The sequence below is a fragment of the Carassius auratus genome, unplaced genomic scaffold (genome assembly GCF_003368295.1).
Source record: "Carassius auratus strain Wakin unplaced genomic scaffold, ASM336829v1 scaf_tig00214327, whole genome shotgun sequence".
Taxonomy (NCBI): Eukaryota; Metazoa; Chordata; class Actinopteri; order Cypriniformes; family Cyprinidae; genus Carassius; species Carassius auratus.
Genome location: NW_020527617.1, coordinates 27,243 through 171,421, shown reverse-complemented (window position 1 = coordinate 171,421; position 144,179 = coordinate 27,243). Strand labels below are relative to the sequence as shown.

The following is a 144,179-nucleotide window of genomic DNA, read 5'->3' as shown; positions in this document are numbered from 1 at the left end:
GTCCTCATGACATTGGAAATAGAACTTACCACAAGCCATGATCACTGGCAGGAGATTCCAAATAATTTGCACAGCAGGAACAACTGATTGGTGGCTGCTTCCCTGAAGCTGAAAGAGAAAACATGATTTAAGTTTCAGCCATCAAAGTGTGTTAACTACTAACATCATACACAAATTAATAGATATATACTTTATTTTATGATTTTAGAAAAGCTGGCTAACATTTTGGTAAATTTCTACCACATGTAAATGCTGTTAATAGTGTAGCAAACTAACATTACCAGATACAAATAGCTGCGCCTTGTAATATTATGGCTGATAAATACTGAACACAAGATAATTAGGAGTGTAAATAAAAGATCACATAGGACCTTTAGCTATTGATAGCATAAGTAACCATTACCATTAGTCAAGTTTCAGAGTTTCAGGGATGCAAACACATGTAAAATGTAGTCAAAAAGTATTTTGGGCAGTTCGATTCAATAAACCGGTTGAAAAAAAAACAGCATAGGTCTCTGCAGGAATGTAATGGGAGTTACCAAATCAGGGTGTTTTTACACCATGATACCTGATTGGCTAATGTCATAGTGATGTTAGGTTTAGGGCTGGGGTTGGGTAAGGGTGATCATTTTAATTGCATGATTTAGAAACACCCAGCAGTTTGAAAACACTCACAAGGTGATAAACGCCCACTTTTGCTCTGCAGAGACCCAAGTCAAAAAAAAAAAAAGAAAAAAAAAAAAAACGGTCCATCTGTTCTTTTATGCTCAACGTTTTGACGTCATTAGAGAAGTCTATCAAATATAAAGTCCTTAATCATAACTTTAGTCAGTTAAAAACCTCATAATCATGGAAAGTTTACAATTAAGTTTTGCAACACACGGAATAAAGTAACAGCAATAATGTGCATGAGGATTTAAGTCTTGAAGATATAAAGTAAATAAATTAGATGTCATAAGGGCAGAAATCGTAATCCACTTACTATACATAATTTATTGCAATGTATTTGTTATGAAATAAACTTACGTTTCGCCAGGTCAGAATCAATAACAAAAGAACCAGTTCGGTTCAGACGCTCTGTGTGTCAGTCTGCTTCACGCTGAATCGCGCATGTGCAGTATCATCAGCTCATCGGTTATCAAATCGGACGTGTCCGACAGAAACGATTCTCGGTTCAGTGTACGTACTGCTGATCGGAAAACTGATGCAACTGGTTCTTGACTCGAGAAAGAGAACCGCTCCAGCAGTGGGCGTGTTTGTTTGTAATCTGGCTCTGCTTGGTGTTCATCTTCAGTTCTCTCTTCACAGCAGTTCAGTCAGTGTACTGTTTCAGTACATGAATTACTCCGGGATATTGGTTTGTTTGAACTCAGAGGGAGTGTCAGCCACATTAAAAAAGTTAACATTTTAAGTCATTTGTGGATTAATGCTTATTGGAGACGTGAATCGTTTCAAACGATTCAGTTCGATTTGGTGAACTAGTTCAAACGGTTCACTAAGAAGAACCGGTTAAATCGAACGATTCGTTCACGGCACAAAGCTAAGAAATGTCGAGGGCACAAATCCTCGTGTATATCTGTCCAACAGTTTATCGATCATTTGTTTCTTCACGGTTTTAAATTCCATTTATTGTTGGTTTGATGCCAATTCATAGTTCTTGTAATGTGTGATCTAACAGACACACCGTGGCGAGTCGTTTAAAAACAGCAATAAACTCCAACAAAATAATCATTTTATGCAAATCCACAGCCCTTTATCTACAGATCAAGCATCATAATGTGAATATATCATATTGGAGAGAGTTTTACCGTGTATCCTGCTCGATCCTGCTGTAACGGACGAGGCGCGCGGTTTGAATATAAAATGGAGAATGATTTCAGCCGCAGGGAGAGGGAAGACATGTTTCCGTAAACTGTAATTTAATGATCTAAATATAATTCTGTCCCTCAGATTAAGCTATGGAATTACTTCAGATGACTTTGTGAAATTATAATCAGAACCTCTCAGAACTGCACGATTCACACAAGTCATGCAGACTGACGGGAAAAAAGCGGGAGGTGTCGAAAAGCGCGCTGTTTGCATCCATGAAGTTTGAAGCTTGAACCTGGGGATTTACTACTGCATTTCAAGTGTCAGAAATTGAGCGGAAAAAAATGTCTAGCATAATTATGCATTTAGAAATAATAGTGATATCCTAGTGATAGTTACATACTATCGAGCGTGAATGCTGAAATTACGAGTCAAGGCCAGTCAGGTAAAACGTTAATTGAAAAAAATAAAATAATAAACATTAAGGGTATACAAAGTTGATTATTTTACCTTCTTCAGAGTTGCTCGTAGTTCTTCTGTGTCTCTCAGCCAGCCTGGAGGGGTCTGTTGAAGTGTAAGTTACTGCGGCCGCCGCTTAACACACAGTTCAACTGTAACGGACGTTTTTTTTTTTAAATTCTTTAAATAAACAGGTCAGGTGGTCAGAGAGCGGCACTCCAACTCAGCAATGCGCATGTGCAAACCATGCTTAATTTAATAAAATTGCTTTGATCAAATGAATAAATTCAGTTTAATGTCCCGCTGCAAATCATATTGTATCCATGTAAAAAAAAATGGATTCAACCATAAATATAAACTAAAACGTTTAGTTTAAATGAAAAAAACAATAATTTTAAGCTATTTCAACGACAAAATACACATTAAACGAATAACAGCAATGTTAGACTTTTTTCAGTGTACTATTTGCATAAATTGTGCTTTTTAATAGCAGCAAGTGAGAAAAGTGCATAATTAAGTTGGCTTGAAAAAGCCAACTTACTGATCTACTATTTAATCTTATTATGTTGGCTTGGCAACAAGCCAACATACTGTTATGCTATTTAAACTTCTTCTTTTTCTTATTATTATTTTTCTGACACAGAAATTCTAAACGCTACTCCTCCTAGGGCTTTAAAGCCACAAGCCCCAAACTCGGCAGACACCGGCGGGATAGAGCGGTGCAGGTTGCTATATCTTTTCAGAATGATCAGACTTAAAGTTTTTTTTAAAATAATTTTTAAATGTAAAAACTCATTACCCATAGACTTCCATTGTCTGAGAAAAATCGCGCCCCTACTGGTTGCAATACCCGGAGTTTTGTTTACTTTCACTTTTACATTGGTTAAAAATACAAGTAAATAATACAATTTCCCTCAAACTGACAAGCTAAACCAACATATCTGATTACAGGGGTCAGGGCTCATTAATAATTTATTTCTGGGCAGAGACCAGTCAGACGAGAGAAGAATCACGGCTGGTCAGCTGCTGGAGGCATTGTCTCTTAGAGCTCACAACGAGCGAATTTATTCTTATTTAAGACCTTTTAAAACGGCGATTGCACGCAATCCACACGTTAGAGCACACCAAGAGCTAAATTCAGATGTTTCTGAACTGTTTAAAGTAATAACATGATATATTCGCGGCAGCCAACTGCCCGCGAGCTAGCGATGTATTTCTCTGAACACTTGAAGTCCACAGAGAAATTACAGCCTGTCACATTAAAACACTGCAGCGAAACGGCACAAAACAATTAGAATAATATATTATACACATGAAAATGAGTGTTTATATGTGCTTGTGAGATTTCTCTGACAGACTGAAAGTCTGCGATGCTCAGCGTTGCATAACATGGTAAAGCAGGGAGCTACACTGCGACAAAAATGTTTTTTTGCATCATTGCAAAAATGCATCAGCATTTGCATCACTGATTATTTTTGTACCTACTTATGTGTTATGCTATGATTTAATATGAGCATTTATTAAAACAGAAATGTGTATTTTAAGAATACGTTTTATAACATGCTCCGAGCATTCAACACATCGAGTTGGCTTCAGCCCCGCGCTGCGGGAAAGCTGAGCAGCTGGTGGCTCGCGCTGTGTTCGGTGCGAGAGAGAGCCGCGTCTCGCGAACAGCAACACTGAACTGAGCTCTCGTTCAGGACGTTCACGTCCTCCTGCACCTGAACGAACAAATACGAATCGCAGTTTAAATCAACAGAAAAAAAGAGCGAAAAGCGAAAGAGCTCAATTCAGCAGCGCGGTGTTCTGGTGTTCAGGGAGCAAGCAGAGACGCGTCTCAAACTCTTCTTGCTTTTGTACCGACAACAAATACATACAAAATATGTCGAAATACCCGTGTTGGAAAGTGTGTTCGAAAGATTATGTGTTTATATCTTAAGTCAAAGTAAAGAGTTGCAAAAAAATCGGATGTGTATCGTTATAATGGATGCGTTTGTCTCTTAAGGCGACCGCGTCTAATTGACTAGCTCTGCTCCAGTGTCTTTAATGTATGAAAATGAAAGTAAATCAATCACTGTCTTGACTTAATTACCTTGTAGTACAAGAATTTATCCAAAGTCAATCCAAAAATCAGATAGAATTGTTTTACTAGTGGGTGCAGGCCACTAGTTCATTTATGTAAGTGAGTATGGAAAAATAGTGTGTGAAATCTGTGAAATATTATACCCAAAAATTCTTTATACTGTAGGCTACCAGTGAAATTGATTTAAAAAATAATAATAATTAGGGACCTGACCATGTTTTGCTTAAGTGTTTCTTTCTTTACAAGTATACTTTCTTTCTGTACAACTCTAACCCCAGCTACAAGACAGAGCAATGCACTGTGTCTACTGTAAGAAATAGAACAAGGCATGTGGTTTAAAAGATGGCAAGTAAAACAAAAAGCACATCTTTATGCAATACAGTTTCATTATTGTTCATTTTTATCCAGTAATTACTATAAATAATTTGGGCGACCAAATTATGTTTTGTGCCAGTAACTGAAAAAGTGGTGACTGATAAGAGCCACCAGTGGAAAAAGTTAGTGTAGTTCCCTGTGGTAAAGTCATTTATATATATTTTTAAGAGCATCTTAAAATAAAATATATATTCAGAATGCACACAATCCACCCTTTAGAACACAACGAGAGCAAAATCCAGGGGTTTTTGTGCCGTGTATGTGTGCAAAACGCAATATTTGACATTGTGAAGGGAAAAAAAGTCACATGACAGCCGTGTTTTGGGGCGAGATCGGACAAATAAATACACATTTCATTCACACTGACAAGCTAAACCAACATATGTTATTATTATCGGGTCAGATCTCATTAATAAATTATGTCTCACACAATCCACCCATTAGAACACAAGAAGAGCAGAATTCAGGTGTTTTTTAGCTGTGTATGTGTGCAAAATGAAATATCAGAGCGATACAGCTTATGAATACTGGAAGAAAAAAAAGTCCATCTCTCCAGCTTCAAAGGACAGTGACTAAGGCATTTCATCGGTAGATCGGACAAATCAAGTACACGATTATTTAAAAATTCATAATAACTTGGCGAATATAAACGAAAACACATGAACATAAACTATTGAGAAATAAATCGAAAATAGGTATTGATGCTGGATTGAATATTAAAAGAGATTGCATTCACCAGCTGCTTTCAGTATGTTGTCCACACGATGGCGCCACAGGATAAATACTAAATACTTCAAGCTATATTTAGAGACAAAGCAGTTCTTGCAAATAAATACATAAATATCCTATTTTCAAGTAAATTATGATTCCTTCTGTGAGTACTATTATATGCACAACGTGAAAATAGAGTCAAATTGAATGGTATTTAGGAGATTATAGTTTTAGCATTATTACTATATTGGGCCTTATTGAAGTTTATAAAAAATTATAATGAATATTTATAAATGTTTTATTTATGCACATAAATAAATTTGAAATATTACACGAGTTTGAATGAGTTTAAATTGATTAGAAATAGTTAATAGAAGCAAAGTTTGATTGAGTCTAATGGGATTTGGAGCTTGGCTCATCTGAACATCCTGACAATTAAAGTCTAAGGGATTTTTATGATTTTTATTATTTATTTTTATTAAAACCGTAAGTCCAATAAGTTAGAAAAAATATAGCACACCTCATCTGTTCAAAGACTTGAACATCATCTCCTAGATATTAAATTTTAACATATTTTAATAGTATTGCCAATATTTTTATCAAGTTATCACACATTACTGAAAAAGTGAAGAAAGGACACTGATAGTTATCTATTTTCATGTTGTGCATATAATAGTACTCACAAAAGGACTCATAATTTACTTGAAAAGATACATGTCCATTGTGTAACTGCATCATTTATACACACCATTGTGCTTGGACCCCTTTTGATCTCCTTGATTTAAAATGCATTGTTTCAGAGTGTGTCGTTGCCAACAATGCGACGGTGACAGGACTGTGAAATACATACACGAGAAAAATAGGCATGACTTATTTCACATCCAGCTAGACAACCCTGTCGTAGCTGTTATCATAGCCCAGGCTTTTTATTAAAAAAGAAAACAAAGGGACCATGGAAAAAGACTGTTGCAGGTGTATTTTTTATGGTATTATTTTTTTTATTTTTTTGCAGCAGGGCAACTCAAGAATGTTGTGCACACAAGTACTGTGGCTCTTTTGCCCCATGGCCAAGATGGCCAAGCCAACATCAAAGTTAGTTCACTAACTTTTAATTCTAGTTATTATTATTATGTTGGCTTGGCAACAAGCCAACATACTGTTATGCTATTTAAACTTCTTCTTTTTTTTCTTATTATTATTTTTCTGACAGAAATTCTGAACGCTACTCCTCCTAGGGCTTTAAAGCCACAAGCCCCAAACTCGGCAGACACCTGCGGGATAGAGCGGTGGTGTGTGCTATATCTTTTCAGACTGATCAGACTTAAAGTTTTTTTTAAATTAATTTTTAAATGTCAAAATTCATTACCCATAGACTTACATTGTCTGAGAAAAATTGCGCCCCTACAGTTGCAATGACATTTAGGGGCGGAGTCGGGTTTCGTTTCACTTTTAAACTGGTTAAAAATACTGCTGCTCAGCCCAGGCTGTCTACACGGAGCCGAGAACTAGCGAATTCATTCTTATTTAAGACCTTTTAAAAACGCGATTACACGCAATCCACACGTTAGAACACACCAAGAGCTAAATTCAGATGTTTCTGAACTGTTTAAAGTAATAACATTATATATTCGCGGCAGCCAACTGCTCGCGAGCTGGCGATGTATTTCTCTGAACACTTGAAGTCCACAGAGAATTTACAGCCTTTCGCATTAAAACACTGCAGCGAAACGGCACAAAACAATTAGAATAATATATTATATGGTTTTAAAGTAGTTTTGGCCACTGTCACGCTGGTCTTAGCTGGTTTCTAACTGAATCATCATGCTGAACGTCACAGATGAGCTCGCGATGTATTTGTCTGAACACTTGAAGTACACATTTACAGCCTTTCACATTAAAACACTGCAGCGAAACGGCACAAAACAATTAGAAGAATATATTACACATATGAAAATGAGTGTTTATATGTGCTTGTGAGATTTCTCTGTCAGGCTTAACGTCGCAGCAATTGCTCAGCGTTGCATAACATGGTAAAGCAGGGAGCTACACTGAGACCAAAAGGGTCGCACGCATCACTGATTATTTTTGTACCTACTTATGTGTTATGCTATGATTTAATATGACCATTTATTAAAACAGAAATGTGTATTTTAAGAATACGTTTTATAACGTGCTCCGAGCATTCAACACATCAAGTTGGCTTCAGCCCCGCGCTGTGGGAAAGCTGAACTGAGCAGCTGATGGCGCGTGTGCACGAGAGAGAGCCGCGCGTATCGCGGACAGGGACAGCAACACTGAAGAGAGCTGTCGTTCAGGACGTTCACTTCCTCCTGGACCTGAACGAACAAATTCAAATCGCAGTTTAAATAAACAGAAAAAAGAGCGAAAAGCAAAAGAGCTCAATTCAGCAGCGCGGTGTTGTTCAGGGAGCAAGCAGAGACGCGTCTCAAAGTCTTCTTACTTTTGTACCGACAACAAATACATACAAAATATGTCGAAATACCCGTGTTGGAAAGTGTGTTCGAATAAGTATGTGGTTATGTCTTAAGTGAAAGTAAAGATTTGCAAAAAAAAAAAATCGGATGTGTATCATCATAATGGATGCGTTTGTCTCTTAAAGGGACCGCGCCTAATTTACTAGCTCTGCTGTCAGAGTCTTTAATGTATGAAAATGAAAGTAAATCACTCACTGCTCTTGACTGAATTACCTTGTAGTACAAGAATTTATCCAAAGTCAATCCAAAAATAAGATAGAATTGTTTTACTAGTGGGTGCAGGCCACTAGTTCATTTATGTAAGTGAGTATGGCAAAATAGTGATCTGTGAAATATTATACCCACTAATTCTTCATACAGTAGGCTACCAGTGAAATTGATTTAAAAAAATAATAATTAAGGACCTGCCCATGTTTTGCTTAAGTGTTTCTTTCTTTAATTGTTAATGCAACCTTTTCACACCACAGACTGAACCAAATTAAGCATTTCTTGCTTGGTAACTGTTCAACAAAGTATTGATAGTTGTGTAAATATTGTCATACTGACAGTCTGAAGTTTTGGTTGATTCCATTACATATCTTTTTATCAAAGTTATCCGAAATTATCAAGATGAATTTGTTCTGAGTTATTGTCATATATTATTACCAGTTTCTAAACTACAGCAAATAAACTGTGATTATGTGAGAAATGTTGAAGGTGTCTGAATACATTTTGGTTTGATTGTGTATTTTATCTTACAGTGAAGACTATGCAGTGCTATTTTACATTAACAAAAACAAACTTAAAAAAAGTAAACATTATGTAAATAGCACAAATAAATAAATAGAATGAACATACAGTACAAATTAAACAATTTTAAACAGTGTGTAACTGCATCATCTATACAAACCATTGTGCTTGGACCACTTATGATCTCCTTGATTTAAAATGCATTGTTTCAGTAATCTTGTGTGTCGTTGCCCACAACGCAACGGTGGCAGGACTGTGAAATACATACACGAGAAAAATAGGCATGACTTATTTCACATCCAGCTAGACAACCCTGTCATAGCTGTTATCATAGCCCAGGCTTTTTATTAAAAAAAGAAAACAGCAAGGGAGCATGGAAAAAGACTGTTGCAGGTGTATTTTTTTTATGGCATTATTATGTGTATTAATTTTGCAGCGGGGCAACTCAATGTTGGGCACACAAGTACTTTGGCTCTTTTGCTCCATGGCCAAGATGGCCAAGCCAACATCAAAGTTAGTTCACTAACTTTTAATTCTAGTTATTATTATTATTCTTCTGAGCCAAATTTTAAACACTATCTCCTCCTAGAGCTTTCAAGCTAGAACCACCAAACTCGGGTCAGACCTTCAGACTGGTCTGACTCGGGTTGCTATATCTTTTCTAACTGATTCGGCTTATGGTTTTCGTAAACCAGACTACCAAAACCACCTTAAATCCCATAGACTTTCATTGCGGGGGTACAAACTTTTGAAAAATAAGGCTTATAATATATTTAAGCTGTCTACTACCAGGGCAAACCTTAAAAACTCTCTACTGAGAATACAGCTAAAACCAGCCTAAGCTGATCAGTTGTTTTGGCTAGTCTCCCAAACTGGTTTTTAAGTGGTTTTGACCACTCTCACGCTGGTCTTAGCTGGGTTTTAACTGGTTTTTACTGAATCCACTGTTTTTAGCTGGTTTTTGCCAGATTCGCATAGAAACATGCTAACAACATGCTAGTTACTCACTAATCAGACTAGAAACATTCCTATAACATGGTTTTAAAGTGGTTTCGGCCACTGTCACGCTGGCCTTAGCTGGTCTTAGCTGGTTTTAGGTGGTTTAGTATAGAAAAATGAAAACAACATCCTAGTTACTTGCTAATCAGACTAGAAACATACTTCTAACAAGATTTAAAGTGGTTTTGGCCACTGTCACGCTGGCCTTAGCTGGTCTTAGCTGGTTTTAGGTGGTTTTCTTTACTGAATCAACTGGTTTTAGCTAGATTATCATAGAAACATGTTAATACCATGTTAGTAACTTGCTAATCAGACTAGAAACATACTTCTAACATGGTTTAAAGTGGTTTTGGCCACTGTCAAGCTGGCTTTAGCTGGTCTTAGCTGGTTTTAGGTGGTTTTCTTTAATGAATCAACTGGTTTTAGCTAGATTATCATAGAAACATGTTAACAACATGTTAGTAACTTGATAATCAGACTAGAAACATACTTCTAACATGGTTTAAAGTGGTTTTGGCCACTGTCAAGCTGGCTTTAGCTGGTCTTAGCTGGTTTTAGGTGGTTTTCTTTACTGAATCAAATGGTTTTAACTAGATTATCATAGAAACATGTTAATAACATGCTAGTAACTTGCTAATCAGACTAGAAACATACTTCTAACATGGTTTAAAGTGGTTTTGGCCACTGTCAAGCTGGTCTTAGCTGGTTTCTAACTGAATCAACTGGTTTTACCTGGATTAGCATAGAAACATGTTAGTCACTTGCTAGCCATGCTAGCCACATGCTAGTCACATTTTAATCATGCTAGCAACATGCTAGTTGTATACTAATCATTCTAAAAACATGCTAGCGACATACTAGCAACATGCTAATCATGCTACAAACATGCTAACGACATGCTAGTCACTTGCTAATCATGTTAATAAAATGCTAGCAACATGAAAATCATGCAAGAGACATGCTAGCCACATGCTAATCATGCTACTAAAATGTTAACAACATGCTAATCATGCTACAAACATGCTAGCAACATGCTAATCATGCTAGCAAAATGTTAGCGACATGCTAGCAACATGTTAATCATGCTAGAAAAATGCTAACAACATGCTAGAGACATGCTAGCCACATGCTAATCATGCTAGAAACATGTTAGAAACATGCTAATCATGCTACAAACATGCTAGCAACATGCTAATCATGCTAGCAAAATGTTAGCAACATGCTATCAACATGCTAATCATGCTAGAAACATGCTAACAACATGCTAGAGACATGCTAGCCACATGCTAATCATGCTAGAAACATGTTAGCAAACATGCTAATCATGCTACAAACATGCTAGCAACATGCTAATCATGCTAGCAAAATGTTAGCGACATGCTAGCAACATGCTAATCATGCTAGAAACATGCTAACAACATGCTAGAGACATGCTAGCCACATGCTAATCATGCTAGAAACATGCTAGCAACATGCTAATCATGCTACAAAAATGCTAGCAACATGCTAGCAACATGCTAATCATACTAGAAACATGTTAGCAAAATGCTAATAATGCTACAAACACGCTAGCGACATGCTACCAACATGCTAATCATGCTACAAACATATTAGCAACATGCTAATCATGCTAACAAAATGCTAGCGAAATGTTAACAACATGCTAATCATTCTACAAACATGCTAGTGGAATGCTAGCAACATGCTAATCATGCTAGCAAAATGCTAGCAAAATGCTAATCATGCTACAAACATGCTAACGACATGCTAGTCACTTGCTAATCATGTTAATAAAATGCTAGCAACATGAAAATCATGCTAGAGACATGCTAGCCACATGCTAATCATGCTACTAAAATGTTAACAACATGCTAATCATGCTACAAACATGCTAGCAACATGCTAATCATGCTAGCAAAATGTTAGCGACATACTAGCAACATGCTAATCATGCTCGAAACATGCTAACAACATGCTAGCCACATGCTAATCATGCTAGAAACATGTTAGCAACATGCTAATCATGCTACAAACATGCTAGCAACATGCTAATCATGCTAGCAAAATGTTAGCGACATGCTAGCAACATGCTAATCATGCTAGAAACATGCTATTCACATGCTAGAAACATGCTAGCAAAATGCTAATCATGCTAAAATCATGCTCTCAACATGCTAGAAACATGTTAACAACTTTGCTAATCATGCTAACGACATGGTAGTCACTTGCTTATAATGCTAGTAATATGTTAATCACTTTCTTTTTTAAACTTCTTAACTTTTCAAACTTTTACATTTTTAAAACTTTTTAAGCTTTTCAAACTTTCTACATTTTTCTAACTTTCTGGCCAGGCTTTTTCAAGCCAACTTAAAGTTTGAAAACAAACTTTACTATCTAGTCTTTATTATTATTTTTTTTAGATATATACCAAAACAGATATGAAATACATGCAATGACCATTAAGATTGTAAAACAATGTTGGACATTATTAACAACAATTATAGAAACAATAACAATAAACATTATTATTTTATTTACAATAATTACAATGACCATTGTTTTTATTATATAATATTATTACTGTTGTTGTTGTTATAAATCATATAAAAACCAGAACAGTTTTTATTGCTATTATTTCAATATTGTCATCAAGACATTGATTGAATATTAAATTTGAATATTAACATTTTTGTAGCCCAATAGCCTATATTTATTGTCAAAAAGCAGAAAATAAAATGCTTCTAACATATCAGTTATCTGACCTCAATATAAAGAGTGATGGTCATAAAACTAAAAGTCTAAACTAAACTAAATGTCTTCAAATGCAACACAAAGTGCATTACAAAGTGTTCAAGTGGAGGAGCCTGTCATCTTCTGGTAACTTCATGGCATTACAGCAGAAAGCATGGCGAGCAGAAATCCACACAAATCATGAGTCCTAATATGTACAGTTGATGGAAATTTAAAAGTACTTGCATAAGAAAGCGCGACTGTTCAAGGAAAATGTCTTTGTAAAGTAAGGACGCCTTAAATAAGAATCTGTAGGTCATCATGTCTGCTTTAAAGTTCACCTGAACCGGAAGTTGCTGCCAAAGCTTTGTGATAAAATGCCCAGCCAAACAACAAATGTGACCTTAGCAGATAATTGTGATCAATAATAAGAGTCTTGATCCAGCGTCACTAAAGAAAATAGTTTTCTTTACTTTAAGATTACCTACAATACCTCAATGAGGTAATTTTTTTCTACAACCCGCTGGACCCCAGTCATTGACTGCTCTAATAAATCCCTGATAACGACGCATAATAATGTCCTTTATTTACACTGTAGCTATTGCTAAGGGAGTTTGTCTCATATAAATCATTTCAGTGAAAGTTAGTGAAAGTTAATCATATTCAGGTTGTTACACCTTTTTTTTTTTTTACTACTGCAGACCACCATTACTACTAAATAGGCCTATAACTATAATATTACTATAATATAACTACATAACTACATGCTATATATTCCAAGGTGAGCATGTAAGAGGTTATTATGCCATTTGATTCATTTGTCTGCCGTTTGCTAATGCTGCAATAATAAGGGCTGTGAAACAAGCAGCAATATACACTACAAAACAGTAGTCTCCATCTGCAGAAATTACAGTAAAATATCAAGGTCAAGATATTTAATAATAATCCTTTTCATAATCATAATCACAATCATAACCGTAATCATAATAAATGATTAGAATTTTATTAACAATAATACTATGTAATATAAGTATTATATTGCACTGAATATTATTTTGTATATCAATAACAAATAATAAACAATACAATATAATAACTAGATATATTATATTATAATAATATTAATATAATTATATTATAATTAATTATTATGTTATAACATAATTTAAACATTTATTAAAAATCTTCATTTATTTTGACAAATAATAATAATAATAACAATAATGATCATTGTATAATAATAATAATAATAATAATAATAATAATAATAATAATAATAATAATGTATTAATTATCATAATATTACATAATGTAATGTAATGCAATATAATAGTCATTATTGTCATTATTAATATGATTATTATTTATCAAAAATAAAGACAGTAATTTCCAAAAAATTCAAAAATAAATCAATAAATTGTGGTGAAGCAAGATTAATTGTTTCAGATGATTGCCCTTGATTCTCCATTAATGTCGAGGGACTTAAACAACCCATTTAACATCACACGAGAACTGGACCGTTTGCAGCGTCGCTTCTCTCAGATCACAGAGAGGAAATCATCATCATCACGCGGAGTCAGATGGCCCAAGGCGCTGCGTCGGTGAAATTGGATATTTAAGGCAGTGCAGAAAGCTGTTCACATTCACTCTCAGCGGGCGCGCGGCCAGAGAGTCAGGAGGGTGTAGACGCGCGCTCTGTAACTGACTGACAAATAATATGAGACTAACTGTTGTGAACAAGGCTTCATATAACGTGACCGGGAAGAGAACAAGGCACGGACTCGAGTCCTCGTTCTGCGCGGAGGCTTTTTTGAGGAGGACGGTGGATGACCGCGAGCGAGCGCTCCCTTCAGCGCGCGTTACCAATGCGTCAGAAGAGCGCGTGTCTCTGAACTCGCAGCTGCTGGTAGGTGCATACAGAACTCGCACTTTTTATCGTAACTAAACGTTTATTGTGCTGCTACTAACTGGTTTTGCTTTGCAAATAGCCGTTTCTTTATTATTATCACCACCCCCATTTCTTTCATTATTCTTTTTGTATGTTGGAATTAAGCGATGGCTGTTTTATAGGTTTGGCAGGAACCAGCAAACGGTTTCCATTTATTTGCAGCAAAATTTATCCTTTTTAGCTTAATTTTCTCGTTTTGATATTAGTTAATATTTTCAGCTGATATCACTACAATCCATAATAGATTAATTTATGAATTTCTTGATTACACTGCTGTCCTTGTTATTTGTGTAAAAAGAACCTGTTATTTGCATAAGATGCAGACATTTGTCTTTTGTCATTTGGACTTGCTTGACTTTGCTAATTGGAGCTCAAAACATTGCATGTCACTGACTGCGAAACAATAGGCTATGCAGGTGGGTTTGTGCCCCCCTGATGTTGTTCTGGCTTAATTAAACGTGTCTTTTTAAGTGAAGGAACCCACTTGTAGTGGGTTAAATTCTTCAGGGGGATGAACTGTGATGTCAGCATACTGGAAACACTAAACCGGCTTGTAGGAGGCAGAGAGCTGAGTGAGTCTCTCAAAGAATATGCAATGCAACACCATTTCTGATTCTGCTGAGACCTGCGAATGAAGGGTTAGGAGGTGCAGAGGTCTGTGTGAGCTACTCTGATAAAACTTGCAGTCCTCTTATAGTCCTGTCACTGCACCCAAATGTAGATGTAAAGTGCGCATATTGCTTGGCAAAATGACAGATGGATAGAGAGCAGAGAGTGAATTGGCACCATAATACGTCCCTGTTTTACTTGTCATATCATGCAGAAACAATTTTAAAAGCCTCTAGATAGTAGATTTTTTTTTTCCATAGTGGTTTTGCTTCCTCATTTACTTTTGACAATGAAGAAAATATAGTGTAAACAATTTATCGAAGCCCTGGCTTTTCATCCGTATTGAAATCAAAATGTGTTCCTTTGCTCTATTCAATCCTGCAATCTGTCAACAGGATAAAAATAGAAGTCAGCATTAAAGTGCATGGAAAGAACATTTCTTTCCATCAATAACTTTGGTACAGAACAATTTTGGTACAAAAAAACTGTGTTGCCTTTGCCTCCCAAGATGAATTTCTGAAGAAATAGAATACAATACTGTAAAAAAAAAACAGGTTGACACTAAATTTCTGCAATAAAGAGTAGCTAAATATAAAATGTAACAAAAACATATCATTAGAAAAAGAGAAGCATTAATATTTAGCCTAATCAAGTATGATGCATAGCAATGCCTTCTGGGAATTTTTTTAAGTTATTTTGTTTGTTTTTTACATCAAGTTGTATTTACAAACATACTTTTGAATACTATTTAAATGTGAATTGTAAATTAGATTCTTAAGCTTCCAAAAATCTTTATTTTTATTTTTTATTTTTTGGTAAAGTAAATTACACATATTCAATTAACTTATTTCTACTGTATCTTTTTTTGTAATTTAAAAAAAAATAAGAAGCAAAGTGGGAGAGAAAGCTTGCAAGGGGCGAGTTCAGAATCTTTCTCAGCTCTGATTACGAAGCTTTTGTTTCCACAATAACAAACAAGTTTGCAGCGATTATTTTATACCTTGATCTAAGAGATGAGTCAATCTTTAGTTGTATCATGTTGTTGTTTTTTTCAAATATCATCCAACTCTATAAGAGGTTTTTACCTTAAAAAATTGTGCACCCATAACTATTCACTAAGATGGTGACATTGCCCTGACCTCTGAAACAAATGGTTTGTAAAGAGGAAAATAAGTTCTTCTTCAGATGTGCATCCCAAGGGACAACAGTGCAACTGTGACACTGAAGAGAAAACTGCAGTGAGTAACAGTCTAGCAGCTCTATAGATGTCATGAAGGGTAAAAGGGTTTCTAAAAAGAAAAAACAACACTCGTGATACTGATGTTATTTTCCTTTTTCTCAAGTAGACCACTAGAACATTTCTGAGGAAGGTAATACATTGATCAATGTATGCCACAGCTAGCGAACCTATTGAACCTCATCAAGATCGGTTTCAACTAGTCTCGAACCCTGAGATGCCTTGAAGCAGGTTGCCCAGCATAATCAGTTTGTAGCAAATACAGATTTCTTTAGAGAGATATTAACGGTTGACTCTAAATAGACAAGTGTAACATGCTCTTCAAATACACTTCTTCTCAAAGTTAAACTTTGATCATAATTCATAATACCGGTTGAAAAGCAAAGCAAGTTCTGACAAATCGCAGTGTGGTGTTTGACAGCATTTCTTTGGGTTTCCGTGTTCAAATCGATTTAATATGGCCCTGATAACCATGATTACAACAGAACTGCCCTGCAAATTAGTTTCCACCAGGCATCGGACTCAAGTGCAGTTCTTTTCACTTGACATTGCAGGACGGCTGAGCCTGGTACAGAAGAAGGATGTTTGTTGGCCTGTGGATTGCAGTGGGCTTTTTGAAAACTGGGCTTCCATTGTTTTGCACACAGGAAGAACTTGTTGTGGGACCAAGCACAATGGACCCTCATACTGACCCCTAGGTCACTGCCCACAGCTCTGTGTTGGCTTTATAATACAGGAAAAAGGTCTTTAAAGTGTGTTTCTGCACAGTCAATCACATTGATATCATCCTAAACCCTGCTCTGTGGGATTTGGCTATTGTTTTGGTGTGTACAGAACACCATTGTGATCTTGAAGGAGGCAATAGGCACTTACAAGGCAGAACACGTATATGTTTCTTTCTTTGCTGTCATTGTGTAAGTGGTTCTCATTAGCTTACATCAATTCTTTAATTACAATTTTCATTAATCGCCCACAGCTCCCTCAGCAAACCAAGAAGATAAATCCATTTCGTTGAGGCACTGATAAAAAGCAATTCAGGTAAGCAAATGAAGAAATGCTTAAATAGATGGCCTACTTTTTTCATAAAAATAACTCTTATTGTGAGACAAAAGTATGATTTCAATTCAACTCTGCTTTTTGACATTTCCTTTTCCTCCAGGTGCCATAATTCACTCTCAGATCAACAGAAGAACCATATCTATATATCAACATATATTTTTTTTGCATTAGATAAATAGAGTATTAGTTTTTATTTATTTAAGAATTATTTTTCCTTTACAATGCCAGACCGGTTTCCACAGAATGCACACAGACTCTCTCAGGCCCGTATTATCTGATCGGGTTCAGACTGAATTTCACCATTTTGTCAGCGTGTAAGTTTTTCCTGCCAGCTCTTCTTTCAGTTCACCTTGTTGGGTCGTCCTTGGACTGACTGCTAAAGCATCATGAAGTGCGTCTCCCTGCAGCTTCAGAAGTAGGTTGGACCCATTTTCACACTAGGAGCTGTAAGAATTCACTGATTGCCATCTTTCACCTTAATGGGAGGGAGATATGATGCTGTAGTATGGGATATAAAAAAACGGGAGAATTAAAAGCATAGTTCACCCAAAAATGAATGGTCTGTTATTACTTAATTAATTACCTACTCTTATTAAACCCATCAAAGCTTTGTTGCCACGTGCAAAGAATACAGAAATATATATATATATATATATATATATATATATATATATATATATATATATATAAAGCTATTTTACAGAATGTTCATGCAGTTGTTTTCCTTATAAAAGATATGACAGAAATGTAATTATTTTGTTCATTTAAGAAACTGATTTTTTATTATTAATTTGAAAAAAAAAAGTTATATTTTAAATATTCTATCAAATGTAACATATTTCACATATATTTTGTATATGTAATAAATTATTTTATATATTTTTTATATTATATCATTTTATGTATTATACTCTATTTTTTTAAAGGTTTGGGGTCAGTAACAAAAGTTTTCTTGTTCAAAACAAATGCTGTTCATTTGAATGTTTTCTTTCTCATCAAAGAATGTTCATGCAACAGTTTTCTGTGTAACAGATATGACAGAAATAAAATTTTTGGGTGAACTGTTAATTTAGCAAACTGAATTTGTATTAATTTCAAGACATTTGCATGGTACTTCAAGATACTTTCATGGTACATCTAAATACAGGGTATAAACATGGTACTTTGTATTTTTGTAGCACTTTTTATATACATTTTTATTATCTGTATGCTCTGAATTACAAATTTGTCACCAACCCGTCTTTTTCATACCTGTGGGATTTACATACCTGTGATAAAAATGGAAATGCTTTGCTCTGACTTTGTTCGATATCTGAGCAAGACTCTCGAGAGATTCTCTGTCTTTGCTGGAAGGTGCCTTACGATGTCATTAACCTCACTTTAAGCAATTTGGGCCAGAGTGGCTGCGTTCCCCTGGTGTGGTCATGCGTGAGGGGTAGGGCTACTCTGATACCAGATGAAACAGGTAGGCTATTTTCAGTGTTTGTGATGGATATGGTGTTCAAGGCGTGGAAGCATTCTTTCTCTCCTTCTCACATACACACTGTTCCTAATCTCTTCCCCTCATGTTCTCTCCTTTACTCTCAATGTGTGCCATCTCTTTTTCAGCAAGGCAGAGGTGGGAGAGCTGAGGGTGAGCTGTGGCTGGGCCGGGGGCTGCAACACAGGACATGGGAGCTGCCTCTCACTCCCGCTCGTGTCTTGTGTTGCAGCCAGTGGAACTGCTGCACTGTCCACATCTGAATCATTTCTGTTCTCATCTTCTTCTGAAAGGAAAACACAGAGCTGCCAATGATGTGTAAGTTTCTGAATAAAAGACATACATTAATAGCTTTTAATATGCATATGATGTAAGTGCAAAAGAATAGCAGTAGTGGGGTATTAGATGCCTTACTTCGCTAAATGTTACTTTCACTTTTTCATTTTCAATTATGATCAGATTTTCAATATTATTTTTATATCGTACACAACTGTTCAAAAGATTGGGGCAGTAAGAATTGTCTTTTCTTTCAGAGAAATTATTTTCTTCATCAAGAATACATTAAATTCATCAAAATTAACAGTAAATTTATAATAAATAAAAATATGGTTCTTTCTTACATTAATCAAAGAATCCTGAAGAAATGTATCAAGAATAAAATGTATAATAAATAAAATTAAGTATTTAAAGTATTTAAAAAAAAAAGATTTCCAAAGGATCAAGGGACAATGAAGACTATTTACAGCCAAAGCAAAACCATGTCAAATACTAATGATTTTAAAAATGATGTTTATGGAACAAAACCCAAATAATCCCAAAAAATTACCTTTTAATGATGTATTCATCTAACTACCGTAATTCCTTTTAATCATCTTAGACACTTTTATTTATCCCAAACTGAACTGGTAATGTTTCCCTTTTATTAAGTACAAACATTTCAGAGCGACGGAGTGAGGCCATGTCAACACTGATGCACCTGTGTTTAGGTTAGAAAAGTGGCCTTCTGGTGCTTTATTAATGGTCTTTCATCTCACTTAAGGTTATGCATGAACACAGACGAAGAAGCTTGGCTTTACTTCACACACTTATATGTACATAGAGATACATACAGGGAAATAAAAAACAGCCTCAGAGGCAGCATTTGCTGCCATGTGTAAATATATGGATCTGAGACCTGCCGGAGCTGAAGAAAGGCAAGTGCCCCATTTAAACTTGTGAAATTGAGTAGTTTTCTATCAGAGATGTCACTTGATAGGGATTTAAATCCAAGAGTAGCTCAAAGAAAATTGTTTGTATCAAATGCATTGTGATGGGCTGAACTCTGAATGCAGACAGGACTGGCCGTGCTTTTATGTGGAATAGGACAAAACTGCATTGCAACAAGCTCATCAACCTAACATGATATAAGAGCAAAAAGTGACAGAATAAAACACAGATTTACATAATATATTGAATTATATCTTCACGTTAGGTTTAAAACATGGTTTAATGCATAGTCAAGTGATCATTATTGAAAAATATACACCGAGGTTAGAGCGTTAGCTTACTAATGAAATGGTAGCTTACCAAATAAAAAAAATTAATGGATATGAAATTTGATTTAAATTGACTTGATATCATTGAGAGACATGATATTATCAGCTGTTCCAGAAATCTAGATACAGTATATTTATACACAGTACAAAATTCTAAATATTTAATATAAATATAAAATAAATATTTATTGAAATATATATGTATACATTCAATATAATTGAATATATCATAAGTATTGCACATGCATATTAAATATATATGATCTATTATTACACGTTTATTTAAAAGTATATAAATTATTATTACATTAATATAATTAAGTTTATGTATAAAATATATTTTTATTGTCATTTTGCCTGCATTTATTTATCTAACTGTTTGTATGAGGCACATTGCTTGGAGAATATCAGATATTAAGCACAAGCCATCAGCTCCAGCCGAGACAAAAGCCACATGTGACGAGCAGTGATCTGCATATCAAAGACTTCTCAGCTCGGTGTGAATCGTGAATGTGCGGCTTTGCACCTGGCAGCTGACAGTACATCGAGTCAGAATGATTTACTATGACAGACCGTGAAAGTAATGGGTTCAGCGTTTGGTTTTGTCATGCCCGTTCTCTTGGTTATCCTTGCAGCATGGACTAGAAAACGCAGTGCTCTCATTGGTACAGAGTCAGGTAGCTGGCTCGCTGCCGTGCACTTTAGATTTGTACTTAACCTGAGTCTGTAGCTGCACTCCATCAAACCGTGTCTGGGTGCTGGTGTGAATGCACAAAACAAAGTCTCCGAAGAGATCTATAAAGAGATTTTGTATCTATTTAGACATTCAAGGTCAATTTTGCATGTTAAGCTAGGAACCCTCCGAAGAAGCTCTGCTTTCTCAATGTATCTCGGTTTTGTAGAATATTGGGTAACTTAAAAATGTGCTTTAGGTGGTGTTAACATCTAAGTTGGTTTATTCAGGTCAAAAATATGCACGATGACTGAATCAACCTGGCTACATAATACTCTAATGAAAGTCATTTTTAAAGTGATAGTTCACCAAAAAAATGCAAATTCCATCATCATTTGATTTGATGTTGTTCACAATTTTTATGATGTACTGTCCTTTGCAGAACACAAAAGATACTTAAAAAAAAATCTGTGTTTCTTTTCAAGGTAGGTCAATGATAACCAAAACTGTTTGGTTACCAACATCATACAATTTATTCAAAAAAATAATGATGACTGAATCAACCAGGCTAATCAAAGTCATTTTAAAAGAGATAGTTCACCCAAAAATGTAAACTCCATCATCATTTGTATGACAGTGTGATGTACTTTCTTTTAAACTACACAAAAGAAGAAATTGTAAAAAAAAAAATGTCTGTTTCTTCTCGACAGAAGTCAATAATAACCAAAATTGGTTGAAAATGATAGCGGTCTCTTGTCAGAGTGTTAAGACCTAAAGCATGAGAGAAAATGTGAAGAAAGACTGGATGTCCTTGATAAAGTGCTGAGGACTTCAGATGTGTGGGTGAATCTCTGCTGAAGCATTCAGCTGTGACACGGCGCACAGACTGAGTTTTAGTGCTACCTCTTCACGCTCAAGCCGAGTGCTTGAGTCAGCCTTTGATAACACAAATATCACCCTGCAGTCAGCTCTGTGGGGCTTATGCTTATGATTGGAGAAATAATGGCCATTGGTTTAGCCAAATAACCCACTATTGTACGGTATAATTTTGGCAGACAAATTCTGTTATAAAAGCCAGATGCTATGAGCTCATGAAGGACAGATAAGGACTGTATTGCTCCTAACAGCAACGCCATTAAATTGGTCAAATACAAAGAACTATAGGCAGTAATATAGTGGATGTCTGTGTGAGAAAATGCAGAAAACTGCAATAAAGGTTGTTTTATATATAAATCTATATATGTGTATGTATATATATATATATATATATATATATATATATATATATATATATATATATAAATCTATATATATATATATATATACTGTATATAAGTGACTTTGTTTGTTGTCCCGAACATAGCAAACAGGCTTTCATATTGACTGATCGCCCCAGTTGAAACAGGTGGAGGGGAGGTGAAATGGATGACAGAGAACCAGACAAGGTGCCTATCTGTGTCAGTCTCTTTCAGACTGCTGACTAAATCACACTCTCTCTCTCTTTCACTTCTCCATCATGGTTTATTCATTTATCACCCTAGGGCAGGGAAAACTTCTGCTAACTACCATGCCAAGAAGTAAATATGCTTAGTGGCAAAAGATTGGGTACATAATTAAGGAGAAGAAGGGAGATGGGTAAGTGGATTGTGGAATATTCATTATATTGCTTTTATGTAACTTCATTATATGTTACAGACATGAATAGTGAATAAAAAAAAAAAAACATAATACACAATAAAAATACATGTAGGGATGAATGATGGGCTTTAGATTTGTGTCAGTGACTCCATTTGTATAAAAGTTTACTTAGATTGGCTAACGAAAGTCTCGCACAAAAACAGAAGTGATACACTGGGCCTTTTTACTGTGCATTTATATTTACATTTACACCACTTCTGTACACTTCAAACAGAAAAGAAACTTCCTTGTTTCTAGTGGGTGTGAAAGCTTTATTTACACATTTAGATTTTTAGTTTTTTCCACTTTAAAATAAACTTCCAAATGATTGTTTGGTAGCCCCTTTACTGTATGTAACAGACAACACAATTCATTTGTGGTGCTTCTAATTTAGTGATAAAAGCAGCTGCAAGCATTTTGGACATACTCTTCTCAGTACCAAAAAATATGCTAAACATACAAAACACACCGCTTGTTGAGAACAGAATTTCTTCTTAGAAAGGCTCTCTTGAATGAAGTAACCATGTAGCAATGCACTAGCATCTGGTTGTAGCAGCACCCTAACAACCACTCAGAACACCTTAGCAAGCTGAAAATGTTACAATTATTTTGCTGGTGAAACAATATTTTAGTGGGAATGTTTTTGCCTCATGTAAACTCAATGTAATTGTGTGAGCGCTGGAGATGTTTGTTTGATGGCCAACATCCATGAAAGCACCTCGGCGTGCTGCAGCGCTGAAGGATGTCATTGTACTCGCTTTTGATAAATGTGAGGGGGAGTGAAGCAAGGGACAATTCCAGCAGTGTTATCAGGAGCAAACAGGCAGAGTCATGGGGCCCCATCTCCAGGAGCGAGATCACAGCCGTGTTGCTGGTCTTCCTGCGCGAGCGTGGACGGCCCGTGACTCATTCAGCTGGCAGAGCATCTCCTAGACTGCCATCTTATTTATTGATAAAGACAAGTGATGCTATGCAACCAGGCAGCATCCTCTTTCCTTATTATCACCCCATAAATCTAGCAGATGTTTATGTCCATTTATTTTCAGTAACACTTTATTTTAAGGATCAGTTCTAACTATTAACTAGTTGCTTATTAGCATGCATATAGAGTTGCGTGTTGGGTGTTTAAATCATTTATTAATGCCTTATTCTGCATGAAAATATTCTAGATCCCTTAATTCTACAGCATACCTAAACTTAACAACTATACCTTACTATTAATAAGCAGCAAATTAGGAGTTAAGTGAAGAAAAAGTCTAAGTTAATTATCTGTATAAATATTTAATAATATGGATTTTTTGGCTATATAGTGTAATATATATATATATATATATATATATATATATATATATATATATATATATATATATATATATATATATATATATATATATATTTATTTATTTATAAATTATATACATTTAAAAAAGGTGTTTGTGATACATACGTGTGTGTGTGTGTGTGTGTGTATTAAAGTACATACTACACTGCTTTCACTGCTTATAATTTTAATCAGTTACCTATTTCATCTCATGTACTTTTTTCACAGCTCAACATTTGGATGTAAAAAAAGGCTTGTGATCATTATTAATGAAATGAATGTGACAGCTGAGCTACCCAGGAGCCCTCTATGCTCAGCATGGCCTCCTTCATTCACAGAGGACACCTAGCAAGGCTTCCTCTTAGCGTCATGCTTCATTCCATCTACATTTTCACCCTTCTTTTATAATTCAGCCCAAACAAACAGTTCTGGCTGTTGCCAGGATGCCAAGTTCAGGTTTCTGGGTTTTTTAATAGGGGTTTAGGGGGGGTCAGTGTTTCAGGCGAACATCCCAAGAGGACAGCTTTCGTAGCGACTATTCTGTTCCCATCTAAAAACCGTACTGGTTTCTTTAACGAGACTTGCGTTTCTACTTTGCACACAATAATCAGTACAAACAACTCTACACAAGCCTGCTGACAACACAAGCAGATGATGTTTTGCATCATTTCTATCGTGGCTGGAGAATGACTGCACACTGCTTTCTGTAACCCTGGAGCTGCTATGCCTGCTTGAGACTGAGAGCGCCACAGAGATCTTTAGATGCAGAACAAAGAGCACTCACTGCAATTAGCAAATGTTCTGTTTATCCTAAAAAAATAAAAGTGTTGTACAATGAGTGTTGACTATTAATATGCAAATTCCTTAGTGTTAGAATATCTGCTCCCCTGGGAAATTCATTTCAGAGTCCTTCACCCTGAGTGTGTCCCTCAATAAATAATTGTGATGATTCGGGTCACCAGGACTCTCTTGCGTATGAATCTTTTCTCGTAACTTGTATTGTTATTCTTTGAGAGAACGAGTCAAACTCCACATGAGACTGTTCAAACGTAAATCTTAAATACGTTCATCAGCGGGAGACATTGTTTTGAAGCCTGGCTATGATTTATAACGCTGTTAAATGCTTGCGGCCTTATGTTTTCCAGCATATCTGAATAGATCTGGCGAGAAAGGTGGAATATCCTCAGTTATATGTCAAACTTGCTAATGATTTTGCAGATCTATCCAATGGTGGGGTTTTTAGAGAATAGGATTTTCCCCTTAACCTATTTGTTACAGAGATGTCAAATTCTCACAGATCACCAAGATATCAATTTTGCTAATTGTATATTTAGTCAAAGGGGAGCAGTGTTGGTCTACTGTATAAACTTGACGTCATGAGTTCATACAATTACCACTAGGTGACAGCCTTCATTTCATCAAGATAGCAGGGGAGAGACGCTTTCTGCAGACATGGAATATGACTTTGTCTAGTTTCCCAGTATAAATATTAAAACATTCTTAAATCAAAAGCATTCAAAAGTATACAAATGTTATACTTAAAAGTTTATGCTTAAAAAAAGAAAAATATCCACATTTTTTTTTTTCTTGTTTTAAATAGAATGTTTTTCTTTTCTTTTTTTAGACTGTAAGACTTTATATTTTATGTTGTTTTGATTCTCAAATAAATGTATCTTGATCTAGGAATGTTTAGATATTTGTACTGGAAAACAAGACTCAAATATTGAATAAGAAAGTCATATTTTTTGCTGTGTAAGCAGCTGTTTCTGTTAAAGATACAAGGCTACATGCAGTAGAATTACATAGAGCTCTAAACTGATTAAAAGAAAAAAAATTGGGAAAGGTTGAGTATTTTTTATTGTAGTGCGTGAAAGTCTGTGAAGTTTGCCAAAGCACGGAAATGCACACATAACATTTGATACAGATGATTACAGATTTAAGTACAATGCTGTTTCCCTTTATATTCAGAAAACAGCACACTTCAGGGTCTAGCACAACTTTGCACAGGCTTATTAAGTTTGTGCACTGAAGAAAAGCGGTAATGTAAGACACATACTGTACAATGTGTGCGCCTATCTAGTAAAGGTTGCTGGAGATCTTATCATGGAAATAGAACTCCCTCTCTTGCAACAAGTTCCCACGAGACAAAAAAAAAGAAAAAAATCAATTGGTTTTGGCATGGAAAAGACAGCAACACAACTGGCAAAATATCAAGTTCTACAGGTTCTTGGTAAACACTGAACCTCAAGGTACAATCTAAAATCCTAAAGTGAAAACTGAAAAGGACTGGCAGCACTGAACATGCAATATATCTGCAGACATACATTATAGTTTTAACACCACGATAATAATTATGTGTAGATACTAGTTTTGTATTTTGAGTTAGAATGGGTTAAAACAAGATCATATGTGATTCTAAGAATGCTTAGGTTGTATGTGATAGTTGACCGTTACTCAACTGTTCTGCTGCATCTGTGATTGTGGATTTGTTACTTTTGGTAGCAAAAACTCATTTCACGTGGTGTTTTCTTTCGTGCTCTATCACACAGCAGCTGTGAAATGAAGGGTTGTGTCTTTAAAAGCCGTCATGCTTCACAAGCAACAGATGGAGTCCGACACTAACAGGACATCCTTTCCAAAGAGAATAAATGGGTGTGGAACGTGTAGAGAAATGTCAGGATCTTACAATTGCTTTGTCACTCTAAGGGCATCGTTGTACATGAGACACCAAGGTTCTCTTTACACACACCTCTTGATCTTGCAATGCAGAACAAAAATATACAAAATATACAAATAAACAATATATAATTGTAAATTTTTATAGTTAAAATATAGTCATATTTTATCTCAGTAAAATATATTCTCTTTACACATAGTTCTCAATGCTGCACTGCAAAAATAACAAATAAAATAAAATATTAGGTATAATATGAAAATGTCACTAGTTTTTCAGTAAAATATAAAAAAATCCTTAAAAATACTCATTTTCAGAGAATCTTCAGTTATCATCATAAATCTAAATAAACATTCTAAAATGAATGCCTTAAATGTTTAGAAGAAAATAACAGTGTATATTATGAAAACATGGTTGTTTAAACAAATTAATCCAAAGTTTTTTGCTAATTTTGATCAGAAACTTTTCCTAGCTAACAAGAAAAAAAATGCTAATTACAAAGATGATTTTTACAATGTTATGTTATAAAAAACATTGTACATAGTTGTTTTAATAAATTATAGTGGGAGCATCTTGGCTATAAATGTGTCTCAGTGTCCAGCTGAATTATGTAGCATATAAAACTATCTGAGACGTAGTTCTTAGTTTGATAGCTGCCTTGGGACAGATGAGAATGAGCATAAATGTTTCAGACAAGAGTCATGCAGTGCATTGGCAGGGCAGTGCAGCTCAGCTTTCTGTTCAACATGCAGCTCTACACCGGCCGGCATGCAGTTCATGTTCCATCCTTGTCAATAATTACTTTTGATCTAGATATTGTAGTGATTATGTGCAAAGAAAAACTGATGTCACAGATGGTGGTTATTTCATGTTGACCACACAACATGATGTGTCATGGAAATAAATTACTAAATGAAATATTTGCCTATATGAATTTGCATTGAGTTTAGGTTGTTCAATATTTTGTTTTTAGTATATTTACATTTGTTGGTAGTAGCAATATTAATAGGATTGAGGCTTGTATGCAGATTTACATGATCTGGACCCAGATATACCTGTTTAACCTGTACAACAGAAAGGTAATAATGAAGTACGACCCTATTGTGTCCAGACACAGAGGGTTGCTTACAGTCGAAACTTGAACATAAAAGTTGAGGGCGTTATTGAGTCAACATCATTTTCTGGGCATCTTGCAACAACAAAAAAATTGATTATAATTATGTGTCACTTAGACCTTTTAATTATAAAAACCTGCAGTATTCCTTTGTCAAGCTATATAATTTAGTCTTTGTTTTCTGGGGGGTTTTTTTATTATTTTTTTTTCATATAGTGATTCGACCACTATATGATGATGTCAGTAAAACATATTCATTTTCTAAATAAGGATCTGCTGCACATTTTATAAAGTAGCGATGTAAGTATTTTAGTAAAGATTCTACTAATTTAGTTGATTTAAAAAAAAAAAAATAATAATAATAATAAAAAATAAATAAAAAAATACAGTTGCACAGTTGGATAAACAAAACACTACCAAATAAACAAATAATGGTTAAATCTCAGAAAATAATAAAATTGCACAATTGGACAAATATGCAAACAAACAAACAATCAATTAATGATTGATTGCCAAAAATATGATTGGACATACAGACAAACAAATAATGGTTGATTTTAAAAGAATATAATATATTTTTAAAAATATATATTAAAACAAACAAAAACAAATAAGTAAATAATCAGTTATTCTCAAGAGCCTAAACAAATAAATAAGATGCATAATTGGAAAAACAAACAAACCAAAAAACAATGTTTGATTTCCACCAAAATTGCATGAGTGGAACAACACACAAATAAATCATGGTGTATTCTCCAAAACAAACAAATAAACAAACAAACAAACAAACAAATAATTTGCATACAAAAATAAATAATCTAAAAAAAGCATTAGTTTTTATTAGAAAAATCTTTGGAATCACAGTGTGAATATTAAATGACACACACAGGCTGTTGAGTGTGCAGATGTAATGCACGCACATTGAACTCCCAGACTTCCCATAATGCTCCAGTCACGTGGTTCACTTTATGAACTGAAGCTAGACTGTCAAATCTGAAACTTCCAGGGGTACGATGCAGTACATGCAAGTCCGTGACACTTACTTCAGCCATGTAACGCGCCAAAGAATCGCGCGTTTGTAAAGAGTAAAGCTACTTACATCGATGAGCGCGAGCAGTGGTGAGGAGTCGAGCGGTTTGTTGTTTGAGGAGGATGTGTGTGTGCTGACAGCTGCACGAGCGGCAAAACAGCAGCTCTTCATATCTGTGTAAGAGCACGATATGAAGAGATCAGGTAAGATCATCAAGGATTTAGTTACACGAGTGTGTGTGTGTGTGTGTGTGTGTGTGTGTATGCGTGCGTGTGCGCGCGCTATATAAAGTTGTTTTGCATGCACGTCAGAGCCGTCAGTCAGAACACTGAAACATTCGATGGTTGTTTTGATGGCTCGTGATCCATTCACTAATGTTTTTACTCCGAGTTACTATTCCGTTGTATTGATCTTTGTATTTTAGATTATATGTGTTTATATGTTGTGTATAGTTCATATATATATGAGTTAGCCTAACGTTAATTATTAATAGTTTAGTTTTATGATGTTTTGTGCTTCTACTACATCTTTACGAAAAGATGTAGATTACGTCTGTCTTCTTGAAAATATATACATATGGTATATTGATAGTAATATAGCATAGTGCTTGGATGTAGCTATACCATGCTTTTGAATGATTATCATATGAATACATAACAATTCAAGCTTCTAAATGCCATGCATCGCGGTACCACCATGTTTTCAGTTCTACCATGGTACTTCTTTGCACTTTGGTATGTTCATGTCTGGTCTGATTATGCAAATGGCGTTGAGAGAGTCAACATCCAGTACTTATTTGGCTCTGTTGCTTATTATTTTGGAATTTTCCACAATTAATCTTCTGCTTCTCCCATTTTTTCACAAAATGTGTTTTTCTTGCGTAAAGCATCTAAACCAATTGAGTACCATTTCAACGTAGACCGCTTTATCCATGTTTTTTTTTTTTTTTGAGCAGGGTAAAAAAATCCGACATAATATATGGTCATTTTTGAAAATATTAAATAGTCACTTTATATTTACAATTTGTTTGATGAATTGACAAATGGATGCGAAACAGAAAATATTTACAAAATTATTTAAAATAGCAAAAACTGTAAATATAAGTAGAAATATAGATACATATTTGTATTTTCTGTTTTTCTTAAGAGAAATAGGCTATATTTTAATCTATATGTTAAGTGATGCCACATTTTGATAAAGAGAAAATAGAAGGAAATGCAAGTTGCAAATGAGAACACTTGTCAGACAAGTAAATCTGGATGTTTCAGACATTCTGGGCTTGTACTAACTCACCTATATATCCGGTCCATTTGGAAATGTTCAATGAGCAAAGCTGTTGTCTAATACACCGATGTTCTGACTTCTGATCCACATGTAGCAGCAATATCCATCTTACCAGTGTTCGAATTGTGTCAAAGCTCTTGGGGCACCCCCACCCCACCTCACCTCACCCAACAAAAAAACAACAAAAAACGAATAATATATATTTGTATTTATTTATTTCATATAATAATATAATTTCATTTACTTGACTTGTGAATTTAATTTACTTTGTGTGTTTCAGAACGTTTTTGTAGCTGAGCATTTATGTAAAATTAAATAAAAATCTATATACTTTGAACAGTGCACATGTATGCATTTTATTTCATTAAAAAAATAGTTTATCTTGAATGTAGTTACATAACCCTTTGATATTTTCTAGCGGAAGTTGTCATAGTTGGGAAAACTTCTATAGTGGTGAATGAGAGACTACATTAAATATATGTTTTGTCACAATAGTGTTTCTACAAGAGGGTAATAGAACGAATTTGATACGATTACGATGCTGATGACCATTAATCAATTTCGATCTCTTGATTCACTATCAATTCACATGAATAGGCCTACTGTACTGTTGCATTAATATGCCTCTTTGCATTGAATTTAAAACCCTTTTCTTCATTTAACCTTAAATACTACACTAATTGTATTAGGCTATACATAATAACGGAAAATAGGATACAATTCATAACAAAAACAGTTGATCTGCATGTTTGTCTTCGGGCGTAATAATCAATGCATGTGTGTCTCACGCACAATTTGTGAGTTAGCAACCCTGCTTTTTCATCGTTGACACAGAAAAAGCCTTCACCTGATCAACATGTTCATCAGTAATAATGTCCTTAATTAAATTAACACTGTATTTGAGCAGTTAGGCCCTGTGTCAACCAAAGCATTTTTAGGCAGCTGAAAACACCAGGCGCTCTGCTGAAAACGCCCACCTGTGAGCGCTTGAGTGCTTTTTTTTTGTGGGCTGCGTTTTCTTTTTTTCAGTTGAGACCACTGATCTGTATATGATATCTATATTATAGATCAGTGGTTGAGACGCATTGGTTGCTATGATACAGAATAACCGCTAAACTGTTACTTGTATCTGATTTGGTAAATAATTTTTTTCTGACTTAAATGCCCTTTTTATGGGAAGCTTTTTATGGGAGCGGCAGCTCAAATACTTTGATAAAAAAAAAATAGATAAGGTTATATCAAATATTGTTTCTATTTTAGTTTTAATGAAAAACCAGGGGACCCCCCAAGGTCATTTTTTTTGGCCTTATGGGGGGTCCCTTGATGCTTATGGTGGGTCCCGGACCCCCCCCAGCACCCCCTCAATTTGAACATTGCATCTTACTGTAAACAGCATTATAACAATGTTCTGACTAATCCCTCCCTGGATTACTGTACACACAGTTTTGGCCGTCTCATTTTCTCCTGCTTATTAATACAGCACACAAATGACTATTCTGTCATCATTTCCTCATCCTCACGCTGTTCAAAAGCTGTATGACTTCCCTTTCTCTGTGGAAAACAAAAAGAGAAGTTTCTCAAAATATCTGAGCTTCTTCCACTATTTGAAAGTTTTTAAGTATCAAGTATGAAATTTAAATCATTATCCAGTATCCACTGAAAATCTTGATCTTGAGTGTCGCTGTGGTCATTATTTACCGAATTAATTTCACCTTATATGTATTGTAGAATAATGTAAACCGAGTTTCAAAAGACATTTCAAACACCTCTTCTTTTTTTTTTTTACAACTTTTTGAACCTAATAATTTCTAGGAAATAATTCCACAAAGGTTCCTGAGCTTCCCCACATCCGTCCAACCTATCAGGTTAAATACAGAAGTTTTTATGGGTGCCCCAAGGGTTGCTTTCAAAGAGCTCTCCATTTTGAAAGCCCAGAAAGCTTTTGTCCTTTGCCTTGTGACCAGTCTTTTGGAAAGGGACAGCTACACTATCCAGAGATCTAAGCAGCAAAATAAAACACTTTTTAATAAAGCTCTTTTACATATTTTTGATTGCTGCCTAGTACTGTAAAGGATGAAAACATAATTCGATGCAGCAGTCTCGAGTATATAAATATGAACATTTATGAGTAAATATTTTAAATCTTTGTTAAAATAAGTTCACTTTTATGGGTGGGTTAAGTGTTGAAACACTTTTGGGGCTTCCTTTTTAAAGGTCAAAAATGTGTATAAGAAATACACTGTATTGACTTTTAATTGATCATGTACTGATGCATATATTTAGTTGTTAAAAACTACTTAAAAACTACTTTTTTGTACTTTTTTAGAGTAGATGTTCCATACCAGACATATGGTTTCAACATAAGGTGTACAGTTAGACCTATACTTGTGTTACAGTATTTTTAAAAGCAGTGAAAGCAATTTAAAACAAGCCTACAGGTATTTATAGCATAGTTAAATGTTTGTATTCATAGATCTTTTCCCCTCTTTTCGCTTGCTCTCGCCCACGTTCATAGAGCAGTTATAAGCCAGCAGCTGTCATACTGCCAAACATTTTAACCACAAGCTCCCAAATATTTGAAGTGCATTGATGGTCCATTTAGTGTAAGGGTTTGTTGTATATATATATATGTGTGCGTAAGCGACATTCATCATTCAGTGGGTTAAAAGTGTTGTGATTGAGGAATGCGATTACTGTCTCAGACTGTCCGTCTGTCACGACCACTGTTCAGCTAAATCCCTGCCTGCTGAAATATTAATGCAGCTCAATTAAGCGATTACTCCGTTACCCTTAGCTCATGATGGATTGTCTGTATTCAACCCCTCAAATTCAGCTTCAGTGATTGGAGGTGGCGGTTAGCATGAGCCTTCATTCAAAACTAAAGTAGAAATGGTACATCTGAGTAATTCTGCTACTTTGTTGTTGTTGCTATTCATTTGAATGAATATGAAGTCATTGTAAATTGCTATTCATCACTTTTCAAATTTTTGACATTGTAGCAAAGTGTTTGTGATTGTTATTGGCTAGTTACTGAATCACATACTACTGTACTCCAGGCACAGCCCCAGACGCCATAGTCATGTTTGGGATAATTATATTTTATACAATAACCTTCATTTAAACTAAAATTAACTTAAACGTAACTATGGTGTGCTCTCTTCATTTTATCAAATGATCACATCTATTCATTTTACAATCCAACTACTAGCCTTTTATTTAGACTAAAAAAACCATTTCGTTCGGGTGAGGAAGCTGGTGTTTTTTGAGTAGCATTTGCACATCCTTTCATGCTGTGATTATATGCCACTGCAATGGATGCATTTTGCAGTATTAGGGTTAATGATTAATCAATTAATTGATTGTTAATTTAAGCGATGATCGAAAATTTACATCCCTAATTTACATGTAGTATAGGTTAGGAAATAATAGGTGAATTAAAGAAGTTTTTTGAAAGAATCTCTTCTGCTTACCGAGGCTGCATTTATTTGATCAAAAATAGAGTAAATTGCCATTTAAAATACTGTTTTGCATTTTAATATATTTCAAAATGTAATTCATTTCTGATAGCAAAGTTAAATTTTAAGCACCATTACTCCAGTCTTCAGTGTCACATGATCCTTTAGATATCCTTCTAATATGCTGATTTACATTTAGTCACTTAGCAGACGCTTTATCCAAGGTGTATTCAAGATGTATTTTCAGGATACATCGATGAATAGAAAGTTCAGCAGAACAGTATTTAAGTATTTATTTGAAAAGAAATTTGAAAATGTGAAAAAAAAATTTTTTGTAACAATGTAAATATCTTTACTATTACTTTTTATGAATTCAATGCATGCTTGCCGAAAGAAAGTAATTTTTTTAAAAACATTTTAAGAAAAGAAAGAAAAAGAAAATCTGTGTCCAAGATAAAGAAAGGTAAATCACAGGACTAATTTGGCAGAAAAATTATTTCAAATAATATTTTAACAGAAACACTTTTTTTCCTCAATAAATATTAATAACGGAATATGCTTTCTTTTTAAGAATTAACTTCTATTAATAAAAGCCAAAAAAATAAACATCAGTGACCCAGGTCAGGTGGTCCTTACAAGGAAGCAGCCTATTGCATAATCTGACATGGCAGTATTTTTCAGATAAACATGTAAATGTACTTATTTTCTGCTAATTTTCATAAACAGAAACAATGAAATATTAATTGACATGCTGTCAGTAGATCAGCCTGGCCTGTGTATCAGTCTATCGCTAATCAGCACTTCTCTTCCTGTCTCATCCTTCAGTAAGTTGGGAGTCTGGGGCTCTTTGACTGGTGCTGTTGTTGGTGCTGGCTGCTAGGTCATGAAGATCCGCTGGTCGAGGAAGGTGGCTCTGTTGGCCAAGGTCTGCTTCCTCTTTTCTCTGCTGTGGCTCTTCTACCTTCTTATAGTCCGCTCGTCCCCTCAACCTCTTACCGATAAAGATGGCCAACATGATATCCTGGTCCGTGACCTTCCGTCCGCTAAGAAGGAGGACTCCGACAGCCTCGTGCGGCCCGTTTATGAGAAGCTACCGCCAGACCCCAGTGCTCCTGGGGAATATGGCCGAGCAACTCGATTGACCCTGAGCCTTGAGGAGAAGAAAGAGGAGGAGGCCAGCATTGAGCGCTATGCCATCAATATCCTCATCAGTGACAAGATATCTCTACATCGCCATATTCAAGACAACAGGATGCATGAGTATGTCTGTCACACCTTACTTATTACACACCCTGCCACTCTAGAAACTGCATAGCAACATGCTACACTTCACATACAACACTGTGAGAAAAATAAGAGGAGAAAAGATAAAAAATAAATGAAAAATAAATGCTGCTATAATGCATAAAAAATAAGCAAGAAAGGTGCTTTTTGGCTTTGATTCCCTTAGGTGATTTCTCCACTTCAGTCCACCTCACCTGTTTACAGATGTTGTCTGTTGTCTGCAATGAACCCATTGCCTGCAGCCAGACAACATGATTGAAAAAAAACAACAACAACAATAGGAGAAAACGGAGCTGGGAGGGTTTCTCAGAACAGCAGTGATTTTTAAAAAAAAAAAATTATTATTGTTTCATGGCTCTTATCACACAAAAACGAGTTGTGTTCAGGCTGCTGCTCTGAGAATAGAAAGTATTCCCTTGGACGACGAGAAGTGAAACAAATTGGATGCATTCCCCTCCGCAGTGTTTCAACTAATCTCTGGTTTCCACATCACAGGCTCTAGTAGCACATTTCTGGGCATCAGCAGGGATTTTATCTGTTCATGTCAAGTTCTTTTGCTTGCTTTCTAAAATAACTTTCAGGCAAGTTAGTTCTTGTCAAAGACTTAAGCATTACTGCCAGAAATGTTATGCTGTGGATTTTTTTTCTTCTCTTTTTGTTTGGATAATTATTGAACATTTGCTCAAATGTAGCTGCTGTCAGTTAATGTAGGGTCTCTAAATATTTGTGGTGAGCTGAAGAAAGTTCAAGAACCTTGTCAGGAACATAATGACTCATTTTATTCAGAATCTCTGCTGAATCTCTTCTTCAACGCCCCATCTTCCCCATCAACACCCCAGTTTATTTATTTTTTAAAAAATCAGTTCTATTCCTTTTTTTCCCCTTCTAATTTTATTGGTTTTATGTTAGTAAAATTGTAGTATAAATCACAAGTCACCTATGCTTTTAAGGCTGCATTTATTTTATGATGAAAACAGTAATTTTCTGAAATTTTACAATTTAAAAATAACTTTTCTGTTTTAAAATATGTTTACATTTCTTTAATAATTTATTTGGAGAATAATGTTTTATTGTAAGAAGAATCTCAACAGATGCTATTCTAGTCAGTGTCACAAGATCTTTCGGAAATTCTGATATGCTGGTTTGGTGCTCAAGAAACATTTATAACATTTTTGTGGAAACTGAATTGTTTTTTTGGGGGGGGGGGGTAGAAATGAATGAATAATGAATGAATAGAAAGTTCAAAAGAGCAGCATTTATTTAAAATGGTACTCTTTTGATCTTTTATAAAATTATAAATGCTTTTACTGTCAACTGATATAATAAAAGTAAAAATGTCTTTAAATTTTGAATGGTAGTGTACATTAAATGAGTACCTGCAATTTCAAAGTACAGTTCACTGTCCTTCCATCTCTGTCTTAAAGGGTCTAAAACTGTTTCTCTAGAGTGCTGTAAAACCTTATATTATTTCTGTTTTATTAATGCCAGATGCAAAGCTAAGAAGTTCAACATCCGCCGTCTGCCTACAACATCAGTGGTAATAGCATTTTACAATGAGGCCTGGTCCACTTTACTCAGAACCATCCATAGTGTGCTGGAGACAACACCAGCCATCCTACTGAAGGAGGTCATACTTGTGGATGACTTCAGTGATAGAGGTGAGGGGACACTTTTTAGGCAGTTTTCACAGAAATTTATAATTCCACCAGAATAATTTAAAACCTTTTCCAGATTTGTCTTAACCTGATTGGTCCGCATTGCCACAACCAATTAACATGCAAATATTTTTTTGGGGAAGGAAGGAATGATATTGAGCCTATTAGGTGCTACACTGATGAATGATCACAGATAAATAACAAAACCATATTACCTTTGATATTACTTTTATACAATGTTGATTTACTTAAAAAAGATTAACAATTTTAGCAATTAACAAATTTAAATGACTAATTTTGTACGATGGACCTAGAAAAACTTTTACAGTTTTTATCAGAACTACATTTTAAAGATTATTTTTTTATAGAATTTTATATGTTAAAGGGTTTCTCAGTGTTTCTTTTCTTTTGAATTAAAAAAAAGTTAAATCTTTATCTTTAATGTAATATACTGTGAAGCTCATTAGTAAATATTAAATACAATCATTAAAATACAAGCAAATACAAACTTGTAAAGTATTTGCATTGAAAAATGCTCAAACATTTGCCAGTGTTTGCATATTTTATGCTTTCTCGGCAAAGCTCTGGATAGTAAGTTAGCGATAGATATTATTCTAAATCGCTTTTTGATTTTGTCGAAAAAAAAAAAAAACCCTCAATCCAGATGTCTCCAGTAAATCTGTTGTTTTGCTGTGCTTTTGCCATTATCTGTTGAACCTGATAAAAAGGTTTGCATGAATTACAGGCTATCTGAAGTCACAACTGGCTCAATATCTCAGTAACCTGGAGCGTGTTCGTCTCATTCGCACCAAAAAAAGAGAAGGTCTGGTACGGGCTCGGCTCATTGGCGCCACCTATGCTACAGGACACGTTCTCACCTTCCTTGACTGTCACTGTGAGTGTATTCCTGGCTGGATCGAGCCACTGCTGGAAAGGTGTGACTTTTTCTTTCTAAACTAAATTCTATTATAACACAGAAACACTCAACACGCAACAAGTTTGTAAAGTGTAATGTAAATGTTTTTTTTGTTGATTGTCTTTTCCCTCAGAATTGCTGAGAATGAGAGCACCATCATATGTCCAGTGATTGACACCATTGACTGGAACACATTTGAGTTCTACATGCAGACAGATGAGCCGATGGTGGGCGGCTTTGACTGGAGGCTGACATTCCAGTGGCATGCTGTGCCTGAAATCGATCGCAAGATACGCAAATCCAGAATTGACCCCATTAGGTTGGTTTCTACCCAACTTGTCCAAATCCAGACTTGCTGTGTGGTTTTCTTTGCAATTTAAGAAACAGATTAGAAATGTTTAAAGGGATATTCATACTAACTATTATTTTGTTTCAATTCTGTTTTCATGTGGAACAAAAAAGGAGAAATCGGACAAGATTACTGTATTTTATATATGTGTATCACTCCTTATTGGATTTATATCGACTGATATTATTCATTGTTATTTCCTCTATTTTTTAATGTTTTATTTTAATTTTTTACATTTTTTGCAGCCATCCAGGGCTCACCTAAAGTTAATATTTACCTTTGGCAAATCTCGAAATGATTATCCATTCTTCTTCCTGTACATTCTAATGTTGTGAAGTCTAAATTCACTGATTTTACTATTTTAATGTTTTTCTTTTTTCTTTATTTTTTAGTTTAATATTGGTGATTAATCGGTTGTCAGCCATAACTTGATCATAAAAATATTAACAAAAATGTTAATTTCGGAACATTCCTAAATAAAATTCATAAGGTTTTGGAATGAGATAAGATAACAATACATTTGGGTGTCTCTTTCTTCCAAGTTATTTTCACAAGGAAATAGACTGAAATAGGATTCCAGTGATGCTGTGTTGATTGAATTCAGTTGCAATACAGTGAATAGAGTATATTTTAATGCTCAGACTTTCAAATACTGTCCAGTTCTACACTAGATTTCTCTCCAGGCTCATCAGCGGGCAGACCCAGAGGCACTCTGTGAAAACTAACAAGCACTTACCTGCTAGAAAATTGTTGCTAGGGAATATCTCTGATGATTTGCCAATGCTCTGCCACTTTTCATTACACAGGTCTCCCACAATGGCAGGGGGCCTATTTGCGGTCAGCAAGGCCTACTTTGAGTATCTGGGCACTTACGACATGGGCATGGAGGTCTGGGGAGGAGAGAATCTGGAACTTTCTTTCCGGGTAAGACTCCTGTATTGTGTTTTCATGTTACCTTTTGTATTGCTAATTTGCATAGGCTTATTATCGGAGCGTGTCGACGGGCTCTTGGTAGCATGAGAGACTGAGATCCACTGTTTATAATTAGACACATCTCTCATATTGGATTTCTTTTTTTAGCCTATACCTAGAAATGAAGATTGATGGTGTATACCATGGAGTAATTTTGCATGCATATTGAAACGGAATACAGTGCTGTATCTTCCAGGGCCATATGACGTTCATGTATAATTGATGTGCTGTGAATTGGTATACAAAAGCATGTGGGAATAAAGCTGGAAAATTAATAAAAATGGATTCTTTTTTTGGTGTCTTAGCAGATCTAATTTCTGACAGGCAGAACATCCCAATCCATTCAGACGATCTAACTTTGTACACTGAAAAGAGTTTGTTCAAAAACATAAGTTTTTAAATCTCATTAAATCAATGATAGATTAAATGATTCAAATAGAAATTACCTACAATGTCTTCCTTTTAAATCAGAAATTCACTTTGATCTCTTTTAGGCTTTGGTTGGCTGTAAGAAATGACAGTTATATTGTGTGATTTAAAATTATTTGAATTACATTTAGTAAAAAAAAATTAACTGTATTTTGTCACTTGCAGGTGTGGCAGTGTGGAGGGTCTTTAGAAATTCACCCATGCTCCCACGTGGGTCACGTGTTCCCCAAGAAAGCGCCGTACGCTCGATCCAACTTCCTTCAGAACACTGTCCGTGCCGCAGAGGTCTGGATGGACTCTTACAAGCAGCACTTCTACAATCGAAACCCTCCAGCACGCAAGGTACACCTCCATCCACTGCAACCTGTTATTTGACGGCACCTCTTTAAAATCCTGTGCCGTTGCATAGCATTTATCTAGAAAAGAGCAGTTCTTAATATTGCTTACGCACTCCTCAATGATGCTCAGGTTTTGCTTGAATGCTTCTTGCTCTATCGGTTTACAGTGTTTGTTCTCCCTTTGGCTGTCTTTGAAAAGCTTATTAGTTGACAAAGATAATAAAACTAGGCCAAACATATATTATATTACCCTGGCTGACATGAATCTGGCATGTAACTCCATATTACTTCGTAGGAGAATTTACATTATTAATGACGCAGAGCTGTGATCAAATAATAAATCACTCTCTAGTAGCCACGACACCAGACGCCAGTGAGTTGTTGTTGTTACATCAGGTCTGAATGAAAACACGCCCTTTAAAAGCCTAAATGAATATTATCCTATTTACCTGGGGGAGTTTCTTTGACACTTTGTTTGTTGGAAGTGTGTCGTGGCAGTCCTCAACATTACAGGAAGTTTATACATGGCATTCTGTTTGGTAGAAATGTAGTCCAAGAAGTTTCAACTAGAGTAAAGGTATGGCAAAGTTAATGTCAACAAAGTTGACAATCTTGTCATGCAAAACAGAACAAACAAACACACATTAGCTTTAAAAACATTCACAGACAAGACAATTAGAGTGTTATGATTATGAGTATTATGAGAGTAAATTAATGCAGAATTTTTTTTTCTCAAGGCGGTCCTACAAAGGTTCCACACTTCCACTAAATAATGTGTCATCTTTGCCTTGAGGTCTGATTTTTTATTTGATTTTTTTTGTTCCTGTAGGAATCGTATGGTGATATATCCGAAAGGATTGTGCTTCGAAAGCGGCTTCAGTGTAAGAGTTTTGAATGGTACCTGCAGAACATCTACCCCGGCCTGCATGTGCCAGAGGACAGGCCTGGTTGGCATGGAGCGGTAAGTGACTAAATTAATCTAATGTACAAACCCGATTCCAAAGTTGGGACACTGTAAAAAAGTAAAAAGTAAAAAAGGAATGGAATAATTTAGAAATCTCTTAAACGTATATTTTATTCACAATAGAATATAGATAAAATATCAAATGTTGAAAGTGAAACATTTTGAAATGTCATGCCAAATATTGGGTCATTTTGGATTTCATGAGAGCTACACATTCCAAAACAGGAGAGATAGGTAGCAATAAGAGGCCGGAAAAGTTAAATGTACATATAAGGAACAGCTGGAGGACCAATTTGCAATTTATAAGGTCAATTGGCAACATGATTGGGTATAAAAAGAGCCTCTCAGAGAGGCAGTGTCTCTCAGAAGTCAAGATGGGCAGAGGATCACCAATTCCCCCAATGCTACGGCGAAAAATAGTGGAGCAATATCAGAAAGGAGTTTCTGAGAGAGAAATTGCAAAGAGTTTGACGTTATCATCATCTACAATGCATAATATCATCCAAAGATTCAGAGAATCTGGAACAATCTCTGTGCATAAGGGTCAAAGCCGGAAAACCATACTGGATGCCCGTGATCTTCGGGCCCTTAGACGGCACTGCATCACATACAGGAATGCTACTGTAATGGAAATCACAACATGAGCTCAGGAATACTTCCAGAAAACATTGTCGCTGAACACAATCCACCATGCCATTCGCCGTTGCCGGCAGGCGTTTTCTCTGTGCCAAAGCTCATTTAAAATGAACTGTGGCAAAGTGGAAAACTGTTCTGTGGTCAGACAAATCAAAATTTATAGATCTTTTTGGAAAACTGGGACACCATGTCATTCAGACTAAAGAGGACAAGAACAACCCAAGTTGTTATCAGCGCTCAGTTCAGAAGCCTGCATCTCTGATGGTATGGGGTTGCATGAGTGGGTGTGGCGTGGGCAGCTTACACATCTGGAAAGGCACCATCAATGCTAAAAGGTATTCCATCCAGACGTCGTCTCTTTCAGGGAAGACCTTGCATTTTCCAACATGACAATGCCAGACCACATACTGCATCAATTACAACATCTTGGCTGTGTAGAAGGATCTGGGTACTGAAATGGCCAGCCTGCAGTCCAGATCTTTCACCCATAGAAAACATTTGGTGCATTATAAAGAGGAAGATGTGACAAAGAAGACCTAAGACAGTTGAGCAACTAGAAGCCTGTATTAGACATGAATGGGACAACATTCCCATTCCTAAACTTGAGCTGAAGTTGTCTCCTCAGTCCCCAGACGTTTGCAAACTGTTATAAAAAGAAGAGGGGATGCCACACAGTGGTAAACATGGCCTTGTCCCAACTTTTTTGAGATGTGTTGATGCCATGAAATTTAAAATAACTTACTTTAAAGTTTAAACATTGATATGTCATCTATGTTGTATTCTGAATAAAATATTGAAATTTGAATCATTGCATTCTGGTTTTATTCACAATTTGTACAGTGTCTTGTAATTCCCTCCGGAGTACTTTTTGATGTCATTCTCTGGTTTCTGGTGTAGGTGCGTAATGCTGGAGTTCACTCTGAATGTCTGGACTATAACGCCCCGGACCACAACCCCACAGGAGCTCACCTTTCCCTCTTCGGCTGCCATGGTCAAGGTGGTAATCAGGTAGCTAACGTCAATATTTAAGTTTATGCTTTTTCTTACCTCTGTGGTTTGTGACTGCCTCCATAATTTGATCAGAAATTTGGCCAAATGTTTTAACACTTAACTTCTGATGAAAGTGACAATAAGACGAAATATCAAATGTCACTGCCTCCTTTCATTTTCATTTAAACATATTATTAGCCGCAGAAAAGTAATTAAGGGAAATGTGTATGTATACAGCCTACATTACAATGAAATGAACAACTTTTTATTTTCATTTTAAAATATAAATAAATTAAATAAAGACCAAAAATTACCTGTTAGATTTAGCCAAAATGAATTATATTTTGTTTAACCACTAAAGAAACATCAGAACCAGCGGCAAATGTCAGAAGTACATGTCGAGTCCAGACTGCTTTCGTCTGTAAACATGAGCACTGAGCTCCCGCTGATCATGTGGAGCTGATAATCTCCGAAATCGGCAAAACACATTTTTAAATAGGCACTGTCTTTATAAATAAACTGCAGATTTGAGTTTTAAACAACTACGTTCTCACCTGAAATACTTTTTAAAACTACTTTCATGACACAATGACAGTAATATTTATGTAATATATAATATATAGTAATATATAGTAATATATATATATATATATATATATATATATATATATATATATATATATATATATATATATATATATATATATATATATTAGGGGTGTAACGGTTCACAAAATTCACGGTTCGGTTCGATACGATTCACTGGTGTCACGGTTCGGTTCGGTACGGTTCGGTACGTTTTAGATACAGCAAAAAGAAAAATTGGCAGATAAATTTCCTTGATTTTTAAAAAATGTTTTATTTATTAAAACTAACAAAGTATGTTTTTTTTTTTGTTTTTTTTACATTGAACAATGATGGAGCTATTCTTTACCCATATTCTATGGTGTTTTCTTAGCAGCATATTGTATAAACAAAAACAGCTCCTTATAAAAAATAAAAAAAATGAAAATGTCATATTGTTGTAGTAGTTATGAACACATAGAAAGATGTAACCTTTTATATGGAACTCTATAACTCTTTATATTGAGTGTGTTTTTACTCAATTGGTTCTCTATAGGGCTTATGTTTTTTGGAACAAAGCAGGAATTACTCTCTGGCTGAAATAGGCTCGTGAAGGAATATTGTAACGGGGCTCAATTACATTAAGCATGTTCTTAAAACCTGCGTTTTCCACTACAGAGTAAGGCGCTCGCTCACTCAGTACGCGCTGAAGGCTCGTTGGAAAATGGCCAAAGGGTCTTTTACACAGGACGCGGTATGCGCGGTGCTGGACCCTGGGCTCAGCGTTGCCCTTCAGATACAACGCGATTTGCGCTGCACCATACCAAGAGCAAAGTAGGTGGAGTTTTCAAAACTGCCCTTGCATACGTTCTATTTATAACAGTTCTTCTATCTAATAACGTGAAGGCCTGTTAATTGTATCGTACTGCTCAGGAAATTCCGACACAGTATAGTACTAGTCCATTTTGATTTCCGTGCTTGTTTGGATGCCCCGATCGATTGGTAAAGTGCACCCAAACACGAGACCTGTTGGTTATTGGAGGATTTTCTATTTCTGGTCTTTTAAACGCATTGGCCATTTTTTAAACGAGCCTTCAGCGCGTACTGAGTGAGCAAGCGCCTGACTGAGCAGCATAACATAAACATATAAGTTGGTGCTTTTTTCTTCTTCGGGGGTGTCAGGGGCGTTGCCTGTTACGTCGTTTGGGTTATTGGGCTACCTTGTTGAATGCATATCATTATATTTCACAATTCTTTTTTCCAAATATAATTAATTAGTCCAATGAACCGTTCGGTACATAGTGCGTACCGCGTACCGAACCGAAAGCCTCGTACCGAACGGTTCAATACGAATACGCGTATCGTTACACCCCTAATATATATATATATATATATAATAGTAATATATAATGACCCAAATAAATGGTGATTGAAATTGCAATGCTGAGTGAACTCAACCAATCAGCAAGTTTAGCGCCCAAGTCTCACCCCCAAAAGTTCTGGAACTTTGAAAAAGTACTACCGCGCCAGCAGGGACTTTCTGAGGGGCCCACAACTTTATTTAGATCCTGGTTCCTGCTGTGGAAACACACTGAGTACCAGCCCAAAGTCCCTAGTTCCTGGGTAAAGTTCCAGCGGTGGAAACGCAGCTTTACAAATGTTGAAAAACAAGCAACTTATCATTAAGAGACAACAGTTTCAGGGACAATGCTACATTAAACATTTCGGTAATCAGGTTCCATTTGTTAACCTTAGTTAACAAAATGATTTAACAAACTACCAGTGAATCTGCTTCTAAAGCATTTATAAATCTTAAATGTTAATTTCAACATCGCATTATACATTTTTAAAATCAAAAGATGTATCTGTTAATATTATTTAACAAACTGGAAATGAACTAACAATGAACAGTTGTATTGTTTTATTTAACAAAAATAATACTGTTACAAATGTATTCCTCTTTATTATTAAATGGTAGTTGACTAAGGTTAAACAATAAAGCTTATTGTAAAGTGTTAGCAATGTTTTTGCTGGAAAAATGTGGAAAAAATGTAATATAACTGTGTCTTTTCTTTTCTGTTTTTCACGGTTTTGTTGAATAATAAATATCATTAAAAAAAAAAAAATTCTCAACTAGACCTACGTTGTTTCCACAGAATACAATATTAAAACATTTTGATCATTTTTCAGAACATTTAATTGTGGGGATTCACTCTTAAAATGTCCATAAATAAATAAACATATAAAACAGTATTGTTTGCATATGATATGTGCATAATATTTTAAAATGTACCATTCAGCCTTATGATTTTCCGAACACAAAGGGAGATAAAGGATGAAATGATTGCGAATGTGACAGTCAAGCTCTAAGAAGTATATAACAGCACCATCAAAGTGTTTTAAATTGACTCTTGTGCTATATTTCTATTCTTCTGAAAGCATATAATAGCTTTGTGTTACAAACAGACTGTCTATCTAACACCATGGTACATGCTTATGTAAATACAATGCATCTAAGCACACCATATGAGCAGAATATAGTGGAGGAGAAATAGTTCATTGGTTCTCATGCGTATCATTATTAAGGCAATTTTAATTTGAGGTAGTGAGTGAGATTTGAGAATAGCCTCCCACAGGGACTTCACTTAAAAATTTAGAAGCTGCTGTCTTACCCTACAGCTTGATATCTGGAAAAGGATTAAAGGGGTCTTTCTATTGATGCCAGAGCTATCGAGTTACTTTAAAAATGAGCATTAGGTGCATTTCACTTCAAGTTATATAACACCTTCACCAGCAGATGCAGGAAATCCTTCAGATCGTTTGTTGTATTTGCAGTGAAACAAAGCTAGCTTTATTTGTGCTGAAATATAATCCATCCTGAGATGTGCTACCCTTCTGAGGTTTGTTATTTATCTAGTATCACAGTTGGAAAAATGAATAAGTTGCAGAGGATGTATATTTAATTGAAAGGGAAACATGCACATGTGTCAAGTAGCTTATGTCACCGCTGTGCATTATGGGACTCTGACGTAGCACCATGTGTGGGTGAAAATCAATGTTTCCACAGCCAAGGCTGAAAAGGAAACCTTAGCCACTTCTGCTCAAAGATAGATGTCTGTATGAAATATAAATGTGGCCAGTGAGACTAATAGTGACTGTTTGAACCAGACAGAACCTTCCTCTTCACTGAGGTCAGATCTGGCCATCTGATAAACACCAGAGATGAGTTATTTATCTGAATAGCTACACTTTTTTGTTTCTTCCAGCCTGTTTTTCATTCTAGCTTCCGAAGTTTTACCCTCAAAGTAATCTGATCTTTACCATCAGTTACCTGATCTTATGCCTGGAGAAATGATTTGCTCAAGAATTATAAACCCAACTCTGATTGTTGACAGCATCCTTGCCAACATCCTTATATGTTGCTTAAACAGCATTGCTACAGGGCCGGTGTTGTTCTTGAGGATATATTTTATTAAATATTTTTCAGCCTTTTGTATTTCAGTATTTAGCCATTTACTCTGAGATGACTTAATAAGCTAATTTATTTTCAGTAATATAAAAAAGTGTAGCCAAGTAGTTTCAAATAATGTATATAATATAGTGGTGGGCCGTTATCTGCGTTAACGCGCTGCGATTAAAAAAAAAATATCACCATTAATCTATTCTCAAAGTTGGGATGGGAGCTGTGTCTATACTACGCGAGCTATGATGACTTTCATCTTGATATTTTAGCGCGGATGTATACCTAGCCGAATCTGTAGGGGGCGAGAACGAGTTTTTAAACCTGTGTGTATGCCTAATGTGAAATTACCACATCAAACGTGACATGTTAACATGGATGCAGCTAAGATGCGGCCGGGTTTGCTTCAGGGAATTATTATTTTTTTTAAATAAGCTTCCCAATGGAAACCTCGACAAGATGCAGGCCTGTTTCACACATACTCCATCTGCAGTGTGTATGCAGTCCATGTGCGTTTCATATGTGGTGCAAAAGATACTTATTGTGCTTTCACACAGGACAAATTTGCAGTACAATACTTGGTAAGTAAACGATCGCTGCACTGCTGCAGACGCACCGCTCCTGAAACGCACTGACGGACCACAAACGTGTGAACACTGTTCCGTTAACATGGGTGCGTAAAAAATATACGCAACGCATACGCACTGCAGACGGATTATGTGTGATACAGACGTAAAGTTGTTTGCACCTTGTGCAATGTGGAATTTGTTTACAGCTTTCTCAAGCAGTTTGTGATGCATTTTGGAAACAGGAGATGAGCCCCTGGTCTAATGCACCACCTGTCTTGAAAAACCCGTTCTCAAAGACTTAACATTACTTTTAATCATCATTTTATTTGGGTAGCACACATATTCTGAATGCCTTTGGCAGAATTCAAATGAGCCATTTTAATCTCTAAATAAAATTGTGAAACTTGACATTAAGTAAATTAAATGAAGTAGTTTAAGCCTTTGGTTCTTTTAATTGTGATTATTTTGGATCACATTTAACAAAAACCCACCAATTCGCTATCTCAACAAATTAGAATACTTCATAAGACCAATATAAAAAAAAATTGTTGGCCTTCTTGAAAGTATGTTCATCTGCTTTACATGTACTGAGTACTTGAAAGGGGTTCCTTTTGCTTTAATTACTGCCTCAATTCTCTATGGGGTTCAGGTCTGGTGAGTTTGCTGGCCAGTCAAGCACACAAACACCATGGTCATTCAACCAACTTTTAGTGCTTTTGGCAGTGTGAGCAGGTGCCAAATCCTACTGGAAAATTAAATCAGCATCTTCAAAAAGCTGGTCAGCAGAAGGAAGGATGAAGTGCTCCAAAATCCTTGTTAAACGGGTGCAGTGACTTTGGTTTTCAAAAAACACAATGGACCAACACCAGCAGATGACATTGCACCCCAAATCAGCACAGACTGTGGAAACTTAACACTGGACTTCAAGCAACTTGGGCTATGAACTTCTCCACCCTTCCTCCAGACTCTAGGATCTTGGTTTCCAAATGAAATACAAAACTTGCTCTCATCTAAAAAGAGCTAAACTCTGCAGGACAGTGGCCTTCCAGGACCGAAGTTACTCCATCAGACATCAGACTCATCCAGGACGGTGACGAGCCTACTTACAGACAAGAGGTTGAGCAGCAGGCTGTCTGGTTCAGTCACCACAACCTGGAGCTGAACACACTCAAAACAGAGGAGATGATCGTGGACTTCCGAAGAAACGTAAAGAGGACCTAAAGAGGGACAATCACATTGACTCCATTGTGAGAAAAGCCCAGCAGAGGTTGTACTTTCTTCGTTAACTGAAAAAGTTCAACCTGCCACAGGCACAGAGATGACACCGTTTTACTCAGCTGTTATTTAGTCAGTTCTGTGCTCTTCTATAACTGTCTGGTTTGGGTCAGCCACCAAATCAGATCACCAACCTTCAAGATTCAGGAGTGAAGAAATGGGCAGGTTACATCTGCTGCATTCACACAATTTCGTAATTACTGTCATTTCGATATGCTAAAATGAATAACGCTCTAGTTGGAGCTGTTCACACCCTTGGACTCTGAACTATTGCACCATCAATGCCTAAACATAGCACCTAATGAATCTAAGGTGGCCAGGTGGCAGTGATACAAGATGTAGCTCTCAGAAAACTCCCAGTTCACAAGTTGTACAAACCTGATTCCAAAAAAGTTGGGACATTGTACAAATTGTGAATAAAAACAGAATGCAATGATGTGGAATTTTCAAATTTCAATATTTTATTTAGAATACAACAAAGACGACATATCAAATGTTTAAACTGAGAAAATGTATCATTTTAAGGGAAAGAGATGACGTCTGGATGGGAGCATATGTTGTTCTAGAACTTGGATATACCTTTCAGAATTGATGGTGCCTTTCCAGATGTGTAAGCTGCCCATGCCACACACACTCATGCAAACCCATACTATCAGAGATGCAGGCTTCTGAACTGAGCGCTGATAACAACTTGGGTTGTTCTTGTCCTCTTTAGTCCGGATGACATGGCGTCCCAGTTTTCCAAAAAGATCTTCAATTTTTGATTCATCTGACCACAGAACAGTTTTCCGCTTTGCCACAGTCCATTTTAAATGAGCTTTGGCACAGAGAAAACGCATGCACTTCTGGATCATGATTAGATGTTGTAGAAGAAGTCATGTCTTCTTTTTTGACCTATAGAGTTTTAGCCGGCAATGGCGAATGGGACGGTTCTGGAAGTATTCCTGATCCCATGTTGTGATTTCCATTACAGTAGCATTCCTGTATGTGATGCAGTGCCATCTAAGTGCCCGAAGATCACGGGCATCCAGTATGGTTTTCCGGCCTTGACCCTTACGCACCGAGATTGTTACAGATTCTCCGAATTTTTGGATTATATTATGCAGTGTAGATGATGATAACTTCAAACTCTTTGCAATTTTTCTCTGATAAACTCCTTTCTGATATTGCTCCCACTATTTTTCGCCGCAGCAATGGGGGAATTGGTGATCCTCTGCCCATCTTGACTTCTGAGAGACACTGCCTCTCTGAGAGGCTCTTTTTATACCCAATCATGTTGCCAATTGACCTAATAAGTTGCAAATGGGTCCTCCAGCTGTTCCTTATTTGTACATTTAACTTTTCTGGCCTCTTATTGCTACCTGTCCCAACTTTTTTGGAATGTGTAGCTCTCATGAAATCCAAAATGAGCCAATATTTGGCATGACATTTCAAAATGTCTCACTTTCAGCATTTGATATGTTATCTATATTCTATTGTGAATAAAATATAAGTTTATGAGATTTGTAAATTATTCCATTCCTTTTTTACTCACAATTTGTACAGTGTCCCAACTTTTTTGGAACCGGGTTTGTAATTATGAGTTCTACGATGATGTGAATGCTTTTTACTAGTTGTTATCTCGTAATCGCAGTATTTCTGATATGGTGTGAACGTGGCTATCATCACAGACCCCTCTCACCCCAGCCACAACCTGTTTGCACTTCTCCCCTCAGACAGACATTACAGATATATATGTAGAATATCTAGGCATAAAAACATTCCATCCATGCCATCCCCATTTTAAACAGCTAACAGTTACAAAGAATTAAACCCCAAATATAAAATGCAATTTTAAAAATATGCAAATGTGACAAATTTATTTTAAAACAAATTTTTTTTCTTCCTTTTTCTCAGTACTTCGAGTACACATCTCAAAAGGAGATTCGGTTTAACTCCGTGACAGAGCTGTGTGCTGAGGTTCAGGATGGAATGACACACATAGGGATGAAGCATTGTCCACAAGACGGTGCTCCCAGACCTCCCGGTATCATATGGGAGTTCAGAGACGTAAGTCTGCTCGCCTACAGCTCACATTATCACTGAACTGCCATCAGCAAACAGGATGAGACTGCCATCAGCAAACAGGACGAGATAAGAAACAAAAAAAGTTATTGTATATCAGATCTGCTCTGTTGTTGCACCTTAATGCCAAAAATTCCTTATCTGTCATTTGTGTCTTTTCAGGATGGCAGCATATATCACCCTCATTCAAACATGTGTATCACCTCCTACCGCACAGAAGACGGCCGTGCAGATATCCAGATGAGAAGTTGCTCTCCTGGAGACAAACATCAGTACTGGAGCTTTGAGTGACTTTAAAACCCACATGAACTTGGATGTAAGTGCAATTATCAAAAAGAATGTCACTTTTGACTTGACATTAAAAAAGCATTGAAGAACAGGCATGAAAATGGGACCCATCCCTCCATATAGTGCCTCTGCAAACCAAAGTGGACATACTTGTAGTGCCAATTCTTGTGTTTCTTTGTTAGAGAAATTCAATGTGCTATTATAAGTCCAAAGTGCATATTACAACTATTAAGAAACACATTGTAGCAAATTCAACCATCCAGCATGTTGGAACAGCATTTTTGTTTACACTGATGCACTATATGCTTCTAGTGAATCATTTTTAGACTTAGCAGTAACTAATCTTTAGATCAACTGCACAGCGATTTTATTTAATTGTATCAGAAGTGACTGATTTGAGGATGTCATGAGTGGGTTTGTCCTGATTGTCATTGTTGTTTTCTTGTTATATTTTATGTCATTTTGAGGCTGTTTTTTGTATTACTAGGGAATTTAGGGTCTTTTCACCTGATTTTGTTTGAGCTGCATAAACTATTTTGGCACACTGTTGTTGTGGAACTGTACCAGCATTTTAAGTCTCACTCACACTAACAGCAGTGTTCAAGTAGTTTGTTAATAATGCATGTAACACTTCAATTTGAAGTAGATTACAGAAACTGTAATTCAGAGTTGGTATAAAATGTAACGCAATTGTTGGACCAAATCTTTCAAATCCTAAACTGGTTGTCCAAAACCAAGTTTTTTCTCTAGTACACATTTGGGAATTATCCTTTTTTTTCCTTTTTTTATTTTTTTTTTACCAGTTAATAGTTTTTAAGAAAAATTAATTGCTGGAAATTTATTGACTCACCAGAAAGTGCCTGTTCAGACAGAATCTTTTTTAAAAAGTGCATTTTCCTTCACTAATCAGAATATTACAGTACTTTATCAAGATATTACCCTAAGTTAAATTCATAAATGTGACTACCGTATTTTCCGGACTATAAATCACACTTTTTTTCATAGTTTGGCTGGTCCTGCGACTTATAGTCAGGTGCGACTTATTTATCAAAATTAATTTGACATGAACCAAGAGAAATGAACCAAGACAAGTGAACCAGGAGAAAACATTACCTTCTACAGCCGCGAGAGGGCGCTCTATGCTGCTCAGTGCTTCTGTAGTCTACACTGAGCAGCATAGAGTGCCCACTGGCGGCTGTAGACAGTAATGTTTTCGCTTGGTTCTTAGTTCTAAATAAATGCGACTTATAGTCCAATGCGACTTATATATGTTTTTTTACTCATCATGACGTATTTTTGGACTGATGCGACTTATACTCAGGTGCGACTTATTGTCCGAAAAATATGGTAAGTGCTTTTATCACGAGTCTCCCAGCTTTCATACATAACTGAATAATGTATCAGTAAGTTTTGGTAAATATCTTGAAAAAATTATATCGTAAATAACTGTACATGCATAATACCTTTATTTTTGCACTAAAATGCATTTAAAATGGCAACATATTTTTTTAGGTCTCATCCTTTTGTAATTGTCAGTTTAGGGACTGTGGGAAAGTGAACATGAAATTTGAATTACTACTGATAAAGCACAGTTTGTGGTGATCATGTGTTTTACTGATCGACTGTAATGAAGTATTTTTGGAACATGGAAAAATATACAAAGTATTTTTGTCTCAATAAGTTAAATTAAAGTTCTAAATGTTACATTTATTCTGGTGGTTTGTTTATTTTGACAATGTGACCTGTCCTTGACTTTGTTGCTGTGCCATCTAGTGGTGGGAGAATTAACAAGTGGGATTAGAATCAAAACTGTTTTTTTTATTATTATTATTTATTATTCTATTGTTTTATTTCAATGTTTTTGTTACACTTAAATGCATTCAGATAAAATGTTATCAGGTAAAGTCACATCCCCATAAAATAAGGTGTTCGCTGCACAGTTTGAAATTTGTGACCCGAGCCTCTTAAGTAAACCAGATCACGAGAAACCACACGAGGTTTAGCTTCAAATCTTTCATAGCACACTTTCCAGGTGTGCCATGCAACTATATAAATAAAGCTGTACTTTCTCCTATGACTTTTGATTGGATTGTGGGCAATAGGTGCTTGAAAGATCCCCTTGTATGATACCAATTATGTTTGTTTCTGGTTCCTCTCGGAATATTGCTGCAATGAGTAAGATGGAAATTAGACATGAAGGACTCATCACATTTCCCATGAGGTCATTCGGTGGTAGTTCAAACAACTTGATTTCCTCTAAAAGCTGTTCTGTTCATTTAGATAGTTGGCAGTTTGCTATTAAAGGGAGAATCTGTTACACAACCCTCATAATTTTTGCAAAACTCAATCTCAAAAATACAATAGAACATATATGGGGTGTTATGAAGTAAATAGCAGCCTGCATTTTACTCTGATGTCTGATTGGACATGTTAGAAAAGCTGTTTTATACTGTATGTGGTAAATGACTGTGCAGCATTGTGTTCAGTGTACCATAGATTATTACAACACTCTTTGGATCTTTTACAATAAGAGTGTTCAATCAAAAAAACTGTAGCACTCAAATTACCATTTCACCTCTCTGAAGGCCTAATCAATAATTAAACATTAATTTGGATAAACATAAATTTTGCTTGCTACATGGATCATCTTACATATTTATTATAAAATGTTGTTTATAAGAAGGGAATGGATGAGGCAAATACTGTTTCATGCAAATATGTTCAAATTTATTGAACAAATACAAAACTATGTGATATTGTAGAAATTGTGAGAGAAGTGATGTCTACAGGAGTTAATATACACTTCAAATAGAAACTTGATATACAACCTTCAAATAGTTAAAAAGAAGTGTGTTGCTAAAAGGTTAGGCATAACAGTGTTTATAAAGCGGACATGCACTAAATGGATTTGGATTAACGTTCTGTCACAGTGTGTGACCCGGAAGATTCTCTGTGATTTGACCTGGATTTCTTTCTTCCAGTTCTGCTGGCCTTATCTGACAAACAAGCCTGCTAATCTGATTGTGCAAATCCCTCTCTGCACCAATCTACAGCCCTGCTCAGTGCTCTGTAGAACTGTAGGTTGTGCCGCTGTATGGCTGTGGCTCAAAACCAGTAAACGTTTTTTAAAAAGAATATCTAAAACTTGTTCATTGAAACTACTATACTTGTTAAAAATTAAAATAAGTAAACCTGTAAATGGTTCTCTTGTAGGGGTTACTGAGGGCACTGACATCAGGGATAAAACATTTTATAACACAAACCATATCGTAACCAGAGGAAAAAAAGAGTTTTTCCAATTTTTTTTTTTTTTTTTTTTTAATAAAAGCTTCAAAACTGTGGATAGACAGTTGCACCAAACTTCAATGCAAATTCAATGCTTAAATTACTTCATTTGTTTTGGTTTCTCATGTTGTCAAAAAGGAGTCTGAAAAAGTTTTGGAAATTTGATCTCAGATTTCCTCAACTATTTTTTGGTTTTCACAAGATTTATCAAATAACTGATGCAGTGGTCTTGTTTATGGATTGTGATATGAGTTTACTGGAGGTAGAGGTAAAATGCATATTTTTTAGATTATGCATAACTTCTCAAAGATAGTTTTAGATGCATATTGTTTACGCATTTGGACATCTAAGCCAAGCCAAGATACTGACTTGGAACTACAACAACAACAAAAAAAGTTCTTATGTTTCTGTTTATTAATATTACAGTCAATTCATCTGATCAGTATAAAATGACGGATCATTCACATGGTTTAATTACGTTTCCATCGTTTTGCATAAACTTCCTTTTGGCGTCTGTGAATATGATTTTTGTTCATTTTCACGTGTCTCCCGTAAATTAATGTAGTTTCTGCAGATACACGGAAGCAGAACGTGTTCGGCTTGACTTTTCCTCTTCTCAACTCCTCCCCGATTGCAACAATGATACTATAGTAGCCGATCAGTAAAACGACACGCGTTTAATCATGTCGAACGCACCCAAAGCGTTCACTTTAACGGAAGTGCTTTCAACTCCTCCCCTGTCTTCAACCGGCTCTGCTCGCCCGTTCATGTCGATCACACCTCAACAGTGGCTTTCTGTCACAGATTAAATGACCAACTTTCGGTCTGCTTGGATAGTTTGCCCTTCACTGTAGTCGACTTTAAAATGAAATCTGGCACTTTGAAAACGAGGTCCTCTTACCTTGGCGAACTTTCTTCGAACTCCAACTCTTCACGAGATTGAACTTTGGATGACAAACAGTTTGAGGGCACCAAGGCGGACAAAAAGGACACATTATGGCAATATGTGGCAGACGGAGTCGGCCCAAGCTCATTCTGTACATTCTCGGGGCTTTTGTAGTGGGATATTTAGTGTTTCATAGGAGCACACACAGTGATGTCGGACTGGCGAGTCGAAGAGAAGTTACAGTTGAGCAGCACAAAAATGTGGACGAGGAATTACTGAAGAAACCTGTTTACGAGAAGCCTCCTCTAGACGTTAATGCTCTGGGAGAGATGGGTAGAGCTGTTAAACTGGACCTGACCGAAGAAGAGAAGCGAGAGGAGGAGGAGAGCATCAAAAAACATCAGATAAACACTTATGTGAGCGATAGGATATCACTACATCGCAGGCTGCCTGAAAGATGGAACCCACTGTAAGTGTCCATGCTGGACATTAATGTTTAAAGTTTGGTATTTGTGAGATATCCAGCCTTAAAATATCATAAATGTTTGATCTAATGTTTTTAAATGGGTTTATTTTAATAACATTTGAATGTTATATACATGATACAGTTATTAGTTTCAGTCCTCCACGATTTATTGCAAGCCATAAAAGTTGTAAATGTTTTTGTAAACAGTCCCTATCTTGCCTCAATGTTTAATGTGCGATTACAGATAGGGACCGTCTACAAAGTAACAAAGTTCAATATGGCGCTATAACAGTTGGTCATACTCAAATAAATTTAGAATTTTTATAAAAACTTTTTATTGGTTATCTCACAAAAATTATGAGTTTTTAGGATAATTAATAAATATATTGCAGTCAGACCCTTTTATGGACACAAAAAAACATATGAAGTCAAACTATAGGCCAATAACCCATCCCAAATCTAAAGGGTGTGTATTGTTATAATTATATTTGCAGTTAGTTTTACTCTGATAGGTAATAAATAAATATAAAAAATAAAATAACAAGCCAAATATTACTGAACTGTTTTTCTTTGTTGTTGTTTTTGTATTTATTATTTGCGTCATGTTTGTTATTTTGTTATCATGTTGTCATTTTATTATGAGCATTGGGGTTGAACAGATGCATCTGTGATGCTTATTTTAGCTATGTATTTCTAAGTTGGAATTAATATTTTCTTTTATTTTATGTGATATTTTATCTTCGTATAATGACACTGTAAACAAGAATGCGGTCTGACGATGTAGGAAGCAAGGCATTATCTAACAAGATCTGTCTATTCAGATGTAGAAACCTGAAATATGACTATCCGAGCCTGCCCTCAACATCAGTAGTGATAGCCTTCTACAATGAAGCCTGGTCCACACTACTGAGGACAGTGCACAGTGTCCTGGAGACCTCACCGGACCTGCTGCTGACTGAAATCATTCTGGTAGATGACTACAGTGACCGAGGTATCAGTCTGAATGAAAACTTCTCATGCTTCCTTTGAGTACATGCTTATCATAAGATCAAATGAATGAAAATATTAAAGGTATAGCTAATAACTTCAATCAAGTGTATCTGTAATCGTGTGATAGATTCTGTTTATGTAGAGAAAATCAAAATAAAGTATGGGGAAAAAAGATCAAATGTTTAAAAACTAAATCATATTAGGTTGAGTTTGGTGCATCTTTGATTTGAGACACCTAGGAACCATCCACAAAACTAACATTAGCCGTGTTTCCACTGTTGGGCCAGTGTGAGCCAGTGCTTTAAACGGGCTGGGTGGGGCTAATAGCCTCGGGCGTGTAGCACCGAGGCCAAAACAGCACAGCGTTTCCACCGTCTTGCCAGAAGTTTGACTAAAACCCACCCTTCACACGCCACTCAGAAACAACGTCACGAAACCCCATCATTACACCAACAAATAGAAGTTATCAGAAAACTAATAAAGAAATAAGTCACTGGAAATAGCGCGATCACAAAACAAACACGTTTGTTTGCATGCTTTGTTAAATATTTAAATCCAAAAGCATGATGTTTTACTATAATAAGTGATACATTGATCATGATGAATTATCATAATTGAAAATGTCACACAGAAAAGCGTTATCCTGCTTATTCAGTCGAGTCTGTTTATTTGAAGTAACAATAGCTTATATACATCATATTTAGAAATAATGATCATTTCTATATTTTTATAAAAGCTCCCGAACAAAAAGAAAAACATTTATATTTTTATGACATGGGTTAAGTGGGGCTAAACTCTCGGGACGAGACTTATGACAGATAATATAAGTTACTAAATAAATACACGATTGTGATTGAGAATAAGAAGCTTCTTCAAGGGGGCACATTTACCATGTTTACTATGGTAATGTTAATGCCTATCGTGCATTGTCTTTTGCATTGCTTATAAATATTTCTGCCTTGTATGCTGATTATAATCCACATCGGATCAAGCTATTTCAAACATTCGCTGATGACTGAAAGTGCGTTTTGAGCTCAACTTATTTTAAAAAGTCTTTAATGCTGGTGTTATAGCTTAACTTTCTGTTATGATCCGCTGTTATGATTCTGTTATGATCTGTGACGCAGACGCTCTCCAGACGGTGAGAAACTCTGCCTTTGTTCATAATCACTCCTCTAGCCCGCTTTGGCCCAAGGTTTTCATCAGGCCAAAAAACCCGGGCCGTCGAAGCCCCGACGAGGCACGATCAAGCACCGAAAGTGACAGTGGAAACGCGACTGGCCCTGGCACGCACTAGCACACCCGCTTTTGGCCTGACAGTGGAAACGTGGCTATTGCTACCAGACAGTTTTTCATGTGCAGACACCACTCCCATGTTCTTTAGAAAAAGGTGAAAGTACTGTACTGTTGTATGTTTCCTTAGTGAAATGTTTGCTAATTTCTAACCAAACAATGACAAACAATGTGTGTGTAAATCAGACACTGATTTAAAGTATATATATAAACAAAGTCTTACCCAATTTATACTATCTTTTATGTTTCCTTTTTTACTTGAAACATTAACAAAGAAGAAAAACAAGAAAAAAAAGAGTCTTTAATCTTTAATCTTGAGTAAAACTATAAGTAGATATTAATAAAATAGTGTACATATTTACTTATTTAACAGTCATTAGTTAATTTAGATCCAGGCACAGCACAAAGAGGACACACACATCCCCAAGGAGCACAAAAATTAGGTTTGAAAACTTAATTCTAATCGGTGAAATACCACAGTAATAACAGTCTCAGCTCCACCCTGTGGTGAAAAGGCAAGTTGCTCCTTTATATAAAAGCCAATTAGCATCCTTTATTTCTGTCCTAAGTTTTTGTTCCCTCTAGGTCTGCAGCTTTTACTGAGAAGTTCTCATGCATTTGACCAACAGATCATTTAAAGGAGCCTCTAGAGAACTACATCGCCAATCTCAAAAAGGTGCGTCTGATCCGAGCAAGGAAGAGAGAGGGTTTGGTGCGAGCACGGCTCCTGGGGGCTTCCATTGCCACAGGAGAAGTGCTGACCTTCCTCGATTGCCACTGTGAGTGCCATGAAGGCTGGTTGGAGCCTTTACTCCAGAGGTGAGACTGATAAACTCCTCTCTACAAACCTCAAATATGAATATGTTTCATTCAATTTGGTTAGAAATTTGCTCTCTCTTTTTGCATTACAAAATGTGCATGCTTTTGTTCTGGTCACACCTAAACAACATGCTGCATTACTGTTTGTTTTGTGAGAAATGAATATTCATCTGGCTTTGTTAAAAATCTTTAAAACCTGTAGAATAAAGGACGAGCCTTCAGCCGTGGTGTGTCCAGTGATTGATGTTATTGACTGGAACACCTTCCAGTACCTGGGCAACGCTGGAGAACCTCAGATTGGAGGATTTGATTGGAGATTGGTGTTCACGTGGCACACTATCCCAGAACATGAACAGAAACGCAGAAGTTCTCCCACTGATGTCATCAGGTCTGCGCTTCATGGTTGCACCAAATGGAAAACAATGATTTGGTTGATATGTCATTACATTTTCAGCATTGACTGAATAATGATTTTTTTGTGTGTGTGATTTGATTTTTATGACAATGTTTCAGGCAACGGGACCATTTAGGTGAACATATTTGAATGTTTTCTCTCCAAATTAAATGTTTATGCAAATAACTGCAATGAAACAACTGTAAACCCTGCCTTTATGTATATAACCCTGCCTTACTGACCATATGTCCTCATTTTCCTGGACGTGTCCTGGCTGAGAATTGCCTAAAATGTCAGATTTTTTTTTGGCTTTGTTTTGTTGTATTTATTGTTTTCATACTTCCTAAAGGTAATGACTGACAAGTAGTTTGACCAATAGTGTGGAGGCAGAGTACATAATTGTCCAATCGTGGCATGCAAGAAGATGGGATCTAATGTACAGATATGGTCAAATGCAAATACACGTGTATATATATAATGTATAATGCCAAAAGATTTTACATTTTTAAATCTCAGGCAGGACATGTCCAAGAAAAAATGTGGACGTTACTGTAATTTCCCTAGTAGAAGCACAGAAATATTTCTGTCTGTTGCTTTGATCCAGATCTCCTACGATGGCTGGGGGTTTGTTTGCAGTCAACAAGAAGTACTTTCATTACCTGGGCACATATGACACAGGAATGGAGGTGTGGGGTGGAGAGAACCTGGAGTTCTCATTCAGAGTAAGTGCGGTTTGTTGAACCTTTGTTTTTTTTTTTGTTTTTTTATGTATAAATTTTTTTTCCTATCGTTTCTCCCCAAGATTTGGTTTCCTGATGGGAGAATGCCTTTCGGCAGATAGTCACAATCCTAGTTTGAAAACTGTGTGATGAGTCACACAAAGTTAGGAGGTCAGTCTGTGCCTTTATTAAGTGTCTGTCAGCTAACATGATGAATAAAGCGACCTTCAATGTTTATGCAGCATTTACTTACTCATTATTCCTCTCATTACTCAGCTCATCGCCTGAAGCATTGCAACGCTGGTACATAGACAGAAATGTTTCACTTGTGTTTTGAGTGCCTTGAATGCCAGGAGCTGCGTTTTAATCATATTTCAGCAAGATTGCTCAAAGACCAGACAGCTTGCTCTGTCAGTGCGATATGACAGACTGTCATACTGTTTAAAATTGTTTCAATTAATCATGATGTTTAATCATAATTTTTAACAGGTTTTAAAACAAATCTACATGCAGTGTAATAAAGCATCTTTTCTTCTAGAGAGTTTTCTTTTTCCTCTCAACACTGTCCTTTAGCTTGCTCACTGGGGATATTAAGGCAATTTTGTCTGTAAAGTTGAGTTGGAGCAATATTTACTCTTATTATTTAAGCGTTATCGAATACATTTGAATTAAAAATGGAAATTGTTTCACTTCAGGCATTATATTTTAACTATACTTTAATAATAAGGAGAAAAAGATACCCAGACAATTTAAGAGAAATTAAATATTTACCTGATTGTATTTTAAGAATAAAATGCTTTGGCTTTAATATAATGACTGTTACAAAACCCAAGTATGCAATTGTTTAATTTTAATTACAGTATCACAAAGAATATTTTTCTCACATGGTATAAATGGGTCTGTACAAGAAAAAATTCACCTGGAGAAATATCATATTCAGGGGTCCTTAGGAGGCAGCATAATGGACCTGCCTAATTTCAAATATGCCTATAATGCCTAAAAAGATGCCTACGGATTATTTCGGATGTCTAATCCGTTTCCTGTCTTGGGGGTTTTTCAGATCTGGCAGTGTGGAGGGAGTCTGGAAATCCATCCTTGCTCTCACGTGGGTCACGTCTTTCCGAAGAAAGCGCCATACTCGAGAAGCAAGGCCTTGTCCAACAGCGTGCGGGCGGCAGAAGTCTGGATGGACGAATACAAAGAAGTGTATTACCATCGCAGCCCTCATGCTCGTCTGGTACGCCTACTTGTGCAGTCTGTTGCATAACTCTGCTTTTGTTTGCTTGTCTGCTTGTTTTCACACTGTCTATCTTTGAGGTTAGTGTAGATAGACTCACATAGCCCTTGTGAAAGAAGCACATTTTCTTTGCACAAATCTAGATATATCTTCACCCATTTTTACAGAATCTGTTGATTTGCTCTAAATGGATGACATTTAGCAGGTGAGCTGAAACTCCTTAGGTGACACTGGTGTGAAATTACTACAGTAAGAAGTGGCACCTCTTTCAGCCATGTTTGTCATTTAGCCGCCCTTGTGGGAGAGCGCTGTAGTTAAAGAGAGAGGTGCTTTCGGTGATAGATCGGATAGCCCTTTTTTCTCTGAACCTTGGAGATGCTGCCAGGTTGGCACTGCTAACTCGAAATCTATCTGACGAGATGCCAGCAGATAAGGCTGTCTCTCTTTTCGGGTATAAACCACAGGCAAACACTGACCTTGCCAACGTGGATCAGGTTTGACAACCTTCATCCTCCACTTCCACGCAAATTCGTAAGAGGATCGCTCTCTCTTTCAGCATCCGAGTCTCGCGGCATATTTTATTCATGGCCAAAATCTCTGTCGATTGGGCCACGGAGTCCTAAAGATCAACAGAATGAGGCTCTTTGATGGATCTTGATGATCAGAAAGCCTCATTTGACAGCTGCTTGATTGAGCGTGTAGCTGGACGATATGTGCCACCTCAGGACTTTGTTGAGACTGAAGCCTGATCACAGACCGATCATCAATGGGTGCGATGCTGTGGCACCCTGCTGGCACTCACAGTGGGACCATACGTTATTGATGATTCGCTATCAAGTTGGTTAATTGGAAGTACACTTCTTGTCATTCATCTAAGTGCAGATCTGATGAAACACTTCGCCAGAGCTTTACCTTCAACAGATGTTCCTCATACGGGAGAGTATCTCTGGCACCAGTGTGTGGACCATTACTCATCAGTAATTCTTGTCTGGTGGGCGGTTATGAAGAGATACCACTGCCACAAACATACACAGGAATCCTGTTTGTTGAGATGGGGTTACAACTTTATTTTGCAACAGGATGTTGCAGCATGTAGCAGTTTGTGGTGTAACGCTGCAGGGTGATTGCACCGGAATGCTTAAAAAAACAAGATGACAAAATGTTATTAGATGTTTGCTTTTATATTACAGTTTATTATGACAAGTTGCGGTTTATGAAAAGAAATACTCTATTTTAAAAAAGTGTGCAAATAATATGTTGTTGTGGGTTATTGATATGCATAAATATAAATTTCAAACCGCATAATAACAGTGCTCATGAAGTAGCCTAATGAGATGTAAATACATTAAGTAGTAAAATATCTTAAACAGGATCCATAATTTTTAACACTTGTTTCAGGAGGCATATGGTGATGTGACAGACAGACGGAAACTCAGAATGCGTCTTGGCTGTAAAGATTTTAAGTGGCTCCTGGAGAACATCTACCCTGAGATTCAAGTCCCAGAGGACAGGCCTGGAATGTTTGGCATGGTAAGAAGAGACAAACCTCTTATGTTTACATGCACAGCTTTTTTTGTAATTCAGAACAAACACATTGTGATATAAACCTTTACTCATAAAGGTCCTTCTCAAAAAATTAGCATATTGTGATAAAAGTTCATTATTTTCCATAATGTAATGATAAAAATTCAACTTTCATATATTTTAAATTCATTGCACACCAACTGAAATATTTCAGGTCTTTTATTGTTTTAATACTGATGATTTTGGCATACAGCTCATGAAAACCCAAAATTCCTATCTCAAAAAATTAGCATATCATGAAAAGGTTCTCTAAACGAGCTATTAACCTAATCATCTGAATCAACTAATTAACTCTAAACAGCTGCAAAAGATTCCTAAGGCTTTTAAAAACTCCCAGCCTGGTTCATTGCTCAAAACCGCAATCATGGGTAAGATTGCCGACCTGACTGCTGTCCAGAAGGCCATCATTGACACCCTCAAGCGAGAGGGTAAGACACAGAAAGAAATTTCTGAACGAATAGGCTGTTCCCAGAGTGCTGTATCAAGGCACCTCAGTGGGAAGTCTGTGGGAAGGAAAAAGTGTGGCAAAAAATGCTGCACAACGAGAAGAGGTGACCAGACCCTGAGGAAGATTGTGGAGAAGGACCGATTCCAGACCTTGGGGGACCTTCGGAAGCAGTGGACTGAGTCTGGAGTAGAAACATCCAGAGCCACCGTGCACAGGCGTGTGCAGGAAATGGGCTACAGAGAAGCAACACTGGACTGTTGCTCAGTGGTCCAAAGTACTTTTTTCGGATGAAAGCAAATTTTGCATGTCATTCGGAAATCAAGGTGCCAGAGTCTGGAGGAAGACTGGGGAGAAGGAAATGCCAAAATGCCTGAAGTCCAGTGTCAAGTACCCACAGTCAGTGATGGTCTGGGGTGCCATGTCAGCTGCTGGTGTTGGTCCACTGTGTTTTATCAAGGGAAGGGTCAATGCAGCTAGTTATCAGGAGATTTTGGAGCACTTCATGCTTCCATCTGCTGAAAAGCTTTATGGAGATGAAGATTTCGTTTTTCAGCAAGACCTGGCACCTGCTCACAGTGCCAAAACCACTGGTAAATGGTTTACTGACCATGGTATTACTGTGCTCAATTGGCCTGCCAACTCTCCTGACCTGAACCCCATAGAGAATCTGTGGGATATTGTGAAGAGAAAGTTGAGAGACTCAAGACCCAACACTTCCACTATCGAAGCATCCTGGGCCTCCATAACACCTCAGCAGTGCCACAGGCTGATTGCCTCCATGCCACGCCGCATTGAAGCAGTCATTTCTGCAAAAGGATTCCCGACCAACTATTGAGTGCATAACTGAACATAATTATTTGAAGGTTGACTTTTTTTGTATTAAAAACACTTTTCTTTTATTGGTCGGATGAAATATGCTAATTTTTTGAGATAGGCATTTTGGGTTTTCATGAGCTGTATGCCAAAATCATCAGTATTAAAACAATAAAAGACCTGAAATATTTCAGTTGGTGTTCAATGAATTTAAAATATATGAAAGTTTAATTTTTATCATTACATTATGGAAAATAATGAACTTTTATCACAATATGCTAATTTTTTGAGAAGGACCTGTATTATGCTGATAATGTAATTTCTGATTTCGTAGATCACAATTTTGAGTTAACAGAAAGTTCTTAGATTTGATTAAAGATATCTTAGGAGCAGAAATGAAGATGAACAAATTCCCTATGGGTTTGGAACAACATGAGCCGTAGTAAATGATGACAGTTTTAATTTTGGGGAGAGCTGTCCCTTTAAATAAGAAAAATCAGACTTGTGCACCCAATTATTTGAATGTTTCTTTGTTTCTTCTTAATTGTAGTTGAAGAATAAAGGAATGGCCAACTACTGCTTTGACTACAACCCACCTGATGATCATAATATGGTCGGTCACCGGGTCATTCTTTACCCTTGTCACGGCATGGGACAAAACCAGGTAACTTTCATTTTCACAACTCTATTGACAGACAGCCACACCTCTCCAATTAGTCTTCACTGCCACACAATACACAGAGATTGTAATGCTTCCTGAGAAAAATACATCAAAGTGTTTCTCACACTTCTGATGTATTATTAAGACAGCATCCTGATACGGTGCAGTAAATAGTGTGTTGTGCACTCTACAGCACGCTTGTTTTTAAAGCAACTCAAATTTTTTGTAATTTTACAGACTGAAAGGCTACTGATAACTGATTCATTCAATTCATTAAATCCATTACTAATATGCTTACTGAAGGATGATGTTTTGAGTCCCTAGATTTTACAAAAGACAGACAGAATGTTAGTAAACAAGGAAAGACAACGAATTAATTAGCAATTATAGATATAATGCTTATTAAATGTATTATGTCTTCTGAATGTAGTGTACTTATTTGTAGTTCACTTTTTTGTGATAAAAGAAACCAAATATCTCAAATTGTGTGAATTCATATTTTAGACATTTATATGAAGGGCAAATATTGCGCAGTGAAATTTATCAGGCGAAATTCAATCATTGCAATCGGAATCTGTGTTTTGGAGTTTTATTTTTTTCCTTTATCACTACACTGTTCACAATAGACGATGGACCTTTTCTACTCACTCTAATGAGTGCACAGTAATATTTAATATGATGTGTTGAGCGTCTAAATATCTTCCTTTCTCTTTTTGTGACAGTTCTTTGAGTACTCCACACTCCAAGAGATCCGTTATAACACGAGGGACCCTGCAGGCTGCGTCGTGGCTGATCCTGTCTCCACATTCCTCACCATGCATCACTGCAGTAAATCCAGGGAAGCTGTGCCTGAAGACCAGAAGTTCCTTTTCAGAGAGGTGAGATCACTGAACGATTGTCAGTACTAACTGATTGCATGCAAACAGAATTCTATTCAAATGAATTGCATTAATTCATCCTAAATAATCACAGATAGAAGTTTGGGGTTAATAAGACTTTTTTTCTAAATAGTTTTATTCAGCAGACGCTTTAAATTGAGCAAAAGTGAAACCGTAAAGAAACAGTTATTTATAATGTTACAAATGATTTATATTTGAAATAAATGTAGTTCTTTTGAACTTCCTATTCATTGAAAAATACTGAAATATGCATCACAGTTTCCACAAAAAAAATTAAGCAGCATAACTTTCAATATTGAAAGCATTCACCAACTGTTCTTGGAAGCAAACAACGGTCCAAGAAAATGTCACCTTAAAGTGTTACTTGAGAAAGTCACACAGCATGGCAACAGGTTTCAGTGTGGCCTGCAGTGAAATTTCAGAAGCAAGCCTCAGTGTGAACTCTTTGCAAGTACAGCGAGCACCTGAAGAGCAGCGTGACGTCCGCGTGATTCCCTCTAGACTGTGGGGTATTAGAGGAAGGAGGAGGTGCTGGCAGAAAATAAAACCTTCCTGTGCTAGTGCACCAACGCCTTTATAGTATTTGAACAAACCGCTGACTGTAAGTATTAAACTTTAGTCGTGTAACACTTCTCATAATCATTGCATTGGCAGGACGGCTCTCTCTACCATGTTCAGACACAGAAGTGTGTTGAGGCAGTAGCCCGGACCGACACTGGGAGCCCTGGCCCTGCTCTACGGCCCTGCTCCGACTCAACCTCCCAGAAGTGGTTCTTTGAAGAGAGAACATAGCAAAGGTTCTCTCTACACCCTTCACCTGCACAACAGTTCAAAGGGAATTTCATATCGGCTGCTCCGACTTCACACCCGCTTATTAAGCATTCCACTTCCACTTAGGATTGATAGTGCCTTTCTTTTACACGACATGCACAGTACAGACTCTTGTCTGTTAAACTGTAGAAAATATTGTATGTTGTAATGAATTAACTTATTCAATTTGAACATTTTTGAATAGTGTATTAAAATTCATCACTCATAATAGAGTTGTTCAGTTTGTAATCCTGAAACCCTGAGGAGGATAAGCATTTTCGTGCCACAAGTGTTCTCAGAAATGTTCAACGAGTTTTGGATTTCTGAGTAAACTAAGGTATGTGCTCTACAACATGCACTACTGTTCAGAAGTTTGGGTTCAGTAAGATTCAGTAAAAGTGATGGGTAAGGTTTTCATAATGTAAAACAAAAACTTAGATTTGTCAAATAATGCTGAATTTTTTTTTCTCAAACCTCATCCATCATGCTTAGAATATTATAATAATTTTAAAGGATCATGCGAGGCTTAAAACCGGAGTAATGGCTGCTGAATATTTAGCTTTGCCATCATAGGAATAAATTACATTTTAAAATCTATTAAAATAGATAATGGTTATTTAAAACTGTAATATTATTTCACAGTATTCCCGTTTTTTTTTTTTTTTTTTTTTTTTACGGTTTTTCTATGGTTAGCATGAAAGGCTTTTTTCAAAAACATCAAAGGTTCTTACCAGCTCCAAAAGTTTGAACAGTAGTGTGTGTTGTATGATGAAAGTTAAAAGTTTCAAAAACACAGACCTTATTTTAATTAGAAATGGCCATTCTTAAAGCCCACAGGAAGTTCCCAAGGAAACCCATGGTGAATTCGTCTTCTAGGTTGGCCTGCACATAGACATCATTACTGAACACCTCCATTTCTCAGCAAGATATAAACATTGTATTTAAGCACTCATCATAAAATCTGGGTCTCTCTGTCGCAATTGACAATCATTACGATTTTATAAGAAGTTAATTTGAGTTATTTTAATCAGTCAGTGCTGCCAGCTCCATCTGCTGTTGTCTCATCATCCCCTCTTCTCCTGCAAAGTAGCTTCTATTTATTAAAATCTTTTGACATATTTAACTACTTTTTTCTAGTGACTAGCATTTTTAAAGACTCCTCCTCTGTGATCTGTAGGTCCGAACTCGCTCAGGCAGCCTGGTTATGGGTGTATTTTTGGTTGAGTAGTGAGATTAGGCTCAGATGAGCAGCAGTGGCGGCGCTGCTGACATTCTCTTTCCAACCACTAGATGGTGCCAAATTCGCCGTTTTATTGCACGTCCGCTTTGTCCTCCATGCTGTAACATCAGCTTGTATTTACATGCGTGTAATTCCAGTCACCCACGATGCAGTGATTGAGATGCTGGGTTTCACTTTTTATACACAATTACAGTTAAAATTGTACAGTGATTATTACTTGTATCTGAAACCATATGGCAGCCTACCTCTAGTCATTTACCTGCTTTTAAGAAAAGATAATCTGTCATTCGAAGGGGATGAAACAGAACTGGATGTCACAGCAAATACTAGATTAAAGTTGGCCAAATTACTGCAATTTCTTTTTTCATATTTCCCTTAAGTTGTAGAGAAACAGTGCTGGGCTGCGTTTCCCAAAAGCATTGTAAGCTTAAGTACATCGTAGACCCATTGAAACAAATGGAGCTTTTTTTTCTGCGTTTGGGAAACGCAGCCTTAGTTTGTTAGTTTAGGGCAGGGGTGTCAAACTCAGTTCCTGGAGGGCCACAGCCTGCAGGGTTTAGATTCAACACTAATTAAATGCAGCTGATCCAGCTACTCAAGTCCTTCAGGTTTATTTAAGACTATATGGTATGTGTGTCAGAGCAGGGCTGAAACTAAACTCAGCAGGGCTGTGGCTCTCCAGGACAGAGTTTGACAGACCTGGGGCCTGTACCATGAAGCTGGATTAGCTGGCCAGCCAGGTAAATTTCAGGTTATTTTGCACCAATCCTGGATTTTAGGTACCACGTAAGTGGCTTAGCCTTTAGCGGGATTCATTGTCATGTACTTGCACTCCACAGCCAACCTGCTCCGGGGCAGGTCATGTTCTGGGTTAGAGATCTCAAACGGAAGCTGGACCAATCAGATGTAAGCAAAGTGACACATGTCTGACACAAAGTCACTCCCCCAGTTTATCTTGCTCCAAATTAAAGGTCACTAATGCGCAAAAAAAAAAAAAAAAAAAAAAAAAAAAAACCCAACTGGCTTTAATGGTAATTATGGAGTCATTTTATAATTTATATAATTATTATGATTCATATTATTATTATTATTATTATTATTATTATTATTATTATTATTATTAACAGTTATTATAAATCATTTATTTTAAATAAATATTAATGTATACTGATCATGTAATATAAATACGATGTAGTATCAATAGAAAAAATAAATCTGAGCTTACATGTTCGAGTCTCAATCACAATATATTTTCAAATCATTTATTTGTCTTCTTTCATGTTTCATATGAAGTTTAAATTTGTCATATTCTTCAATCTCTTAACCTTTAGTTTTGAATCTTGCTGGGTCTCTTGTGAGATGTAAATCAAACTTGCATTGTGTTGCAAGGCTCGTGATTGGTTGTTCGCCAGTGATGTCACTCATTCATGTGCGCACACTCCACAAACTCAGGATCAAAGCCTGAGTTGACAAAGAAAGTTGATGATCAGCATCATAGTACCAACAAAGCCAGATTGGAGAGGTTTGGTTTTGTCAACTCAAAACTAATCCTTTAACACTGAATTTGTTCATCTACCATCATGGTACAGGCCCCTGGTTTAGAGTATGTGGATATAAACCTCTTTAAATTTTGACCAACTGTGAGTATGTTTTCTAAGCTGAATGATAATTTCTGCAAGCCATTTTATAACGAATTGATTTGATTAACTTAGCTTTCTCAGTTATTTATTACTTCAGTAATAACTGGTGTCCTTAAAATTGCTGGGACGTTGAAAATAGGAAGTAGATTTTTTGTCAAAAATGAACTCATTTACTCACCTTTATATTGTTTCAAAACGTTCCCCTGTGAAACACAAAGTAAGATATTTTGAAGAATGTTTATTCTGCTATTTTCCAAAAAAGGCACTTTATAAAATATAAATGTAGTCCATAAAAGTCATGAGCTATACTCTAAATGGCTATATAGAAATAAAGTTATATAGTTGTTATTGATTGAAAACTATCAATTACTTTCATTCTATTGAAAAAAGCAGCTATGACACGCTTAAAAATCTATTTTTGTGTTCCACAAAGAAAAATATTTTTGAAAGATGGTGGGTAAATAAAGACTTTTTATTTTTATTTTTTATAAAGACATTTAAAATGTTTTAAGTGCCTTACACAGTGTTCAAAGATGGACATTTTAATGTTAAATACAGTATAGGTGAGAGGGAACTTCATGTTTGGTTTACAGAACACATTTTTATTGTTAATCTATAAGGTGACGGGCTAACTGAATATTGTGATGTAGAGAATTGATTTACTGATGTGATTCTGATGTAAGAGCATATGACACGAGCTTAAATTCTGGACAGATGTTCTCATGGCCTCTATAGATAAGAATATGATTGAAAGATTGATAATATTATGAGAACAATTATGTTTGCAATGGTAGGGCTTTTCCTGTCTGTCAAAGCCTCAGATTGGATTATGGGTTCCTTACGGAGGTCAAAAAGAGGATTTTATTCCGTATGGATGGTTTTAAGGACCATTTCCACTATGTCTATATGGCCATTTTATCCTCAATACAATGGAAGTATAAAACACACACAAAAGTGATACATTCTATCGATAAATGTGGTTTAAAATTAATATCTTCGAACATGCCCAGTTACTGATGCATAGGACCAACCCAGAAAAATTTATGGCCATAAAAGTTGTGTGGTTGGTTACTGCAGCAGTGAGTTTGCACTTTTCTTGGAATAATTAATGATTTTTACTGTAATTTTATTTTCCTGATGGAAGAATGTTGAAACCATGTGTTTTGAAACAGTATCAATGCTGGAAGAAAATTCAGGTAACTTTATGCTGTTATGTAAGTGACCTTAACATCAGAAATGAAGGTATACTTTTTTTTGTTTTTATCAATGCATTAATTATGGTTATTAATGTCTCATATCTAACTTAAAGGTGCACTTATTTTTTTCTTTCTACGCTACACCATTTTAAGTCATTCACAATCAGAAGTTATTCATCTATTGATATGCACATTTTCAGAAATAAGGGTTATTTAACGCAATTATTTAAGTATTTAACACAAGCCAGCCCACTCCATGTAAAATATGAATAAAGCTGCTTTTATTAGGCAACTGATATGATTGCAGTCTTCATCTCATATGAGGATAATTTATTTTATACATATTTAAATTAGGAAAAAATCTGAGTGCATTTTTGAATTGTAATGACATTTTTTCTAGATCTAAAGAATGAAAGTCGCTTTAACTTAAATTGATTTCATGTTTGACTTTTTACACATTAAAGCCATTAAATAACATCCTAATGTGTGCCTGTCTTTCTTTACCAACAACTGACAACCCCGGCAATCTTTTTTTCACCGTATTGCACCCTCTCGTCTCTCCAGCAAGCGGTCGTATTCAGACACTTCACTCAGGTTATTGTGAAAAGTAATAAATCGCAAACTTTTCACATTTGGTTCACCCTCTCAATGTTTGTTCTTTCCATCCATGTTGGAGTCGCAGCGAGACGATGGAGGTGTCATTGGCAGCCGTTTGGAGTAAGTGCTCATGCCAAGATGCTCCTCACTATTTCTCTGCCCCGCAGTCATTCTCAATTACTCATTCATGATGTGCGTCTGTTTGATATTTCATACTGTTTGTGGGCTTCTTTTGTATGGTGTCATCTGCCTCGCTCTCCGGGTGCAGGATGGGATTAGTTTGGAACACTCTGGCTTTAGGAAAACAGGGTCATGGAATGAAGCTTTGGAAGCCGGCAGATCACACCCGCTCTGCTGCCAGAGAGGCGTTAGATGTGCCTTCTGAGTGAATCACTGTGGAGAACCTTATTTTAGTCTCGCTGCATCCGCACAACTTCTTTCTGCCGCTGCACTGTTGTCATCGGCAAATGGGATTACGACCGCATCACTTTTTAGCTTTAGAAAAGGGCATTAAATATTGAAATGATCTCTGTGGTGAAAACGGCACTCACCTCCGTGTGATGCATTTGGGATCTGAAGGCAGCTTGCTCGCCTACATCCCATGTGTTGCTTGACAAGGTCTCTCTGTACACCGAGCTTCTCTTTTCAGAGATGAAAATAAGCTTGATTTGGCAAAGCGAGATGAGATGTATACTGACAGATGCATGCTATCGCTCTCAACACGGTTTGTTCAACTGGCTCATGTTGTCGAACAAATGACTGCACAGCCTTCTCTGTGAACGGCTGATTTCGCCCCATTCCCATTACTCCAGGTGTTCAGTGAGGTTAGGGGTGATCATTCCAAATGATCCTGGTGCATTTGCATTGTGAAGTCACAGGTTTAGCATCTTCATAACATTTTAGCACTTTCAGGTGATGAAGCTAAACCTGCCACGAGAAACCTCTTTCAAAATTCCTGATGTGTGAAGTATCAACCATTCAGGGGTTAAAAGTGACTTTGAAAATGAATGGGATCTCTACTTCTCAGATCCCATTAACATATTTTTTTTTTAAAGAAAAATGGTGATCATTATTTAAATTCTTTAAGGAACTCTAAACATTCAATTTCTTGTAAGACTCCTTAATTTCTTTGAGCTTGTAAATCTTACATTTGTAATGTACATTATGTGTATATAAGCAGTGGTAGCACAACAGCTTTTTGTAACAACAAACTAACTGAATATGGTCCAAACTCTCAGCATCCTACTAAATGAGCTGTTCTGTGAAAGTATACAAAATGACCGAGAGACAGAGTGCACCTTAAAACACTCACTGTACCAATTCTGACCGCAGCCTGCTGTGCTGTAGCCAATTAAGACAGTTATATTTTAGGATGCATAATTCAGCAATCTCTGTCAAGTAAAAGTGATATTTTTGTATGCTGTTTCATTACAAATCACTTATACAGAACATGTAAACATCTGAGGGTTAGAACCTTATTCTGGTTTCCTTGGTTACACTAAACAATAATTTAAAAAGTAACAGAAAGGAATACTGTTGCTTTTGTATAATGATATGAAAAATATGTTGGCGATGTTGTGAAGGACATTAAAGGTAAGAGTGTAGTTTTTATGTGTTTGGATCCAGGTTTGCTTTGTTGTGGCCTGCAGTAAGAGGTTATGCCTCCAAGCTTTTTGAAAATGACTATTGACACTATTATGTATAATTTAACTCCCAATGGAGCTGCATTCTGTACTTTCATGCCCCATTTTCTTCTCTTTCTGCCTCTCTTCTGCCACTTTATTAAATGGAGGACTTATTCTTTTGATTTGTTCTACACTGTATTCATTTTAAATCTTATTGTGCTTCTGCGTTTCTTTCCAAATTGCCCTAGAATTAGAATAATTTACACCATTTGTGGCGAAGATGTTTTTATATACTCCATTTGCAGTGGCATTTGTTTCTTAAACACATGGATAACTCAAAGAATTACCTCAACTGCAACATGATTTCATTTGATTTATTTATGGCCAATTGCCTTTACCCGTCTCAGCTGTTTGTTTCTCCTCTCAAACTAGAGCTTGACTTCATTCTAGAGAAAGACTGTCATCTTTCATAGGATCCATGTGAAACGCAGCCACTGAAACGCTGCCATTACGGACGTTGATGCCAGACGATCTGCAAGGGAAGGTAACTTTGAGGTGATGGAGAACATTGCCCATTCTAGACACACAGACTGTTGGGAGTGAATTGATTAGATTATGTGCCTTTGGTACATTTGTATGGAAGCTGCCTGCTGCTCTTCACAAAGTCACAGAAACACCGCTGAGAATCAAGAAGATTGAAGCAGTCATTTGTTTTTTGTCTTGTATTTATTGTTTGTCATCGAGGTATTCATTTAAGTATTTAGGATGAATTAATTAAAAAAATTTAAGGGACCATATCAAGCAAGACGATTTTGCTCCATGTTTTTTAGAGCATGAGAACTTACAATACAGTTAAAAAGTTTGGGGCAGTATTTATATTTTAAATAAATGCTGTTCTATTTCACTTCTTGCCTAGATTATCAGCCACTGAAAATTCAGCTTTGCCATCACCTGAATAAATTAAATTTTATGATATATTAAAGTAGAAAAAAATGTTTTAGTTCTGTTTTTGCTGTATTTTTTTGGTCAGATAAATGCAGATTTGGGTCAAATAGCATGTGCTGTCCTATCCTTTAATTTAGTCTCAGCCTCAGATGTCATGCCCACGGACCGGTGCATATGCAGCGTCTGATGCATCTGGGACACAAAAGTGGACACACTTCAGGAGTGTCAAAGTTGTCATCTGATTAGTTGAATTAATACAGGATTTCTGGGAGACGTGTGTGTCACGTTCTTTAATGTTCCGCCCGGAAACAAAAATGCTTTGGCGCCAAACCCTGCTCATGAAAGAAGAAAGGCGTTGAGTTTACAACTGTGACGGCAAGCGCTTATCAGTATCAACTAAACGACTCTTTGCAACCACTTCTTATGCCTTTTGTTAATTATGTAGCATTTCGGACTAATACCAATGACTAGAATACCCAATACGTGTCACTCGTATAGTTTTGAATGGGGGAAAATCAACACTCAATATGGCCGCTCTATCGAACAAAGCCCCGCCTTCTGTGCGTAGGTCTGCACATGCGCAGTGGTTGATGTAGCCTGAAAAATTACTTTCTTACTTTTTTTTCGCTATTTGAGCAAAAGAAACAACATTTATGAGACAGTTGTTGTTGATAGGCAAGTATTAGCTATCATACTTCATCCTTATTACCTCACTTTACCGCAGCAAACCAGAAAGATTTTTCCTTTTTTTTACAGTTTAGTGTTAGTAAATGCTCCTTTTGGACTGGGGAGGAAGTGTTCAGTACTTGAAGTTACTTTATGTCCAAAGTTGAGCAAAAATTAAATTTCTCTGTTTGACATATTTAAGCAGGAAAAAATATATTTGTTAGGGTGAAGCTTTATGTGACTTCAAATCGATGTTCAAGTCAATGTTGGAGCCTTTTTTTGTATTTCATCCGTTTTATTGATTTACCATGAAACTCATATCCTCTCATCCCATTTCAACATGTAGAAAGAAAATTGTCTGTGGCATGTAATCACAGTGACCGAGAAGCAAACAGTCTTGGGAAAAGCATATATCTTAGACTTGTTAAAGGTCAAAGTGAATCAAACCCATTTTTCATCATTTTTTTTTTTTTTTTAAATGTTTGACCTTTTGATTTAAATGCTGATCTTTTTTTTCTTTTGTCACAGGTTATTTGTCAATGTCTGTTAGCATTCAAGGACAACAATAAACCATAAAGTTTATTTGAAAACGGTTGAGGTCAGAAGAGTCTTGCGAACCATGGAGAAACCTGGAGTTAAGCCCAGCTGCTCTAAGATCCTCCCAAAGCTATGCACTGTCAACCTCAGTTTCTGCACTGGGATCAACCATGTTTCCAGAGACCTTCTGACTTTGGGACTAAACGCATGTTTTATCCGAACTGTAACAGCGACGAAAGAGTTTTGTGGGATTACAAGGTACAAGTGCTCAGGCTGTCTGTGTTTCTACAGTGAACTTGAGCAGTTGATGACACACATCGAGCAGGGCTGGAGAGAAGGCTACAGCTGTAGAGCATTCTACCGTAAGCTGAAGGACATGAAGGACTGCAGGGAGTTACTGACTGTACAGGAAGAAAAAGAAGAAGCTCCAGCTTCTGAAAGTGACCCTCAGCTCTGTGCCTCCTTGGCTCTGAGGCAGAGCAATAGAGATGAGAAGCTGGACATGGTCCTCAAGTGGCTGCAGGAGTGCCTGTCAAGTTGCTGGCAATAATTTCATTAAAACATTTATGGCTGCATTTGTTTGCGATTTTAGATTTTCAGAGGAAGTTTTGCTGAGTGTCCTGCTTTTTTCAATACAATGACAGTGAATGGGGACAGCGGCTGTGAAGCTCCAAGAAGAACTGTAAAAGTATCAAAAGATTGGTTCATATGACTTGTGCATTATATCTTCTAAAATCATTAAATAGCTTTAAGGGAGGAAGAGACCGAAATTTGTAATTATTCAGTGATAACCCTCTTCTTCTTAGCAATTTAAGCTTTTTTTTTGTACTTTCTTAAATCCAAATATGGCTGACTAATATGTGACATGCCAAGTTTGATATTGATACACTACCGTTTTTTTCTTTTGTTTCATGTTTTTGAAAGTCTTTTATTCACGCCAAGGCTGCATTTACTTATCAACAATAAAGTAAAAACAGTAATATTGTGATTGCAAAGTTGAATTTTCAGCAGCCATTACTCCAGTCTTCAGTGTCAGTCTTCATTCTAATATGCTTATTATTTGCTGCTCAAGAAACATTTATCTTCAATCAATGTTAATGTAAATCAATGTGTTTTCGGAGGTCAGCAGCCCTAATCCTTATTCACTCTCATTCTATGGAAAAGAGCTGTCAGGACATTTGGCAAACCATCTTTTGTGTTTTACTTCAGAAAGTAAGTCATAAAGGTGAGGAAAGAGGGTTAGTAAACTAGTCAGCATAATAATATGTATAAAGGACTCTTCAGAACAGTCAGTTTAGACTTCTGAACGAAACCCTTCATCATGTTGCAAGGTTGCATCAAAAACTGAAGATTTCCCACACTACTTATGGATTGTGATGCTGAATTTAAATTTACAATTATTTCGAGACAATTACTTGCAGTGTAAACAATATTACAGTTTCCTATTTAGGATTAGTCTGAGAGGTGGAGAAAATGTTTCCATATTGACAGTGTGATGAGCAGTCAGAACACATATCACACTTGCATGGCAGAGTGGAATCTGCTCGTCTTGTCATACCAGAACTAATATTTATGGCATTTACTGTCAAGAATGTTTCATTCTGGGAGGGGGAAAGAATCCAGTCGCCACATTTGAAATAGCTCATTTCTGTTCATTACAGTAATCTATCTATCTATCTATACCTCCATTGATAAACTTACTGCCTTTAGATGTGTTTTGTAAGGGAGACAGCAAGAAAGACATGGAAGATAAAATATATTTGTGATGTGTCAGGCAAAGAAGGAGGAGTGTCCTCTGACAGTTTTTATTTTGTGGTGGGAGAGTGAAGTGGAAGTGCTTTGAAAGCCGTTTGACAAAGAATCCATGTGTCACTCAGAGCTCACACATGAACAGCCACCTAAAACATTTGAAGAGATCCACTGCTGACAGGCATGGTGGCATCGCTGTAAAGCCCTCATCTATTTTTCCGTCTGGAGTACAATCTCTTTGTTGTCGGATAGCATAGATTACATATTCTCTTTTTTGAGAATGTCAGAGATTCCTCAAATTCCAGGGCAGAGACTGCAGAGACATTTGCATGTGCGCTAAACCCAATGTTTAGCTATCGCTGCTACAGGGTGTCCTGTCTTTCTCAGACAAGACGGCTGGTGTTTCCTGCCACAATAGATTGGTTGGCTGTCTCTGCAGTAGGTGAGTGGGCTGTGAAGAGATTGTGTGCAGGGGTGTCTGTGTCTTGCCAAGACACCGACCTTTTCAAAGAGGCAATCGATGAGGCCCAGCACCGGGCTCTGGAACATTCAAGCCTGTCAGGTGGGTGGGAGGAAGTTCATATAGACAGCAGTGGCGTGCTAATTGCTCGTGGTTGCTGGTGCCCCCACTGTTTTGGTGCAGGTGGTGAGGGTCTGTGTCCCTGTGGTATCTACACCAGCCTTAAAGGCCTTTCCACACAGAGCGTGAAAAAGCTAAACAAATATCAGACGCGATGATGCGCTTTTTTTTTCGCAACCAGGCTGAAGAATCTTTTCAGCTTAGCAAAGCGAAAACATGGTATAACTTTAGTCAAACGAACCAGGATTGTCTCGCACTGCACTCTGCTGTGATGGGTCTGTTATCGTGCAGGTCTCTAATAGGAAGGTGCCTGTTATAATGTTATGATCGAGGCTCTGGACTCTGAGCATAACTTGTTTTTCTATTACAAACTCTAAAATATTTTCAACAAAAACGTTAATGGCCTGGCAGTGACAAATAGCCTTGTTTTATATTTAATTTAATTACATTAATGTTATAAGTTGAGATTTAGGCTACGATACATATTTTAACTGTTACTATGTAAAAGGAACACTGCTGTAAAAAGCACCTTATTTGTTTAAAGTGTTTGCAAACCAAATGTTATTACACTTTTGTTCATATAGTAGGCCTACTTTTAAATGAAAAAAGTGCACAATACATTACTTTTGAATGCATTATTAGTTTTGTGCATAACTGCGCGATTAATTGCGATTAATCGCAGAGAATAATGTGATTAATCGCAATTAAAAAAAAAAATTAATAAATCGTTGCCCAGCACTAGATGATATATTTTCTCTGTGTTTTGTATGCAGCTCATGGTATTTTTATAGCAATAAAGGATGTTTATGACGAATATTAGCAGTGTAGCATTATTAAATATACAAAAAGTGCATGTGTCTACTTATTTTAGAATCAAAACTCTAAATCAAAATTGGTAGTTATTACAAGCACTCAATGATGGGTAAGTAATCCATTTTCAAGTGTAGCTTGACGCTAATTGTACTTCTGCTTATTACTTGTATTATATTTTAGGATGTTGCCTATACTTGTAAGCATTATAGATTAGATAGTTAGAGGAAAAATGCATTGCTGGTCGGTGCAACCTAGCGTGCAGGTGTGAAAAAGCAGAAGTTTTTTTCCGGCTATTTGCCTCGCCTTTTCGCATCGCATTCAGTGTGGAAAGGCCGTGGGGGCTACAATTTGTGGAAAACTCACTCTTGCTGTTATGTAGTGTTGAGGGTGGTTGCTAGGTGGCTGCTAATCAGATGCTTACTAGCTCAAATCTAAAAAAGGTTTCTCTTGTGCCCAGGTCTTCTTTGGAATGCAAATTAATCTTCTGTGGCTTTCTTCATTCAAGCCCTAAGTGGTAACGTGGGGTCTCCATTTGAGGGAGTCTCTGGAATCAATCCAGCCATTTTCTAAAGTCTGTAATTTACTTCCAATGAGAATTCATCGAAAATGTGTTATATTATGCATTCTAAGCTATACCGCTAGCTTCCCTTGGGCCAAAACATACTTTATTCATTTTTTTAAATATGCATTCAATATCCTTGCTTTGAAATAGCTACATAATTTATCCTTCCTCAATATCTTGGACTACCAACCTCTACATACTTCTGTGAATGTTTCTGTTTCATCTGAATACTATACTCCACCTGTCAAGTTTTTCAAAATCACCATAGGCCTCTGAACTTGTGCATTTATCTGTATTACAGTATTCGTGATGAGGTGACAAGGATAGTGGCAGGTTGCCTAGCAGTTGGTCTCTTTCTCCTAATGAGACAAGTCAGCATCATTATTGATTGACCTGGTCACTCGATGCATGTCTCAGATGCTTAATGGGATGATGGGGTGGCGTGCTGAGAGAAGGAAGAATGTGTCAGCAGCGGGAAAACACTGAATTGTGTGTGGGCAACAAGAAGTGAATAAAATTATGTGGATGTTTTTAGGAGCTTTTCTCTTCAAATCTAATTTTAGGTTAAATATTACAGGTCAATTTATATGGTTGTTTGCTTTTTTTGAATATAGCTTTTCTGAGCAGATCATTAAATAAGAATGTAAGAGCAATTTTCTTTTCTATCTGGCAGTACTTTGTTTTATTTATCCGAAATCCCTCTTATGAAGATAGCTAAATTTATAGTATTGCACAATATGAACACAAAATGTGTGTGTATTGGCATATTTTATAACTTAGCATAAAGTGGGGGAAATATTTATTTGATCCCCTGCTGATTTTGTAAGTTTGCCCTCTCACAAAGAAATGGAAGGTCTCTAATCTTTATGGTAGGTTTATTTTGACGTACAGAGGGAATATCAACCGAAAAAATCCAGAAAAAAAAACACATTATATAAAGGTTAGAAATTGATCTGCATTTCAATGAGTGAAATAAGTATTGTATCCCCAACCAAAGCATGATTTAGTACTTGGTGAAGAAACCCTTGTTGGCAAGCACTGAGGTTAAACATTTTTTTGTAGTTGGTCACCAGGTTTGCACCCAACTCAGGAGGGATGTTGGTCCACTCCTCTTTAGAGATCCTCTCTAAACCCTTAAGGTTTCTTAGCTGTTGTTTGTCAACTCGAAGCATCAGCTGCCTCCACAGATTTGATTTAGGATTGAGGTCTGGAGACTGGCTAGGCCACTCCATGACCTTAATGTGCTTCTTCTTGAGCCACTCCTTTGTTGTCTTGCAGTATGTTTCAGTCATTGTCATGCTGGAATACCCATCCATGACCCATCTTCATTGGCAGAGGGAAGGAGGTTCTTGTCCAAGATTTTACAGTACATGGCCTAGTCCTTTTGACCCTTAATGCGGTGAAGTCGCAAAGCATAATGTTTCCACCTCCGTCTTTGACTGTAGGGATGGTGTTCTTGAGGTCATAGTCAGCATTTCTTTCCCTCCAAACACGGCGAGTATAGTTAATGCCAAAGAGCTCAATTTTGGTCTCATCTGACCACAGCACTTTCTCCCAAGTTTTCTCTGAATCATTTAGATTTGAATTTGCAAACTTTAAACGGGCCTGTGCATGTGCCTTCTTGAGCAGGGGGACCTTGCTGGCACTGCAGATTTTCTGTCCATTGCGGCGTAATGCGTGACCAATGTTTTGCTTGGTGACTGTGATCCCAAGATCTTGCACACAGCTTTTTTTGTTCTGGATTTTTTGGTTGATATGTGAAAAATTAAAGACCCTTCTTTTTTTGCCTTTTTTTTTTGTAAGCGGGCAAACTTAAGCAGGGGATCAACTAAATATTTTCCCCACTCTATATATATATATCACATTGTCCATCTGATTACTCCATCTATAATGCATTGCCATTAGGGGTATTCCAGTATTTCTATTAATGTAAAACAGAAAAGGAGATCTTAATGCACTTTCTGTCTGCGTTTGCTCCACTAACCTCAGACAGCAAATACATCAGCACTCCATCACCAATCCATACTGCTAAGTGTTTCAAATTGTCATTAGCCTTGTCTGTCTATGAAATTCCATTCCAGCCATTAAAACCAGACTTCCTTTCTGGAATAAAAATTCCCTCTCCTTGAATTACAGTGCATTCCATAATCTATGGTTCTAGTCCTGAAGCAAAGTGTAAAGGGAAAGACATCCATGGTGCATGTGTGGAAGGCTTCATTAGTGTGCGGGGAACTTAAACTGTGTTAAGACGCAACATATATGCATTCACTCGCAAAAGTATTGGATTCCCACCCCCCCAAAATGTGCATTCTTTTGCAAAAGTACTGCCTTCCCCCAAGAAACTTTGTGCTGTCCTGAAGAACATTTGTGTTTTCTCTACAAAGTATTGCTTTCCCCTGATAAATTTTTCGTGCTTTTTTGTTGAGCTGTTTCAAACAAATAGTGATTTAGCAAAGGCCCAAGAGTTATTTACCTGCCTTCCTACGCTTTGTGTTTCAGCCTTTGTTCATTCTACCTGTGGCTTCAATAGCTCCTTGTTTGGAGACATGGCAGAAACTAAATCTGCTCAAATCGAGAGCTGTAAAGTAAACAAACAAAGTATTTGGTTAAAGGTCAAAGATTTATATATATAAAAAACTTTATTCAGCATTTTATTCATGTGCTGTAAATTACAGATTTGATCTAAGTCACAAAGAAGGCAATGCATAGAACAGTATTCCACCCTTTAATAATTTCACGCTCATACAATATGAATCTGATGTGTATGCTGGTGTGGCCATGGCCCTGAGGGAATCTCAGCTCCTTTGTTTCAAGCCATCCTATTTTTTTTTTTTTCTCAGCCCAAGCCTGACTTATTCTGAATACAAAGAGAAAACAGCAGATCTTGAGACAGAGCCCGTGATTTGCAGTGGATTTTTGGAGTTTGTAATTGGAGCGGGGAGATTTAAGGAGGATGACCTGAATGCCTGGAGGGCTGACAGAGAGATATGTAGTGTGGGTAGAATGGATGCAGGGTTAATTGTCCAGAACCGACAGCCATCATGAGTGACTGAAGACCACACGACTCACTACAACATGCCATGTGAAGCTTTTGAGGCTTGTGACATTCGTAGGGTATTTCAGGAGCCTTCAAGCCAGTCACATCATAGCTGGATATGAATCCCAACCAACCAGTTCAGACCTGTCATCATTCAGCTGCATGGCTGGAAAAGTCTTGAAACGGAAAGGTTTGAAATATTCTGATTTATTTCACCGGTTCTTTGTACTGGTTTTATATATATATATACATGTAACTGGCTAATAATTTTCCAAGTGTACCAATCAGTTTTTGTGAAAAACAACCACATATTTAAGCAACTGTACAACACAATTGTGCTGGCCCCCAAAGGCGTTATGTAGTTTGGTAGGCCAAAACCCCCAAACAAGCATTTTATCACTTTTGGTTTCATCGTCTGAAGTCAGTGGGTTTTAAAATGGGGTTTTGGTTAAATGCCTGAAATAAGGTCTGTATTTTCCCACTTTATTCAACATTTTCCCACTTTATACAACATAAAATACATAAATAATACCCCTTGTGATTTAAAAAAAGAAGCTTTTACTTTAAACGGCATTACAGAGGTTGTCTGGGACATTAAACAAAAAAAAAAGTACAAACAAGTTAAATCATCTACTCACTGATCTGATTTTACTGATTCGTTGTGTTTAGAAATCATGCTCTGGCTAGCTATTTTAACTCAAACTTTTGGGTAAAATAGATGGAAAGAGTTCTTGGAACTCAATTACATTTAGGCATCAAAATTTGTGTTCATTTGTGAAGATTATTATGATAAACAAAACATGTAAGAATCATAAACTTTTGCTGTTCACAGAGCTTATTTTCTGCAACAGTCCAAAAGCCAATGGAAAAATTCTATTGGGTTTTTGCAGAGAGAACCAGGGTGATACAAACTTCCAGCTTGGCCTATGTTGGTTAGCCAGCTACCATTAAAAACAGAAGGAGCAGGTGAACGTCTCCACCAAATTCTAGGCTGAAGTGTGAATGTTTATTATATTTTATTTATTTCTATTCTATTTATGTAATTCAGTGTTTTTATTGTTTAATTTCATTATTGTTATTTTAATTAAAAATTGTATGCCTCTGGTCAGAACAAGTGAGACAATATCTATAAACAGCTTCTCTCTATAAACAGCAGAAATGGTAGTATTGGCAAAGAAATGAGTGGTGTTCTCTTCTTAAGTAGCACGAAACAGGGCAAGCCTTCAGCACATTCACTAATGAGCAGAGCATCTGTTTGCTCAAACACATACAGGTCGAAGGCTCACTATGCTGAAACAGCACTGAGACGCATTTACAACCTCCTCTGGCTCCCCCTGTGCATGAGTTGCTGGGAAAATGAGTTGTCTGCAAACTCATCAGCCTAATCTGAAGTCTCAAGTTTGGACAGGATATTGCTCACATTAAGGACAGCCAAGCATCTGTCTGAGTACAGTGGGAGAGTGGGAAGTCTCTTACTGATGTTGAACCTTGGAGGTGATGGATGTGACAGTGAGTTGGACTCTCCACAGACACTTAACCATATTGATCACGTTGTTTGTTGGGGGTTGTTTCTGTACAGTCAGTGGGGAAACAGGCCTCAGGAGGTAGTCAATCTCCCTCCGACTGGACAAAGGTGGGGCCAGAAATGTGAGCGCTTTTATTTTGCTTGACAGAATAGCCAAAGAGGATGATATAGAGACAGTACTGGCACTCACATCACCATATTTTAAAATATGATTAACAAATTGTGATCTATCCATCAGCAACAAATCAGCATATTAACATGATTTATTAAGGATCAAACAACACTGAAGACTGGAATGGATGCTGAAAATCGAAAGTTGCCATTACATAAAAAAAAAAAAAGTAATAATAATAATAAAAAACTGCAATACTGGTAAGTTGTTAACTGTATTTTTGACCAAAACAAATATAAAAAAATGTATTTAGAAATTTGTTACAGGGAAGTGAAAAACTACATAAAAGTTTAACTCGGTGAAAAAAGTAAATCATATACAGTGCTGTTCTCCATATTTGTGAGATCAGTGCAGAATTTATCAGCAGTGAATCTTGGATTAAGATGCTAGGAAATTGTGGCTAATTAAGAGTGGCCTAAAAGAATTCTTCTTAATCTCAATCCGGAGATGTAGGCCACTCTTTTGTTTTTCCAACAATTGAATCCTTAATCTGTATATAATCTAGAGAACAGTAAGAAAATAATCTCGAAGCAGGATAAAATAAAGAAAATCAAAGAAGATCAGGAAGTGTCATCACAGTTTAGATACATTACATGATTGATACAAAGAGATTCACAGAGAAGTCCGTGCACCCTCCCAACTGAAATTTTTATATTTGTGATTTCCAAACTGTTTGTCTCGGACAACTACAGTAAAAGACTGTGCTGTGGATGTGTACTGGATCTATAATAGACCTATTATATCCAAAATCTATTCAGTTTACTCCAAATGGAGTATGTTTTTTACACAGCCTGCTGTAAAGGGGATGAGAATCAATCATACAGAATCTAGTTGGTATGCATGGGATTCACAAAACTGGGACTTCTGACTCACAAAACAGAAGCAATTCTTCAACAGCCGTGAAAGCTTCCCATCTACATATGCGTGCCAGAAACAAATGAGAACAATTGCACTTTTTTGCTCACGCAATACATCACAGAGCATGGCTCCTTTTTCAATAGAGCACTCTAGTCTCAAGAAGCTTTTTATACTTTGATTAGACTTGTGCTAGTATTCTTGAAGGTCAACATTGTTCATATTCTGCTCTCTAATAAAGTGTTCCTAAAAGTGTGTTATTTGGACTTCTTAAAATACCTTCTCTTTTGGGCACAGGTCTGTTCTGGAAGTGCAAAAGCTATACTCTCAGAGCTCAAAAAGCTTCGAAAGCTCTGAGACCAGAAAAGTTAATCACTGCAATTTCATTTTCAATTTTGGTGAGAGACTTGAGGGACCTTCCCCAGAGACGGAAGCTGTCTTACCAGTGGAATCACAGAGAAAAGGTATGAGGCCTTCAGAATGACTTTTTGTAGAGTATTCAGCTCAGAGTATTCACCAGAGCATGACCACTGAAATCTGAGCCTGTGTTCAGATGCACTGATTTTGCCAGTTCTGTTTTTCACCTAGAGTGACAAAAAAGAACAACAGTGCTATAAAGGGCCATATTGCTGATATGATTTTATACACAAACTTTGAGAAGTCGGTGTTAACAGGAATATGTATTTTTGGGGTTGTTAAGATTTTTTTTTTAATGTTTTTGACAGAAACTCTTCTGTCCCTGCTGATTAAAAAAAAAATACAGTAAAATAGTTATATTGTGAGATATTATTACAATAGCTGTTTGTATTTGAATATATTGTAATATATAATTTGTTCCTTTGATGCAATGCTGAATTGTCAGCATCAATACTCCAGTCTTCAGTGTCACATGATCCTTTAGAAATAATTCTAATATGCTGATTTGTTGCTCAATTTGTTGCATTTTTATTAATTTAATGCATTGTTGCTGAATAAAAGTATTTAAAAAAAAAAACTGATGCCAAACTTTTGAAAAGTGTAAATACTTCCTCTGTAAATGGTAATTTACTATTTATATTACATAATTTCTATAACAAATCTTACATTTTCATGATTCTGTAGAAGTGTCGTGAATGACATGTTTTAATTCATATTTGTCTAAATTATTATCTCTTAAATTTGATAACATTTTATGATACCATGTCCTTAATAAATGTCTAGATCTTGACATGGCTACTTCATAAGGCTTAATTTTTCATTCACGCTGTTTTGAATATATGACATTCAAAATTCAGGATGCATCCAGCAGGAATGCATTGGCAGTGCTGCGCTGAAGAATGTCCTCAGGCTGTCCCATTAATCTCTATTAAGTGGAGACATGTCAGACAGGACTATGTGTGTGTGTGGCAGGTTGGCAGATAGCTGTGTGTTCACCTGCATCAAGTGTGGACTTCACAGGATCTTCAGGGCATTAATACACCCAGGTTCTTTGAGACATTTCAACATAAATATATTCAGATATACTTATTTACTAATTTATTGTGTCAGTTGATATAATAAAGAAATAATAGTGTTCCTGTAGCTCAACTGGTAGAGTGTTGCATTTGCCAGCAAACTAACGCAAGGTTGGGGGTTCAATTCCCCGGGAACACATAATAGGTAAAAATTGATAGCCTGAATGCACTGTAAGTCGCTTTGGATAAAAGTGTCTGCTAAATGCATAAATTTAATTTAATAACACACCACAAATCCTGAAGAAACAGTAACAAAAACACAGTGACAGAAATGTCAAAAATAGCGCATGGGTCTGTCACGTGATTAAGGAATGACTCGACCCGAAAGACTCATGAGATGAACTAATCAATTCTCTTTCGGGCTCAGACTGCATTGGTTTAGCGTATAGGCCTGTCACGTGATTAAGGAATGACTTTAAACCCGAAGACTTGTCAGACAAGAGGTGAGGTGAGCTAATCACAGACTGAAGAAAAATGAATTAATCTTTTCTGTATCTTATAGCATTTTAGTTTTGTATTGTTTGTAGTGTCATTAACGTTTGCGTAAGTACTATATGTGTTGGGGAAGTAACACGTAACATTTTAATTACATTTTGCTAAAATGAACTAAATGAATGAAATGACTCGAAAAAAAGATTCGTTCATTTTGCTGAACGAGAGTCAAAAGTCTGTCTGTAAAAGAGTCTATAAATGATCCAAACTTCCTATCACTAGTTCTCAGCTGCAGGCGTGTGAGGCATCTTCTTGTTCTTCTTGCTTTATGGTGGATCGCAGACTTATAACTGCATTACAGCCACCTATCTCTTAAATGGTCTATTGACACTCCTAATTGAGATTGTAGATAGAGTGGCAATAGTCAATTTGAGAGATAGGTGGTGGCAAGTCTGCGATTTGCTGTAAAGCAAGAATATGCCTCATGTGCCTGCTTGAGAACGTAACAATTCACACATTGTGTGAATCAGAGGTAAAAATTTATATATATATATATATATATATATATATATATATATATATATATATATATATAAACTGTTCTGTTTCTTGCACAGCTTTTACAATCCTTAATGCAATAAAATAATTTAATACAATTAAAGCAAAATTACTGAAGCACAATTCTCTTCTACCCCTTTAACAAATTTTGCTTCTCTGTTTGCATGGTCATTTTAATCCACTAAACTTAAATGACCATGCAAACGCTAAAGTTTTCAGTCTAATGATCCAGTAAGCAAATGCATTCAAACAGTCCATCCAAAACAGTACTGATGGAAACCAGGCTGATTACATCAGAGATTGCAGAGAGAACAGAAACTTGCGTTGCGTTTTCTGTGAATTATTAATTCCAGTGTGTATTGAGCACAAGCTCTGTCATAATCTGTGACTGTCTCTGAGTGTGAGCTGTGTGAAGTATACACTAAACAGAATGTCAACAGATTCAAAACATGGCTGTATCGCCAAATGAGACACAAACTACGTCTTTTCAACTGGATAACCAGTCTTGCTAGTACAGTTTTGATGGATGAAGACTGCAATCAAGGTAAAGACGATATCATACAGTAAGCATGCGAGAGTCTGTTATATTAATGTGTGTATAAGTGCTCTTGATGCAATGATCGCGCATCATATTTATGCACAGCACAGACATTTCCGTACATTCACATTTTCCACACATTCACGATAATTTTTTTTATGTCATGTGTATGTTGCTGTGTTTAGTTATTCTGAATGGATCTTGTTTAATGTTTTAATGTTTACTGTAGTAGATATATGCATTCAGCAGACGGTTGGTTTAGGAGTTTTTGGCATCTCCATGTGGTCCTGTTCGGTATCAGAACTTGACTCTCTAAAAAAGTTAAAAAACTCTTTGCTGTTTTTTTTCTTTCTTATGTGCTTATATGGGGTCCTTTTGTAGTTTAAGTGTGCTTTTTTGGAAAGACATTTAATTGTATTTTATTTACATTTTGCAATCTCATCGTCCTTATTATAACTTAAATAACTTTATTTTGGAGATTAATTATTATACTGCAATCTAAAGTATTTGTAAAATGCACAGATGTGTATGTGAATGTCTTGAAAAGTTCACAGCTAATGAATAAAAATAAAATCTGTAAATGAATCAAATTAAATTATAAATTATTTGATTTTTACAATGCTCTTTTTTTAATCCATCACATTTGTGTCAGATTCTTATCATATTCTCTAGCAGAAAAGGAGGGAGGTGTCTTGCATAAAGCAAACAGATGGGACCTACTACTTGACCTATTTCTTCATCTGAAAATCACACAACAGAAAGAAATATATAGACAGTGGTGAAAGATGTCACCAAGGCTATGTAAAGAGTCTCCGTATAGTGATTGAACCAGTAACATAAGAGCCCTCAGTTTACCAATACGCTGATAGTGCATTCCTCTACAGGGCTGTTTTTATGATTTACTGTATTAGGGCTGGATGGTACTTTTATTTATAGTGCTCTTATCATTGGTATCATTCTTGGTTAATGTTGTCAGGCCCCTACCAAGATGCAGTGAATCTATCTGTCTACCATTCATCCTATAATCAACGTTTTTTGCAGTTCACTTAAATAGTTCTGCTGGTGTGACAAGTGAAATTTAACAATCATTAAAATTCTGTGTAGTTTCTCACTTAATATGTATTCATGAAAAACTGCATGTATAATAATGAACAAAAAATAGAAAATTATTTTTAAAAAATGTTAGGTAAAGCATGTCATAATGCAGGGCACACCTGAACATGTGAACATTTTTAATAATAAAAGAAAAAAAATAATAAAAACACTTACAGAACACCAATTAACGGTCAACTTCTCCGTGAATACAGAACAAAAACAGTTATTTAAATGCAAGTAGTACATTGCCTTTATGTTTTCTGCTTGGCAATTGTTAAATGTATGTGTACAACATATTTAGATATTGTTTAAAATGATAATATTAATATATGTTAATACAAGCACCTTGGACACAAACGTTGTCTAGTCTTCAGTCAGAGGTGACTTCCGGTTATTATTTTCATAACAAAACAAATCTAGTTCAATTCTAAAATGTCTGAAATAATGCATAATAATAATAATAATAATAATAATGATAATAATAATAATAATAATAATAATAATAATAATAATAATAATAATAAAGTTATTCACATACTATTAATTATAGCTAGGTGGCAGTGTTTATTTTTCTGTAATCTTGTGTGATGGCCAAAAAAATTATAATAATGTATGCAAGATGATGTGCTCTTAATTGTAGAATGTCAAGTCCTTACTCACGATTGAATCGTTCAAAACTAACTAGCTTTTATGACACTCGACGCCCCTCTGGTTACGTTTACGTTCTGAATATTTTTTTAAAACTTACTCTATTGGGCACAGGTGGGCAATTGACTTCACGTATTACCTCAGAGGAGACAGTGTGTAGGTTATTGAACGCGTTACGAGTGAACAGCTACCTTGTCGGTCGGTTGTTTTTTGAGAGAACATCGCAAGCAGTGAAGAATGTTTTCTGCCCGTGTCGCGCGCGCTCACACACGCGTGCACGCATACATGTACAGAGCGGCCAGCGCGCGAAAGAAGTGAACCGCATCCGTCGAAGCTGCAGCATCGGAGTCACACGGATATCCTCACTCGGATTGCTTTTACATACCAGGACTCGCCCTCCACCGCCTCACCTATGCGGTTTTCACATACGGATGCAACTCCTCACCTGCTCGGATTATATGCGGCTGTTACAATTACATTCGCAATAGCGGTTGTCTCAAATCAGAGAGCGCGCACCTCTGCGTAACGCACAGCCGGTGGATTGTGATGTGCGCATTTGGTGGTGTGTAGTGGAGGTTAAAGTAAGGATTTGATCGGACAGGATTTGGTAAGAACCCGTAAAAAGGGTAGGAGCTTAGTTTATAACCCCTGCGACTGGACACCTGGTTTTACACATCATTTCTACTCTCGAGATCTAGTGCGCGAGAGGCTGTAGTATTGCCTGTCATGTTTTTTCTCTTTGACTGATCGCGGCATCCAAGAGAACCCTAGAGATTGCGATGCCAGGACAGTAAGAAGGTGGGTCTCAGTTGTTCGGTAGCATGGCTCCGTCCAGGAGGGACTGCAGATGTGACATGATCTTTTTGTCGGGATGCCTACTCCTGTCCGTATTGGGATTTCAACCTGCATTGGCGAAGGTCTGCAACGATTACACAAGGCACAGCCTGGACAACAACTGGTACACGAAAGATGGTGAGAAGTTGCCCATCATGGTCCTGATGCCGATGAATGAATCAGCGCTGATGAGCAGCATCAGTCAAGGCATCGAGCCGGCCGTTCAGCTGGCCATCCAGCACATCCGCGAGTCCAGGCAGTACTCCTTCTCGCTCATCACCAAAATCTACGACACGGAGGTAAATGAGTGCATTGACGTCTACGTGGATGCTGCGGGGGTAAACTGCGGGCAGTGCGTTCGGCGCGCGCTCATGTGGAAGACGCGATTTTCTAGGGTTTGTGCACTGTCGAGCGGTTGTTACCTGTCAGATGTATGGAGGAGGCAAAACCGAGCAAGTCTGTGCTAGTGAAGTGTACACAGGTGTTGTCTTGGTGAGCTGCGCACGTGCCAATGGCTCGTGCCGTAAGTGCAGCATGTTTTCTTACAATCGGTTACCTACAGAAAACCATTGTCTTGACTCTTGCTCATTTGCATGAATGGGTCAGTATTAATCCTCAATTTGTCCGCGGTTTGTGGCTGGTTCATTCAGTTCGGAGTTCTGCATCTACAGTATTAGAACATCCAGCTGTAAGCTGGTACACAAGGATGTTAATTCATGTAAACTGGAAGTAATGATTTCTTTATACTATTTCCTATTTGTGGCCATCTTAGGTTGGTAAGCTGTTTTTTTTATTTACAGGGTTTAAAAACTGACCACAAATAGGAAATAGTATAAAGAAATCATCTTTATACTGATCTACTGATCTTAGCCGGTTTCAGCTGGTCTCCCAGCCTGTCCAACTGAAAAGAGCAAGTAGACTGGCCTGGAGAGACCAGAGAAGGTTAGGCTGGTATAAGATTTTGTTGTGCAGCAGGGCAGTGTTGGTTTTCTTTACACCTGAAGATGGCAGTAATTAATTTTCCTGCCCCCCCCCCCCCCCATATGACCAAAGGTCTTCCAGCCGAGAATAAATACATATTTTGAGTGCTTCATACTAATTTGAGGTCTCTGTAATTCCGAATGGAATACATTTGTTGAATTTAATTAATTTAACCTTTTGTTTTTTGTGTGTTATTTTTGATGTGGTCATTTCAACGTCTATAGTTAAGTTTAAGTAAGAAGTTTATACTTCTGCAGCACTGATAACATATAATGAAATTGTTAATTAACTTACAAAGGTACGACCGAATAAATAACACTGTAGGCAAAGGGTAAGCCCATGGGTAATTCTTTTAATGAAGTGTATATTAAATTTCATGCTCTTATGGGTTGTTTTTTTAAACAGTAACATCTGAGAAAAAGTGAAAATTACTCCTTTGTGCAATAGGCATTTTTGGCCTCTCACCATGTGCTATTTGTGATAGTGTGATAACCTGGGAAGATGAGGAGCTAATCAATCGGTATTTATCACCATACTTTCATATGTGTGACAACAGGGAAAATGGGAAAGCGCGGGAAAATGGGTAGCTAGATGTTTGTGTAATTACCAAAGTGTAAATTACCAAGGCGTTAAAATATCTGTGGATGCTATCTCGCTAGCTTTAAAACAGACTGTCACTACATGTTCTGCAATGCTCTAAACTGCTTGAGATGAGCATGAAGATCCATGACCCCTGTCCCCTGATGTCCAGTGGTGCCTTGGCAATCTATTGTGCATTGATTGTCATAGTGATTTACTATTGTTTTGTTAAACAAAACAGTTTCTTCTTACAAACACACAATGGTGTCTTGTCTTTGATTTGGCCAGGATGCACTCATGCATCTGAAAGGCTTCTGAATAATATTCCTCTACACTCTCTGTCACAGTCATAATGAGCCGAATATGTCAATGGTTGGCACTTGGCAGCTAATCTTTACAGCAGCTAGATGAACAGATTTTAAATCAGACATCTGTAGATCTAAGGGGTAAAGCAATAAGCAATGTGCAGGCCTCATACATAAAACAAAAATCATGCTAACTTTAAAAAAAATCAGGAGCTTGGTATAAAATTCTACTTAATGGCAAATACAAATGATTGATGTTTCAGACTTTATATTGATGTAAGTGATATTTGTAATCATAAATATGTATAGTATAAATATATATTAATACATATATAAAGTGGTGTTATTAATTGTAAATAATCATGTATAGACATTAACTGCAGTGTGTGTGCAATTATAATATAATACATTACGTATTATGACACAGTATTTGTTGTCGCTTAACACTAACATAAAACTGTTGGTATCAAGAGAATTGTAAAAAAAAAAAAAAAAATGGCTGATTTACAGACATCTCAAATAATGATGACCTGATTAGATTGTCTATGACAAGTTTGATTGTATTTACAGCATTATCTTCAAACATTTGGCCCTCACAAGTATCGCCAAACCTGTTTCTACACACACTCACACTGACACGATACTTGCAAACAGTAAACAAAGCAAACAGTAATAGCTGTGTGCATATGCATGCAAGGATTTAACAGGGCAGATGTAAGTAATCAGTCCCAGAGCAGAGGCTCTTTATCCCTTTATCCCCTCTCAATGCATCCCCAGGCAGGCAGAACCCATCCGCTCGCCTGCGCCTGGGTGCTGCCAGCCGTGCCCACAGCGCTTAACCTTTTACAGATCGACTTGAAAGATCTGGAGAGAAATTAAAGAGAGAAGCCCACGTAACATTTGCACTGCGAAGGACCCCCTCAGTATCTTCAGTGGACTGGAGATCATTAGCTGTGTTAAAGGTCACGGTTTGGTCTTAGATCATTCTGACAGCAGGCATGCCCATCGTTTTTGTAGGGGTCCACTTTCATCTGCAGTAAATGATATTGTTTGCCTTGAGTAGTTTTCATCTGCACAAATAGAAATGGAAAAGCCTTGATGTACTTTTATTGTGCAATTATCTTGAAAAGGCCTCAACTCTTATCTGTTGTAGTGCTTATTTACCTGCATACGGATATCTTTCAGATCTGTAGACGAAGTTTCTCATTCATGGAAGTGTTTTTTATTCTTTGTGGTATATAATGGATTATGTGTTTTTAGTTCACAATTTGAGAATTAAATTTGCTTCAGACTAAATCGCTATGTTCCACATTGCTCTGTTGGAGAAATGAGAGGGGGTGACAAAAAGGAAAAAGGTAAGAGAAAAAAGCCCCCCAGACAAGTCATTTAGTGTTCATTGTAAAGCTTTGTGACTGTAGATCTGATGCGTTTTATGTGTCTTTTTGAAATGCCCATGTTAAAAATACAGCCATCTACAAATGATTTGATCTGTTATCTTATCTTTCTAATAGGCAAGCTTGAGAGGCTGTACTTTTCATATGTAGAAATTGGTTTCCCTTCATGAGGGGAGCTTGACTCTATTGAAGTGATACTATTGACCTCTTTGAGCCCAGCTCATACTACCACCCTGATGTCATGCGTACCGATATCAGTGGAGCTTACGGCTCACGGAGGAGCAAATGCATCTTGTCAGATATGCACACAGAGTGCAGGGACCCTTGCAGACCTATGAGCCCTCGCCATACATTTCAGTTATTCTCAAAAGACCAAAAGCTCCAAGACTCAGTCGTCTTGTCGCAATGAGTTACGATTTTTCTACAAAGCATTGCCATAATAGCTCACATTAAATTAAACTGTAATGCACCTTAAGATGACAGTGTATGTGTGTGTTTGAACATCGATACCTCGATTTTCTAGCAAAATAACATTGGACAAAGGAAGTAATTGATTGAAATTTGCTTAAATTATGTATTTATTAATACAAATTTGATGTTTCAAGCTGCTATGATATTTTACCTATTGATACTCTAACAATATATGGCAAGAAATGCATTTTCCCATATTTCTATTTGAAAAAATTACTTATCTCAACAATAATAGTAGTTGCTTGTGATTTAGTATTATATTATATTATATTATATTATATTATATTATATTATATTATATTATATTATATTATATTATATTATATTATACATACACACACATATATAGTTCTTAAGCTTGCTATAAATATTATACTGTTCAATTATTTTTGCTTTTATTTATATCTTTTTTTCTTTTCTTTTTCACACCTAACCGACTTCAGTTGGATCCTGCTTCGATTTTACTCTGTCAGGGGACACATTAAAGCATTAATGAGCTCTGTAGTCCTGTCATCTTCAGCTCTATGTCACCGTTCATCTGTAATGAGACAATGTGGACATCAGCTGGATCCCTGCAACTGCTCTTTGGACTTTTATTGAAATATACTGGGGGAAAATGAGCACTAACAAATGTAAAGTTTAAAGTAATAGCTCTATAAAGGCCTTCATTTATCATACAGTGAGGGAGAATAACAGAGACTGGAGCCTGAATTCAGTATTTTGTCAAAATTGTGTTGTGATTCAGTTCAAACTGCTTCCTCCCGGTGCTTTTTTGTTCTACATGCTGATAAACAGAGGCCTTGCCCTTCCCAGAGGTCAGGAGGTCAGGCATCTAAATGAAGACTCTTGTGGGTTGACATGCTGTATAATTTAATGTATTTTGGCTGATGTATTACTTTACTAAAGCATAGCTTTTTGTTATTTAATTAATTGTCAGTGTTTGTTGTTGGATTGTGAAACAGGGCTCTAATTGCTGACCTTTTAGTGAGTCACACTCATAGCTTGCAGTTATTCTAGTATTATTCTTTTCTGCGGCTCGTTGACCTAGACGGCCACATCTCAAGGACTCAGGTCACCATGGAGTATGGTGCTGAATAGGTTTTTTAAGCACAATATCATGGTATTTGCTGTCGAAGTAGTTAGGTCAGGCAGCATGGTTTGTTTCAAGCCCATAAACCACTCTTTTATTTAAAATGAAATGTTACTATTAAGGTGCATCAAGATGCTTGTGTAAGTGAACTTGTCCTTCAACCTCAACGTCCCAGTCAAACAGCCTCCCAAAAAGTGATCTAGTCAATTTTTCATGGATAAAATCAAGACCCAACCTACTTGTTTTCAATGTTGACTTCAGACATATTAGCCAACTTTCTTTAAAGTAAATGTATATCATGCAAATATCTCAAACAGTGTTGTATGTTTAACTACAAACTGGGTTTCCAAGCATATTTTACAATTTCACTAACTGTAGCATGTTGGCTGGTGTTATGGATTATTGCAGATCTGTTATCCTTGAATTATTGATGTTGTTTTTGCTAAATGGAGGCTACTTGAGTTGTGTTGTGTTTGACAGATGCTTTATTTTTGGTTTGAAAAGTATAAAATGCACCAGTCTCTCAATTTAAGTAATAGCACATAGACACACTCATCTGACACATTCCGCAGCTGTTTTTAGAGGTGGTATTCATTTCTTTGACTATCCAGCAGGCTAAAGTTGCAAATGTTCCAAAAAGTGCTGGTTTGTCACATCTGGTTGCACCATAAATGCAAAACAAACGTCCAGCGATTGTTTCTGCTGTTGAGGGCAGTGAGGAAAGGGACTGATTAGATGCCAGAAGAGGAGAAATGTGGGTGGTGGAAGTTCCAAGCCGATTTCTCTCACTGCCCTCCAAAACGCTGTGGGAAAAATGGACACAGCTTGAGTCTGGCTTCTGGTTGAAACTGACCTGAAGAACGTCAGACTTGACCCTCCCACACAGATATTTTGAGTGTGCTTTGTCTAATAGTGTGTCTGAATGATTTAGATTTGTTTGAGAAAACCTGATATTTGTGCTTTTTACATTTTCGTCTTTATAGACTATAAACTGTATGCTAGTGATTGTGTATTTATGAAATTTAGAGATAGAAATAAGCACTGATATGTGTGCATTTTCATAATGAAAATGCAAATGGACAGTATGACGCACCTGTATATTCATTTGACAGTCAAGGTATGTTTTCTAACTGTAAACAAACTGAAAGTTAAATTAAATGAGGGGATTTAGGTTTTGTCATTAGAGATTGGCCAAATGCCATGTGAATGCTGTCTTTCTCCAGGGGCGAGCGCTGAGTAATAAGCGTAAAGTTTGCCCTTGTCAGTCCTCTAATTACATTAAATCCTGTGTAATTCCTGGACAGCAAAGAAGGAGCCGCTGATGCACAGACAAAATGTGTGTGTGTGTGTGTGTGTGTGTGTGTCTGTGTATGTGCAAAAATGTTGTAAGCAAGCCCATGGGATGTGTCTCTTTGGGGACGGATGGATGGTCTGGTCACAGCTGTTCAGTGTGGTGGTCCACAGGCAGATGCTGGCAAGTACCACAGCAAATCTTCCACACACTCAATTAGTACACTGAGGACTGTATGTTTTTAACAGTCAATCTAAGTTAAGTTTTAGGAATTTTCCTTAAAGAGTTGTAAAAATCTTATATAGGGCTTGTGTATGTATGTTTGTATGTACTGTATATACGTATGAATATTTTTTTTTTCTTTTTATATTTAAAATATAAAATTGTGTGTGTTATTTAGTAGCTATTTATTTTAGTTGATGTATGTAGCATGCTGACAGTATGCAATGATTTAGCAATTCAATTTCATCGGCTTTAAAGCACAGCAGAACCTGCGGGATTCAGCCTGTGGTCAACCTAATATAGTCAAAAACATGTTTTGAAACCCTTGCATTCTGCAGTTAATCTAACTTTCTGTCTTATGTGAACCCAAAATCTTCTGAATTATACGTAAGACCCGATTACTCAACTAGTTGTTCAGGTAATCCATTGACTAGTGAAGTAGTATTTTTTTATGCCATATCATTCCACCAGGTCGTAATTATTTAGAATGTATGAGATTGTAACAATTTTGATGTGAAACTTTCACTTACAGTGTCCGAACAAATCAGGTGCAGCTGTACTGCTCACTGGCTTGCAGTGCTTAACGCATTTACCGTCATGACGTCACACTGTTAGATGCAAGTCAGATTAATGAACAAAATCTCTTTAATTGACACACTTTCATTATCATGTCCGTTAACATTCTATCATTGCAAAGAAATGCAAAGCCTAAATGTTAGTCATCCCAGTCCTAGTCTTGCATAGCCAGACCTTCAAGCTAAAGGTCTGGGAATTCATGGCAGCTTTCATCGGCCAAGGCCCAGCCACGAGGCCATTTGACAGACATGTCCAACAACCAATCACAGTTTGTTTCGTTCATCGTCACGTTTCATGGCGTGCAAATGTCACCACAATAACACACAGGTGTAAAACTTTCGAACGTATTTGAAAGATTCTATGCCGCAAACTTAAAATCACATAATTTTGAAAATCCAGCATTTAGTTGATCCTGATAAGCGCTCGTTGTCACAGTTGTAAACGGCTTTCTTCTTTCGTGAGCCGGTTTGGCGCCACGGTATCTTTGTTTCCAGGCGGAACGTCAAAGAACATGACACAAACGTCTTGCAGAAATCCTGTAGAATTCAACCAATCCAATAACGACTTCGGCATTCCTGAAGTTTTTCCGCTTTTGTGTCTCATATGCATTAGACGTTTAGCCAACGGTCTGTGGCTGAGACTATCCCAGTCCTATCTCCAGCCATATAATATGTGTTTAGTGGGTTCATCCTTAAATGGACAATCTCATAGGCCATTGAGCACAGAGTGGTATGCGGTGCCTGATGGATGGGGGTGGCTTGTAGAGAGAAAGAAGGCCAGTCTCTGTCTAATGAAGTATTACTGGAAAGCTGCTATCCACAGGCCTCAGACTGCCTAGAGGTAGTGGTGTAGTTTGCTCATTTATAAAACCCAAAATCTCTCTTTCCCAAAATCACTCAAGGGCTTTACACTTCAACCCTCTGTACCCACAGATACTGTACCTGAGCTGATTTGGGAAGTTGTACTTTTCAGTATAGGGCAAACTCAAATTGTAGAGTTACACACAATTGTATTTGTGCTTCTAAAATTATGAGATTGAGTTGTGTGTGGTGATGGTTCACATACACTCAAAGAGCAACTTGAAGTGAGCTCCTCTACAGTTGAGGTCCTCAGTTTAGGTCCTACAGTTTAGGCACTTCAGTTTGTGGTGCTCCACTGCTGCTGAATCTATAGCAGCACAGCAATATATGTATGTGTGTGTATATATATATATATATATATATATATATATATATATATATTGTGAAAAGTTTAAGAAATGTTAGTGGATCTAACAGAAAGCGGGTTAACTCCGTGTCAGCGCGCGCTCTGATCGGTAATTTATTAAGGAGATCGGTCACAAAACTCATCATCCGAGCCAACGTTTTTGGAGCAAATTTCTAAGCCGCACCCGCCCGCCATCCGCTGATTGTTTTGCGGTCTATGGCCATGCAATGCTTTGCTGATGCGAGTCGCAAAAAAAATGCCATTGTCTGTTCTAGAAAGGATGCAGCAAAGATATTTAATGCTATTGTATGAGGCATAGGCCTACGCTGAGTTTCATTTACAATGAGATGCGCTCTAGTGCAGTGCAAGTGAACGCGGCGCGCTGGTGCTTCCATGTCGGTTATCATTGTCTGCTATATTTGCTTTTTATTTATTAAAATACACGCAATTGGTTGATGAAACATTTATTCAAATTGAGACAAAATTTGTACAAAACGAAATTCGTTTTTAAGAAAGGTTTTCTACAAAGCAAAATTTTATGAAGTGGTAAATATCATGTCTGACGATTTACAAAACTTCATTAAGTGGTAAAAACCATGTCTCCCGATATATTGCGCATCTTATGATCCTATCTAAAAAATGTTTGTAAAAAATATTTTAATGACACGGTTTTGGCGGTTATAGAGTTCTAATGACGGTGTTCAACTATAACCGCCGGTCTCACGGTTATATACGAATCGTCACACCCCTAAATGACTCTTAAGAACTGGTTCTTTTAATAAATCATTTAAAAAGAATGACAAACAAGTTGCAGAATTATGCACTTAATTATCTCAACATCTGTCTCATTTAATGAACTGCAAGTTATTTTCAGGGACATTTAATACATTTGTGTATCAGAACAGAATTCTGTAGGAAACACTGACTTTTCATTTTCCTTTTTTTTTCTTCACAGTACAAATGGGCTTGGGGACCACTGGTATTAGAATGAATTCTGATGTTAGTCTTAACTTATGCCTTGAGAAATGGTCTGCCATTCTAATGCCCCCAGTGCTCATATTGATTTGATGACTACAGATAAAGTATTGGCAAGATGCCTGCAGTTTCTTGGGCTTTGGCCAAGGACACAGAAAACCAACAGTTTTGGCAAGTTCATCATCACAAAGCTCTCGGCATACAGCTTCGCACAACTGGGAGGGAGAAGTTCTGAGCACAAGCACTGAACCATAAGCTAAACATATCGCCTGTCTCGCAGTCTGTAATTACACAAAATGGTGGGATGAATAATTGCATAGACGGGCTTCTGACAACGTTTAACAAAGTCCCGAAAAGGCGGACAGGCTGGTTCAGTGTAGTCCTTATGCGAGCAGGGTGTATTAAACGGAGGAGTAAAGTCTTGAAGGTGCGTTTGAGGTTGAGAAGCTCTAACCCTTTATTGTTACTGACACAGATCAAGTTTTTGGCCATATTGTGCCCCAAATGAACAGATTCTCTTTAGTTGAGCATGACTGATGTTCTGCTGGTAGATTGAGAAGCCTGTTTCTGTAATCTAATAGAAGTGATTGTTATTTCATTACTGTATGTGTTTTGGATCATTCCAGACCATTAGATGCTTCACAAAGAGATTGGGTTCATTCTTCATATTAATTCTCTTTCATATTCCAGATGCCTGTGACAATGATATGGTGTCATAATTCACCCTTTTTCTTTAGAAAAGACTTTCATATTAACTGTAATGGCTATTACTGGAGCCACCAATGACCAATTAGACCCACTGTAGAGTATTTGCTCCATGCATGTTGAATTTAAGGTTATAGCAACATCTAAAGAGGTTATAATATGATGATCTCCAACTGACCAAAGAACAAAGTTTTACCTGGATAGCTGGCATCAGGTAGTCTCCAGAAACCTGCTGCAACCTTTAATGCATATTCTGTTAAAATTGCAGTGAAACGGAATGGTGACAGATCTTTTCTTCCATCCAAGTGAAGCAAATTATGTAAAAAAATAAAATTAAATGTGTCTGTTGTTGATTGCATGAAGTCAGATCTAAATGTGAGATGACTGTAAGAAAGAGGCAGGGTTTAGAGACCAAAATCATTGGAGAATGTTTGAAATCAGTTATAAGATGTGCCTTTGTATGCAAACGTTGTCTTTGCCCAATAGCTTTTGGATGCATTGTTTAAAGGGATAAACCAAACAGTTTTAGTTCTGATTGTTTTCCATTATATGTCTTGACCTTAGTCAAAGCGAACTGACACCCTTTGGTTACCCACATTCTTCGAAATGTCTTCTTTTATGTTCCACAATATAAAGAAAATCATACAGGTTTGGAATGACAGGAGGGTGACAAAATGCTGACAGACATTTTCATTTTTGGGTGAACTGTCCTTATAAGCTTTGAGGTTTGACTAGAAACCTTGTTAGATGGGCAACAGATGTTGCTAGAGATAAAGTTGTGTTGAACCAGGAATATTAATGTTCACCAGCAAGATTACTTTATTGATGGATACTGTTATTCAGAAACTGCAGCAGTTCCTTAGTTTCTCTCTCACTTTCCAAATCATTCTCTGTGTCTTATCAGGTAGACCCGAAGACAACAGGTGAGAGAGTAGCAATTGGTCAGCTAGCATAACACTGAAAAAATTAGCTCACTTTCACCTCAGCATTATTGAACATTCTGCCCTTGTCCCACAGACACAAACAAACTGCTTTCAGAGCCACAAACCCTTTTTCCAACAAATATCACAACAGTGCTTTTACGTTTAACCACAGTTATCGCACAGATAAGGCTTAACAATCACCGGTGACGACCTGTTGCCCTTGAGCCTCTTTGTGTAAAATAAATGAGAGAGTCTCACCTTTACCAGATCATTGCTTCTCAGATGTATGAATCAGAATAATACATGCTCCCCTGTGGTTGTTTGCATCTACCGTCTACATAAATATTATTTATGTGCTCGGGCACTGGACTCTTCTGCTCTGTTGACTCTGCCTCACGCAGGGGAGCTCTATTGATTTCTGCCTGTCCTTTATGCCTGCATTTTGAACTGTATGAATTAGCATTTCTCCTCCACTCTCTGTTTTATCTGCACACACCGCTTTGAAGTGGAAATACCCTAAAGATAAGAAGCACCAATAAATGTGACATCAATAAATGATCACGTTTCGTGTTTTTATAATATTAGAATATAACCATAGCCGTGTTAATTCTTTCATTGGGAATGGACAGTTTGGCCTATTGTGATGTTGACAACCTGGAAATGGATTCTCTCGCTCGTACCGCCATGATTAAATAGCGATTGATAAGATTGCTGTGAAGATGGTCATTTTTCTGCTGCCCTTTCAAAATAGATTGTTATGGGAATGGAGAGATCTAAACTCTTGTTTCTCTTTCTTTGATAGAGGGCAAATGTAAATGTCAGTTATGTCAGGCAGCGGAAAGGTCTAGAAGCCTGGGAGAAAGTGCTAAATGAGTTCTGACAGCAGAAGAGAGCTTGGGAATTCGGCCAAGGAACGCAAATATACAAAAACATTATGCGCACCCCAAAAGTGTTTCGTTGGGTCAGTGCTTATGCACTGTGTTATTAGCTCAGTTCCGAAATCTTGTGAGCTGTTGACTTTTAGGACCGTATAGTCAACAATCCATAAAATAACAGAAAAAGTACTGGCAGCTTATTACACAGGACAATATCCAGTAATTTTTCTATTTACTCTAAAACACAACGCAGAGCAGTGTAAAATTCATAATACTGTTAAAAAAAAACTGAAATTACAGAATTCTTTTCAAATTATACAGTATATTGCGTGCCCTATTTTTACAGATTTTTTTTTGAGTATTGTGTTCAAAGTTTGGGGTCCATTAGATTTTTTTTAACACTTTTATTCAGCCAGGATGCATTATAATGATCAAAAGTGACAATATATTTTTCATGTTACAGTTTCTACAAAAATATTAAGCAGCACAACTATTTTCAACACTGACAAGCACAAAATCAGCATATGAGAATGATTTCTGAAGGATCATGTGACACTGAAAACTGTAATGACCGTAATTATGCTGAAAATTCAGCTCTGCCATCATAGAAATAAAATATGTTTTAAAATGTATCATAATAGAAAGAAGCTTTTAACTTAAAACTTAATATTTCATGATATTACTATATTTATGAAAATAAGAGACATCTTTCAAAAACATTACAAAATCAAACCGACCCCAGACTTTCAAATCAACAGTGGTGTCATAAATGTTGCAAATCATGTTAAAATTGGTATTAGCTGGTTATTATTTGGTGATTGGCTCTTTTAACTCAAAAGCAAGTCTTCCATCTTTACAGCTGCCATTTTGAGTGGCATAAGATGTGATTTATAGTGCACTCCAAGTGTCAGTCAATGTGAAGAACGCCACTTATTTCTAGATTTACTTTTGCTAAGTTCCATAATGCAGAACAATTATCATTAAAATAAGCAAAGGAGTAACAGATTCAACAAACAAATAAATAAATGTTCCTTTATTTTAGTCATTAAGCTTATTTTGAACAAAAACGAAGCTCATAGAGACACAGTCAACAGTTTTGAAGAAAACTAATCAGACTTGGACTTATTACTCAATTAAATTGAGTGAATGGCTGAAGTGCTCTTGGAGGGATTCTAGTCCTTTATCAAGATTGCACACATATTGTAAATAACATTGCGATATTTAGATATAAATTTGTATCTAAATAAACATTTAGTAATCGCCTGTTATATTTAATGAGAATATGTAAAGCTCAGCTTTTCATATCATATGGTCATTGGACTTGCTGGAGTGTGTCATTAAACACCTCAACTGCTGCACCTGAGGTGCCATATGTGCACCATTTTTCTGGCAGCAAGAGAGAAGATGTGCCTGAGAGAAAGATGTTTAACATGCTGCCTTTCTAACAGACCTTTGAGGCCAACCACCACCTCCCTGTCTCCCCCCACCAAAAATTCCCAAAAAACTACTCTATCACCGCCGCCAGACTTATCTGGTACAATGCTGTAATTCCTGCAGAAAAGGAACAGGGACAATGTTAGGACCTATTTAATTCATTTATTCATGAGTGTAATTGAAATATTAACATCGGCGGCAGACGGTGAAGGCTTGGCGCTGGGACACGAATCTGTTCGTACGGCACTCTGCTCTGAATATTTTATTTAGATGCTCCATTCGTGGCTTCAGAGCACAGGTTAATCTATTCACTGTTCCGACACTCATGGGACCCTTGTACTGCCGTCATTAAAGTCCCACACAAGATGTCTAATAATGATACCTATTAGCGCAATACAAGAAACGACTTCTCTGAAATTTACATTTTCTTGTTTTGTGTCTAATTGCAAAGAGGACTAATTTCCCTCCCTAATAATAATGGGAAAAAACTCTCATTAAAGCTAAACGATTAATCTTCCGACTACAGAGTAGGAGGGCTTTTGGTTGGGAGGGATTTTTTGGGTGATGTATTATGAGCAGGCTTGTTGGAGTATGCATGCCCACACATTCGATTAATTTTACCCAAGTGTGCTGTGCGTGAGGCTTTTGGTAAAAACAGATGCAGCAGCCAAGTTTTATTCTGTACGTAAATGGCTGTCTTGGGTCTTTGTTGAAGGTGGATGTGTAGATGTCGGGAATAAGGGTAAGATCAAATGGAGATGCACAGGGGGAGTTTACCAAGACGCTCTCTCTTGCCATGTGCTCGTGCTGTCACATGTCGTTGCCACGGCAGCAGCGAGGAAAACACCACCCACTGGGACGCGAGGCCTGCGCTGAGGCGTCGGGTTGGCACTCTTTCTCTCTCCTCGGGCTTTATCAAAGGGAAATGCTGAAACACAGGGAGATGGAGCTGCCACTAACCATCATAATCGCAGCCGTACCACATTAATAAGGGAGACTGCATAAATGTCTGCAGGAAAACTGGGTTTTGTGCAAGGGAGGGGACGGGACACTTTGTGTGTGTGTAGGTTTGGTGTGTAATGCATAACTGTGGCCCATGTGATTCCTCAGGTCTGGTAAAGTCCATAGGGCCTGTGGACATGTTCCTGCAGGAGTCACAGTTCACACTTCTCACTGTTTTCCTGCCTCCCTCCCCCACAGAGCATCATTGTTCTGTGTGCATGTCCGTAACCATGTGTTTTACACTGCGTGTGCTCTGTGACTTCAGTTGACAAGGGCAGATTCTACCTACAGCCTGATTTTTTGTATGTTTGTGTTGATTTAATGTGGAATTAGTTTGTTTTAAACTTGGATTTAATTCATTTTTTTTTATTTTTTGTATATGTATTTTTAAAAAGGTTTATGCATTTGTATTTTTTAGCTGATAATTACAAATTGAGAAAAAATAAAATATAATACAAGTCTACAATAATAGAGATAATGATTTGTTTTGTTGTTTCTTTTTTTATATTTTTAATATTTGTTATTAATAAAATAATAAAATACAATTCTTTTTGACTGGTTTCTTTTCACATATTTGTTTAGATTAGTTTTTTCTTATTCATTTAGCTGACAATTACATATTGAAAAAGGAGACAGAATTCTGCAATAATAGAGATTATGATTGTTGTTCTTATTGTTTTAATAATAACTTTTGTCTGGTGTGGGAAAAAAAACATATTCGTTTTTTGTTTTGTTTTTTCATAAAAAAACTAAAAAAAAAACATTGATGTATGATTGCATTTGTTTTTCTTCGATCAGTTTTCACTGCTGCTGTTATGATAGAGAAACAGTTTGAAGAGAATCATTCTAAGCAAATTAAAATGTCAGTGTTACTGACTATACTTGAAATATATTATACAAACCGTCACCCGTTTATGAGCCTTGAAGTAAATGGTGAGTATAAAGGGTCCTGTGGCATACACAGCCTGGGATCTTCATTGACAGTTAGTGTACCTCTGGTAAAGGTTAGAGAGAATTAAGGACGCCACAGGAGCCTGCAAAGACCAGGCAATTATTCAGCATGCCCTTTTCACATCAGCAAAACAAGGTGAATTTACACCCAAGTGCAGCAGGTTTGTGTTGTTAGGTGATACTTAAGGCAGGGAATCTCTAGCTATTTCAAGCTTGAAGTTGAGAGAAATTGTCAAACTGCATAAACAACAACAATGCCATGATTAAAGACTGAACAGCATATATAGAGTAGTGATGAGTCTGATTTCATTATACGACTTAATCTTCAAGCTGGTGAGCCTTAGTGATCTTTTTTATTATTTTTCACTATGCAGAAGCTTTCCTGCTTGAGGAATATATTGTTTAAAAGGGGAATAGAAGACTGTAAGCTATAGACATTTAGGAACAGGACTATGTTAATAAGAAGACTTGGCTTTTGAAGGTCAAATTCCCTCTGTACAGTAGCATACAGCATGTTTGAACCCTGCCAGTGACCTTTTAGTACTTATTTGGACCTTCGATCTCAAGTGGAATTTTCGATTTGCTGCTTTCTGAAGGACAAGAAATTGTAGCTTAAGTAGTATATAATATAGCCAGTTTTATCGCATTATCTATTTAATGTTTCATGCTAGCTGTTCCTGCTGGAAATACTAGCTTAGACCCACATGAATGTCCTTGCTGATCAATGCAAGGGCTCAAAAACAAAAGGGTTTGGCTGGTTAAGTCTGGCTATATTAACACTTGCTGATAGATGTCAAAACTACACCATCTGAATAAAAAAGAAAAAAAGTAATTTTATTAAATTTGTTTTTAGTATTGTTATTATTAATATTATTTATTTATAGTATTTAAAAAAAATAATGTTTATGTTTTATGTTAGTGCTTGTTGGTTCCTGCAGTGCTGCATTTAATGTAGATTGGGATGTGCCAGCCAACTGCCTTTGAAGTGAATGGGAAGGCAAAGCGATCCTCTCCTTGCAGCACCATAGCGTCCAAAACATAATGCTGGTTTTCAGCAGGAGATATCTGGTCTTCGCCCAAACATGCGCTGCAATGAAGTTATGACCTTGAAACATTTATTTCGACTCTTTCATAAAGCTTAATGGCTTCTGTCTAGCGGACATGTTCACTCAGAAATTACCATTGATCCCAAGTTCCTCTGTAGATGGTGACCCTCTCTATGCTATAGATACTATAGCAGCTACTGCAATCACTTACCCCAAAAAGCCATGAAGCAACAACCCATGAGAGGTTGAAGGTTGAAACGTATTGTGTCTACTCCAATCTAATTCACTGTGATGTGGTTAAGTCTTGTTTGTTCTGTTGAGCTAAATATCGTGCTCCTGGGTCCTCCCCAAAGGGCGAGTGATTAATGGCACAGGAGAATTGGGTATGGGAGATGGGGGAACAGTACAGGCTGTTATCGTGCAGTCTTGATCGGATAGCTCCATTCATTTGGAGGCCTATTCACTCTTTATTTTTAGTCCAATTTGCACAAATCTTCTGCCTTAGTTGCGCTGCTCGTGTGTGCTTTATAGTACAAATACAGCACCCTTCTCCTGCCTGAAGCACTTTTCTTTCGCAGGAAAGCCCTATCGTTTCTAAATAACCCTGCTTCATGACAATACCTCCAGTTCCGGTTTCATATTATTTAATGTGATCTTACAGTACATTTGTCAGTATGTTATTCTCAGTGGCCTTTATTTTAAGAATGTGTACTCAGCACATGGATATTCTTTTGGAATAAAAGCATAATATAATTACAAAACTACCCTGTATAAAGTGAATATGTGCAGTGATTACATTAAGGAGTAATTTTTAACCTTTATAATACTTTTATTTATGTGATAACAATATAATGTAACAACTGAATATTCACTTTTTAATAATAATACAGCTATTAATATTATTAGTATTAGTATGAATAAAAAATAAGAATGAATGAAAAATATATTATTTTAAATAATTATGTGAAAAAAATATTTTATTTTAGTATTATTGTTATTAATGTAATAAAATGAAAAAGTATATATATATTCTTCTCTTTATTACATTTATACTGTATGTAAATGAAGCAAAAAAAGCTTAAATAAATAAAGCACATGCAGAAATATGATTGTATTATATATATATATATATATATATATATATATATATATATATATATATATATATATATATACAGATTATATACATAATCTACAGTGTACAATATATACAGTGAAACAATACTACAATTCAATATTTGGATTGCAGATATTTAATAAACATCCACACTCTTGTGTCTTTCTGTGTAGTGTCTAGTTACTTTAATCACTGTGTCGTGTCAGATTTGCCATGAATAACTTTGAGGTTAATTATTATCATGGCGAGCTGAATCCAGAAATAAATCACAGGATGGAGTCAGATTGATGTTAATCTATGTTTACAATTCCCCAGCCCAGGACCCCTGACCCCTGAAGCAAAAAGTAGGACACAAACCCACCTGGTCATATGCCAGCGTGCAGGGCAGAGCAGATCCACACAAGTGTGTCATGAGACAGGAAACTCTGCTGACACCTGTGCAGAGGGCTCTAAGGCCGGAGCAGCTTTTAGATCCGAGGCTTGCTGCAGGACTTTAAGATTTCATAGTAAGCTGTTAATGCTGTTGGCCCGAGTGTCTTTCCCACTGACTTATTCATTACAGATAACCAACACAAACACTAGGGAGTTCTCTCTCTCTCTCTCTTTTTAGAAAATGGTGGCTTCTTCAAAGCTCAAGTGAAACCTTTACCTTCACCTATTGGGTTTTGCACACAAAGGAGTTGTGTAGCTCTGCTGACCAAGTAGTATTTGTCCAGTATGAGCTGAGGCTAATAGAAAGCTAGACAGCAAATATTTCAAGAAATCTTAAGGGAGTATTGAAGGTAGAAACTCTTGGTATTCTATTTATGTTTTCGAAATCTATTTTCACTTCGTCCCTTTCTCTCTCTCATACGGTATCTGCAGATTTTTTTGCATTTCTATGCTGATTTTAGTGGAAAATCTGGGGTAAAAGTGGAATTCTGCAGTGGATTTAATTAATTTGTGTTAAATAAAACAAAGAGTGCTAGACATGTGCATGTAAATATTAGATGAAAAATATTCATTAAAGGTACAGGTTGTAGAACCTACCAAAACAATAACAATCACGTGGTTTGATGATGCTAAGAAGGAGCGCGGAATGATGGGATTTGTTGTCTTCTAACACAATAATTGGGCATACATAGCAAACGCGAGTTCAATGATTTGCGCGAGTAGATTACATACAAAGTCGATGCAAAAACGCGATCAGACAAAGGATCAGATGCATCCTTCCACAGGTCTAGAGTTGCGATGCCTCGAGTTTGGCGTGTATGCCCCATAATATAGTTATTGTACATATTATAGACCTTTATTCTGTACTTACTGCTTATTGCACTTCTGGTTAGATGCTAACTGCATTTTGTTGCCTTGTACCTACATGTGCAGTGACAATAAAGTTGAATCTAATCTAATCTAATCTAATACTAAACTTGTTGATCGTTATAATAGCATACGTTTACGAATCAAAGCAACTCACCTGTCGATTAAAACACAAGTGAGATTGGCATCTCTTTCTAGTTGAAGTTTGTCGCGGAGCTCTCTCCATCTCGAAAATGCAACACCGATATTGATCCTGGCTCTTTCTCTCCTCTTGTCCCAAACTCTTCCTTGTTGTTTGGTTGTTTGGTTGGCCCGCATGCTTACATTTGCGGGAGCTGTCCTTGTTGACAGAACCAGTGGCAGATGGTGAATGGTAATTATGTTCCATAAATAAGTAATACAATCCACCATAAAACGTGCGAGAAACAGTAAATAAGGAACTGCTTGAAGCAAGCTAGTGGTTTGCTGTACGCTAGACACTACTTACGCATTTGTCCACGACACTGTTGTCATGTGGTTTCTACATCAGTAAAGGCGGTAACAAAGGGTAACTAACGACTTTGACAGGCAACTGCACTGCCCCGTGTCTCATGGCTTACAAGTAGTTGAAAACATTAGAGATATTGTTAATAATCAGCTGGACAAAATATATAATACTAGTAGTGTTGTCACGGTACCAAAATTTCAGTATTCGGTACCGATACCAGTGAAAATCCACAGTTCTCGGTACCAATTTCGGTACCAAAGCGAAACACAAAAATATGCTAATTAAAAAAAAAGAACTTTTTGCATGTGTGAGAAACAGCACTATCAGTAAAGCGACAGTGAGTGCGCCTTCACAAAGAGTTTACAGTGCATCAAATACAGGTGTGCTGTGCATCCACTGGGATGAACTGAAAAGTTCAGATCGCTTGATGGCGAGAGAATTCTGAAGCTCAGATGCTGAAATTAATGCAAGCGTCTTGCGCTTCAGTCTATGTAGTAAACAAACCCGCACGTCTCTGCCATTCATTAATTCACACAGAGACGTGCAGAACACGAGACGCGCAGGACACGGATTCATATTTCAAATCAACTTTTGCGGCTTAACATTTACAGATACTGGTCCATATGGAGAATTGATTTGATTATTTATGCTAAATTTGACTGTCCATATTAAAATGTAAGTTTCATTTTCATGACTGGATTGTGAGATTCCGTCCTCGTTTTCTGCTTCGCGGAAATCATAGCGCTGGTACCGTCACATTTATAAAATTTTAGTACCGACTTGGTACCTAAGTAACGGGTCTTTTGACAACACTAAATACTAGCCTAGTGGTTTTTGGATATTTTACTGCAAATATCTTACAAATTGTACCTTTAACCAAAATATTTAACAAAGACCTTTGTATGCAGGAACTCCAAATGAATAGAGTCCAGTGAGGTTGTGCATTTGATGTTTTGTGTGTCTGGAGACCATGCACACTTTACGGCTAACAGAGATGGGAATTAAAGAAAAAAACAACAACTAGTTTTTACATTCTCAATAGAATGTGAGTGGTTTTCCCATGTAAAACTCTTTGTCCTGAAGTATCATACCTCTTCTCAACAAGAGGTATTATTTTAGGGTGGCCAAACTTGCCATTTTGCGCTGTGCAGAACAATTGTTGTATGACAAAGTACCTTGTTGTAGGACCAAAGCCACTCGGTATGCTCAGTGCTGCTTCAAGTCGAACACTAATATGTGCAGGTATTTGCATCGCTTTGACCATTCTCTGTAGATCCCACCTTCTCAAGCACTACGATTGGTTGATTATGTACAATGTCTGCATTGTATTGGTTAAACGATCATTACCTTCGTTAAGTTTGAAAACCGGAAACCAAAGCCAAAACCTGGATATTTTAGGCAATATAGAAATCCTGTCCAGGACGTGTCCTGGAAAAATGGCATGTTTGGTCATCCTATATTATTTTATGTATCACTGATGATGTAGCACACTATTGTGGATTGGAGATATGTGCCAAAGTTTAGTACATAAGATGTGGTTACATAAGTGACATTTCAGGAGCAGAAAAAAAAACCTACTGTGTATTGTCAGTAGTGAAGTGATGTATAAAGCACAGCTCATAGAGAAGTCACTTTCAAACCAAGCAGCTTTGAACACTGCGGAATGTGCATGAGGAACTTTTTTTTGCCCTCAGGCAAAACCTGTGATCATGAAATGACTGGATGACAATTTCTTCTGTGGGACACAAATAGATATTTAGAAGAGTACTGGTAACCATTTACTAACATTGTAATTTTTTCTTTAGTCAGTGGAAGTCAGTGGGAGTCAGAACACTTTCGTTAACTAACATTCTGCAAAATATCCCCTTAATTTTTGAGTGTGCTATCCTTTTAAAGGTGCTGTAGGGAAATTTTGTAAAAAAATATTTTTTACATATTTATTAAACCTGTCATTATGTCCTGACAGTAGAATATGAGACAGATAATCTGTGAAAAAATTAAGCTCCTCTGGCTCCTCCCAGTGCTCCTATTGCCATTTGCAGAAAGTCATGCGCTCCCGGTAAAAAATAACCAATCAGAGCTGCGGTCCGTAACTTTGTTTGTGTTCAAAATGTAGAAAAATTTATATAATAAGCGAGTACACCATGAATCTATTTTCCAAACCGTGTTTTTAGCTTGTCCTGAATCACTAGGGTGCACCTATAATAAGTGTTTATATTCGGACTATTTTAGATTGCTTCGGGGTACCGCGGCGGAGCAACCCAGTACCTTTGTGATTCTTCATAGACATAAACAGAGAGAAGTAGCTCCGGCTACGATGTTCTTCCGCAAGACGCAAGCAGTTCTGTTTATTGACCGCTAGAGCGTCAAAAGTTCCCTACCGCAGCTTTAAGTAAAGATCTTGGGAAAACAACTTTTGTGTCGATCACAAGAAAATCTTTGTCAACATTAATAAAAAGCTAATGAAAGTTCACTAATCAATTACCAAGATATATATATATATATATATACATATACAGTATATATAGTGTTATGTTCAGAGCTAAATAAAATTTCAAATGGCATCTGGAGAAACAACTTTTGTTATGTAAAAGTCACAACAAATCAATAATGATGCATAACCTCTTAGGGCTTCCATACCTAAGCAAACACGGCTAACACAATTTCAGGATGCAGCTTGCACCTCAGGCAATGTGAAAGTAGCACTGTGTACAAGAGTGTTTGGTATATGCTTCTCTTGTTTAGTCTTTCCCCTGTCTGCTCTAGTCTCTCAGCGTTTGGAGGGTTTCATTGAGGCACCTGATTGTGAAAAACAGCATCGTAACAGTATGTCGAATGTGAGAATTGGCCGCTTACAGCGGCGTGTGTTTTTGCTTCCCGAGGTTTCCCACTGTCTGACACTGAGAGGCCAGAGGGAGAATCTCCCATGGGAGAAACATAACTACTGCAAGCACTTGCCTTCAATTTAAAACATTGTCATTTAAGAAAGCACACCGTTTATGACTTTCAGCTGCGGCGTAACCATGGAAACAACTCAGACTTGAGCAGAAAAACCAGGATGTGTTTAAAAACACAGACACACGCAAACATACAGGCATGTTTACATTCCTACATACAATCGTTGTTTTTTTTTATTGTCTTATTTGTTTTAGCAACAAAATTGTGTGTTACTGATGCTTAGCTCTTCACTTTTAACACAGCTGGATCATTTAACCCCACAACAGGTATACTGTTGCTATGGCAACAGCTCGAACAGGGATGCTGGCTAATCCCAACTCTCTCAAATTCCACAAATATGCCACACATCAAGAAGTGCACACTACATTCGTGACGCATTCCTCCCCTACTGATGATGAAACGAGCTGTAAGTTGGCAGGGGTTGTTCCGATCTTTTGCACACTTTGTTCTTCTGCAAGATAGGCAGATAGCAACCAGTTTTTTCTCCCCCTTCCTATCTCTTTTTACATCAATCTGTGGCTCATGCTGGAGTGCTTTAATGATTACCATCCATATTAAAATGAGGTGGATGATGGAGAGAGAGAGAGAGAGAGAGGGAGACAGAAGACGGATGAAAGACTGACAGCACAAATCCCTGAGACGAGGCAGTGAGGAACTGGAAGAGAAGGAGGAAGTCATTCAAAAGGAGAGAAAGAGAGACAGAGAAACACAGAGATGCATCAGTTCTCTGGGCGCCCGCTTTCTCCTGTGCCCACGCTCTTCCTCCCACATCATGCACATGCAGTTCTAACCTCTCCCTGCGATTTCTCTCACTCTCTCTCTCCTTATCTCTCGGTCCTCTCCTCTTCACAGATCCTTCACTACAGCATGCTGGGTGCCTGCCATTACTGAAATTTACAAATACGCTTATATTCCTCCACAGGAACCATTAAGAGTTCATGACTATGATGTTTTGTTGCTGCTGCACAGGAGAGTCTCTTCAAAGCTGTCAAGAACTTGTCTGGCTCATATTTTAACCCTAAATCAAATAAAAAAAATAAAAATAAAATACTTTTTTTTAACTATTGACTTAAATCTGGAAAGTTTTTTTTTTACGATAAATTAAGCTTTCCTCCTAATTATCATAATATGAAGAAATGATTTTTTTTGTCTTTATACACTTAGCTGTTAACATATTGTTAGCTGACTTTAGTTGTGTTGGGTGCCAGGAATTTCTATAAATCTGTTATGCATTTTGTTGTACTGTATCTGGATTAGTATAATAATAGAGCTGAATATATGTACATGTGTATTGCAGTGAAAGTGTATTACAGAGAAAGAGAAATCAAATATCAGGAATATCCTCATCAGATCCCCAGGGGGAGACAGAAAAAAGGTAGTATAAAGAGTGACAGAAGTTGGATGTTTCAGTTGGACCCCTCTTGCCCCTTATCCCGTGTTACTCAGGGCAAGCTGCTGCGGTTTGCGATGCGTGCCGATGTGAGGAGAGTGGTTGACATGTCACAGAGTTCGCAGACTCCACTGGTCTGTTCTGTGCACAGCAGGCTTCACCTGTCTAACCCAGCCTCTCAAATAGATTTAAAATGCTCAAACTGTCAAAACTAGGGAAATATGTGCAAATACTATGCCAACATCAACACCTGGGATAAGTTTGCATGGCCAAAAAATCTTCATACACAATTAAAAGCATACATTATGTAAAAATACATACAAGTCACAAAATAGAATAGATTACAGCTGTTGCAGATGTTCAGTTACATGTCGGTCAGTACTTTATTAAACTATTAATATGCTGCTTTATTACGGTCATGTATAAAAGACAATGAATAATACCTCTTGATAAGTCAGTAGTTGATTTATTTTTGATACATTTATTATGAAAATGCATTATATCAGTAAATATTTTAGGTGTATATAAATAATTCAATGTGCATTACCTAATTTTGGATTAGACATATTTTACTAATAATGATTACTGTTTGAGTGCTGTATACTTCTTACAGCAAAGAGGACATTTCAGATGTCGACTTGTGCATTTTATATCCCGTCTACTTAATCCAGCTGCAAGCTGTGTGAATTATACATCTGCACATCTTCCCCCTGGGCTCCAGAGCTGTACAAAACCTGGGCTTGTTTGGACTCAAAATGCGGAGGCTCATACGAACGGCCGTGCTATTTCAGTACTCATGTAGTGTGTAGGTTGTTTGAATGCTATCAGAAGAGAAAGAGCAGGAGTATACGAAAACGTCACTGTTTTTCTCTATATGTGGTGATGTGCGTGTTTGGAAATAGTTGGCTGAATGACCAGTGGGTTCAGTCAGAGGAGATGCAGCATCTCTGTCCAGTTGATATTTCCCTCTCTAATGACTCTCAAGAGCCCTCAGGTGTTAATAGTACATACTGTACTTCCTGCTCCAAAGTCATGTATTTGACTTTATTTTAGTTATGGCTGCCTAGTTACTTCCTAAAGTATGTACCTTAGTACTCTAGTTAGAACACCGTCATATACAGAGTAAAAGAGTGATTATGTAATCCAGTGAGGGATTGATATGTAGCTACAGCATATAGTGTGTAGAGCTTGCATAGAGGGCTCAGAGAGTGGAGCGTTTCCCTGTCAGATGCTCCTGAGAGAGACCGCCCTAGTTTTTTTTTGTTCCCTCTGTCTCAGTCTAGGTGTATGATTGTGTTCTTTCTTTTGCGGGTGGCGACCTGGCTCCCAATGTGCAGTCGGCATCACTCCTTTTTGTAAAGTTAGGCATTGCCTGCAGAGGTGCTGGTGTCTTATATTAGAATTAGAAATATGCCTAATATATTATAAGCTTTGGCTTTGCTTAATATTATCAGCAAATAAATAAAAAGAGATTTTCAGCCTATTTCAGACATAAAGCAGTTGTATTAAAAGCTTCATACTTTAAAATACTTGTGTTGAAGTGAGAAGTGTTGTTTTAGTATCACTGAGATACTATTATAATTACTATATATATATATATATATAAATATATGTGTGTGTGTGTATTGACAAAAGTACTGAGCGATGTATTACAAACAGAAAGCGTTAACAATGCTCCCCTTGATTTTACAATTTTCCTCTTCCCCACAACCCACCCCCCAGAACAATAAAAAAAAAATCAACAATGAATAAACATAAAAATAAATAGAATAAAATTTCAAGATGAAAAACAGAATCACAGAGTTCTGATATAGTGGGGAAATATTTGACATCTTTGTAGGCCCATTGTGTCTGAATATGTTATCCATTCCAATATGTACAGGCCTTTTAATATCCATATTTATTTTAATTTGGGTTAAGAGTTATGCCCTTTTCAAAATATAAGATCAATGGGTCCCGTACTGAATAAAAAAGTTTGGCGAATATTTAATTTTTTCCAATTTCAAAAAAAGCATCACATCACTAAGCCAGAGTGGATTAACAGGTTTGTTGCTTAAAAGAGCAGTGTGGATTATTCAGAGCTTTTCTTTTTTTGTTCCACGCAATATATAAAGTAATAAAGGTTAAATAAAACTATATGAGGGTGTCTGCATGTTGAAAAGTTTCATTTCTGAACGAAGTATCCCTTTTTACTGTACTTGTCACATTCGGAGGTAAACTGTATGAATGGGAATTTATTTGAAGCTTTATCAAGGTACTGTAGTCTTAAACTAACGATAAGTGACAGAATAAATCTAAATCTGTAATTCTGTAAATCTGAGTTGACATGAACTGTGGCCGAAAGCAATGTAATCCGACAGTATTGTGTAGTGTGGCATCATATCATGACACCATATGTTGTCAGAACTCACTGATTAAATTCCTGATCCCTCGCTGGGCAGCAGGACTACAACACTGAGTGGTCAGTTTCCAAGCTTTCCAAGGCCTTCTGTCAGAATTTTTACAGAAACCAGTACCATTGTCACTATGTGCCAGGCATGTAACCTTTGTGGTTCCTTCAAGCTGAGTCTCGGACAACAGCATACAATAGCAGCCATTTACTGTAGTTTTACATTACTCAGGAAGAGATTGGTGGAGGAAGTGAGGAAGGGGTTCTATGAAATTTCTCCAGTGAGATGAGAGGATTCTGGGTAGAATAACAAGATGAAATCTGACCTGCTCCGGTATATACAAGGGCCCCTTCTCTCCAGGTTTGGCTTCTGCTGTAATCAAGACTCAAGCAGCTCACTTGGTCAAATATTAATCTGAAAGAGGAGAGTCAGTGGTTGCAGCTGTTATATACAGTGCACTTGAGAGCTTTGTGTTTGGAGTGTATGGAACAGAGATATTATTCTAATTTGGAAGGTGACCCTGATAAGGTGACGGAAACACTTTAAAATGACTGCAAAACAGGACGAAGCAATTAGATACACACATTAATTTTAAATTTTGAGTTGATGATACATATACAGAGATGTATAGTAACGAAGTAGAACTACTTCACTACTGTACTTAAGTACTAAAAGGCAGTATCTGTACTTTACTAGAGTATTGTTTTTTTCCCCTACTTCCACTTTTACTTCACTACATATTTTCGATGAGTTTAATACTTCTACTCCGATATATTTTTTATGTGCTGCATCGTTACTCGTTACAATTATAAAAATGTTACGAATCATTCCATTACAAACCCACATTACCACTGCCAGAACTGTAGATGGCAGGTTTGATGAAGCTGCCACATCATTGAGCGAAGACTGAACTGCGGTGAAGAGAGAGATGAACACCGAGCCGAGCTGGATAATGACTCGTTAGCGAGTCAAGAACCGGTTGCATATCACCAGTAGTTCTTTCTGACAGTTCGATTCAATAAACCGGTTGAAGAAAACAGTTCACCGGTTCTTTTGCGCTCGACGTAATGGCGTCATTGGCGTTGACTGCAAGCCTTCGGTTTACCTGGGCTCATAACAATAACATTAGCACAGAATCAGTTCAGAATCAATCACCAAAAGAATCATTTCAGTTCAGACGCTCTGTGTGTCGGTTTCCTCATGCTGAATGACACCTGCGCAGTATCATCAGCTCCTCGGTTCTCGAATCGGACGCGTCTGACAGAAACGGTTCTTGACTCGTGAACGAGTCAATCTGTTGTTTGTTATCTGGCTCGGCTCGGTGTTCATCTTCAGTTCTCTCTTCACATCAGTTCAGTCAGTGTACTGTTTGAGTACATGAATTACTCCGGGATATTGGTTTGTTTTAACTCAGAGGGAGTGTCAGCCACATTAAACAAGTTAACAGCTTAAGTCATTTGTGGATTAATGCGTACTGAAGACGCGAACCGTTTAAAATGATTCAGTTCGATTTGGTGGACTGTTTCAAAAAGATCCGGTTACATCGAATGATTTGTTTGCGAACCGGATATCAAAAACTGCTTTGTTGTGAACTGTCTTACAACATACACGGAAGAGAAGACAATCCTGAATAAAGTCATAGTTTTTGCTATTTTTGGACCAAAATGTATTTTCAATGCTTCAAAATATTCTAACTGACCCTCTGATGTCCCATGGACTACTTTGATGATGTTTTTCTTACCTTTCTGGACATGGACAGTATACCGTACACACAGTTTCAATGGAGGGACTGAGAGCTCTCCGACTAAATCAAAAATATCTTAAACTGTGATCTAAAAATAAACGGAGGTCTAACAGGTTTGAAACAACATGAGGGTAAGTTATTAATGACATAAGTAATAACTAATAATACAAAAAGTTACATTCAAAGGAATTGTGATTGTCCTTTAGGTTAATCATTAGAAATAATAAAAACAATATGTTCAAACTTTTGACTACTTTCTTTAATAGCTACATAACACAATACTTGTACTTTTACTTTCAGTACTTGAGTAGTAAATTTTAAAATAGACTACTTGCAATACTTAAGTACAAAAAATGTTGAATACTTTAGTACTTCTACTTAAGTGTGGTGCTTAAAGAGCACTTCAACTTCTACTCAAGTCACTTTTTTGATAGAGCACTTGTACTTTTACTCAAGTATGGCTCTCTAGTACTTTATACATCTCTGTACATATATTATATAATATATTGCAAAATATACAAATGATTGCCGCTTTCAATATATTGCAATATATTGGAAAAAAATAAATATATATAAGAATATATGCTAATATATTACATGATATTTTCCAATATACTGCAATATATTTTTGTTTAGCCTATGTGAGAAAAACAGCATATGAACAATTAAGCCATCAAAAAGTTAGTGGTCAAGCATATGTGTGCTGTAGACTGATGCATGTTTGATGAAGAGAGTCACTAAAAGGCTCTGTGACCTACTTAGCTTGTTGATTTTCATGTATGCTTCTTGACATGTTTCAGAAGCACAAATAATGAGTTAGGGATTCAAACAGCAGTCAGCCATTTTGGCTCTGAAGGGTGTTCTTGTAAAGGTTTCTTACTAATCATCTCTCTTTCGTCTCACTGTCTTAACAGCTGACCTAGACTGCATAGAAGGTCTTGTATAATGAGGTGTTTCTATTTTCAAACTGATTCTTTTTTTAACTTTCAAAGTTTGATCATTCCAGGAGGTAGAAAACAGACCACATGGTTTTGCTACACACCACTGTACGTTTCTTAATTCTGTCTCCTGTATTGTTCTTGAGACTTAACCTGCATTTGTTGGAATAGTTCACTTAAAAACATCTCTAGGTTACGCATGTAACATAGTTCCTCAAGGGGTACGAGACGCTGCATCGAAAAACGCTATGGGGAACGCGTTTAGCATGAGCGACTCTGAATATCATGTGTAATCTGTTTTATGGAAGAATGTGACGTCACGGGCAAGGTGACGTAAGTGACCAGAAAGCTATAAAGGCACATGCTGTGCAGCCGGCGTCAGCTTCAAGTACCAATAAGTGCCGGCAGGGGTGCCGGGGGTATGGCATCGAGACGCAGCACTTCGTTCCCTCGAGGAACTATGGTTAAATGCGTAACCTAGATACGTTCCTCTTCGGGAACTCGAACTGCAACGAAAAACTCTATGGGGAACGAGGTGCCCACGCTGCCAGACTACCAAATCCCTGCCTAGTGTGTATCTGAAGAGCACAGCTTAGGATGAGAGAACTGAAGCGCCTGGAGTGACTGGCATATCTAGGCCATAGAATCGTACAAAGGTTGAGGGCGTGGACCACCCCGCAGCGTTGCAGATGTCCAGCATGGACACACCTGCTAGGGAGGCCTTGGAGGCTGCCATACCCCGAGTAGAGTGAGCCTTGGCTCCCAACAGCGGGGGAAGACCAGAGGACTCATAGGTGGCATTGATAGTCTCAACTATCCAACGACTAATAGTCTGCTTAGATGCAGAAAAGCCCCTTTTGGTGGTACACTAGCAATTGGTCAGTTTTTCTCCACAGGGCAGCTCTTTGGACGTATGTGTCCAGTGCTCAAACTGGACACATACAGATTAACTTCTCTTGGTCAGGCTCCCAAAAGTGAGGAGGGCAGAAGGCCTGCAGCACTACAGGTTGTGGAGTGACAGAGGGATCCTTAGGAACATATCCCGCTCGAGGGTATATGAATGCTTTGGCCATGCCGGGCGCAAAGTCAGGATAAGTAGTGGAGATTGAGTGGGCCTGAAGATCTCCGACTCTCCTCAGAGAGGTGATAGCCAACATAAAGGTAGTTTTGAGGGTCAGATGTCTGTCTGATTTGTCTTGTATTGGCTCGAATGGAGCTTTACAAAGGGCCCCTAACACCACAACCAAGTCCCACGGGGGAATACGGGACCGTACTGGAGGTCTCAGCCTCAGCGCACTGCGGAGGAAACATGTAACTAGGGGGTGTCTTCCCAAAGACTGACCACCGAGAGGGACATGGTAGGTCACAATGGCTGCCACGTAAATCTTCAGCGTGAAGTGGGTCAACCCTGAGCTGGGTCAAGCTGACGGTCTCTGCACCATGAGGTGAAGAGTTTCCACCTCAGGGCATACAGTTTCCACGTTGAGGGAGCTCTGAATTGGAGGATGGTCTCAACAACCTCGGGCAGAGATCGGACCGCAGCTTGAGTTTCCAAACCCAGAGATCGGACAGATCTGGCGGGTGAGGTAGGAGATAGGGACGCGCCCGTCTCCATACCCTCCAGCAGATGTATCTGTAAACCCAATGAATGCAGACGCCACTCAACCTCGGCTGAACTGAAACAGCGTGCTTCGATCCCAGGCAGACCGCGCACAGACTGTGTGTATCCCCACTCGTTATGTAGCGAGGAACACAAAATCTGAAACACGATCTGGATTCGCCTTTCAGATGTCTTGTCTTGTCTTAGCTTTGCTCTTTGATTATTGCTTACTCTTTGAGGAGCTAATAGTGACAAACAACAATAAATAAGAATGACAAGACAGAATAACATGCACACACAGAGCGCTTGCTGAAAGACGCAAAGCTGATACCGGCTGCGCGGCATGTGCCTTTATAGCTTCCTGGTCGCTTACGTCACCCCGCCCGTGACGTCACGCTCTTCCATAAAACAGAGTACACATGATATTCGTTTTTCAACACAGCTCGAGTTCCCGAAGAGGAACTCACTCTTTTTGCTCCAAATTCAGAGTTTTTTCTGTGGAATACTTATAATATATGATAACAGACCATGATTTAATTTTTTTACTGAAATATCCTCAGCAACTCAAAGATCTCATTCATGTTTCCACATATACTGTACAACAAACTCAGTATGTTGAAGTTCGATTCAAGACATGTGATAACTTAATACATGTTCCTTGTTCCTATGTCATAGTGCTTGTGTCTTAGTTTCCTTTATCCTGGGGTTTGTAGCCCTGTTGTAGTTTTATTTATGATCAGTTCCCTATGATGGTTTAGCTCTGTTTTTAATTGGTCTGGTTTTCTGTAATGCTGAGGAACGCTGAGGTGACTGAGAGAGGATCTAAGAGCAGATGACAAATAACAGTAATGAAGATAAACAAGACACAAGAACCATAAGACACAAGAACAGAACTAAGTAACCTCAACAAAAACCAAGGCAGGAAATGAACAGGAAACAAAAACACCAGACCTACAACATAAGAGTCCAACACTAGACACACAACAGTGAACACATGACATAAACACATGGTACTTTTTTTGTCCCAGATCACAAAGCGAGGCACGAACATTCCGCAAAAATTTTCTTTTATGTTACATGCAAGAAAGAATGTCTTACAGGTTCAGAATTACATGAGAGTGAGTAAATGATGACAGAATGTTTAATTGTGAGTGAACTGACAATTCTTTTGAACCATCTTTTCTAAAATAACTTTTGAAACAAGACTGTGACCTAAATGATCAACTGTCTAGCAATGTAATAGAAGTAAAATGTTAAAACTGACTAACCTTCCCTTTAATTTCACTAAAGATTCATGCTTCCTGCTCAATCCCTGTAGTCATGGAAACGCAGTGTCTGACATCAGCTCTTCAAATGAGTATTTTTCGCCTGTTCCTGCTGCAGCATTTGTATGGTCACTTGTTTGGTGTACAATAGCATCAATTGTACAGTCACCTTGATTAAAAGTGCACCACTAAAAATTGAGTAAGCCCTACTGTTTGAAAGGATGTTTCAAGCACAAGATGGTTTAACACTTTTTTTTTGTTTATCCATTTTGCTTTGCTGTTCAGCCTACAATGCTTATGAGTTAAAATGCTTTTGCTTATTACTTCCTTTGGAGAGGCAAATTAGTCTTTTCCTGCAAGTTTGTCAGCTACAGGCTACAATAAAGAGCAATTAACTTCTTTCGACCTACTGGGGGAAATATGCCATAGTGACTTTTCTGCATAAATTCAAGTAAATGATTAGATATTTATACTGTTAACCTCAAATTAGGCTCAACAATAGTGATGTGCAATCATGCTTTATGTAGAGTTCCTTAGACAACCCTGAGGACACTAATTATTAAGTGTGTTGAGATGTTTTCTTTACGATAATGTCAGTTAAGACAGCAAGTTCCTTCATGTTCTGCAGTTCACACATGATCTCTTGATGCTTCATTTGTGTTTATCATCTCATATAACTGGTCACCTGGTCAGTGGATAAAGCTATGCTCCTTTGTTAACCGATTGGTGATTGCTCAGGGTTATTGTTGGCTGTTTGTAAACACGCAGGTTAATGCATCTGTGTTTGTGGTGTTGTCTTTGTACCACACAATCAGAGCTGGGCTGCAGCACACAAAAGCTCTCCATTTGAACAAGCTCTCCAGCACTGCGCATCACAATGCCGCTGCATAATTCTCCTTCAGAGCATCAGCAGGCTGCGCTTCATTTGCCTGCCCTCTGACTGAAGGCATGCCACCAGAAACACTTCTCACCACAAACACAGTGTGGAGGAAAAGCCATTTCCTCTCTCGTCTGTCATGGCCTGCTGTCATGAACCACAAGTCGTTGTTGGGAAAAAATAGCCCATTGCATTCCACATTGCATTCCTGATGCAGGTTTATTGATACATGATTGATAGCAGAGGCGAGCAATATTTATTTAGGTTTTTTTCTTTTTGAGATTTTTGTCATCAACGAAGATGAAATAAAAAATGATCATGGTGACAAACTATTTAAAGTAGTAAACTGAACCACTTGCTAGTGGCTTATTTAGCTTGAACTGTAATATACTAAACAGTTACTTCTAAAATAGCTAATTAATTAGCTCAAGTATTCATTGTATGCTTGTATTTTTTGTTGATACATTTTTAAATAAATGATAAATGTTGAAATTAATAAATGTTAACACATGTTCATAATAAATATAAAATTCATCAACCACAGTTGTTATTTTGTTCAAATTATATACCTTTTCAGACAGTAAAATGGGTTCAAATATATCTATATAATATGATGAAAGCTCTACATTAAAAAATAACAATAAAAAAATAAATAGTTTTATCATGCTACACCTTAAAGGGTTGGTTCACCCAAAAATGAAAATGATGTCATTAATAACTCACCTTCATGTTGTTCGAAACCAGTAAGACAAACTGCTTTGTTTTGAACTCCCTCTCACAACAGACACGGAAGAGAAGACAATGCTGAATAAAGTCATAGTTTTTGCTATTTTTGGACCAAAATGTATTTTCGATGCATCAAAAAATTCTAACTGACCCTCTGATGTCACAGGGACTACTTTGATGATGTTTTTCTTACCTTTCTGGACATGGACAGTATACCGTACACACAGTTTCAATGGAGGGACTGAGAGCTCTCGGACTAAACCTAAAATATCTTACACTGTGTTCCGAAGATAAATGGAGGTCTTACTGGTTTGTAACGACATGAGGGTGAGTTATTAATGACATAATTTTCATTTTTGGGTGAACTAACGCTTTAACTTGTTAGGGAAAAAAATCTTAGCTTGTTATGTAGTTCAGTTTAGATGCTCCTTTGTGGATTTCCTTTTACATAAAACATATAGAAACCATTGTACTGTATTACTTGTGAAACAGTAATTCAGTGAATTAATTCAAGGATTAATTTTACCCAGACCAGTAACTTGTTATTTTGAATGATTCATTAAAAGAACCTGTTCATTAAAATCATATTCATGTTAATGAGACCACACTGGCCATGCTTTTTCTTTTTCTTTTCTTTTTTTGCTTGTAGCTTCTGAGAACTGTGTCTTGATGTCATCACATTCAATTTGAACTCATTTACATTTCAGTACTGTAAATGTGATGTCTTTTGTTCTGGCACTGCATGAAACACTGACCCGTGCCTTTGTGTGTCCCTTTCTCTTCAAATTGTTCATATGTCTGTGCCTTTACAGTGTTATATATCTGAGGATATTAACAGTATGAGAACAACAAGTGTCTAGATGTGGAGCGATTGTGCAGCTGATTAAATGGAGTTATGTTGGACAGAGGCAGGACATTGTTGTCGCAAATCTCCAAATGATGTAAGTCTCAGAGCAGACTTTAATATGACCATGTCAGTGAGCTGTCCACCCTTTGCTCTGCTTCGTGTCCAAGAGCAGTCAGGTTGATGAATGGCACCCATTACTCTGAGGGTTATGGGCGGAAGCAGATAGGTGGGTATTTGGGCCTTGAGCGAGAGGTGTATTTTACCACAAACATAGCAGTGAGATCTCTTGTCTCACAGAATGACCAGCACATGCTCCATAGTCGCCATTTCTTCTTTGGAAGCCACAACATCATTAATTCCCACCGGAGAAACAAGGCTCGTTGATTTCAGGATCTGCTCTATCGTTGCTCGCAAAAAATTTTCTCTTCTCGTTCGGGAAGTTTAATGGCCTCAGCCATGGCACCAGCCGTAATGACAAATAAATGGAAGTGGTATGAGCGTTTAAGGTGAGGCTTAGGCTTGAAAATGGGATTTCTGCACAGACAGGGAGTGGTAGTCTAAGTAATAATATGTTGCCAGCAGAGCCATGGATCAACGGCATGTTAGCTGTCAGCAAGAAGGAGGAACTTACAAATTCTGGGTTACTCAGGGTCTCTGCAATGCATCTCTTTGTGGCAGCTGGGAAGATAATTCAGTTGTGCTCACAACTCTTGGCACCTTCAGCCCTAAAAGTGCTCTGGAAATTGCCTTCTCTTGAAAGAATGAATGTATAAACGTTAGGGCTGGATGATATGGCCTAAATGTATATCAAAATATATTTCAGAATTTTGGTCGATACAATATAATTCCGATATCAGTATGAACACCATTTAATAAAGCCTTGTAAAAATAGCCTACAATGCAAATGAAAGATGTTGTTTAAGATTAATATATTAATATAAATATTGAAAAAAAGATATCTTGATACATATTGATATTGAATTATTGTCCAGCTCTGATGAACATACTGTATTAATCATGGAGTTATCCACTGACTGCATTTCATTTGATCTTATTTGTTTAAATTACCTCTATGGCAGACAATATTCCCATCTGAAGGGCAGTTTATCAGGCCACAGGACTGCTTAAGGAAAACACTGTAAAGAAAGGGCTTTTGGGAATGGGAACTGGATGGCATTCCACTTAAAGGAACTCGGAGCTGGCCTGTGTCCATCCCTGACTACGCTCTGCCTTTTATCCCAGCCTGATGCTCTACCGAGAGCCACATCACAACAATTATCCAAAATGGCAGTAATTACCCTCGCCTCCCCTCCCTGACTCTCCAGAGGAGACATCCTGGGGAGAATGGAGTACCTCAGGCCAAGAAATAATTAACTTGATAATGGCCTTCCTTTCCACAGCCATTCTTCTCGCTCTGTCTCTTTCCACATTTCCACCAATTACAAAGATATATTGTTTTAAACCTTCTTCGGAACAGTATACTAATAGCTCTCCTTACTGTTTGTTTGTATACAGTGTCGTTCGTCTTCAGGTAGGAACGGTTGATTATCTCAGAGTCTGAAAATACATTTATGTCACAGTGATGCAACTGGCTTGATGCTTTGCTCCTGCTTATCAGAGCCCCGAGCACAGCTTCTTCTGAAGGTGATGTATAGAGGAAATTTTTAATGCATTTTGTCATTTTTCACCCCTCTATCAAGCCATTGTATAAGCTTTGTACCGTAAAAACGAGGCCCCCTGACAACCGCAAACCTCTAATAATGGTTCAGTGCACTCAAAACAATATGGCTTTTACAGTTCACAACCAAGATGTTTAAGTTCCTGTCTTCTGGAAAAGATAGCTGTAATTCAATACTTGTCTTAGCATAGCCCCCTCAAGCACTACCAACAAAGTTCAAGAGTGTGTCATGTTCATGCTTAAGCTGCTACATTACATGTGCAGTGGTTGATTCACTCGGTAGTACCAGGTTTTTGCCAATATGCAGAGAAAAAAAACAAACTTTTAAAATATCAGAATATATCTATGAGCTTTTTTTTTTTAGTTAGTTTAAGTTTTAAAATGTCAAGTGTTCTAACTGTATTGGACAAAATGTAAACTGTTTTTGTGCTTATTAATTAAGTATTCATTATGTGGGTAAAAAATACTTTTTACATTGAAAAGTATATTTAAAAACTGAGATTACGTTAGGGATTAAGATATAAAAGATTCAAGGTATAAGGAAATGTGTTATTTATTTTTAACTGATGGTAACACCAAATAGAATTTTAATGGGGGGGTGAAATGCTCGTTTTCACTCAATATCCTGTTAATCTTGAGTACCTATAGAGTAGTACTGCATTCTTCATAACTCCAAAAAGTCTTTAGTTTTAATATATTTATAAGAGAAAGATAGTCTGTACCGTTTTTTCCCGGAAAAACACGACCGGCTGGAGGCGTGACGTGTGGACGGAGCTAAAGAATCACGAGCGCCAGTAGGCTTTTGAGTTGAGAGCGTTTGGAAGCTGTGACATTACCGTGAGGAAAAAAAACATCATCCAAAACAAACCATGGCTAACAGTCAGATTCAGCCGTTTATTTATGATCCAGAATCAGATCCAGAGGCTGAAATTTAACAAGAGCAGCAGCAACGACGTCTCTATGTGGTATGTATTGAAACTGTATATATTTGCTTAGCGGTTTTGGAAAATGAAAGTTCCACTTTATGTTGTCTTTTTTTTTTTTTTTTAGGTGTACATGTGGAAAGTGCAGTTTGATGACGACATCGCATGTTGTTTACTTGATGTGCTTACGCGCCGATAGCTAAGTTAACAACACAGAGATATTTGAAGCAGTTTTACTCACTGCATGCGGTTCCAACACATGATCGTGACCCTTTTTCGTTGGGACTGCATTATCCTTAAGAAATAAACGATATGCAAATCCGCTGTCCAACTGGGCCTTGTTTGTAAAACAAGCATCTTCGAAATGCAGGGAACAAACAAAAACACTTGCACAACTCCGTTGATGCTCTGTAAAAATAAACTCCATCCACTAGTCCCTTAATGCTGTTTTTTTTTTGGTAATCTGTACAGGGTTGTCTTGCCCTGGCAACCAAAAACACACTTCTTTTGTGACTTTTCGCGACGCTCTCGCTCTGATCAGTGATTGTCTGTGCACAGCCTCTCTCTGCTCTGCTCTACGGGAGCGCGCGCTCTTCCGGCAGACGTGCCCTCAGGACCCATATAAGGAAATTCCACTCCATCTAACGTCACACAGAGCCATACTCGAAAAAAACTTTCCGAAACTTGTGACAAACCGGAAGAGGTATTTTTGGAACAAAAATACTCCTTCAAACGTACAACTTAATTTTTTAAACTTTGTCCATGTTTAGCAACTCTTTATCAGTGTAAAAAAACTCAGTATGCATGAAACAGCATTTCACCCACCCTTTAAATAGTTATGTCATTGATTATTAAATGTAAACTTTAAACTTCTTGAAAATTGCAAGACTTTTTCTGTACAATCAAAACCATATGAAACCAACATGAATCTATGGGCCCTATTTTAACGATCTAAAAACAAAGTGTAAAGTGTACAGCGCAGGTGCATGTCCAAATACCATGGGCATGTCCAAATCCACTTTGCTATTTTAACAATGGAAAAACGGTTGGCGCGCCCAGGCGCATGGTCTAAACGGGTTGTCCCTAAGGGATGGTTCACTTTCAAATTAAATTTTGGTATGTATTAGCTTACCTCAAGGGCATCCAAGATGTAGGTGTCTTTGTTTCCGCAGTAGTTTCCATTTTGATATTTTTAGGTCAAACTGTTCTTGTCTGTGGTCTATGGTCACCACCTCAAAGAACATGCACAGAGAAATCCAAATTAAACAATTCCCCATCGTAAGTACTAGCATGGTTAGTTAAAGATGTAAAGGGAACTTAACTACTATAGTATTAATTAAAAATGAACTGACATTAGGGATCAATCTCTTGCTCTCCTTATGTTTCTCCTTATGTTTCTATATGCGTGTTAAGTGTTAACATAATTCAGCAGCAAATGAAGACTGACGCCAGGATGTGGATTTTCCAAAAAAAGCCTTTTTCACAATTTCAGTTTAATAAGAAATAATTGAAGTGACATAAATCACTGTTTACACAACTCACTTATATTACACTACTCATTTATATCACATTCCTCACTTACATTACACTGCTTACTTAAATTACTCACTTATATTACACTGCTCCCTACTATGCATCTTTGCTCTTTCGTGCTTTTTCACCTTCTCCGAGAGATGATGCTTTTTGGTGACACCTGTAATTGTCCATGCGATGTCCATCACGCTCTCTCAATGGAACAGCTACTTCGCAGCCTGCTAGGCTTTTTCTCCGCTCATACCACGTCCTCTAAAATCCTAGTTTATATGACTTCCCGCCCTTTGTAGATACTTGTTTGATGTTTAAATTTCATCTTGGTTGTGCTAATTCTTTAATTACCAATTTATCCTTATTTCATTGACACGTTATAATTAAACAGACTTTAGACCAGGTTTGAGCTCCTTAAAATAGCATTGCGCCAGCAATGCGCCTGAACACACCTCTTTTTAGACCAGCACGCCCATGGACGCAAAAATGAGCGCAATTGCATTTTATTTATGCTTGGCATTAGTCAATGAATGCACCCTTTTAGCCACTCCGTCATGTTACCTTACAAAACAAGTGTACTTGGTTGAGTTTCATGTGACACAAAGGTGTGAACATCTCAAGAAAAAATTCCCACAGCAAGCATGGTTCTGGTTTGTAGCCACAAATGCCAAAAGCCCAAGCTACTTGTCTCGGGGTCTTAAAAATCGAGGTGGATTTATGCGCGTGAGTGGAGGTTGATGGATCCCTGAGCTCAGTGAAGGGGAACAAATGCACAGGGCTGCTTTTGCAATCATACCTGTGTGCTCTAGATGCAACGGGAGATTCAGACCTTGTCTTTTGAACAGGAGCACCGTACATGACCCTAATTGTCAGCACTTTGATCTCTTTACTGTACTTGCTGCACCTCCTCAAAAAGTAAACAAAGTAGTTTAGGACTCTTAAGGAATAATTACTACAATGGCCTTAACCATATTCCCTTATTTTATGATAAACATTAGAGATACATTGTACAATATCTATAAACAAAGAATCTATAACAGCAGTGCTATGAAAAATAGCCTTATTTTGAAATTTCATCCAGTTGAACCCTGTTTCCTGTTTTAGAAGACTTTCTTCAACAGACATCTTGGCAGTAGTTTGATGGTGGTGTCGGGTGGGTTAGGCTGGTTCCTGCTTTGGATGGAGCCTAACAATCAGCATCTGCATGAGTGCCATGGGGATATCTTCCTACTGTATGCTTTTAAACAATGAAATTGGACATAATAGCAGCATTAATTTGATTATCATGCTGAACTATTGACATGCAATGTGGAGAGTTTGAAAAGAGCATCCTTTTTCTTAAGGACAAACAGGAAAGAGAAACAATTTGGAGAGGTTTGAGGAATGTCATATTGTAGGTTCTTCAAAGTAGCCACCTTTTGCTTTGATTACTGCTTTGCACACTCTTGGCATTCTCTTGATGAGCTTCAAGAGGTAGTCACCTGAAATGGTCTTCCAACAGTCATGAAGGAGTTCCCCGAGAGATGCTTAGCACTTGTTGGCCCTTTTGCCTTCTGTCTGTGGTCCAGCTCTCCCCTAAACCATCTCGATTGGGTTCAGGTCCGGTGACTGTGGAGGCCAGGTCATCTGGCGCAGCACCCCATTACTCTCCTTCTTGGTTAAATAGCCCTGGATGCCTTCAGTGTAAATCTACAATTTTCATAGTCATGAAAATAAAGAAAACTCTTTGAATGAGAAGGTGTGTCCAAACTTTTGGTCTGTACTGTATATATATATAGAGAGTGTGAGAGAGAGAGAGAGAGAGAGAGAGAATAGTTGTCAAGTGAGTGATTTTATACACAGCAAATGTCCGCCCACCAATCACATACATTTGTGCTGAGTGTGTGAAATTAAACATTTTATGGACCATTATGTAATTTATTGTTAATTTATTGTTCATTCTGTTTTATTAGCTATAATTTACATACACATGTAAATCACTTGCTTAACACAAAATACAATATTTATGATAATCACTTGAAAGATGCTGAATGTTTGTGCTGGCATCCCACATTGCCTTTTGTGTTTATAAAAAAATGCCTGTACATAATAATAACTATTTATTACATATTGTATAAAATTCCCTTAATGTGGAATGAAACGTGATGTGAAAAAGAAAACGTTTCTCCAAACCTCTTTCATCAACGCCCTCACCACAGGACTCATTTGTGCTGTAAGCACATGTATAAGTGTAAAACATTTGCTCATGAACGCCTAGCTGCAGACTTTTATCTTTGTCAATTTTTTTATTCCAGGAAGTGGTTTTATTAACATTAGAAAAGAAGTATGTTCAAATTGGACTCCATAACTGGATAAAACGACAATGAAAGGCAGTTACCAGGTAGAATCAGCAGAGGGAGAAAGGGTTAGTGATTGAAGAAAAAAAACTGAATATGGGGTGTCATTGCTGTGCAGTTTACTGAATGAAAAGTGACAAAAGTGTTTTTCGATTGAATTTCTTATTCTTTCAGTTGTATGTGCATGCACTTTGGTCATGTTCTGCATGTCATTAAGCCACTTTAAAGGAGCAGAAGGAGGAGAAATTTGGTTGCTCTCTCTCCCTCTCCCCCAGTACTGAAGTCTTCAGGTTGCATACTTGGGTGCAGTAATTTGCCATTGACTGGCGACAGGTGCAGCTGCTGCCGTTGCCACTGTTAACAAGCCATTTCATCATGGTTAGCTTGCAGTGATTATCCCTTCTTGTTGCCACAATACCACGGGTGGCCATTTTATGATGCTGAAGATGTCAGAGAAAATAGTTTCATTAATAATCCTTAGCCTACTGTCCTTTCCGAGTCATTTGCTTCTGCAGTTGCAAATTTATGTGTCCTCTTCTATTTTATTTTCCATCAGATACACACAGATTTATGAGCAAATCAAGCTAGTGAATGATCCGACTAAAAAGTTTGAGATGTGAGACCTTAGACCATAAGACCTTCTTTCATCTTCAGAACACGAATTAAGATATTTTTGACGAAATCCAAGAGCCACCATAGACACCATCTGACATATTTTATGGGCCAGAAAGGTAGTAAGAACATTTTAAATGATGATATTTATTCATTCAAATAGTTTGCGATGATGTTGTGTTGGTGGCCTATTGTCGTCTCTCAGTCTGGTACCAGCTCTGTGAAATCCAAAATTAAACCCTCAAACGTCACTTCTGAATACTGATTAATAGCATCATGATTGTAGCAGACAATCCAAGCTATATCTGTCAATGCCAGCCTTGCTTTCTCCTTCATTTAGTGTTCAAAGTGAGGAGTGTGTTCCCATGACAACATGGCCAAAGCCTGCTCTGCAGATCATGGATGTACGCCTTATAAGGCAAATGTGCCTTGATTGCAGTGGAGAATGTGTTTCAGTCAAATGGACACCAGAATTTTGTGGTCAATTACCTCAAATATCATTCAGTGTGAATGTTCAGGAATGGTATTCATAGCTAGAGCTTCATTACTTACTTAATGATCATGGGTATGATTAAAGACAACAGTCTTAGTCAGTAGGTTAAAATGAAACTTAACTGACCTCTGCTGATGATGATGTGTCTAGTTAAATGTTGTCACAGTGATTCATTTTCACAGTAGTCCTTAATTTGTTGAGGCACTTGTCTGTCCGTAACTTCATACAGCATATTTAACTTTGGAAAACTTTCATTTCTACACCTGCTGTTATCTTGGGATTTAACAAGCATTTTGTTGGAGAACAGACAATTTCCTTAAACAAGAAGAAAAGCCTGTTTTGTACTTAGTGTTTTTGTTGTTTCTGATGAACATAATTAAGTAAATATGAAGGAAATATGCAGATGAGTTCTTTTAAAAACCTGCTGTTTTATTCAGCATTATGAACAGCATCACTTCAGTCGACTCACCCTGCAGTGCCTCATCTCATATTCCTGCTCTTCATACGTCACAGTCTATTTTCAACACTTCTATTTTTGACACTGAAGCTCACTCACTAGTGAGCACTACCAAGTATGATGGAGTGTCAGAAGTAGAGATGTACTGCTTGTGTAAGAATGTCTGTTGTATCATCATTGATTGTGAGCCAAAAATAGCCTTCACATAAATGCTTAAAGGCATACTGGAGACAGAAGCATCTTGCTCGTTCAATCTGAGGGGTCATGTGACACCTCAGATTTTTGAATAGCAGATTTTGAACACAACTTGAGCTTTAATGATTAAGTTGCACAATTATTTTAGGTAAAAAAGTGTTTGTCTAAAGTTCCCAAATTTGGCAAGTCTAATTGAGTCCAAATCTTTGAACCCCCCATCATATCAAGGCTGCTCATTTCCACCTGTCAGATGATATTTTGCTTGGTTTATTCGAATTAATGTGTTATGTGTATCTGTCACACTTTGTGTAGAGAGGAACGAGGAGATGCAGAATACATGAAACAATCTTTAATGGTGTCCAGTAAGAGGGTATATCCAATAGAGGGAATCACAGGAAACAAATGTAGCAACAAGTAGACCCGACAAACAAGAACTGAATGGACTAGGGCTTATAAAGACAGGATAATTGGGGAAGAACAAGACACACCTGGGATCAAATTAACACAATTAGTGGGAGACAAAAACTGGGTCACAGGGAGCAAAAACACACGGACAGGTCAATAACCCAGACATAATAGCCCCTCCAGGAAGGTGCATCCTCGCACCGTAGCAACAACAGAGGGAGGCATGGGTGGGAACTTGGGTGGTCAACGCCTGACCAAGGCGGAGCTGGAGGGATGAGGGAGCTAGTTGGAGCTGATGGATCGACTGGTGACGGTGGAGTTGAGGGAGCTATGAGGATGATCGAAGACTGACCAAGGCAGAGACGTAGGGACGAGGGAGCCCGTCGGAGCTGGTGGGATGACGGGCCATGTTGGAGAAGAGGGAGCTAGGAGCCAAGGCGGAGCTGATGGTTCGAAGGACTGAGGTGGAGTCTAGGACTCGAAGGTTGGAAGTGGAGACAGAGGATCTTCATGCCAAGGCAGAGGTGGTGACAGGAAGTCCCGAAGCACAACTGACTCACTGGACATGGCGTGCTGAGGGTGAGCTGAGGGGCTTTCCTGAGGGAGCAAAGAAAGGGCTGATTGACTGGCTGGCTGATGTAGAGGAGGAGGGAGTGAGAGGCTGGGTGGGAACACATCAGAACATGAGCTGAGTGGAACCAGTGGAACCGCATGAGATCCAGGGTCACAGGGTAATACTTCTCCAAACCAGTCTATTAAGTCAATTTTAAAGATGTATGGCCCTGTTGCTCCAGGCACAGAAGTTGGAACGGCTGGAATATCAATTCAGGGAGAGGGAAAAATATAACAAGAAAGAAAGAAAAACGCCGCTAATTTTACTCACTTTGACAGTCTGCTGTTCTGTAATGGTCTGGTGTTAACACAAGTGAAGGAATACAGTTCCAAAAGAGTTATTCTAATAATCCACAGAATGAGACCAGCACAAGCAGTAATAAATCAAACGATAGCAAACAAAGGAACATGGGTGACAGTCCCTCCAGAAAAACACACTTTTTTTTTGTGATTGTTGCGGGCACAAATCCTTGATTTTGCGGCAGGTTTTCTTAAAAAATGCGATGGAATATGCGGGATATTTTTGCAATTTTATGCGATGAAATTGTGGGAACTTGCAAAAACTGCGGTTTGATGAAAAAGAGAAAAAAAGGTGATTCCCCCAACTTGTTCTCACTAGGCTACTACCTTACTGTAAAGATTAATTTCTTATAACTTCCTTTATAAGCAAGCATACTAAATCACATAATATTTAAGTTCTCTTTCTGTTTTATTTCAGACCTTAATTGGCTCAAACTTACAAAACATTGAGTCAAACAAGTTCTCTAGCTTTACAAAAGGAATATTCAGCAACTTCTTTAAAAATGAATAAATAGAATATATATAAGAAATGTGCGTCTCCTGTTTTACAGGAATTGCAAAGTGCAAACTCTTACTGCAACGTAAATTATTTTACATACTACAAATATACTTACAACTGTAAGGTTTTGGTACTGTTCTGTAACAAAAAAGTGCAATCTTTCAACTGTAGAGGTGCATCAACTTCTGAATAAAACTACAACAGTCCACTGTGAAAATGAAAACTAACTGCATAGCCTCTAACACTGGCCTATCATTCGCCATCCTCATCCTCATCCCGCTCTCAAAATAATTTGCCCCCACTGTCATGTAACACACTGGGTAACTGCTTCGCGCAGTCTTTTGCGCTTATTTTTGTTGGCAAATATGAATGATTTGCGTGCTTCACCCTGGTTTCACTGCGGGGTTCGCATATGACGTTCACGTCGCGTAATTACGTCACTTCATAAGGTTCCCATTGGGAAATAATGCCAATTTACTTGTGTGAAGTAAACGCAACATTTTTCAACATTCTGCTAAGATATATGTGAATTTTTTTGCAACGAAAATACAGGGATTATGAAATCACGCTACCCCCCGATTATTTTGCTTCCTGAAATCGGCAATTTATGCGGCCTTTGGCTGATTATGCATTAAATGAGGCGATTGCATAATCACGGTTTTCTGGAGGGACTGACTTTAAATACTAGGAATGCAATCAGGGAGAAACAGAAACAGGTGTAGAACTAATTAATCAAAATGGCATGGCAACAAACTAGGCAGGATAACAGAAACACAGAAAACTAAACCAAAACAGATCATACATGTGACAGCGTGTAACACGTTAGCAGTTAATCACATGCACTGACATGTGGTTGGATCACTCTTTTCTATTTCCTGTTAAAATTGACATATTGTCAAAGTGTCTAATTCTAACGTTTGGTATTATTTATATTCAAAATCATGATTTCTCGATTTGATATAAATAAAATCATGGCAAAACATTCAATTCTAATTAATCAATAAAATCTGAATAATGGCCCAGCCCTAGTCATTTGATATTTTTAAATGTATGTTCATGTTTATTATAATCAAGTGAAGTTACCTTAATTTATATAGTTTATTCAATAAAGATTGTGTTACAGCAGTTTTACAATGCTAAACAGGGAAAACGTGTGCTGATAATGTCAGAGGACAATAAAACAATTGTCAGATTATCAGTTAAAGTCAGTTCATTGTTGATTCAGATATGTCATAATCCAGCTAATTTCAGTTCTTTTCAAATAGTTTCTGGGTAGTCAAGTCAACAGTGTTGCCAGAAATTGTCTCAGATTAAGTTAGCAAAAGGCAACCGTGGCAAGGAAACAAAACTCCATCGTGAAGGAAATGGAGAAAAAACCTTGGGAGGAACCAGGCTTAGTTGGGGGACAGATGAAACCAGTATGGTGTGATTTAATTTCAGGCTGCAGCGCAAGTCAGACTAAGGAGAGGACTTATCTGGTTCCCGTGGTTTTGTTCCAATGGCTGACAAGGTCTTCACAGGGGATTTGTCTCTAAGGTTTGTCTAGTTGACATGATCTCCGCTGACATTTTGGGCTTTAGAGGTTGTCTCTAGGTGCTGATCCAAAATATGGACTGGATACGAACTTGATCCAGGTGAATGCAGTTACCATCTGATCTGGATACGGGCTGGATCTGGGTGGCTACGGTGACCTCGGAAAAAAGAATAAAACAAACTAATATTAGCGTAGATGCCTTTCTTCTTGGTAAATGGTAATTATTTGCAGCCTTATAATCAGATTTGAATTAAAGAAATGCGATAGTGTATTATGTGTATTAGGGATGTACAATTAATCAAATGCGATTATCATGCGCATCTTGTCAGTGAAGCCAGTTCTGTAATCAGTAGTAAATCTCCGTCACATGTTTTCAGATGGAGCAGCATTTACTACACAGAGCCACAGGCACATCAACTGGCTGGAGATGCTGGCTGTATTTCAAGCTTTGAAGCACTTCCTACCGAGCCTAAGAGATCGCCATGTGCTGGTGTGCACCGACAACACAGTGGTGGTCTCTTATATAATCCACCAGGGAAGTCTGCATTCGCACCCATTGGACAAACTATATCCACTATGCGTTCTGTTAGTTTTGCAAACTGGTATGTTTCATTGGGCTGCAAAGAAATATAGAGCTGAGTATCATCAGCATAACAGTGAAAGATAAGACCATGTTTCCTGATGACATCTCTCAAGAGTTGCATCTAAAGTGTATAAAGCAACGGTCCTAGTACTGAGTCTTGTGGTACTCCATACTGCACTTGTAAACGATATGATACTTCTTCATTCATTGCTATGAATTGATGATGGTCAGATAAGTATGATTTGAACCATGCCAGTGCAATTCCAGTAATGCCAACATAATCTTCTAGTTTATTCAAAAGAATGTTGTGGTCAATAGTGTTAAACGCAGTGCTAAGATCCAGTAGCACAAACAGAGAGATGATATGAGCAGTTAATTTGTAATTTTGATGAGAGCAGTCCGCTTGCCACATCGGCTGTTCATTTCATCGGAAGAAACACAATAGAAAGCGTGGAAAACGGGCTGGCATTTTGGTCAGGATTAAAAGATCTGCGTGGAGTCTCTGGATGGGATAAAAACCTCTCTCTTCAGCGCACTACGAACCCCCGTTACACCTGTCTTCTGCCCCTCCTACCAGATGTGGCTACATCTGTTTGTACTACAGTGCAGTGGTGGATCATCAAAAGAGGTGCTAATCTACAAAATCTCCAGAGACTGGATTATACGAAAGCCATCGATCATATCCCCTGATGAAATTACTCATGTTACTAAACTGGCTATGGTAAACTTTTCTTTTTAAAAGAATGAAGAAAAGATTTCTTCATAATAAAACTTTCATCTTAAATGACTTTTTTAAGTCTCATGACCTGGATTGTTTATTTATAATAGAGACTTGGCTTCACAGCGTTGAGCTGGATCCTTTAATTGAACTTTCCCCAAATGGCTGTCAGTTTTTTAGTTCGCCTAGTATTATGGGGAAAGGTGAAGGTTTGGCGTCGGTTTTTAGAAACACTTTTAAATGTTGATTGCTGCCTACGGATCATTATAATACCTTTTGAAGTTTAACTACTCCAGTTACAGTTGCCTTGTTCAGTACTTTGTGCTCTAATTTACAGGCCACCAAATTACAAAAAGGACTTTACTGGTTTTATGTCAAACATTGTGCCTACTACAGACAATTCATGTTATTCATTCATCGGTTAATCGGGGGTGGGGCTTAATGTGGGGGGCGGGGGCGGGGGCAGGGGGGGGGGAGACATGGCCATAATGTATATAATGAAAAAATCTGAAGATTGTTATGAAAATGAAAAAATAAAAAAATACAAATCAAAATCTGACATGAAAATCTGTCTATGAAAACATGAACACCAACACATGATTAGGACAGGTTATGATTATGATGAAGCCATGTTATTAATAAAGGAGCACAAAATATCTGCCTGAGGTGAAGAGTATACAAATAAACGGAAGCTAATTCTATGACACATCCTATGATAAATCAGATAACTGAGATACATATCAGATGTAACATTACAACTTGTATCAGCACAATAGGATGCTAAGTTATGCGTTAGACAGAGAGAGAGAGCGTGAGCGCGCGCGAGCTCCCTCTGATGCGTTTTCATGACAGCGCGCTGAAAGATGGGCAAGGACAGATTTTACTATACATTCCTATAAAGTTCTCATTATAAATGTATGGCAGATTTGTGCTATATTTTCATCTACGTTATTAAGTGTAATAGTTGTAATAAAGCTGTATTTGTAAGTTAAGTTTTATTTTCCATAAACCATATGAATTGAATTATGCCCACAAATATGACGAAAAAAAAGCTCGACTGCATTATTATAATATCAGTAATAAAATAATAGCTAACAATAATAATAGAAAAATAAAACATTTACGAGCAATATCATTATCGTGCATTGCTTATATATGAGCATGAAACGAATCGCTGATATGCAGCGATTTCAGCATAATTGTTCATGTTAATTAATCAGATATAGACTAGCTCTTGCAACTTTTATCTGAAAAAAAGAAATTCGCCGATGCAGATGTGAAATTCACCGAAAGTGTAACTCGGATTGAATAAGATTTAAAATATTTTTAAGATAAAAACTATTACAAACAAATAATTTTGTGTTTTGTGTAATGTTTAATGTAATTAGGCTACAAATATATCCAGTGCATTTTTATTTTATAAAGACCATTTCATTATTTGTCTGTGATTTAAAAATTAACACACAAAGATACTTTTTCTTTTTTTTGCTACTTTATTCAACTGCATTTTTTTTAACAAAACATTGTCTTCCAATATAACTTTAGCAGCATATTTGATCCAGCGGTGAAACGTAGTTTTTAAAAAATAAAAAAAAAGTTCACCAAGTTTAACCAAACAACTATTATAAGGTATAAAACAGAGACCAATAGCCTAGATATTTTAACTATGGCTAAAGCTCAAAACTAAAATAATAATATTATTTTAAAAAATGGATATTATATTTACCACGACCGGTGAAACATTCAAATGTCTATTCAAAAAGATAAGGCGGTCTACGTGCTCAGATGAGAGCCGAGTGCGAAGCCTGTTCACATTAAGTGTAATAAATTCGCTCCGCTGGAACAGATGTTGCAGGAACAGCCAGGCACTGGACAAGTAAACCTGCTCTGTCCCTGAAACTATTGGGCAGCAAATCTTTCAACACCATTTCAGCGAATAGCTTTGTCGTCTTCTCGGTTCTGCCTGCGTTGCATTTAGGTCTTACGGCAAGTGATTCAATGCTCGTCTGAGTTGCCGCTCTGTTATCGCCAAATATTTTATGTACACATTTTAGATGATAGCGGATTATATTTGTTGTAGATGTGTGTGCCAGCTTGGCGCTGCACAGCTTACCCTGAACTGTATTTTCATCGTTCTTCTCAAAGGGAAACCAGCCATCACTTACGTGACTTTGAGGCCATGATTATCTGTCTTCTAACATCTTTTGAGGTATCAAGTGGGAAGCTAACCAATCAGAGATCAGGGCGCCGCCCAACGTGCTGCCTTAACCAATAATTAAAAAATTATAATAATTTCGATCATCGTTTATGTGATCGATCATCGCTGTCGCGGTTGAGTACTCGAGTACTCGATCACTGTTGCACATCCCTAATGGCCACTGGATCTGATCTTATCCTATGGCATTTCTGTACATATTGTTGATATTTCTGACCTTTAGCCTATTCTTTTTTTATAATACAATGCCTGGTCCAGTTCAGAAATCATTTTCCTCACTGTCTGTTTCTCTTGTTTTCACCTCAGATACAGCCCGTCTTTTCTCTGAGGCCTTCTCTTCTCTGTCTGAAAGTGTGTTGAAACCTCCTGACTCAGATCTTGGAATAGAAGAGATGATAACACTTTTTAATAATGCCTGCTCGTGTCTTAGATTCTGTTGCTCCTTTTAAAGTTTCAAAACCTACATGAAGGTCAGAACCCTGGATAAATAGCAATATACAAGCTCTCAGACAGGAATACAGGAAAGTTGAGCGCAAATGGAAGAAAGATAAACTGCAAGAACTCATGAAAAACGCTCTTTCTGCTTATCAGCATTCTGTAAAAAATGTAAAAACTACAGACAAAAAACTACTAGTTTTCCACAGACACATTTATCTATTATTTTGATTTTAAATCCAAAGATTGTTGAATACATTTTGGTCCAAAAATAACAAAAATTAAGTCTGTTGTGAGTGAGTTCACAACAATGCAGTGGCGCTTCTGATGTATGACTCTGCAGACCTGTTATCTTTGTTATCAACAGCTGGAGTTTCTTCATTGTCGCATAAATCTTTTGCCTTTTCCTATATGGGGAAGTCATGGCCTAATGGTTAGAGAGTTGGACTCGCAATCGAAGGGTTGTGAGTTCAAGTCTCAGGCTGGCAGGAATCATGGGTGGGGGGAGTGCATGTATGGTACAGTGCTCTCTCCACCTTCAATACCACGACTTAGGTGCCCTTGAGTAAGGCATCAAACCCCCCAACTGCTCCCCGGGCACCGCAGCATAAATGGCTGCCCACTGCTGCGTGCATGTGTGTGTGCGTGTGCGTGTGTGCGTGTGCGTGTGCATGTGTGCGTGTGCGTGTGCGTGTGCGTGTGTTCACTTCGGATGGGTTAAATGCAGAGCACAAATTCTGAATATGGGTCACCATACTTGGCTGAATGTCACGTCACTTTGTTATTGGGCGCACCAGAAAACACGTCAGCAGCATCGTACATCAACAGTCACAACAGTCGCACTCACAACAGACCCGGAAGAGAAAGCTGAATAAAGTCACAGTTTTTGTTATTTTTGGACCAAAATGTATTTTCGATGCTTCAACAAATTCTAACTGACCTTCTGATGTCACATGGACTACTTTAAAGATGTTTCTATTACCTTTCTGGACATGGACAGTATACAATCACAAAGCTATTTATTTATTTATTGGGGTCTCTAATAAATAAAATAAAAATCCCTAAGAAATATGTTTTGCATGTTTTCATTTATTTATTTTATAATAACAGTAAACTTATATTGCTTTATTAAATCTTAAAACTTGTGTTCTTTGGTTAAAACAAGACAAGAAGACACTTTAGCAAGCAAGGCAAAAGACAAGAGGAAATTCTTGATCGGGTCACTGGATTGGGTTATGGCCAGGATTGAGTCAGGGCAAGCAGACTGCTTTTAATTGACCTCCAGAAGTGTTTACCAGGGAATGAAATATCATTACCAACATCACAAAATCAAAGATTAAACAGTAAGAGGCTCACATCACAATCAATAGCCCTGCTACATCCTTTCTTTCCTTCAGCACTTCTACTGAGCCAAGAGCGTTGCCATAGTGATATGAAATGGGTGCATAGTGCCGCAGCAGACAGGCTTTCCTGTACAACAGACATGTTTTCACATTCAGAAATTTGAGGTTCCTGGTTTTTTCCCCCCATTTACACTCTTCCATTGCACCACAATATGAAAGAAACATGCATTGGATTTTTGGTTATACAGTATGGTTGTATGTCAGGAATATAAATCAAGAAAAAGCTCTCAAGGTTGAAACCCACTTTCTAAGTGAATGAACTGAGTGCAAGTACACCTGCTGATGTCATTACGATTGACATTACCATTCTATGTATATTTATAGACTTTTCTGACTTCATTTTCCTCCCTTTTCCTCTCCTCAGTGTGACAACGCAAAGGGATTGCGGGCCTTCTTTGATGCAATCTGCTATGGTCCAAAACATTTGATGATCTTTGGAGGAGTGTGTCCGTCAGTGACTTCAATCATTGCTGAATCGTTGGAGGGGTGGAACCTCGTGCAGGTTTGTGCCATAGCCAGTATCTGGTTCATAAAAACTGCAATGTGATTATTCATTTGTCTTATCATTAACAATCATCTTTTTCCCTCAAAATGCAATGTTTACATGAGAGTGTTTCATGCCGCATATTTGCGCTAATGACTTCCTCTGTGACGTAAATAAATACTAATGTCTTAAATCAAAAGTTTGGCAAAACTGGGCTAGAAATGTAATTCCTGGAAGAATTTGTAAAATTCGAAAAGACTAAGCAGACCCAAGGGGGTGTTTAGTGTATTAACACTGTGATTTTAACAGGAAGTCAGTGTTCAGTTATTCTAAGCCGATCTCCCCCCTCTTGTTTGCAATTTCCATTGATATCGCTAATCTGTGTATTAGCACATCACTGAAAAAAGTAGTACTTTCAGGTTGCCATCGGCAGATATGGCTCGAGGAAGTAATGTAGTTAAAATCCCTCTGATGTGTGGCATGGTGGACTATAAAGCAATTCCACTGAGGAATTTCCTCCGGGCTTCTACGCTTTCACTTTTGTGTTGGCAGATGTGTGGTCAGTCTCTAAACCAGCTGACATTTCACCAAGAGAACCTGGCAATTTTCCAAAACTGTTCCTACAAAGTGGCTGGTTTCCATGAGAGGGATAGAAATTTGTGTATGTCGAAAATATGGACAAAAAGCCAAAAAAGCTGATAAAGGGTTTAATATGTGATTTTAAAATGAGGATTTCCATTATTTTTTCATTAGTATTGTTTCCCCTAACATCCACATAATGTTAGAATTTTATATCCCATAAACTCTGGTGTAAAAGCGCACGACTTGCTGTCGCTCTGCTTTTATTCCTGCACGCAAAGAGGGAGAGCGAAAGAGAGAGTGTTACATACTATGTAGAATTGACGCGCTACATGTAAATTATATATTTTTTTTGCATTTTCCTGTCAAAATAATGGAGTTCCTTTGGAATTCTTCAGCATTTAAGAACTGCCTTGTTTTTCAGTAGTGGGCTAATGCGCAAACGAAAATCTCATTGGCTGGCGCTCGCATATAATCCTCCCTGTTTTTATTTCAGCAAATCAGTTCAAGCGAATGCACACAAACTGATTAATATTCTTGAATCCAGCTGCTCGTTAATCCTTAGTGTGTTTTATATTGTTATTAGTAGAATTCGTAGTATATCAGTATTTTTGTTCGTTTTTGTGCCTTTTTTTTTACAGAAACACTGAATGACCAAAAAAGCATCACCACCAGTTCTAAATTTAGTTAAAATGACTAATATGCATTCATACGTGGTTACCAAGTTTTCATTCTAATGACTAAAGTAATATACGATAATATATTATAATGCTTGACTGACTGATGTTGAGTGTACTTTCAGATATTTAAAAAGCTGTGCTGTTTAACAAAAAATTTATTTTAACACACACACAGTGTTAATTTTGACATGAAATTTTAATTTAGTTTTAGTCTTAGTCTTTTGACTATAATTCTTTTTGGTTTTAGTCAAGTTTTAGTCATCTGATTTGTTTTAATTTTAGTCTTATTTTAGTCGACTAAAATCGCTTGGTATTTTAGTCGACTAAAATAAGACTAAAATCAATTACAGATTTAATAGACATTTTTTACAGCTGGTATAGGAAACAAACTTAACCAAAATATATAAAACACAAATTCAACTTTATTTCAACACAACTGTGTCTTTATTTCGATTCAAAAGCTTTTATGCAGCAACAAACACTGTCATGATAATGTAAACAATAACTAGCTGCCAATTGACCATCAATAAAAGAAAAATAAAGTTAGGTCCAGGACCTTAAAGCTTACAGCTGAGCTGAACAATAAGTGCATACATTTAAAGTAAATATTTAATAAGTTGGGTGGATAAAAAAAGTAACAAGATTTTATAAGGTATTCATTTGTCTAGCAATATTGTATGTTTTAAATACTACAATATTGCTAGATTAGTATGTATAATGATAGTATGTGAACATTCACGTTCCACATGACTAATATAGAAATATTTGTGATATTGTCAACAAGTAGAACATTATAAAATATACTAAACATTATTATTAATCAAATGTATGTATCATAATATTACGTATTAGTATTGTGCTCTCATCTAACTTGAAGAAGGGGCTATTTTACAGTACTTTTCAGTTCGTAATATTTAATGCTACAACATCTACGCACTGCAGTCTTCCAGTTTTGCTTAGCTCAATAAACAAAAGAACATCGTTGTGAAATTACATTTGAGAAAATGTCCGGGTGGCTCGTCAGTAAATGTCTTTTCAAATTGGTTGTGTTCTTGCCACGAATGAGCGCTCCGCGTGCTTTACATTTTGTTTTGTTTTGTTCGTCGTCAAACGCGAAGTGAGCTGTGGACATTTTGTCGCTCTTTTAGACATCACCTCTTCGAATGCCGTCTTCCCGGGAGCTCATTTAAAAACTGAAAACCTTCGCTTCACGTCTCAATAAGTTAGGCTCGGATTGGTTCTCTTCTCTCATGCAGTCTCGCCTGTTCCGTTTTGCCGGTTCTTTTGCTCATTCCTCGCATCTCTCCCGTCTGCTGATTAGATTTTCGTCACAGTCTATTTTCGTCTCGTCCTTTATTCGTTGACGATAATGTCAGTCAATTTAGTCATAGTTTTAGTCTCCATCAGTGCCTTCTTTTTTAGTTTTCGTTTCGTTTTCGTCTGCAAAAATATATTCGTGACGAAAATAATGACGAAAATATTTAGTCAACGAAATTAACACTGCACACACACACATATATCAGTCTGAAAAATTGAGTTTGAGAAAAATTTGAAAAATTCAGTTGCCAAGGTGTCCATAGAGGGCTGCATATCTTTTTATGACCATATTTCACCTTCACTTAGGATTAAACATGCAGTTTTTTGGGCCAGCCAACAAACCTTTCTGAACAGGTGAAGATGTTTCTGAATAGGTTTTTTGGCCGAGATAGCTCAACGCGCTGCAATTTAAGAAAACACATGCAAATTGAAAAAACACCAGCAAATAAAAAAAACATTGATTTTTGTTGTTCCAAAATCTCTAAAAAAAAAATTAATCTGTAATTAATACATTTGTGGACTTGGTCTGGTCTTGACTTCCTGAGGATAAGCTTACAGAAGTCCTAATTTGTGGACTAATCTCGCATTAACACCTGATGAGTAGATCTCTAATTAGCCAGGGTGATGGGAAGCGGACACATCCACAATGGGATTAGCAGTGACATCCCTCAGAAAGGCTTTTAAACCTGTGACAAAATAATAAAACAAACAAGGGGAGGGGGCCTGGCCCATGTAATAGTTAGTCAAAAAAAAGTCCAAAAGATGAAAATGGTATTTAGGTTCCTTGTTGTGCAGGAAATGGGGGATAAGTCCAGCATGTCCAAGGCTAGTTGCACCAGTTGAGTGTTAGTTACAGCTTAGCCTATTTCTTACAGAAAGGGGCACTAAGTGACATCTTGCACACTACTAAATAATTTTGCATTGCACCATTAAACTGTCCCCATTGTGACACGGTTGGCTGTATATGTAAAAAGTTGTATTGTATCGGCATTTCGTCCAGATGGATCCGGCATTTTGGGAGCCTGAAACTGCTATTTGGGTACTTATTAATGCCTGCTGCAACCCTACATAGGGGTCTAGGATCACTTCATTCATTCATTGCTGGAATCTCTTTCATGATGAATAATCACAGTTTGAGACACAGTGATGAAGCAGTGAGGACCAGGTGCACCTCATTACGCTCATCTAGCAGCGTTTCCATTTCCGCGCTCCTCCTCTTGGCCATGCTGCGTTATTATGAGGCTGGATAGAGAACAGCAGAGGAGGGCCAGAGCACAAACTTCTGGAGATTCCTCAGTCACACCTGCTGATCCGTTTCATAAGAGTGGACAAAAAGAACACTGAGGCAATGCATTCTCCAGCTTCATCAAAACCACACATCAACACTAAAATTTTGTACCCTTATTTTAAATGTAAGTAATATGTTTAATGAGATTGGGGGACGGTGTTGAAATGGTGGTTGCTTGATGGATTGTGTAATTACATTTAATGGAAGCATCAGATGGTTCTGGAAGCCGAAAACGAGAGCAGTTGTGTTTTCACCGATGAAATTATATACACGTGTTGGAACCTCCAAAGATGTGCCAACATGCAAACAACCCTAGAGTAAACTTTTGACCTCAAGGGCCATTGAAATCTGTTAGGATGACAGTT

General features: G+C 37.2%; 4 protein-coding genes and 2 long non-coding RNA genes across 10 annotated transcripts in view; 5 read left to right on the top strand and 1 right to left on the bottom strand.

The window, feature by feature from the left end:
* The window catches only part of LOC113091860 (uncharacterized), a 3,555-nt gene extending 838 nt beyond the window's left edge, over positions 1-2,717 (bottom strand). Inside the window, exons 1-2 of the long non-coding RNA XR_003287461.1 lie at positions 2,320-2,717; positions 30-108 (exon numbers count right to left, since the gene is read on the bottom strand). This is a non-coding gene — a long non-coding RNA (uncharacterized LOC113091860). The remainder of the gene's footprint in view (positions 1-29; positions 109-2,319) is intronic.
* An 11,251-nt stretch (positions 2,718-13,968) lies between these two features.
* On the top strand, positions 13,969-17,894 carry LOC113091877 (uncharacterized). The gene is made up of 3 exons (XR_003287463.1): positions 13,969-14,296; positions 17,161-17,222; positions 17,344-17,894. It is a non-coding gene; the product is annotated as an uncharacterized LOC113091877 (long non-coding RNA).
* A 10,776-nt stretch (positions 17,895-28,670) lies between these two features.
* LOC113091858 (polypeptide N-acetylgalactosaminyltransferase 4-like) lies at positions 28,671-51,327 on the top strand. The gene is made up of 11 exons (XM_026257524.1): positions 28,671-28,950; positions 34,312-34,746; positions 36,259-36,428; positions 37,171-37,360; positions 37,475-37,660; positions 38,497-38,614; positions 39,257-39,433; positions 40,259-40,390; positions 41,927-42,037; positions 49,784-49,936; positions 50,114-51,327. The coding sequence occupies exons 2-11, from the start codon at positions 34,370-34,372 to the stop codon at positions 50,240-50,242; spliced, it is 1,743 nt and encodes a 580-aa protein (XP_026113309.1). The 5' UTR covers positions 28,671-28,950; positions 34,312-34,369; the 3' UTR covers positions 50,243-51,327.
* Positions 51,328-54,169: 2,842 nt separating this feature from the next.
* Positions 54,170-67,762, top strand: galnt12 (UDP-N-acetyl-alpha-D-galactosamine:polypeptide N-acetylgalactosaminyltransferase 12). The gene is made up of 10 exons (XM_026257480.1): positions 54,170-54,879; positions 55,698-55,867; positions 57,789-57,978; positions 58,181-58,366; positions 58,977-59,094; positions 60,152-60,328; positions 61,727-61,858; positions 63,724-63,837; positions 64,557-64,712; positions 65,388-67,762. Exons 1-10 carry the CDS (start codon positions 54,521-54,523, stop codon positions 65,523-65,525), a joined length of 1,740 nt encoding a protein of 579 aa, XP_026113265.1. The 5' UTR covers positions 54,170-54,520; the 3' UTR covers positions 65,526-67,762.
* A 3,494-nt stretch (positions 67,763-71,256) lies between these two features.
* Positions 71,257-74,564, top strand: spata46 (spermatogenesis associated 46). Of its 5 annotated transcripts, none has more exons than XR_003287459.1 (3): positions 71,257-71,809; positions 72,274-72,396; positions 73,981-74,564. XR_003287459.1 is itself a non-coding variant. In XM_026257521.1 (3 exons), the coding sequence occupies exons 2-3, from the start codon at positions 72,362-72,364 to the stop codon at positions 74,537-74,539; spliced, it is 294 nt and encodes a 97-aa protein (XP_026113306.1). In that variant the 5' UTR covers positions 71,262-71,809; positions 72,274-72,361; the 3' UTR covers positions 74,540-74,564. The 5 variants fall into 5 exon arrangements, 2 of the variants coding, with proteins under 2 accessions (XP_026113306.1, XP_026113305.1); XR_003287460.1 differs by having other exon boundaries at positions 71,259-71,809; positions 72,274-72,385; positions 74,281-74,564; XR_003287458.1 differs by having other exon boundaries at positions 71,261-71,809; positions 72,274-72,385.
* A 13,598-nt stretch (positions 74,565-88,162) lies between these two features.
* LOC113091875 (gamma-aminobutyric acid type B receptor subunit 2-like) lies at positions 88,163-140,175 on the top strand. Its single transcript, XM_026257545.1, has 2 exons — positions 88,163-89,179; positions 139,831-140,175. Exons 1-2 carry the CDS (start codon positions 88,868-88,870, stop codon positions 140,011-140,013), a joined length of 495 nt encoding a protein of 164 aa, XP_026113330.1. The 5' UTR covers positions 88,163-88,867; the 3' UTR covers positions 140,014-140,175.
* Positions 140,176-144,179: the final 4,004 nt, after the last annotated feature.

Bases quoted from the DNA above. Each gene is read 5' to 3' on its own strand.
- LOC113091858 (XM_026257524.1), top strand. From the start codon at position 34,370: ATGAAGATCCGCTGGTCGAGGAAGGTGGCTCTGTTGGCCAAGGTCTGC. The intron at 34,747-36,258 runs GTATGTCTGTCA...TATTAATGCCAG, and splicing joins CAAGACAACAGGATGCATGA to ATGCAAAGCTAAGAAGTTCA. The intron at 42,038-49,783 runs GTAGCTAACGTC...CCTTTTTCTCAG, and splicing joins ATGGTCAAGGTGGTAATCAG to TACTTCGAGTACACATCTCA.
- galnt12 (XM_026257480.1), top strand. From the start codon at position 54,521: ATGGCAATATGTGGCAGACGGAGTCGGCCCAAGCTCATTCTGTACATT. The intron at 59,095-60,151 runs GTAAGTGCGGTT...GGGGTTTTTCAG, and splicing joins ACCTGGAGTTCTCATTCAGA to ATCTGGCAGTGTGGAGGGAG. The intron at 63,838-64,556 runs GTAACTTTCATT...TTTTTGTGACAG, and splicing joins ACGGCATGGGACAAAACCAG to TTCTTTGAGTACTCCACACT.
- spata46 (XM_026257520.1), top strand. From the start codon at position 74,072: ATGGAGAAACCTGGAGTTAAGCCCAGCTGCTCTAAGATCCTCCCAAAG.
- LOC113091875 (XM_026257545.1), top strand. From the start codon at position 88,868: ATGGCTCCGTCCAGGAGGGACTGCAGATGTGACATGATCTTTTTGTCG. The intron at 89,180-139,830 runs GTAAATGAGTGC...TCCTCTCCTCAG, and splicing joins CCAAAATCTACGACACGGAG to TGTGACAACGCAAAGGGATT.